The sequence below is a fragment of the Bufo gargarizans genome, unplaced genomic scaffold, assembly GCF_014858855.1.
Source record: "Bufo gargarizans isolate SCDJY-AF-19 unplaced genomic scaffold, ASM1485885v1 original_scaffold_2116_pilon, whole genome shotgun sequence".
NCBI lineage: Eukaryota > Metazoa > Chordata > Amphibia > Anura > Bufonidae > Bufo > Bufo gargarizans.
Genome location: NW_025334650.1, coordinates 48,795 through 192,973, shown reverse-complemented (window position 1 = coordinate 192,973; position 144,179 = coordinate 48,795). Strand labels below are relative to the sequence as shown.

The 144,179-nt window shown below is 45.6% G+C and overlaps 2 protein-coding genes across 6 annotated transcripts; both read right to left on the bottom strand.

Moving 5' to 3' along the window:
* Positions 1–46,626: 46,626 nt before the first annotated feature.
* LOC122923983 (keratin, type II cytoskeletal cochleal-like) lies at positions 46,627–48,130 on the bottom strand. The gene has a single exon (XM_044274909.1). It carries the CDS (start codon positions 48,128–48,130, stop codon positions 46,643–46,645), a length of 1,488 nt encoding a protein of 495 aa, XP_044130844.1. The 3' UTR covers positions 46,627–46,642.
* Positions 48,131–59,154: 11,024 nt separating this feature from the next.
* Positions 59,155–133,132, bottom strand: SPATA13 (spermatogenesis associated 13). Of its 5 annotated transcripts, none has more exons than XM_044274904.1 (13): positions 132,881–133,132; positions 128,789–130,542; positions 109,852–110,217; positions 105,225–105,369; positions 89,650–89,786; positions 86,303–86,482; positions 86,020–86,205; positions 85,376–85,555; positions 83,366–83,598; positions 74,909–75,038; positions 73,054–73,426; positions 65,258–65,332; positions 59,155–63,503 (listed from the first exon to the last, which is right to left on the bottom strand). In XM_044274904.1, the coding sequence occupies exons 2-13, from the start codon at positions 130,379–130,381 to the stop codon at positions 63,322–63,324; spliced, it is 3,780 nt and encodes a 1,259-aa protein (XP_044130839.1). In that variant the 5' UTR covers positions 130,382–130,542; positions 132,881–133,132; the 3' UTR covers positions 59,155–63,321. The 5 variants fall into 5 exon arrangements, with proteins under 5 accessions (XP_044130839.1, XP_044130840.1, XP_044130841.1 ...); XM_044274905.1 differs by having other exon boundaries at positions 83,366–83,595; XM_044274906.1 differs by lacking the exon at positions 109,852–110,217.
* Positions 133,133–144,179: the final 11,047 nt, after the last annotated feature.

Here is a 144,179-nt window from a genome sequence, read left to right as displayed (position 1 = left end):
GAAGATCCAGCATCAGAGCAAGTTCCTGCTAAAATCCAAAAATGTATTTAATAAAATATCACAAATCCATGTTAGAGAACCAATGCATTCTTCAATTGTGACATGACTGTGTATATTATCTCTGTACTGTGACATCATTGTGTTTATTATCCCTGTACTGTGACATCACTGTGTATATTATCCCTGTACTGTGAGATCACTGTGTTTATTATCCCTGTACTGTGACATCACTGTGTTTATTATCTCTGTACTGTGACATCACTGTGTTTATTATCCCTGTACTGTGACATCACTGTGTTTATTATCCTGTACTGTGACATCACTGTGTTTATTATCCCTGTACTGTGACATCACTGTGTATATTATCGGTGTACTGTGACATCACTGTGTTTATTTTCTCTGTACTGTGACATCACTGTGTTTATTTTCTCTGTACTGTGACATCACTGTGTTTATTATCTCTGTACTGTGACATCACTGTATATTATCGGTGTACTGTGACATCACTGTGTTTATTATCTCTGTACTGTGACATCACTGTGTTTATTTTCTCTGTACTGTGACATCACTGTGTTTATTATCTCTGTACTGTGACATCACTGTGTTTATTATCCCTGTACTGTGACATCACTGTGTATATTATCGGTGTACTGTGACATCACTGTGTTTATTATCTCGGTACTGTGACATCACTGTGTTTATTACCCCTGTACTGTGACATCACTGTGTTTATTATCCCTGTACTTGTGACATCACTGTGTTTATTATCCCTGCACTGTGACATCACTGTGTTTATTATTCCTGTACTGTGACATCACTGTGTTTATTTTCTCTGTACTGTGACATCACTGTGTTTATTATCCTGTACTGTGACATCACTGTGTTTATTATCCCTGTACTGTGACATCACTGTGTATATTATCGGTGTACTGTGACATCACTGTGTTTATTTCTCTGTACTGTGACATCACTGTGTTTATTTTCTCTGTACTGTGACATCACTGTGTTTATTATCTCTGTACTGTGACATCACTGTATATTATCGGTGTACTGTGACATCACTGTGTTTATTATCTCTGTACTGTGACATCACTGTTATTATCGGTACTGTGACATCACTGTATATTATCGGTGTACTGTGACATCACTGTGTTTATTATCTCTGTACTGTGACATCACTGTGTTTATTATCCCTGTACTGTGACATCACTGTGTATATTATCGGTGTACTGTGACATCACTGTGTTTATTATCTCGGTACTGTGACATCACTGTGTTTATTACCCCTGTACTGTGACATCACTGTGTTTATTATCCCTGTACTGTGACATCACTGTGTTTATTATCCCTGCACTGTGACATCACTGTGTTTATTATTCCTGTACTGTGACATCACTGTGTTTATTTCTCTGTACTGTGACATCACTGTGTTTATTATCCTGTACTGTGACATCACTGTGTTTATTATCCCTGTACTGTGACATCACTGTGTATATTATCGGTGTACTGTGACATCACTGTGTTTATTTTCTCTGTACTGTGACATCACTGTGTTTATTTTCTCTGTACTGTGACATCACTGTGTTTATTATCTCTGTACTGTGACATCACTGTGTTTTATTATCTCTGTACTGTGACATCACTGTATTATTATCTGTGTACTGTGACATCACTGTGTTTATTATCTCTGTACTGTGACATCACTGTGTTTATTTTCTCTGTACTGTGACATCACTGTGTTTATTATCTCTGTACTGTGACATCACTGTGTTTATTATCCCTGTACTGTGACATCACTGTGTATATTATCGGTGTACTGTGACATCACTGTGTTTATTATCTCGGTACTGTGACATCACTGTGTTTATTACCCCTGTACTGTGACATCACTGTGTTTATTATCCCTGTACTGTGACATCACTGTGTTTATTATCCCTGCACTGTGACATCACTGTGTTTATTATTCCTGTACTGTGACATCACTGTGTTTATTATCCCTGTACTGTGACATCACTGTGTTTATTATCCTGTACTGTGACATCACGGTGTTATTATCACGGGGGTTGTACTGTGACATCACTGTGTTTATTTCTCGTGTACTGTGACATCACTGTGTTTATTTCTCTGTACTGTGACATCACTGTGTTATTATCTCTGTACTGTGACATCACTGTGTTTATTATCTCTGTACTGTGACATCACTGTATATTATCGGTGTACTGTGACATCACTGTGTTTATTATCTCTGTACTGTGACATCACTGTGTTTATTTTCTCTGTACTGTGACATCACTGTGTTTATTATTCCTGTACTGTGACATCACTGTGTTTATTATCCCTGTACTGTGACATCACTGTGTTTATTATCTCTGTACTGTGATATCACTGTGTATATTACCCGTGTACTGTGACATCACTGTGTTTATTACCTCGGTACTGTGACATCACTGTGTTTATTACCCCTGTACTGTGACATCACTGTGTTTATTATCCCTGTACTGTGACATCACTGTGTTTATTATCCTGCACTGTGACATCACTGTGTTTATTATTCCTTACTGTGACATCACTGTGTTTGTTATCCCTGTACTGTGACATCACTGTGTTTATTATCCCTGTAATGTGACATCACTGTGTTTATTATCCCTGTACTGTGACATCACTGTGTTTGTTTTCCCTGTACTGTTACATCACTGTGTTTATTATCTCTGTACTGTGACATCACTGTGTTTATTATCCCTGCACTGTGACATCACTGTGTTTATTATCTCTGTACTGTGACATCACTGTGTATATTATCCCTGCACTGTGACATCACTGTGTTTATTATCCCTGTACTGTGACATCACTGGTTTTATTATCCCGGTAATGTGACATCACTGTGTTTATTATCCCTGTACTGTGACATCACTGTGTATATTATCTCTGCACTGTGACATCACTGTGTTTATTATTCCTGTACTGTGACATCACTGTGTTTGTTATCCCTGTACTGTGACATCACTGTGTTTGTTATCCCTGTAATGTGACATCACTGTGTTTATTATCCCTGTACTGTGACATCACTGTGTTTGTTTTCCCTGTACTGTGACATCACTGTGTTTATTATCTCTGTACTGTGACATCACTGTGTTTATTATCCCTGCACTGTGACATCACTGTGTTTATTATCTCTGTACTGTGACATCACTGTGTATATTATCCCTGCACTGTGACATCACTGTGTTTATTATCCCTGTACTGTGACATCACTGTGTTTGTTATCCCTGTACTGTGACATCACTGTGTTTATTATCTCTGCACTGTGACATCACTGTGTTTATTATCCCTGTACTGTGACATCACTGTGTTTATTATCTCTGTACTGTGACATCACTGTGTTTATTTTCTCTGTACTGTGACATCACTGTGTTTATTATCTCTGTACTGTGACATCACTGTGTTTATTATCCCTGTACTGTGACATCACTGTGTATATTATCTGTGACATCACTGTGTTTATTAGCTCTGTACTGTGACATCACTGTGTTTATTTTCTCTGTACTGTGACATCACTGTGTTTATTATCCCTGTACTGTGACATCACTGTGTTTATTATCTCTGTACTGTGACATCACTGTGTATATTATCCGTGTACTGTGACATCACTGTGTTTATTATCTCTGTACTGTGACATCACTGTGTTTATTACCCCTGTACTGTGACATCACTGTGTTTATTATCCCTGTACTGTGACATCACTGTGTTTATTATCCCTGCACTGTGACATCACTGTGTTTGTTATCCCTGTACTGTGACATCACTGTGTTTATTATCCCTGTACTGTGACATCACTGTGTTTATTGTCTTTGTACTGTGACATCACTGTGTTTATTGTCTTTGTACTGTGACATCACTGTGTTTATTATCTCTGTACTGTGACATCACTGTGTATATTATCCCTGTACTGTGACGTCACTGTGTTTATTATCCCTGCACTGTGACATCACTGTGTTTATTATCTCTGTACTGTGACATCACTGTGTATATTATCCCTGCACTGTGACATCACTGTGTTTATTATCCCTGTACTGTGACATCACTGTGTTTATTATCCCTGTAATGTGACATCACTGTGTTTATTATCCCTGTACTGTGACATCACTGTGTATATTATCTCTGCACTGTGACATCACTGTGTTTATTATCCCTGTACTGTGACATCACTGTGTTTGTTATCCCTGTACTGTGACATCACTGTGTTTATTATCTCTGCACTGTGACATCACTGTGTTTATTATCCCTGTACTGTGACATCACTGTGTTTATTATCCCTGTACTGTGACATCACTGTGTTTATTATCCCTGTACTGTGACATCACTGTGTTTATTATCCCTGTACTGTGACATCAATGTGTTTATTATCCCTGCACTGTGACATCACTGTGTTTATTATGACTGTACTGTGACATCACTGTGCTTATTATGACTGTACTGTGATATCAATGTGTTTACTATCCCTGCACTGTGACATCATTGTTTTTATTATGACTGTACTTTGACATCACTGTGCTTATTGTGGTTGCTGAATTACTGAATCACTGAATATTGCTGAATTGCAGAATAGGACTTACGGGAGGATCAAAACTATTATTGAAATGCTGAGTAACCAAAGCAAGATTAGAAACAAGTACAAGTAAGATCATCATTCCTATACAGTTGAGCTGGAACCTACATACACCACCTCACTGAGCCTGTTATTGGAATTTACAGCTTTACCATCTGTATTTATGACAAAGTTCCGCTATTGGATGATACTTATTGCAAGACTACAATTTACAAGTAAAGTTCCTGTTTAGTTCAACTATTGCCTCTCTCATCTCATTCAACTCTATCTCCTTATGGTGCTGGCGTCACAAACACAGGGGCCCAGTGTAAAGGGGAGTCGGCGACGCCGGCATCCCGCATCTGTGCAGGGGCGATGACATGGCCTGCGGCCTCGTCTCCATGGAGACCAGGGGGCGGGGAGGACCCGGCCGCGCACGCCTCCTCGGCATGGCCGGCATCCTCCTAGCTAAAAGAGGTCCTGAGCGCCGATCGCAATTTATCGGCGCTCAGATGGTTTGGGCTGGACTTGGGTCACGTGATGCTGGCCATGTCATGTGACCCACTTGTTCTGCTATTTAAACAGGCAGCCTGCTGGCCACAGGTTGCCTGTGAATGGTCTTGCTACCCTCACCAGAATTTTTGTATTGTGCCTTCTGTGTGTTTTGGACCTAAGCTCTGTTTTTGACCTCGACCTGTGACCTCCCTGGAATTGACGGGACCTCTTGGCTTCAGACTCCGGATTGTGTTTTGACTTCGTTATCGGAATGTTCCCTGTGTACTTTCGTGACCTCCTGGCTTTGACTTTTGCTTGTCTGACTCTGTTACGGTACTTCTGTTATCTTCTTAGGCCCTGGCACATATCTAAGCGAGAGACTGCTGCCAAGTTGTACGCCATCAGTTAGGACGGGCCGTGCAAGTAGGCAGGGACAGAGGTGGGGTGGAGTTTAGTGCTGCACTTATCCCTACCCTCTGTCAAATAACCTGACCCAAGAGAGAGTCAAAAAGAGCCACCCCATGAATGCACATCCAACAATAAGAGAATATTAAAAATATATATAAAGTTTATTAGACACAACAACAGACACGCATTAAAAAATTGTATACAATATAGAACAAAGTGCGGGATGCAATAAGATAAATGTAACCGACACACACAGGTCCACTGGATTACCACAAATAGATGTATGCGTTATCAACCAGCATATACAGCATTACAATGAATCCCATAAAGCAAATGTAAGGTAAGGTAAGACCACTAGAGATGAGGATAAGGACAGACCGACATAAGGTCAAATATCAAGAGCCAAACCTACATAGCCAGCTGGTACAGTGGACCTTCTCTTATTGTTGGATGTGCAATTATGGAGTGGCTCTTTTTGACTCTCTCTTGGGTCAGGTTATTTGTCATATGCAGTTGCACCACCCCTTGCACTCCCTGAATTATTTGGTGTGCCCCCTGTCTCTTTAAATTATCTCTGCCCTCTGTCGTGACACCAAGACACCAAAGCACCCTAAGCATACCCGTTACCATCAAGGGCACCTCAACTTCCATCTGGCTGGTGTTCCCTGCAATAGAGAGTGCCCCGGAGGATTTAGTGCTGTCTTCCTCATCACTGCACGCCGACCCAGAGGCTGCAAAACCGTGAGTACGACTACTGCCCCCATCGGCCCACCGTGCACTCACATACTGCCCCTGCGGTCCAGTCCGCTGCATTCATTTTGGCATCACGAACAGGATTATTAACCCCTTGCACCTTATACGAGCAGGATTTCAAACGCCTTTAAAAGAACTGTGTTAGCATAAACCTGTGTCTTACAAAGCAGAAGCAAAATTAATGACACTGTGTATTGAAAATATCGATTGGAGAGAAACTTTAAGTGCCTTTAATCAACTGGAAAGTAGCCTGTTTGAATTATAAAGTATATGAGGATATTATACAAGCCTTTTATTATTAATTTGCATGGTCAAAAACTGAAGAAAACTAAAGATTTTTGTGTCAATAGAACTGATTGCTGTCCTGAAGCTTGTTTATTAATTGTACTGCACCATCACTGTGCAGAACATCCTGTTTGGCGGGAAAATTGGGTGCCACCCCTTTTGAAAGTGCGGGAAAAGAATGAATGCTGCGCCCCTATAGACATTGCATCATGCCTCCCAGTCTTGGTCCTGCCCCCTCTATGCCAGTGAACCTGGGGGGCGAACTGGAAGGAGGAGTGTGCGCTAGCCCAATTGAGAGGGAGGACATGTGCTACTGTGGAGAGGCCGTAGAAGAATTGATCGTTGTAGAAATGGCTGATCACTCTATCTCCCAGCCGTACAAAGGCAAGAGCAAGAGCCCTGAGGAGGAAAAAGCTTCAGAAGCGACTGTGGAGGCTAGCAGTGGTCCACAATCACCCCAGTGGCCCTCGGAAGTTGCCCTACTGCTAGCGGGGGAGCACAACAACGTTTTTAGAAATCATGAGGAAACAGTGGGTGGCCAATTAAGCCTTCAGGTATGGTTCATACTATAAACCAGGTCCACACTTGAGGACAGCGGATTTGTTACCCTCCACCCATGCCACCCAAGAACGAGGCTGGTTTAAAGCTCCACAGTTGAACAGAGAGCGAGTGGCTCGAGAAAAACAGAAGACATCCTCTGTCCCCATAAAGCCGGACCTCCTACGAGAGCCTTCTGCTGGTTCGGTCCAGTATCAGTACGCAACAGGGTTTGCCAGCACCAACGTCGCTTGGCATCCCACCATCGTTCCCCTGCACCCGGACGTCCGTCCAAATCCTCAAAGAAGGAGGCGTACGAGGCATGTCCAAGCCTAAGCCCAATTGAGCGAAGGATGCCGGTCAAGAGAGCGCCCAGCTTCTTCAACAGTTGACGCTCCAGGGTCGTGAGCAAGGGTTTGCTAAGCCACCTGCAGCGAAGGACATCCCTGCTGCCGTCAAGAAAGCCACTGAGGTGCCAATAGTAGTGTCAATGGGAGAGAAGACCTCCATTTTTTATAAGGTCCGGGAGCGGCTAGACTTGACCCCGAGATCAACCCGGCGCCGGTTAGAAGCCGTTCCAGAGTGCTCATCTCCAGACGAGTGGGATTCAGGAAGCCCACTATCCACCGACGTGCCATCGTCAGTGGATCCCTATTCGTGAGTAGGCCGGATGGCCATTGAAAACAAATATGTATATGCCGCATAGACTCTTGCTGGTTGCAAGCTGGTGATAGTTTTTAAGGTCACCATAGAGCTTACAGGCTTTCCATTCTGGATTACCTGCTGGACATTTAGCAGAGCAAAAAAATAAAAATATCCCCATTGCGCATTTTATGTTTTATATTTTTTTGTGCCATTTTTACCTTTTCACCCCCTTCTCAGGTTGTCTGGGACTTTAAATTCAAAAAGTTACATACCGTTCAAGCTATGTACCCAGAAGGACATTTTCTGTGCCTATTTCATGCAATACTCATGTTTACAATACCAGAACTTTTTGCACTTTATTGGATTACAAATGTTTTATACCTCAATATCGAGTTGCACTTTGCCCCAATTGACTTTGCTATGGACTGTATTATTTACTTATGAGTCAAGCAAAGAAGAGTACAACACCCATTTTCCCTTCTTGCACCATGAGTACAAAGAAAACTACTAATATGTGATATTTTGATGTGTATTTTTATACAAACTTTTTTTATTGCAGTGCTTTAATACTACCATGCAATGTTAAAATGGAAATATATCTATATATGTGTGCGGCGCAGGTTTTTAGTGTTTTTCAGGTGACGGTGTGGAGATCCACAGCATCTAGTAAGTCTAAAGTCGAGGTCGACTTTCCTTAAAGCAGTGGGGAATGTAGTGTCCCACTCCAGTTGGATGGGAACACTCCAAAATAGTTTGTGCCATCCTATGTAATTTTGCACTATTTATTATATTTTGCTTTATCATTGCTGTTAAAGGGAACCTGTCACCGGGATTTTGTGTATAGAGCTGAGGACATGGGTTGCTAGCACATCCGCAATACACAGTCCCCATAGCTCTGTGTGCTTTAATTGTGTAAAAAAAAAGATTAAATTCTATCTCCTAATTGCACCAAAGCACCAAAAGCACCCTAAGCATACCCGTTACCATCAAGGGCACCTCAAATTCCATCTGGCTGGTGTTCCCTACAATAGAGAGTGCCCCCGAGGATTTAATGCTGTCTTCCTCATCACTGCACGCCGACCCAGGGAGCTGCAAAACCGTGAGTACGACTGCTACTTCCATCAGCCCACCCTGCACTCACATACTGCCCTCCGGTCCGGTCTGCTGCATTATTATGACTGTACTGTGACATCACTGTGTTTATTATCCCTGTACTGTGACATCACTGTATTTTCCCTGTACTGTGACATCACTGTGTTTATTTTCCCTGTACTGTGACATCACTGTGTTTATTGTCTTTGTACTGTGACATCACTGTGTTTATTGTCTTTGTACTGTGACATCACTGTGTTTATTGTCTTTGTACTGTGACATCACTGTGTTTATTATCTCTGTACTGTGACATCACTGTGTTTATTATCCCTGTACTGTGACATCACTGTGTTTATTATCTCTGTACTGTGACATCACTGTGTTTCTTATCCCTGTACTGTGACATCACTGTGTTTATTATCTCTGTACTGTGACATCACTGTGTTTATTATCTCTGTCATAAAGGGAACTAAAATAATCATAAGTTGTGCCTGTTCTTAGCTTGCTCTTAAAGGTGGTCATTTTACTACAGGGCATAATGGTTACCTGTTTTGGCTCTAACGGCATAACAGCAGTACAAAAATGTCCATGCAAAAACACAAATGGACTTGCTAATTCCATATGAGGGGAACTGATAGCTCTTCACACAGAAATTGCGCTGCATATCTGTTATCAAAATACATTCTAAAGAGAACCTGTCATCAACCTTACGCCTCCTGTACACAACAGTATTTTTTAACGTCCCGCAAAACGTGGTTCCGTTGTACCGTGATCCGTGCCCGTTTTTTCTTCCGTGGGTCTTCCGTGATTTTTGGAGGATCCACGGACATGAAAAAAATAAAATAAATCTAAGTCAAGTTTGCCATTGAAATGATAGGAAAAAATGGGCACGGATCACGGACACGGATCACGGACGCGGATGACAATCTTGTGTGCATCCGTGATTGTTCACGGACCCATTGACTTGAATGGGTCCGTGAACCGTTGGCCGTGAAAAAAATAGGACAGGTCATATTTTTTTCACGGCCAGGAAACACGGATCACGGATGCGGCTGCCAAACGGTGCAGTTTACGATTTTTCCACTGACCCATTGAAATTCAATGGGACCGCAGAAAAACACGTTAAACGGGACAACGGTCGTGTGCAGGAGGCCTTATGCTGACCTCACTGGCGGCAGCATAAAATACTGACAGAAATGCTGATGTCAGCGGTGTGTCACTCATGAGATAAATGTAAGTGGTTGCTGAGAACCAGCATCATAATCATTGCAGCCCAGGCCTGGAGAAGAGTCACATCTACCTGAGAAGAGTCCTGGTTATTATAATCTCCTGCCCCCCCCCCCCCCCCCCCCCATCTGCTGATGATAGGAAGTTCTCTTCTAGAGAGAAAGGGAGAAAACTAGGTAGAAGCCTGTCAGTCATCAGCAGGTGGGCAGGAATTCATGAATTCCCATGACTCCCAGGCCCAGTCTGCAAGGATTGTGATGTTGGTTCTTGGCAACCACTTACTTTTAACTTTTAAATGACAGACCGCTGAAATCAACTCACCTGTCGTATGGACAGCATAAAGTTGATGATAGGTTCCCTTTAAAATTCTTGCAACCTGAAGCTGCCACCAGGGGAGGTTTTTTTTATAGTCAATGGGATCTGTGCAGCTTTGTTAGTTCTGAATCTGGCACTTCTGTCATTTTCATTGTTCTGCTCCTCGAACAGAGCAGAACAATGGACAGAACTAGCAGTGATGTGAACGTGTTGGTCTAAGGAATTTTTGGAGACTTTTGAACATCCGGGACCTGTTTGGGAAGGCACTGGCTCTTTCAGTATCGCAGCAGCCTTCTCTCTGTTCACGAAGCACAGCGCTGTACATTGTATTTTGGCTGTGCTTGGTATTGCAGCTATCTACTCCTAGGCCATGTGAACGATGAACGTGATGTCACATGGACTAGGCAAACCTGTGAGAAGGCCACAATGTTACCGGAGGATAACCCTTTTAATCTATCTTCCTCTGGTGTCAGAGGCACCACAATTATTAAGACTCGCGTGCCTCTTAATAATTGTGGTGCAACTGTGCAGGTCCATGCTCCAGAATGAAAGTTTACACCAGCAAGAGAGCTGGTGCTGATAGTAGATCTTCACCAGCTCCTGGTATAGATTATAATAAAGGTGCTGCCAGTTGTGCCCCGCTCTGCCCGTATTTTTTGAAAAGTGCCAAATAGAGCTTAAAATCACAAGAGAGTTGAAATATTTTTCACATGTGAGATGTGTCCAAGCATAGGGATGATAAACGTCCTGCACGTGTTTTTTTAATCGTATTTTATCCCCTAAACAAACATATTAAAGCACTGATGAAAATTTAGTCATTAACAGTTGTCAACAGTTTTCCAAAATGCTCCTAAATTTGGTCTGAAAAATTACATTGTTTCAATTAGATGCATTAAATCAACGGTGACACCCAGTGGAAAGAGGTGAGTACTGCAAGCACCAAAGATTTGGAAAATTACAACTTCTTGAATTTGGATTTGGTACTAAAAGTATGTATAAATATTAACAGTACCTGAAGGAATATCAAGGAAATTAAATAGGTTGTCCAAGATTTGGTGGAGGCTTGACATCCCACACCCCCGCCGATCAGCTGTGACTGTGTAGTCCCAGCGCCGGAAGTCAGCACCGAAACTGCACAGCTCTCAACTTTTTCCCAAATGCATAAAAATATTTTTACCGATCAGTAAAGGTCCACATCTCCATTAAGAGCCTCCATCCAGATGCAGTAAAAGAACAATTGATAAATGTGCATTTAAGTTCCTGCTCATACTGTGCCAAGGAGTCCTGGGGGCCGGTCACCGACTGATTGACCGCTATTTCTGTAAACACACTAATATAAGGAACACCATCAATCATTTTAATAGGACCGCCTACTGGACTCCTAAGCATAGAAAGAGCAAGGATTTAAATTAATGAACTACACGTCATACTGAATCTTTTCCCATAAAACTAGATGCTCAGCTCCTCTTTCTCAGTGCACTCTCTTAAACTGATATTTTTCACGCTAACTTCCGAGTCACGAGCCCGCTGCTTAGGAGTAGAATTTGTCTCAATGTCAATGTAGGATTGGATTGGACTACTAGAGCTAGTGGCCAGCTACGATATGGCCCATTGGGTCGAGCAGTAGGCAACCACATCCAGGACCGATTAGCAGTAATGGTCCATGGTGGTCAGGTGCTGTGGGTGAGACATCATCATGCTCTGTTATAAGCAGTGTAGGAAAATTGAGGGACAGAAGACATCAAGGAAATTGAAAGTTAGGGCTCATGCACACAACCGTTATCGGCCCGGGAAACACGGCCCAAGTGTCAGCCGTATCTACCGATCCAACTGCGGCTCCCCTGACCCGAACTGACTGTATCATAGTAATTTATGAAGCAGGCACTTCATAACTGATTGCGGGGCTATTGCTGTGTACTCACATGACAATACGTACTGATTGTTTCATAAATTACTATGATTTTGACCATTTTCTACGCCTAAAACAGGCGCAGAAAATGATGAATTAGATGGGCCTGCTGGTCCATCCCCTTCCTTGCCCACGTGCGTTACGCACATTTTTTAAAACCTAGCGTGAACGGGAAAAGTCGCAGATTGCGGTGCAAATAACCTTTGCGCCGCAATCTGTGCCAGGAATGTGTGCAGATCCTATGCAGACATATACCACTCACAAAAAGTTAGGGATAGTTGGCTTGTGGGTGAAAGGTTAGGAAGAACCTAAAATGCACTCTAACTTTTACAGGTGAACCTAATGTGATCTTCTATAACCTTATGAATGCACATGTCCAACTGTTCAATGTTTCAGTACTTTTTTGCACAACTTGCTGTTCTCTAACAAGGAGCTTAACAGCAAAATTCACAACAGGTGTTCGATCCTTGAATCGTCCAATACATTTCCTGGTTCAATTAGAATTGGTATTTAAACAGTCCTCCTCATCATGCTGTTTACATTTTGACATCATGAGACCAAGACAACACCTAACAATTGATCAACAGTGTCTCGCCATTGCAAGGCTTCAAGCATGATGTTCTCAGACGGAAGTGGCCACTAAGCTTAGAGTGTCACAGAGTGTCATCAGCAGGTTGCAACAGATATACAGAGAAACTGGAAGAGTCACAGAAAGGCTTAGAAGTGGATGTCCTTTGGTCACACCCCAACAATGATGACCACTTCATTGTGAACAATGTCCTGTGAAACCTGATGATGAATGCCATACAACTCCAGGCACATTTAAGAGAGGTGAGAGGCACCGAAGTGTCACATTAGACCATTGGAAACATTTTACATCAGCATGGTCTGCGTGCTAGATGACCTGCAAGGGTACCTGACCACAGGCGTCATTGTCTTGCAGATGTAAGCCGTGTTCTGGGGTGGGCTCCCCAGGATACAGTGAAATCACGAACGAGGAAAGCAACCCCAACAACAGCTTTTGCAAAAACTGAATTTTACTTAAATGTGGCAATAAACACAACCACAAATGCTGATGCAGTGGGCCAGGATACGGGTTGCTAATCTTCTGTATTTGTCGTGACGGCAATTGCAGAGTGCGCAGGGTACTACCCCAGGGCCCTTCCAAGGTGTTATAATGCACGTCCCAGATTAGGAATGCCAGAGTGGTGTAATGGCCTATAATGTCTCTATAGGGTGGTGATAATTGTGTCAACGGTGTCTCCTACCTGGGTACGACTGGACTCCTGGCTACAGTGTAGTGATAGTAGGAGTAATAGAGGAATTTTGCAGCAGAAATGATGTCCAGATCTTTAGATGAACAGTAATAGTAAAGGCAGCTCTCACCTATTCCTCTGCTAGACGAGCAATGATACCGCACCTGGTTGCATTGTACAACATACAATAAATTTACATACACCCAGCCCGAAGGCTGAGACCCTTGTTCTGCACAGCACTGCACCCTCTGATGGATGCAGGAGGAAAGAGCAGTAATTTACCTACTGGCAGGCACAACTAAACTGCCATACCTTACCTGTTATTACCCTAAAAGAATAAAAACCACTGTATGGGTGTGTGGTACGGGCTAACCTGCGGTGCAGCACAACAGCTTACAATCTTAAACAGATCTACAGTATTCCCCCTACCATAACTGGTCCTGTAGCATGTGCCTGAGTATTCCTTCTGAGCAAAACTCCAGCCTGGCTTGAGTTTGTGTGAATTTTATCAGGCCTGGTCTCAGTCCCTAGGCGCCAACACTGTAATGAGGTGCATGCACGATCTTACCGACGCGGGTCTGCTCTGCATCCGCTGGTGACTCTGAACAGAACAAATGCCTCTCCAACAAGTATGCGGTGCCGCAGTGTATGTAGCTTTGCTCCTCAGCTCTCATCAGCGTTCCTGGAAGTAAGTAATGATGGCCGTCAATATTGTTGGAGACGTTAAATAGAGCGCTATGCATCAGCCACTATTCCATTTGGTGGTGTTACAGTGTGGGCAGGTGTGTCTAGTCAATACAGAACTGGCCTACACTTTGTGACTGGTCATATCGCCTGTGCAGCCGGTTCAGCTGCACAGGGGCTCAGCGTGTAAGGGGGCCCATTCATACTAGCGAGCGCTTCTGCATCCAGAAGCGCTCACTAGTATGAATGGGCCCCTGTCATGGTCTTACCTTCTCACTGTTCTCCTTCGTTTGACATGTGCTGGTGGCCATCTTGGTTTCTGGATTTCTTGTAGCCTCCCACCCTGCGGCTTCTCCTTCCCACTGGGAGGAGCTGGATGCCTAGCTCATATATATAGGAGGTCTGTGGCTTCAGTTCCTTGCTTGGTCCTCCTGTGTTCACATGCTTCTAAGACTGCTGCTGCTTCTGGTTCCTGATCCTGGCCTCGTCTGACTACCCCGTTGGTTCCTGATCCTGGCTTCGTCTGACTACCCTGCTGGTTCCTGATCCTGGCTTCGTCTGACTACCCTCCTGGTTCCTGACCTCTGTCTACGCAAGACCCTGCCTCGGTTTAGCCATCCGTTTGGACTTTTGCTTACAGCTTGTTTTTCAATAAAGCCTTCTTATTTCCACTTATCTCTTGTTGTACGTCTGGTTCATGGTTCCTTGACATTAGGACCAAGCCATGAATTCTGACGGTACAGGGCCATCCTCGCTACCTACGCTGGTTGCCAGACTTGATCAGCAGGATCACCTGTTGGGTCGGTTCGCTGTGGCGTTGCAAACCCTTCTTGAACGCACGGCTCATTTCGCTTCCGTTGCCGATGGGTCGGTTGTCGCTCCTGGGCCCGCTCCTACTGCCGCTCCGGTTGTTGCGCCAGAGTCTACCCCGACACCTGTTGCTGCGCCTGCGGTGTCTCGGGGCATGACCGGTTCTGCCCCCCTTCCACAGCGCTTTGGGGGAGAGCCAACTCAGTGCCGAGGTTTCCTTAACCAGGTGGGCATTTATTTCGAGTTGCTGCCACATGCCTTTCCTACTGAGAGATCAAAGGTGGGCTTCTTGATCTCGCTGCTCTCAGACAAGGCCTTGGCCTGGGCCAGCCCTTTATGGGAGAACAACAATCCGGTGGTTGCCGAGTTTTCCGGTTTTGTTGCTTCACTTCGGAAGGTATTCGATGTGCCGGCTCGTGCTGCCTCTGCGAAGCTCCTTATGTTCATCAGACAGGGTTCACGATCCGTAGCTGAATACGCCATTGAGTTTCGTACCCTGGCAGCAGAGGTGGGCTGGAATAATGAGGCTCTGGTCGCTGCTTTCTCTCATGGTCTCTCGGATGCCTTGAAGGATGAGGTTGCAGCTAAGGACCTACCAGTGGAGCTCGAGTCTCTTATTTCTTTCCTGATTTTGATTGACACCAGACTCAGGGAGAGACCTTCCTTTAAGGAGAGCCTGCGGAGGCCTTCTAACAGATTGGCGCCTACGTTTGCTGTCCCACCCGTGCCTCCCTCTCCTCCCACGCCTCCTGGGGATGACTTGTCTGGGGGTGAACCCATGCAGCTGGGGTTTGCTCGCCTGTCCGAGGGGGAGAGGGTACTCCGGAGACGCGAGGGCCGATGCATGTACTGTGGTCTCGGTGGGCATTTTCGGTTGGCATGTCCGAACCGTCCGGGAAACGCTCGCACCTGAGATCCTGTCGGGGGCAGATCTTGGGTGGAGTCTCCTCGTCCCCGGTTTCCCGTGTTGACAAACCACTGATCACTGTTGTCCTCTCCTGGGTCGGGGGCTCGGTGACGACCCAGGCGTTGGTGGACTCTGGTGCTGGTGGTTTGTTCATTGATAGTGTGTTCGCTGCCGCCAATTCCATTCCTCTGCAGCCTCGAGGTTCCCCACTGGCTCTTGAGGCGATAGACGGCAGACCCCTTCTGCCGCCACACGTGACTCATGAGACCCTTCCAGTGGGGATAGCCATTGGTGCCGTTCACAGAGAGTCGGTCTGTTTCCAGGTGATTTCGTCTCCACACTACTCGGTGGTCTTGGGGTACCCCTGGCTCCAGAAGCATAATCCGACTTTCGATTGGAGATCGGCCGAGATCCTCTCGTGGTCACCGCAGTGTGGGGCTAGTTGCATCCATGGGCCTGTCAAGTTGCTGTGTACTTCCTCGGACTCTCTGTTGCCTCCTGAATACGAAGAGTACCGGGATGTATTCGATAAGGTGCGCGCGGTTGCCCTACCTCCGCACCGTCCATACGATTGTGCCATAGAGTTACAATCTGGTGCCGTTCCTCCTCGTGGCAAAGTCTATCCACTGTCGGTAGCGGAGAATGAGGCCATGGAGGAGTACGTGAGGGAGGCGCTTTCACGCGGACACATTCGCAAATCCTCGTCCCCGGCAGGGGCTGGATTTTTCTTTGTGAAAAAGAAGGGCGGTGAGTTGAGGCCTTGCATCGATTACAGGGGTCTCAATCGCATCACGATCAAGAACGCTTACCCGATACCCTTGATTTCCGAGCTGTTCGATCGCCTCAAAGGGGCCACGGTCTTTACCAAACTCGACCTGAGGGCGGCATATAACCTGGTAAGGATCAAGGCGGGCGATGAGTGGAAGACCGCGTTTAACACCAGGACCGGTCATTATGAATCCTTGGTTATGCCCTTTGGGTTGTGCAATGCGCCCGCAGTCTTCCAGGAATTCATCAACGATGTTTTCCGTGACCTGTTGCAGCAGTGTGTGGTGGTCTATTTGGATGACATCTTGGTATATTCTGAATCCATGGAGGCCCACATTATGGATGTCAGACGAGTGTTGCAACGGTTACGCGAGAACAGGCTGTTCGGTAAGCTTGAGAAATGCGAATTTCACCGATCCCAGGTAACCTTCTTAGGTTACATCATTTCCGCTGAGGGGTTCTCCATGGATCCTGAGAAGGTTTCGGCTGTCTTACAGTGGCCCCAGCCCAGTGGTCTCCGTGCCCTGCAGCGCTTTTTGGGCTTCGCCAATTATTATCGGAAATTCATCAGGGACTTTTCTATGCTAGCCAAGCCTCTCACGGATCTGACCAGGAAGGGCAGTAATTTCCAGGTCTGGCCGCTCGAGGCCATCCGAGCTTTTGAGGCTCTAAAGTCCGCCTTTGTGTCGGCTCCGATTCTGTCGCATCCCAACCCTGGGTTGCCCTTTGTCCTCGAGGTGGACGCGTCTGAGACGGGAGTAGGCGCCCTCCTGTCTCAGCGTAGAACACCAGAGGGTCCTCTGCTTCCTTGTGGGTTTTACTCCCGGAAACTGTCTTCCGCGGAGTGCAACTATCAGATTGGTGACAGGGAGTTATTGGCCATCGTGCAGGCCCTTAAAGAATGGAGGCACTTGCTCGAGGGTTCGATGGTTCCGGTTCTCATCCTGACGGACCACAAGAATCTGACCTACCTTTCTGAGGCCAAGAGATTGACACCACGTCAGGCCAGATGGGCTCTGTTCTTGTCACATTTTAATTGCGTGGTCTCCTACCTACCCGGTTCCAAGAACATCAGAGCGGATGCCTTATCACGGCAGTACTCCGAGCTGTCCGGGGAGGAGTCGATTCCGACTTCGGTCATACCTCCGAATCAGATCCTGGCCGCCATTCGCACCAGCCTGACCTCTCCCCTGGGTGAGCAGATTTTGGTGGCTCAATCTGGTGCTCCCTCTGGGAGACCCAACGGCAGGTGTTTTGTGCCTGAGGAGTTGCGCACGCGGTTGTTGCGAACCTACCATAACTCCAAGGCCGCGGGGCATCCTGGAAAGAATCAGCTGTCCTGGGCTGTTTCACGTCTGTTCTGGTGGCCTTCTCTACGTTCCGACATCGCCGCATATGTAGCGGCATGCTCCGTTTGTGCCCAGAGTAAGTCCCCTCGGCACCTTCCGATGGGCCTTTTGCAACCCATAGCCACCGGGGAGCACCCATGGTCACACCTGGGGATGGATTTCATTGTGGACCTCCCTGCATCCCGAGGCCATACGGTCATTCTCATGATTGTGGATCGGTTTTCCAAAATGTGCCACTGTGTTCCTCTCAAGAAGTTACCCTCTGCACAAGAGTTGGCCACGATTTTCGCCAGGGAGGTCTTCCGGTTGCACGGTTTGCCCAAGGAGATTGTGTCGGATCGGGGGAGTCAGTTTGTGTCCAGGTTCTGGCGCGCCTTTTGCTCCCAGTTGGGGATTCATCTCTCTTTCTCCTCGGCCTACCACCCTCAGTCCAATGGGGCCGCAGAACGATCCAATCAGGCCTTGGAGCAATTCCTTCGTTGCTATGTCTCCGATCACCAAGACAATTGGGTTGACCTCCTGCCTTGGGCTGAGTTTGCCAGGAACACGGCGGTGAACTCTTCCTCTGGGACGTCTCCCTTCATGGCCAATTATGGGTTCCAACCTGCCGTGTTACCGGAGGTATTCTCTCCCCAGGATATTCCGGCTGTGGAGGATCACCTTTCCGTCCTACGTGCTTCTTGGGTACAGATCCAGAGGTCCCTTGAGGTCTCTGCGCAGCGCCAGAGACTCCAGGCTGATCGCAGACGAGCGCCCGTTCCTTCCTACCAGGTCGGAGACCGTGTATGGTTGTCCACCCGCAACCTCAACCTTCGAGTGCCCACTCCCAAGCTGGCGCCTCGCTTTGTTGGTCCCTTCCGAGTGCTTCGCAGGGTAAACCCGGTAGCCTATGCCCTTGCGCTTCCTCCTGGCATGCGGATCTCCAACGTGTTTCATGTCTCCCTGTTGAAGCCATTGGTGTGTAATCGTTTCACTTCCTCGGTTCCTCGGCCCCGTCCGGTCCAAGTGGGCAATCGTGAGGAATATGAGGTGAGCAATATCCTGGACTCACGCCTGGTCCGCGGTCGGTTGCAGTTTTTGGTCCATTGGCGTGGTTATGGTCCAGAGGAGCGTTCCTGGGCAGGGCCGGCCTTAGGTGTTCAGGCGCCCTGTGCGAGCTAACCTTGTGGCGCCCCCCCCCCCAAAAAAAAAAAAACACTGCTTGTTGCTGGCATCATGGCATAGGCTGGCTGACTATCCAACCAAGTAGTTACCAGCCCGCACACCCCAAAGGCCGGTGTAATGTTATACTTCCCTACTTCGTGAGATCTCCCTACCCTCGTCACTTCCGGTCGCACCGGACATGACGTGAGGAGGTGTGCAGCGCCACGCAGGCGCACAACGGCAGGTTAGGGAAATTTCACAGCAGAGTGCACATGCGCCGGGAGCCTCGCCGGCGGTTAGGGTAGGGAAAAACTATGGGCCAGTGCGCAGGCGCAGTGATCGGATGGATGTTCTCAGCTGGACACCGGCCGACACTGCGCATGCACCGGGAGCCTCACCAGCGGTTAGGGAAGGGAAAAATTACGTACGGGCCAGTGCTTTTTCCCTACCCTAACCGCTGGTGAGGCTCACTCTGCTGTAAAATTTCCCTAACCCGTCGTTGTGCGCAGTGCGCCCCCCCCCCCCCAATATAATAAACATTGGTGGCGCAGTGCGCCCCTCCCAACACCCCAGTATGATAAACATTGGTGGCGCAGTGCGCCACCCCAACACCCCAGTATAATAAACATTGGTGGCGCAGTGCGCCCCCCCCCAATATAATAAACATTGGCGCAGTGCGCCCCCCCAATATAGCAAACATGAGCGCAGTGCGCCCCCCCAATATAACAAACATGAGCGCAGTGCGCCCCCCAATATAATAAACATTGGTGGTTCAGTGTGCCCCCCCAACACCCCAGTATAATAAACATTGGTGGCTCAGTGCACCCCCCATATAATAAACATTGGTGGCGCAGTGGGCAGTGCCAATGAGGGTTAAAAAATAAAAAAATAATTAACTCACCTCCTCCAATTGATCGTCTCCTGTCCTTTCTTCAGAACCTGTCAAAGGACCTGTGGTGACATCACTGTGCTCATCACATGATGCATCACATGATCCATCACCATGGTAATGGGCCATGTGATGAGCTCAGTGACGTCACCACAGGTCCTGAAGAAACAGGAGACCGGCAGCTGCGATCAACTGGAGGAGGTGAGTTAATTTTTTTTATTATTTTTTAACCCTCATTGGCACTTCCCACTGTGCCACCAATGTTTCTTATACTGGGGTGTTGAGGGGGGGGGGGGGGCGCACTTGCCACCAACATTTCTTATACAAATACAGGAGGCGGGTGCCGGAATCAAATAGCCGGCACCCGACCTCTGTGACAGGGAGCTGCGATCAGCGGCAGTTAACCCCTCAGGTACCGCACCTGAAGGGTTAACTCAACTGCAGCTGATCGCAGCTCCCTGTCACAGAGGTCGGGTGTCGGCTATTTGATTCCGGCACCCGCCTCCTGTATTTGTATTACAGGTCAGTTATCTTCATTGGTGGCGCAGTGGCCTCAGCCCCTCCCCTCCTCCTCCCATCTCTCTTCTTATTGGCAGCTGCGGGGGCAGCAGGCAGGTCAGACACAGGGGAGGAGGAACGAATCAGGTCAGACAGGGGAGGGCGAGATGGAGGGGGCGCCCCGAGGGAGAACACAAGTGCAGCCTCGCCTGCCGCATATTACATTGCGAGCTGTCGGCCGCCCAGCGCCCCTGTTGCTATGGCGCCCTGTGCGGCCGCACAGCCCGCACACCCCAAAGGCCGGCCCTGTTCCTGGGTTCCCTCCGCAGATGTCCATGCTCCTGCTTTGCTCCGAGCCTTCCACGCACGCTTCCCTCAGAAACCGTTCCTTACTCCGCGGAGGAGGGGCCCTTGAGGGGGAGGTACTGTCATGGTCTTACCTTCTCACTGTTCTCCTTCGTTTGACATGTGCTGGCGGCCATCTTGGTTTCTGGGTTTCTTGTAGCCTCCCACCCTGCGGCTTCTCCTTCCCACTGGGAGGAGCTGGATGCCTAGCTCATATATATAGGAGGTCTGTGGCTTCAGTTCCTTGCTTGGTCCTCCTGTGTTCACATGCTTCTAAGACTGCTGCTGCTTCTGGTTCCTGATCCTGGCCTTGTCTGACTACCCCGTTGGTTCCTGATCCTGGCTTCGTCTGACTACCCTGCTGGTTCCTGATCCTGGCTTCGTCTGACTACCCTCCTGGTTCCTGACCTCTGTCTACGCAAGACCCTGCCTCGGTTTAGCCATCCGTTTGGACTTTTGCTTACAGCTTGTTTTTCAATAAAGCCTTCTTATTTCCACTTATCTCTTGTTGTACGTCTGGTTCATGGTTCCTTGACAGCCCCCTCTGGTATGCAAGAGAGAGGCGGAGGCGGTAAGCGCTTGCTTACCCCTCCGGCTCCGCTTCCTCCCTGGTCTCCTCCAGCCTGACTGCGTACAGCGCGCACTATGACCTGATGCTGTACGCAGTCACGTCACGTGACTGTGCAGCGCGGGCTGTTGGAGACCAGACATGGGGGGCACTATGGGGGGCCCTATCTTGTATACTGGCACACATGGGGGGCACTATGGAGAGGAAGGAGCACTATGGGGACCTTTTTTATATACTGGCACACATGAGGGGCACTATGGAGAAGGGGAGAAAGGAGCACTATGGGGGCATCTTCTGGGGCCCTATCTTATATACTGGCAGACATGCCAGTGATATTTTTTCAGTTAGCATATACTAGCTGTTAGCTTTTCCCCTATTCGGAGCCATCCTAGGGCGCTCAGAAGGTTCCTGATACGGGATCGTCCCTATAGTGGCGGCCATTCTGTTCTTAGGCAGAGCATTATAGAGTTAGGGCCAGTTTGAGGGTTAGAGCCCATAGGATATTAGATTTGGCCCGACCCGGCCTATCCGTGTCCCTGAGTGCAGAGGATTGACTCATTTAAATCAATATTTTTTTCTTTCATTGTTTTCTTTATGTTATCACTAAGGTTATTTGGTGGTTTTTATTTTAATGATATATAATAAAGTCTATGTTTTAGGGGTGGTAGTACGTGACTGCTGATAATTATATATACCACCTGTCCTAATATTATACCCACAGACGGGTTTCTGTCTGAACCGTGAGTCCTACAAACCCTAGGTAACCTGATCCTGCAGTCATATTGCTTTCCATAGGTCTCCTAACCTACATTTGGAATTGCAGTTACTATGCAATTAAAACTAAATGAACACTCTTTATTTCTCGTAGATGGAGGATGGATCTCATGTATCATGTCCTCTCCTGGGCCCAGGGTTCTCCATGGAGGCACATTACTCCCAGTAAACCACTTAATAATACTTAACTAAATTATTAAATAAAAAACCAGACTACTTCATGTTGGATAAAAAGGCTGCAATGCTTTATTATGAGTTACCCAATAAGTTACCAACTCATTAATTAATAAATTAATAATTTAGAATTAATAAATAATTAAATAACCATTAAAAATACCAAATCATTAACCCTTAAAACCACAATCCACTCAGCTATAGCTGCGTGATGAATCCCACTAATAAAGCATGCTACAATAAAATAATAATATTTAAAGGGAGGGCGGGCGCAGAAAGGTTCTTCTTCAAACTGGCACCCCAGCTCAGCCAGATGCCGCAATATAAAGGGCTCAGTTTCCCGCCGTCCACAGCCACAATGTAAGTTATGTTACTAAACTTTTTTTTCCTGCTACTATTTGTTGGTAACATGTGCCTTGTCATCTAATGTGATTTTATTTAATATTCCTCACTATTGTGCATTTTCTAAGCCTGTTAAATGTAATTGCTGTAATTTTCTATATTCACCAGCAGGTGGCAGCAATTTTAGCAGGGCCTTAGTAACAGTTTAGTATTTCTAGACTGGAATAGTTTATTCCAGTTTAACTCCCCCCTCTTTGAGCAGAGTGGGCTCGCCCATGTCCTGCCTCATGGGGAGGGAAGGAAGTTCAGTTAGTGTGCCAGCCACCCCGGCTAGGGGAAGGCTGTGCTGGTAGGATCTCCCAGTTCTAGGGATCCCAACCCAGGATCGTGTCTAGGCTGAGACCAAAGATCTTCATTCCCAGCCTGAGCCCTTCAGTCTCAGCTAGTGACAAGCAAGCAGCCACCTCCAGAACTCCAGGAAGAACCATACCCTGTGAGCACAACTGTGAGTAATGTCCAGAGACCAGGAGAAGCCAAATTCCTCCTCAGCTAGTCAGTCCCATACACAGCAGAAGACAGACAGAGCAGAAGACAGATTCCTGCCACATATTACAGAGCCACAAGCAGACGACTAATCCTGCAAGAGAACTCCAGGCACATAGTATAGAAGCAGAAGAGATATTGATCCCTGCCATACATTGCCAAATACCTGCTGGGACCCAAGACTATTGCTGTACCTCATTTAGACTACTGCTGCACCAGAGTAAAGACAAGTTTGAATTATAAGTCTGGATCTCATTCATTACTACCAAGTTCCTCAATTACTCCTACTAGCAACACACTCTTTTATTGCAAGTGAGCCAGGATCCAGGAGTCCAGCCGTACCCAGGTAGGAGACACCGTTGACACTATACCCACTACTATACAGAGACATTATACCACTCTGGCATTCCTAACCTGGTACGTGAGTTGCAAGGGGCCTGGCCTCTTCAGCTAGCACCACTTTTAGCCAGATGAAACCGGTTTTTACTTCACCCAGGTTAAATTTCTTCTGAGGTAGATTGCCTGTTAATATAAAATAAAAGAAAAGGGGAGAGGGGCACAAAGAGACAAAGAACCACCAAAAACCCTAAAATATAACTACCCAAGGGTGTATGTGCCCCCATGTGTCCCCCAAGCTAAACGCTCTGGGGGGCCTATACATTCCCACATGGCATCAGGCCATGTCAATCATTTCCTGTATATTGTTCAGTTCTGGTAATATACAGGATCGGTGCACTGCTTCTCCACTGAAGCCACTCTTAACAATGGGCTCAATGTCACAAAGTTCTATTATTCTTGCATGTTTGATTAGGAGTTTATTAGGTTCATCCATTAGTCTGGTTTTACGCTTTCATCTTCAGTCCGGCTCTCAACTAAATTCATTGTCATTGGGTTACCATTTGTCTGCATTTCCCTTCATGGTTCGCAGAACACCTCAGCAAATCACAATGACAGAGAGTCAGGAGGATATGACTATCTCTACTGCTGGACGGTCGCACAGTAACCCTGACCGCAAAGAAACGATTTTATAAATCACAATATAAAACCCACTTACACTGTCCAATAGTAAAAACTTGTGTGCAATTACATAAAAAATGGCAGCAATAATAAAATAAAAAAAAGCAGCGAGGCATTTCCTGTGTGTCAAGAGGGACCCAGGTCACATTGAAACAGGAGCAGCAGAGGACCAGTGGGGAGCATATGATTTAATTTATTTTGTACAACATATTAAGCTGGGTTAAACCTAATTGTTATTTGCTGGACAACTCCTTTAACTTTGTACTGTGACATCACTGTGTTTATTATGCCTGTACTGTGACATCAACACAGAAATATAGTGGCAAATCTGGGGGAGCTGCTCAACCCCTAACACTGTAGCGTGTTTTTCATTGGGGGAGCAGCCCCACCGCATGTGGACCGCAGCAAACGACTTTCCCCAGCAAAAAATTTTTTTTGCATACGGTGGAGGATGTCGGCACGGTCCACATGCACCACAAAGGCATCCTACACAAAACGGAGCATTGTGCGGATGAAAGTATAATCATATAAATCACAGAAGAAATGCACCAAACGGATATGCCACTGACTATACTGGCTACTGTGACATCACTGTGTTTATTACCCCTGTACTGTGACATCACTGTGTTTATTATCCCTGCACTGTGACATCACTGTGTTTATTATCCCTGTACTGTGACATCACTGTGTTTATTATCCCTGTACTGTGACATCACTGTGTTTATTATCTCTGTACTGTGACATCACTGTGTTTATTATCCCTGCACTGTGACATCACTGTGTTTATTATCCCTGTACTGTGACATCACTGTGTTTATTATCTCTGTACTGTGACATCACTGTGTTTATTATCCCTGTACTGTGACATCACTGTGTTTATTATCCCTGCACTGTGACATCACTGTGTTTATTATCTCTGTACTGTGACATCACTGTGTTTATTACCCCTGTACTGTGACATCACTGTGTTTATTATCCCTGCACTGTGACATCACTGTGTTTATTATCCCTGTACTGTGACATCACTGTGTTTATTATCCCTGTACTGTGACATCACTGTGTTTATTACCCCTGTACTGTGACATCACTGTGTTTATTATCCCTGCACTGTGACATCACTGTGTTTATTATCCCTGTACTGTGACATCACTGTGTTTATTATCCCTGCACTGTGACATCACTGTGTTTATTATCCCTGTACTGTGACATCACTGTGTTTATTATCCCTGTACTGTGACATCACTGTGTTTATTATACCTGTACTGTGACATCACTGTGTTTATTATCACTGCACTGTGACATCACTGTGTTTATTATCCCTGTACTGTGATATCACTGTGTTTATTATCCCTGCACTGTGACATCACTGTGTTTATTATCCCTGTACTATGACATCATTATGTTTATTATATCATTACTGTGACATCACTGTGTTTATTATCCCTGCGCTGTGACATCACTGTGTTTATTATGCCTGTACTGTGAAATAACTGTGTTTATTATTTCCATACTGTGCAGGTCCGGCGTTAGGGGGGGCAAACTGGGCAATTGCCCAGGGCCCCGATCCTCTAAGGGAGCCCCGGCATCAGTCTGCAGTTCGCAGAAGGTCGGCACTCCAGAGTGGGGAATTTCAGAGATGACACGTGAATGGAATATTTGCATTTCTTCTGTGTTTTGTACCCACTCCTGCTTTTGGCTACCAAATCATAAGCCAATTCTGATGCAAAATAGGGACCATGTCATCTAGGCCTTACAGCTGTTACATAGACAGGATCCATTGTGCATCTCATTTTTCCTTCCTTCTGACAAATCAGTAGAAGGGTGAAATAAATGATGATGTCAGCCAGGCCGATAGGCAAAATAGTGGCCCAGTCATGAAGTGGGAAGGGTGGGAACAGCATAATAAGTTTACAGAGTGGCCCTATGACATAGTGGTGAGGTGGAAGCAGCATGAGGAGACCACAGAGTGACCCAATGACAGAGTCTGGAGGTGGCAGCAGCATCAGGAGGAGGCCACAGGGTGGCACTATGACAGTGTGGAGGTGGCAGCAGTATCAGGAGGCCACAGAGTGTCAAAATGACATAGTGTGGAGGTGGCGGCAACAGCATCAGGAGGAGGCCACAGGGTGGCACAATGACAGTGTGGAGGTGGCATCAGCATCATCAGGAGGCCTCACAGTCGCAAAATGACATAGTGTGGAGGTGGCGGCAACAGCATCAGGAGGAGGCCACAGGGTGGCACAATGACAGTGTGGAGGTGGCATCAGCATCAAGGGCCACAGAGTTGCACCGAGCATGGAGGTGGCGGCAGCAGCAGCATCAGTAGGAGGCCACAGGGTGTCACAATGACAGTGTGGAGGAGGCAGCAGCATCAGTAGGCCACAGAGTGGCACATCGACAGAGTGTGAAGGTGGCAGCAGCAGCATCAGGAGGAGACCACAGGGTGGACAATGACAGAGTGTGGAGGTGGCAGCCGCATTATCAGGAGGCCACAGAGTGGCACAATGACAGAGTGTGGAGGTGGCGGCAGCATCAGGAGGAGGCCACAGGGTGGCATAATGATAGTGTGGAGGTGGCAGCAGCATCAGGAAGCCACAGAGTGGCAAGGTGACCTATTGTGCAGGTGGCCGCAGCATCAGGCAAACAAGGCACAGAACAGCGTGACACCGCCATGCCCTGCTCATGTGGTATGCTGGAGGGGCACTGTGAATTGTCCCTGCAGTGGAGGCTGAGGACGCGGTGGAGGATGAGGAGGCAGAGGCGGACACTTTTGCAGGACCAACGGCGTGAGAACGTGGAGGTGTAAGCAGCGTCACCTGGCCAAGTTGCTGGAGTGGCTGTGCAGGAACCACATTCAACCAGTGGGCTGTAAAGGACATGTATTGTCTCTGACCGTTAGTTACAGCTCCACACGTCGGCGCTGCCGTGCACTTTGGCAGACATCGACAGGGTCAAGGACTGGATCACCTTCTGTTCTATATACGTGTGCAGGGCTGGTACTGCCTTTTTGGCAAAGAAATGACGGCTTGGGACTCTACACCTCGGCTCGGCACAAGCCATCAGTTATCTGAAAGGTGCAGAGTCCACCACTTGGAAAGGGAGGGACTGCAGCACCAGCAACGTGGCCAGGAGCACATTCAGCTTCTGCGCCGTTGGATGAGTGCACACAGTGGCGTAGCTACAGGGGTCGCATCGGTCGCAATTGCGACCGGGCCCCTGAGCCAGGGGGGCCCACGGCCCCCCACCGCCTCCTATTCAAAATCCAGGCCAGGGCCCGCCCCGGGGGCAGTGCGCAAGGCGCAGCGCAGGCTGTTGGCCGGGCGGCTCGCTCACGTGTCTGTCATGTCAGAGGCGCGGTCTTGAGTGAGGTCTGACTGAGCCGGTTTCCGCGCATCGCCAGCTCCCAGTCAGACACTCAGAAGCAGGCGGCAGTGCGGTCAGTTGGCTGGCGGCGAGTTGAGTTAACTGTCTAGTGGTGACACTGACAGACACTCAGTGTCTCTCTCTACTCTGACTGAGTGGCAGGCGGCGGCAGCGCAGAGCCCAGCCCAGGGCCCAGCAGCCCCAGCAAACTCAGTCCCACAATAAAGAACATGTTTTTTTAGTCCTCACCACTGTGTGCCATCCATGGAATGGAGTTTTTAATGTTTGGGAGTGGTGTCTTTGTCACAGGAATACTTTCACCTCAAAATAAATAAAAAAAGTAATATTTTCTGTAAGTAATCTGTAAATTAGTTTCCCCAGCCCTTGTGCTGAATAAAGAGTGACTGTTTTTAAAATCTGACAGTGTGATTTATTTGCTGGGTAATCATGTGATGTTAACAAACAGCAGGGTTATATAATTTCCAGGATACACAGACTGGGTGGAAGCAATACAATACAATATGTATATATGTATATACACTTACATAACCACATAAAACCATATAGGAAAATACACAAGAATATGCAAAAATAAGTTAACATAAATAATGAAAAGCAAAAGAGATGAGGTGGCAAGGTCCATTGCAATTCATTTAAACAAAATGAACTAATAAATTAAAAATGCTACCTAAATACTGTAAATCACAACTTCATAAAAAAAAAAAAACACAACTTCATAAAAAACAAGATGCTCTATAAAATTCCTAGATTACAAAACTCTAAAAAAAAGTCTAAAGGGTTGTGGAGAGAGGTAAACAGGGGCGTAGCTATAGGGGGTGCAGAGGTAGCAGTCGCTACCGGGTCCAGGAGCCTGAGGGGCCCAAAGACACTTGTGCCACATAAGACACTGACATTATAGAAAGTGCATACTGGTCAATTTACACCTCTGACTGGAGGGAAGGGGTTAGGTTAAGAATTTGGCATGAGGGGGTGCCCTTTCAATGTTTGCCTCAGGCAGCAGGAAGGCTATGTGCTCCCCTGCCCCTTGCCAACAAGCACTGAGGGACGGGGGCCCAAGCTGAACTCTTGCACCAGGGCCCATGAGCTTTTAGCTACGCCCCTGAGTGCACACATACTGTTGTCTCTTGGTAATTGCTTCAGTGATCGATTGCTGACAGAATGACTGACAAGGAGGAGGAGCCGAAGCATCAGGACCAGCAGATGATGGGAAGGACAGACAGCTCCCTTCGGCTGAGGTGGTGGATCCTTGACTGACTGAAATCGGGTACGTGCCACTGGGTGATGCAGCGGTTGCTGCGGCAGGCTGGACCATCACATCGGAGCCACGGTTCTCCCAGGCCACTTTATGGTGATGCTGCATATGTTGACGCAGGGCTGTGGTGCCAACATTGGCACCCTGGCCACGCTTCACCTTCTTCCCACAGATTCTGCAAACGGCCCCAAAAAACTGCCACACCGCCGAGGAAATTGATTTTACCCCCAACTCTCCACACTGACTGACTGCTTCCGTGAACCCCTGCACCACTACTTTCCGGGCAGGTAGGCTCCTGCAAAGCGGGTGGTCTACCTTGGGCACGTTTGGCTCCCGACCTCCCACTGCTGCCACCCGGCTCCCAAGTGCGATCAGCTACATCATCATCATTGAGTACTGTCTGCGTGTCACTGATGTCCTCCTCAATGGTCTCTGGGTCAGGAGCCTGACCGCTCGCAACACCTGCTCCCACGCCAATCTCCTCATCACTACTTGCCGGAGGAAGCGGCGGATGTCTCCTCCACATCTTGGCTGGCAAGTAGCTGCTGACTGTTCTCTAGTAGCTCGTCCTCGCTATAGTGGAGCTGAGCTCACAGCATATAATACTTCTTTGGCTGAGGGAACAGAAAAGGACAGAGGCAGGTTGAGGACAGGTGAGGGCACAGGGCCTGCTCCCGGGCCATGCCAACTAAGGGTTGTGTCTGACGAACCCACCGACTCTAGGCTGGGGGTGTTTGATGTCACTTGGGACGAAGTAGATGACTGAGTCCACCATTCAAGAACCGCTGGGTTGCTGGTCAAGACACGACCGCTAGATGACACCGGGAGGTCATGCCTCTCGCTGCGACTCCTGCTGCCACGGCCCCTTACTCTGCTGCGACCTCTGCCTGCGCCAGAAACATTTAGGCCTCTGCCACTACACTGTGCAGGGCCTGTCACTTCTCTGTCTGACATACTGTTAGATCAATTAAATAAATAAAAAGGAACTTAAAACACCCCAAAAATGTCAGTAATTTTCTCACTTCACCACGCAACGGCTAATAAGCCCTTTTTTTCCACTAATACATGCCAAAAAGGGGCTTTAGAACATATAACTGCACTGCTGAACGGCAAATATATATATGTTTTTTGCCACTAATACACACCAAAAAAAGCTGTAATTTTCTCACTTCACCACACTACGGCTAATAAGCCCTTTTTCCACTAATATAAGCCAAAAAATGCTTTAGAAAATATAACTGCACCGCACAAGGGCAAATAAGACATAGAAATATTCCCTTGTAATAAACTCTGTTAATGGCTGTGTCAATCAGCACTTGCACCCCAATAACAAGAACGGTTTGCTGGAATTACAGAGCTGTATAATGGCAATTTGGATCCGCAGTCAGTGCAGCAAGGTGTAATAGGATTGTTCCTATTACCCAGGCTGTAAACTCCCCTACTGAACCCTGTTCTGCTTCAATACTGTGGAATGATTCCTCCCTATCCTTTCCCTGAACTTCTATACAGCAAAATAAAAGTTTTAAAGTCTTTTCTAGCACTGTCTCTTGTGCCTGCTGACGTCTCTCCCTGCATTAAATACACAGGAACATGGCTGAATCCAAGATGGCTGAGGCCATTAATAGGGCTGTGACATTACAGGGCTGGATAGCTGCTGATTGGCTGCATGCATGGCATTATGGGTGATCCCTTGTTCCCAGAGTTCCTTGCTCCATGTCATCACACGTGCAACAGCCATTTTAGGAAAAAAAATTGATTTGTTACCACGAAGCGTGAGGAAATTCGGATTCGGTGCAAAACGAATTTTTCCTGAAATTCAGATCGAATTCCACCTCGTCAACTTCGATTCGCTCATCTCTATTTATTTTTCATGTACTGTGAAATCACTGTGTTTATTATCCCTGTACTGTGACATCACTGTGTTTATTATCCCTGTACTGTGACATCACTGTGTTTATTATCCCTGTACTATGACATCACTGTCTTTTCTATCCCTATATTGTCTCAGGCTATATTTAATGTTGGGTATAAGATGAACCACCAGTAGTGATGGCCTTGCGGTTCACGGCGAACTTTGCGAGTTCGTGATCCGCCGAACATGCTAACATATGGCGATGTCCGCGCGCGCCATATTCTTTTGCATTGCACCGAACTTTGACCCATGACACATCCATCAGGTGGGACAGGACAGCCAATTGAGGCGTTTCAGCACATGGATACACCCCGAACCCTATAACAGAACCTGATCTGGCAGCCATTTTACATTATGTGTTTTGCCAATGTAGGAGGAGGTTGCATTTTGGAGTAGGGACAGGCTGTTATGAACCTAGGGACACCAAAGCTAATAGGACCACAAAAGTCCTTTTAAGAACTGGTAACGTTGTGCTATCGATACACAGAGGGGTGCGATATACTTATAATATACTTTCTAACATAGAAAGAATATTATAGTGCATTTGCATGCTTCCAGAAAATACTGATCTATCAGCTTCCAGAAAATAGTGATTGAGGTTTTCCATATACCTGCATCCACAAAATTACTGCTTGAGGGTGATATATCAGCTTCAATTAGCAACTTATTCAGGCCTGCCATATATCAGCTTCCACAAAATATACCTGCGTCCACAAAATTACTGTTTGAGGGTGATATACCAGCTTCAACTAACAACTGATTGAGGCCTTCCATATATCAGCTTCCACAAGATAGTGATAGAGGTTTTCCATATACCTCCGAAGCCTAAGTCGGAAGATAGAGAAGGTGCGTGCGATTATGTCAAAGGACGCACCACTGTTGGTTGAGTGGCTCACTCAGCCTTCCGCTTCTGCACCCTCCTCATACTCAGTATCTGCACCCTCCTTACTGCTGTGTGCACCCCCAAAAACAGCACCACCACCATAGCCCCTCCACTCTAGTCAGAGGAATTATTTTCCCATCCATTCGCAGACCTTACCGATGCGCAGCCATTCTTGGCATCGGATGAGGAAGAGGAGGTAGCAATGGCCCCAACCCAGCGGTCTGATGATAGTACCCGGATCAGCCCATGGAGGGTGGTCCCGCTGTTGCCGCCTACTCTGAGATCTCTAATGTCAGTGGTGGTGAAGGTAACGATGATGACGTGTCGAAGGACGTCATGTGGGTGCCCACAAGAGAGGAAGAGGAGGGGAGTTCAGAGGGAGAGACAGAGCAGCAGATAGGGAGGAGAAGGAGAAGCAGGCAGAACTCGCAGTGCACAGGAGGCAAAAAGCAGACTGCAAATGTATCTGGAGCAAGCCATCCACCATGCACGGTCACATATAAAGCTCCCAGGATGCCGGCACATGGCTCCGCAGTGTCGGCTTTTTTTAACGTGTCAGCTGCTGATTTTTAACATGTCAGCTGCTTGTTGTCAACGCATAAGTCACGGTAAGCCCAACACTCACCTAGGGACGACCGCCTTAAGAAGGCACCTGGCCTCCCATCACCGAGCCCAGTGGGAGCAACGCTGTTAGAACCCACAAAGCCACACTCCCGGCGCTCCACGTCCTGCCTCTTCTCCTCCTATTTGTCCTCCACTCCACCTTCCACCGTGCCGTCGTCGTGTTCATGTTCATTGTCACACCACAATGGAAGGTCCCCAGAAGGAAATATTTCTCCCAGAAGGGCATCCCTGAAGTTTATGGCCACGTTCAGCGACAAGTTAATAGATATCTGGCACACAGTGTCTGTGCCAAGATGCATCTGACCACAGACACGTGGTCTAGCAAACACGGGCAGGGAAGGTACATAACTTTTACTGCCCACTGGGTGAACCTTCTGACGGCCATCAAGCATGTAACCCATGGCACCCGTGTGGATTTGGTGTTACCCCCATTGCATGCAGGCCTGCCTCTTGTTCTCCTCCTCCATCCTTTGTCTGCTCCTCTGCTGACTCCTCCTTTTCCACTGCTACCGCCTCTTTCTCTGCACCCCCCAAGCTCCCCAGAACGTACTTGACGTGCCAGGTGAGAAGTTGCCATGCTGTGCTGCGGCTGGCCTGAAAGTCAAGAGCCACACCGGGCTGATCAGTGGCTAATCCTGCTCAATTTGACAGTTGGTAAAGTGGTGTATGACAACGGTGCCAATCTGCTGAGCACGCTGAAACAGGGCAAAATGACACACGTGTCGTGCATGGCACACGTCATAAACTTAGTCGTGCAGCAATTCGTTGCCAAATACCTCGGGTCCAGGACGTTTTGCGGCAGGCCAGGAAAATCTCTGGCCATTTTAGAAGATCTTACACAGCCATGGCTCGCCTTGCTGACATTCAGCGGCGACACCACTTGCCCGTCAGACGTGTAATGACTACCTGTACGAACTCTGTGGCAGGACAGGTTTTGGGGAGCTTGTTTTTTTTTTACCGCGCCAGTGGCTGCTCATGCGTGATGCATGCAGACCTCTGCGGCCATTTGATGATATTACCAAACTGGTCAGTCGGAGCCAGGGGCCTAGGGCGCCATCAGTGACATCGTACGTTACGCCTTCTTTCTGGAGCGTGCATTGCGTCGTGTCATTGATCAAGCCATCGAGGAGCAGGAGCTGGAAGATGAGGAAGTAACAATGAATGAATTCCCAGGGGGGGCTACTCCATCTGAGACAAGTCAGCAGGAGTCTGAAGAGGAGTCAGAGGAGGATGTTGGCTGGGGGGAGGAGGAGGAGCAGGAAGAACAGGCTTTAAACTTTTTGGGGATCCCTGGTGTTGTCCGTAGCGTGGGGTATGAGACCGAGGACGACATTCTCCTGGGCGATGAGCAGGAGTCAGGGCGCTCCACCGCTTCCAATTTAGTGCAAATGGGGGCCTTCATGCTCCAGTGTTTGAAGAGGGACCCCCGTATAAAAAGCTTTAAGGTCAAGGACCTGTACTGGGTGGCAACGTACTTAGACCCCCAGTACAAACACAACTGGGTGTGCAGGCTTGACCTGTGTCCAGAGCTGGCACAATTTGCCATGGAACTCTTAGCTTGCCCCTCGTCAAGTGTCAGGGGAGGGCTGGCAGCCTTAGCCCTGGGGGGGCAAATCCAGTCAAGTGGCCCATTTTTAGCCCCGCCCGTTATTAAAGCCCCTCCTACATATAATAGGCCACGCCCAACAAACACTGTACAGCTGACATTCTATTGTTGAGGCCGGTCTCTACACATCATACGGAGAGGGGAGGTCTGTCCTGGCTGCACTGCCTGCTTTACATCATACAATAAACAGCAGGCTGCAGCCAGGAAGCTCCTCCGCTCTCCTCCCTCCCCAGATCCTGCTCAAGGCCTGTGGTTCCCCCCACCATCTGCCTGCTGCCCCCTTTGGCCGTCCTCACTCAGCTCTGAATCCTCCTTCTGCAAATGGCAGGGGGAGGAGCCGGAGCATCTCCTCTCCTACATAGCGCCCCCTACCTCTTACATGCAGTGATGTCACCTTTGTTGTAGACGTTCTCTTTCCTCATCTTCTCCATTCAGACCGTCATTTCCATCATCTTCACATCTTCTGAACACCCTTTCCTGCCACCCCAATACTAGACTGCAGAAACAGTCCCCCTGGAAATACTACTACCACACAGATAGTGCCCCCAATACTGTGCGCGCTGTGCCCCCAATACTATTCTGCAGAAACAGTCCCCCTGGAAATACTACTACCACACAGATAGTGCCCCCTTCAACAATTATTGGCACACAGTGCTCTAAAAAATAACTGCGCCCAGACACTAATAGTATGAAGATAATGTCCCCCAAAAATAATTGTGCTAAGCTGATACTATGCCAGGGTGCTCCCCAAAATCCCACCAATAGAAATAATTATCTGCCAGAGCACACTTAGTAGTAATAGTGCCCCTATAGTACCCATCATGTTCCTCATAGCCCCCAGTAGTAGTAAAGCTCCCCATAATACCCCCTAGTAGTAATAATTCTCCCTATAATATGACAGCACATGAAATACCCCCGCTTAGTGCCCGCAGTTGAGCTAATGTCCCCATAATGTATGCCAGTATAAAAAAAAACTATATATATAGTGCCCCAGTAAATGCCCTCATAGTACTCCTCTCCCCCTTCTCCATAGTGTCCTCCATAATATGCCAGTAAAATAATGCCCCTTCTTAGTGCCCTCAGCAGATGTCCCTAAAGTGCTCCTCTCCCCCATAATGTGCCAGTAAAAAATGCCCCTTCTTAGTGCCACTATATGCCCCAATAGTGCTCCACTCCCCCATAGTGCCCCAAATAATGCCCCATAGTGCCGCTCTCCCCTATAGTGCCTCCCATAATGTGCCAGTAAAAAAATGCCCCCTTAGTGCCACCAAATGCCATAGTGCCCCCCATAATGTGCCAATAAAAAAGGCCCCTTTAGAGCCCCCACTTCCCCATAGTGCCCCCAAATAATGCCCCTATAGTGACACCAGATGCCCCATGATGCCTCTCACCCCTATAGTGCCCCCATATTGTGCCAATAATAAAAAAAAAGCCAGTTTAGAGCCCCCAGATACCCCCATAGTGCTCCTCTCCCCCATGGTGCCCCCCCATAATGTGCTAGTAAGAAATGCCCCCATAGTGCCAGCTCCCCCCCATAGTGCCAGCTCTCCCCCATAGTGTCAGCCCCCTCATAGTGACAGCTCCCCCCATAGTGACAGCTGAACCATAGTGCCAGCCCCCCCATAGTGCCAGCTCCCCCCATAGTGCCAGCCTCCCCCATAGTGCCAGCTCCCCCATAGTGCCAGCTCCCCCCATAGTGCCAGCCTCCCCCATAGTGCCAGCTCCCCCATAGTGCCAGACCCCCCATAGTGCCAGCCCCCCATAGGGCCAGTTCACCCCATAGTGCCAGCCGCCCCCATAGTGCCAGCCCCCCCATAGTGCCAGCCCTCTTTCCCCTATAGTGCCAGCTCCCCCATAGTGCCAGCCCCCCCATTGTGCCAGCTCCCCCATAGTGCCAGCCCCTCATAGTGCCAGCTCCCCCCCCCATAGTGCCAGCTCCCCCCACAAAGAAAAAAAAACCCACTAATACCTCCATCAGCAGCGATGCAGGCCTCTTTCGGCCTGTGTCCCTGCTGTGTGCTGCCCGACTCAGGCGGCGCGATGATAATGACGTCATCGCGCTGCCTGAGCCGGCCTCTGATAGGCTGCAGGCATTAGTGCCTGCGGCCTATCAGAAGACCAGGGGAGGGACACGCCTCTCCCTCCCCTGCCCCACAGCACACAGCCGCCACCACCGCCGCCGCAATTACATCCAGGGCCGCGCCGCCTGTGGTGATCGGCGGTGCGGCCCTGAGGAATTAAAAAAATATATATATATTTGTTAAAGATGGCCCAAATAATGTTAATAGTGCTCCAAATAATGCCCCATAGTGCCGCTCTCCCCTATAGTGCCTCCCATAATGTGCCAGTAAAAAAATGCCCCCTTAGTGCCACCAAATGCCATAGTGCCCCCCATAATGCCAATAAAAAAGGCCCCTTTAGAGCCCCCACTTCCCCATAGTGCCCCCAAATAATGCCCCTATAGTGACACCAGATGCCCCATGATGCCTCTCACCCCTATAGTGCCCCCATATTGTGCCAATAATTAAAAAAAAGGCAGTTTAGAGCCCCCAGATACCCCCATAGTGCTCCTCTCCCCCATGGTGCCCCCCCATAATGTGCCAGTAAGAAATGCCCCCATAGTGCCAGCTCCCTTCATAGTGCCAGCTCTCCCCCATAGTGTCAGCCCCCCCATAGTGACAGCTCCCCCCATAGTGACAGCTGAACCATAGTGCCAGCCCCCCCATAGTGCCAGCTCCCCCCATAGTGACAGCCTCCCCCATAGTGCCAGCTCCCCCATAGTGCCAGCTCCCCCCATAGTGCCAGCCTCCCCCATAGTGCCAGCTCCCCCATAGTGCCAGCCCCCCCATAGTGCCAGCCCCCCATAGGGCCAGTTCACCCCATAGTGCCAGCCCCCCCATAGTGCCAGCCCTCTTTCCCCTATAGTGCCAGCTCCCCCATAGTGCCAGCCCCCCCATAGTGCCAGCTCCCCCATAGTGCCAGCCCTCTTTCCCCTATAGTGCCAGCCCCCCCATAGTGCCAGCTCCCCCATAGTGCCAGCCCCTCATAGTGCCAGCTCCCCCCCCCCATAGTGCCAGCTCCCCCCACAAAGAAAAAAAAACCCACTAATACCTCCATCAGCAGCAATGCAGGCCTCTTTCGGCCTGTGTCCCTGCTGTGTGCTGCCCGACTCAGGCGGCGCGATGATAATGATGTCATCGCGCTGCCTGAGCCGGCCTCTGATAGGCTGCAGGCATTAGTGCCTGCGGCCTATCAGAAGACCAGGGGAGGGACACGCCTCTCCCTCCCCTGCCCCACAGCACACAGCCGCCACCACCGCCGCCGCAATTACATCCAGGGCCGCGCCGCCTGTGGTGATCGGCGGTGCGGCCCTGAGGAATTAAAAAAATATATATATATTTGTTAAAGATGGCCCAGTGGCCGTTTTTTTAGGACGGCCTGGGGGGCAATTGCCTCCCAGCCCCCCGGCCCAGCCCGCCCCTGTCGAGTGTCCTGTCCGAAAGGACTGTGTCCCTTTCCCTGCCCACGCCAACCTTTTTAGACCTGGCATGAGCGGGAAAAATATGCTAAGGACCTTTGCACCACAATCTGTGTCAGAAATACACCTAACATAGACATATTTCTATATAATAAATGACCACCTAATTATATTATTATTCGGGGGTAGGGCTAATATCTTTATAGTATATAGATTCTAGTGTATTATACTGTGCCCTGTATTTCCCAGTAGAAAATGATCCTTGGGAAGCACAGTCCTTATCCCTGACCACCAGGACCAGGTAGCGCTCTGTCAGTACATGGCGGCCTCCCCTCTCCGCCACGCTGCTCCGGTGTGTACAGGTGCTTATTCTGACACTAGGGCTGGGTTCACATCCTATTATTGCCATCCATTTAATGCATACCAAAAATATATGCGTTACCAGATGCCTCAGACTGATGCCGTACAGTGGCGTCCGTTCACCATACAGTACCAGGGTAGAAATAAAATTTACGTTAACGTATGCATTCTTTTACTGGACTCTGCAGGATACAAAAACCTGGAGTGCTGCACATTTGTATACATCAAACCGATAGGAAATACATTTTTCTAGGCTCCAGCAGGGCACATTTTTTAAAGTTTCCCTATAAGACGCATAAAAATTGGCCCCTGATTAAAATACATATTTTTTTGTGGGAATTTTCGTCATTGATCCCCCTCTAGTATATGTCTGTCCATGTTGTGGGACTATTTGTGCACTTCTAGTAAGTGTTTGCTGGCTGCAAATATGACCTGAAGGTTTTTCAGGTTCGCCTGTCATTTCAGTGAATGGGGCATGCCACGAACGCGCAGTTCGCAAACATTTGATCGCGTATCGTCCCGGCCGATGTTCGTCCATCACTAACCACCAGTGAATCTGGAGTTTTAGTGGATTAGGTCAATCACAATAGAAAGCATATAATGTGTCTGAGGTCAACTTGCTAGACTTGTTAGTTCCTTTACATAATTGACATAATATTTTTTTCTGCCAGATTGCATTTTACCAAACGAGGTAGCTGAACTCTGCTCTGCATGTCCTATCTGGGTGAATTATAGAGCCTGCATTGTGCTGACAGGTCCAATTTAAGAGTGAATTTTAATTGACGATCTGCCAAAATTGTGTAGTAGTAAATGTTTACACAGCGTCTCTCAGAAGTTCAGAGCTGTAGACAAGTGTACAACACCAGGATATGACGGGACAGAGTTGTGGGGTCGTGAGGCCTCCGTCCGGCTCTATAACATCACTGCAGATGGGATGGGAAACAAGCAGCCTGGATGCTGTGGGACGCTAATTATGCATGTATAAATGGGATGAACAGTGATCGCATTTATTAAGAACTTTGTAACTGGATTTATTTCATGAGAAAGACCATTTTATAATTAAAGTGAATTTGTCACCATTAAAATGAATATTAATCTGCAGGTACCATGTTGTAGATCAGGAGGAGCTGAGCAGTTTGATGTATAGTTTTGTCGGAAAATATTCAGTAAAACGTACTTTTCATTCATTTAAAGGGAATCTGTCACCTCCCAAAACCATCCCAAGCCGCCAGCAGTACCTGCGTGTAGCCAGCAGTGTGTTTCTGATGATACCTTTCTTCCTGAAGGCAGATGCAGCAAAAGTACTGAAAACATTGTTTTATCCCCTGCCCGGCGCGCTTCTCCACACATGCTTGAAGTCATGGGGGCAGCGGCCTCCTTGCTACAAGTCTCGGTAACCACGCCCTCTTCCCTGCCCCTTCCCTGTGACTGACAGCGCTTATGCAGAGAGTTCGGCTGTCTTTGCCGAACAGCCGGCTGTCAGTCACAGCGAAGGGGCAGGGAAGGGGGCGTGGTTACTGTGACTTGAAGCAAGGAGGCCGCTGCCCCCATGACTTCAAGCATGTGTGGAGAAGCGCGCCGGGCAGGGGATAAAACAATGTTTTCAGTACTTTTGCTGCATCTGCCTTCAGGAAGAAAGGTATCATCAGAAACACACTGCGGGCTACACACAGGTACTGCTGGCGGCTTGGGATGGTTTTGGGAGGTGACAGGTTCCCTTTAAATTCCTGCTCATTCTGAGCTTTGAAGTCCAGGAGGCGGTCCTATCAGTGATTGACAGCCTTCCCTCTATGGCTGTGTATACAGAGAGAGCTGTCAATCACTGATAGGACCGCCTCCTAGACTTAAAAGCCCAGAAGGAGCAGGAATTTAAATGAATAAAATACTAAATTGTACTGAATCTTTTCCCACAAAACTATATATCAATCTGCTCTATGACGTGCTGCCTACAGTTCAGACACCATGTTCAAGAAGACAGGTTCCCTTTAACAGTAAATATTTCTTGATGAAATCGCTATAGTCGCATATATAAACCTAAAAGTATATGTTGTTGTAGACCAATAACTTCCAGGTGTTGCTAAACTATTATCCCCAGCATGCCCTGACTGCGACCGCCCAGGATTCCAGATCCGCTGAAGAGCCTCAGGTCGGAGACTATTTTTATGGAGTAGGGTTCCCCGACCAGTGGTCTGTAAGCCATATGAAGCTAAACTGCTGGCAATTCCATATAGTATTATATACTAGTAGCACTAGCTGTGTCATAGCACTACTAGAACCTGGTACTAGGGTCCAGAAGACTGGCAGTTAACACTATGGCAAGAGTCTTATCACTCTCAGATCTTTCAGATCTTTAATGGGCATTTTTTTTTTACTTTCTTTTAACCCAATGGGTCGTCCAGAAATTTTATACTTATTGGCAGGGGTCCGACACCAGGGACCCCCACCGATCACCTGTCCTGAAGTAGCTACAGAACAACACAGCTCCATCCATTGTGTAGTGGAGCTTATTACTGCACCTTAATGGACATGGTTGTGTACTTCTGGCACCAGAAACAGCTGATCAGTGGGATGCAGGGTGTAGGACCCCTGCTGATCAGACATTGATGGCCTTTCCTTAGGATAGACCATCCATACAAAAATCTTGAACAACCTCTTTAATGATGTCACCAGTTTTCATTTCTTCTTCTCAACATTTCAAGAGCCATACCTTATCACTTTTTCATTTGCATAGGTGTATGAGGAGCTGTTTTTTTTTTTTTTTTTGCCAGTAAGTTCTATTTTTCTATTACACCATTTATTTTATCAAAGCATGGATTGAAAAGAGGAGGATAAAATATCTTTGTGGGGATGAAACTGAAAAAAATTGCAATTTCTGGAATAGTTTTTCGGGTTTTGTTTTTAAAGAGGACCTTTTTACTAGAATAAAACATCTAAACTAACTATACAGACATGTAGAGCGGCACCCAGGGACCCCCCTGGCACTTACTGTTATACCTGGGCGCCGCTCCGTTCTCCCGGTATAGCCTCCGGTATCTTCATAGTTAGGCTCCACCCAGGGGAACCTACCGGCGTCTCCTTCTCCCAGGCTGTAGCGCTGGCCAATCACAGCGCTCAGCTCATAACCTGAGAGAGAAAAAAGACTCTCAGGCTATGAGCTGAGCGCCGCGATTGGCCAGCACTACAGCATGGGAGAAGGAGACGCCGGCAGGTTCCCCTGGGTGGAGCCTAACATATGAAGATACCGGAGGCTATACCGGGAGAACGGAGCGGCGCCCAGGTATAACAGTAAGTGCAGGGAGATCCCTGGGCGCCGCTCTCCATGTCTGTATAGTTAGTTTAGATGTTTTATTCTAGTGAAAGGTCCTCTTTAAGGCATTAACAGTGTGCTAAATTGATATGTTACCAGTGCAGGTCAGTATGATTACAGTGATATCAAATTTATATAGGTTTCCCTTACATTTTACTACTTTATTTTACTCACTTGCATAGGGCTGACATATTCAGCAGCGCATGAAGCTCAAAATCTAAGTTTCATATCAGTATGTCTTTGGAGTGTGGGAAGAAACCTACACAGACACGGGGAGAACATATAAACTCCATGCACATGTTGTCCTTGGTCAGATTTGAACCTAGGCCACCAGCACTACTTTAATTTCTGACAACTGTAACTTGTTTATATGACATACTAATAACTTTTTGATCACTTAAAGGGGTTGTCCGAGTTATGAAAAAAAAAATATATAGCACTCAAAATATGATGGGCAGCAATATATAACTAAGCTAAGCAAGTTTTATGCAATATATATATATATATATATATATATATATATTTCCCCATTTCCCTGGTTCTTTTCTGGCCCTTTGTTTACATGCAATAAAAACAATCTCTGCCCCTCCCCCTGCTCTGCTAAGGGAGTGGCTACAAGAGCTGCCCTGAGTGACATGTCTGTCTGCTGGGAGACTGTGCAGCATGTTGTATGTGTAGCACTACAAGTCCCACCTGTACAATGATACTGCTAAGGGAGTGGATACAAGAGCTGCTCTGAGTGCTGGGAAAATCAACAGCAACTTGTAAGTGTAGAACTACAAGTCCCACCTGTATAATGACACTGCTAATACACACAGGATCTTCCCCCTACCTTCTTGTGCAATGCTCTCTCTAGTCTGTCAACTCCTGTGCCCAGAATTGTCACTGCCTGCTAGCTGCCTGTCTTCAGTCTGTGCAGTTAAAGGGGTTAAGAATCCTAGGAGAGAGAGCATATGGCAGTGAAGGGGGTGTGGCCAGCACAGTGACATCTCGTTTTCAGGCTTGTAAACAAACTTTATCAGAGCAGGGAGAGAAGCTGACATCACAGGTCATGTGACCCTCAGTGAAATCTGAGAAACCAGCCACTGGAGATAAAGTGAGTTAATTGGAAAGCTGCTACATTTGCTTAGTTAGGAACATATAAAGAACAAAAAAATAACTCGGACAACCCCTTTAATATGGCATTCAACCTGCAGGATAAATACTTTAAAGGCTATGTACACCTTCGGAGGCAATTTTTGCTTATGATTGCATTTTACTCATTGTTGGCTACAAATCTTATTTTCAATTGACCTTTATTAAAAATATTGAGCCATTCTGTTACAAAGGATTAACTGTTTTTCTAGCTGTGTGCCTGGTACTTTCACTTTGTGGCAGTCATCTAATAAACCTTATCTCTAAATTACTAAGAGGTCATAAACACTTATTTACACCACATTCTTATCAGAAAGATAAGAGATGTGTTATAATGGGCGATTTTAATGTCAGAGAGCAGAGATAAGGAGCCCATTAGATCCCCAAATGACAGAAAAGGAAGAAAATCCACAGGCTGCTACTACAGCATCTCAGTTATGTACACAAAAAAGGATTCCATACTTTTAATAAAGACTAATTGAATTTTTTTTTAGCTCAAAATAAGTATCACGCAAATAAGTATCATGCAAAATAAGTGCGATGTTTCTGGGGTCACGCCCCCTTACGCATAAGTAAGAGGGCGTGACCCCCGAAACGTCGCACTTGAATATGTGGTTTGCAACTCGGCGAACTCTGAATAAGTGGGCCTGAGAGCCATGCAACACTTTTTAATTGTGAAAAATAAAGTAAAGAAAGTACCATAAGGTCTTCTGAAGCGTAAGTAGTATCCTTCTCATCTAACAACAAATATTCAAAATGTTATATGGCTGAATTATATATGAAGTCTGAGTATCTGAGTCAAAGTTAGACTCTAAGGCCCCTTTCACACGGGCGTTGCGGGAAAATGTGCGGGTGCGTTGCGGGAACACCCGCGATTTTTCCGCGCGAGTGCAAAACACTTGCGTGAGAAAAATTGCGCGTGCTTGGTACCCAAACCCGAACTTCTTTACAGAAGTTCGGGCTTGGGATCGGTGTTGTGTAGATTGTATTATTTTCCCTTATAACATGGTTATAAGGGAAAATAATAGCATTCTGAATACAGAATGCATAGTAAAATTGCGCTGGAAGGGTTAAAAAAAAATAAAAAAAAATTTAACTCACCTTAGTCCACTTGCTCGCGTAGCCCGGCATCTCCTTCTGTCTTGATCTTAGCTTTTTGTAGCAACAAGGACCTTTGGTGACATCACAGTCATCACATGATCCATCACCATGGTAAAAGATCATGTGATGGATCATGTGATGACCGGAGTGACGTCACCACAGGTCCTGTTCAGCAAAGGAGACAGAAGGCGATGCCGGGCTACGCGAACAAGTGGACTAAGGTGAGTTAAATAATATTTATTTTTTTAACCCCTCCAGCGCTATTGTACTATGCATTCTGTATTCAGAATGCTATTATTTTCCCTTATAACCATGTTATAAGGGAAAATAATAATGATCGGGTCTCCATCTCGATCGTCTCCTAGCAACCGTGCGTGAAAATCGCACCTCATCCGCACTTGCTTGCGGATGCTTGCGATTTTCACGCAACCCCATTCACTTCTATAGAGCCTGCGTTGTGTGGATTATCGCACCGCAACGCACAAAGAGGAGCATGCTGCGATTTTCACGCAACGCATAAGTGATGCGTGAAAATCACCGCTCATGTGAACAGCCCCATAGAAATTAATGGGTCGGTATTCAGTGCAGGTGCAATGCGTTCAACTCACGCATCGCACCCGCACGGAATACTCGCCCGTGTGAAAGGGGCCTAAGTCAGCCAGAAGTGGAAAACACATGGGAGTACCCTGATTGATTATAACATGTGTGTTCTCTCCATTCTCCAGGTCAGTACGATTACAGTGATACCACATTTATGTAGTTTTTCTTGTATTTTAAAAACTTGGGAAAACATTTTTCTTTTCATCGCCATATTCTGACCCTCTAAACTTTTTTTCTAGTCATGTCTACAAAGCTGTGAGAGGGTTTATTATTTAAGGGACGATCTGTAGTTTGTATTTATACCATTTTGGGGTGTGTATGACCTTTTGATCTGTTTTTATAACATTTTTTGGAGGAGGTGATTTTTATTTTCCATTATTTTCATTTGCCATATGGGTTATGCCTATGGTGTTTATTTTTAATATGTAGATAGGGAATTATTTGAATTTTTATATATTTTATTAAACTTTTATACACATATTAAGTTTCCTTAGAGGACTTGAACATGTGATCATTTGATCGCTTCTCCACTATACTGCAATGAATTACCATTGCAGTCTATGGGGGTGCAGTTAACCCCTCAGATGCTGTGGTCAACTGCAACCATGGCATATGAGTGGTTAAAAGTCCAGGTATCTGCAGTGTGAAACAACAGAAGCCCAGCAGCTATGGTGCCTGCTCAGCATCTGACCAAGCACCATGGGTTAAATGGGCCGGAAAGTACTGCTTACTGGGGAGCAAAAGATGTAGTATATAGATATACAGTATACAAAATATAGATAGGAGGGAGATAGCTTTCTAAGACACACCTGATGATAAGACGCATATAGGTTTTAGAGGAGGAAAATAAGAAAAAAATATTTTGAACCAAAGTGTGTGCTAAAAAATGTAATATAACAGAAAAACATTTCACACTGTTATGGGGGATCTATTGCTTACACACTGTTATGGAGGGAATCTAGGAATGACATACTGTTATGGGGGGGATCTGTGGATGACACTGTTTTGAGGGATCTGTGGATGACACTGTTATGGGGGGGGGGATCTGTGGATGACACACTGTTATGGGGGGGGATCTGTGGATGACACACTGTTATGGGGACCTGTGGTTGACACACTGTTATGGGGGACCTGTGGTTGACACACTGTTATGGGGGACCTGTGGTTGACACACTGTTATGAGGGATCTGTTGAGGACACACTGTTATGGGGGGGGGGGGATCTGTGGAGGACACACTGTTATGGGGGGATCTGTGGAGGACACACTGTTATGGGGGGATCTGTGGAGGACACACTGTTATGGGGGGATCTGTGGAGGACACACTTATGGGGGGGGAATCTGTGGAGGACACACTGTTATGGGGGGATCTGTGGAGGACACACTGTTATTGGGGGATCTGTGGAGGACACACTGTTATGGGGGGATCTGTGGAGGACACACTGTTATGGGGGGATCTGTGGAGGACACCCTGTTATGAGGGATCTGTGGAGGACACACTGTTATGGGGGGGATCTGTGGAGGACACACTGTTATGGAGGGGGATCTGTGGAGGACACACTGTTATGGGGGGATCTGTGGAGGACACACTTATGGGGGGGGGGGAATCTGTGGAGGACACACTGTTATGGGGGGATCTGTGGAGGACACACTGTTATTGGGGGATCTGTGGAGGACACACTGTTATGGGGGGATCTGTGGAGGACACACTGTTATGGGGGGATCTGTGGAGGACACCCTGTTATGAGGGATCTGTGGAGGACACACTGTTATGGGGGGGATCTGTGGAGGACACACTGTTATGGAGGGGGATCTGTGGAGGACACACTGTTATGGGGGGATCTGTGGAGGACACTCTGTTATGGGGGGGATCTGTGGAGGACACACTGTTATGGGGGATCTGTAGAGGACACACTGTTCTGGGGGGATCTGTGGAGGACACACTGTTATGGGGGGGATCTGTGGAGGACACACTGTTATGGGGGGATCTGTGGATGACACACTGCTATAGAGAGGATCTGTTAATGACACACACTTTTTTTTTTTACCATGAATTGCGATTTATTAAAGCAACATACATTAAATAACTAATCTACAGAGCCAATACAATAATTTGAATATGATAGTCACACAAATGGAAACAAAGAGATACACAGTAGCTTGCCACACATATATTACAGCATCCTAACTGCTTAGGCTAGTTTCACACTAGCGTTCGGCTGTCCGCTCGTGAGCTCCGTTTGAAGGCTCTCACAAGCGGACCCGAACGCTTCCGTCCAGCCCTGATGCAGTCTGAATGGATGCGGATCCGCTCAGACTGCATCAGTCTGGCGGCGTTCAGCCTCCGCTCCGCTCAGCAGGCGGACACCTGAACGCTACTTGCAGCGTTCGGGTGTCCGCCTGGCCGTGCGGAGGCGTGCGGATCCGTCCAGACTTACAATGTAAGTCAATGGGAACGGATCCGTTTGAAGATGCCACAATATGGCTCAATCTTCAAACGGATCCGTCCCCCATTGACTTTCAATGTAAAAGTCTGGACGGATCCGCTCAGGCTAATTTCACACTTCTGAACGGAGCCACCGTCTGCATTAATATGAGCGGATCCGTTCAGAACGGATCCGATCGAACGCTAGTGTGAAAGTAGCCTTAGACATATCATATGTGGTACACTATAGATGTCCCCTTTTAGCAGTGATGTCCATGTCCATGGCTAGAGTGATGCTTGGCAATGGAGATGTGACTGCTGGAGCCAAATCCTCCTTTATGATGATGGTGTCCACTTCCACCATAGGACTTTCCTCCTGAATGATGCTTTCCACCAGTGCTGGAGTGTAGAACAGAAATATTAACATGGCCATCGGATGCAAGTCTGTGCTCTTCTCCCTCCAGCATCTTCTTATAGGTGGCAATCTCAATATCCAGAGCCAGTTTGACATTCATCAGCTCCTGGTAGTCTCTCAGTTGGCGAGCCATGTCCTGCTTGGCCTTCTGTAGAGCAGCTTCCAGTTCAGTAAGTTTATTCTTGGCATCTCTTACAGCAGCTTCACCACGTTCCTCAGCCTCTGCTATAGCAGATTCCAGGGCAGCGCGCTGGGATTTAGCACATTCGATTTCTCCTTTAAGCCTCTGAATAGTTCTGTTGAGTTCTGCAATCTCATTCTTGCTGTTCTGCAGATCATTTCCATTTCTTCCAGTTGCCGTGCGCAAGTCCTCAAACCGTGACTGGTACATGGCCTCAGCCTCAGCTCTGCTTCTGTTAGCAATATCCTCATACTGAGCTCTGACTTCAGCAATGATGCTGTCCATGTCCAGGTTCCGGCTGTTGTCCATGGAGACGACCACAGAGGTGTCTGAGATCTGAGCCTGGAGCTGACTGATCTCTGCATCATATAATGTCCTCAAGAAGTTGATCTCATCGGTCAGAGAGTCTGCCTTAGCTTGCAGTTCGGCTTTGTTCATGAAAGCTGCATCAACATCCCTCTTCAGAGATACAAATTCATTCTCGGCAGACGTACGTCTGTTCACTTCCTCCTCATAGCTTCTCTTTAGTTCTTCCACTGTTCCTTCCATGCTATTCCTTTCTGCATCAAGACGAGTCCTCTCACATTCCAGGTTCTCCAGCTGTCTCCTGAGGTTACTGATAAAAGCCTCAAACAGAGGTTCAGTCTGGCACCTGGCAGTTTTCTGTTCTTGTAGAAGGGCCAACTTGGTCTCCAGCATCTTGTTTTGCTGCTCCAGAAATCTCACCTTGTCAATGAAGGAAGCAAACTGGTTGTTGAGCCCCTTAATTTGATTTTTCTCTTCAGTCCTCACTCTCTGTATGTTAGTGTCAATCTCCAAGTTCAGAGGAGCCAGAAGACCCTGGTTGACGGTAACATTGGTGATTCCTCCTCCACCACATAGTCCTCCAAATCCATGACCCATGCTACCAATGCCAAACCCAGATCCATGTCCGCTCTTTCCTGAATGAAAACTTCCAACTGAGACCTTATGACCCTTGGAACCAATATTATGGGCACTTGCACTGCTAAAGCAATGAGCCTTGTGTCCATGGCCTGTATGCTTCGAAGAATGGGATAAGATGTTGTGAGAGCTGGAATGTTCAGGTAAAGCTACAGAACAGGAGCTGAAGTGCTTGTGTCCGGATGAGGCGAGTATGGATTGATGAGGCATGATGGTTCGTCTTGCTGAGGATTCAATGTGCAACCTTCTAAGTGATGTTTAGGCAAGCTGTGTTATTTAACAGGATATTGTTCCATCCCTTATATACCCCTTAAGTGGGTGTAGTCTGTAATATAGACCATGTCATTACTACCTATGACTCTAGCTTTGTGACATTGTTTTATTTCCTATGAAAAAAGGTGGAACCAATCACCCACCTCTATTTTCAAAGCTGCCTCGTTTTTATTAGTTGCTAACATTTCTTAATAAGACAATAATGCTGTCTCTGAAGCAATGTTAACTGGCATGTATCATCAAAATGTTGCTGCACATGAAATGATGCTACACTTGTCAGAATGAACAGGACTGTAATTAGATAGCTTTTTTTACTTTGCTGTGTAGACAAACCATTTGCAAGCATTCATGTGCTGTTACTTTAGTACGCAGTGCAATATATATTTTGTCTTATTTTACAATATTAATTCCATATTTCATTAAAAGGGTTGTCTCAGGGTAGACTGCAGTAATCAAGGTTGCATCAAGGTCCAACTGCAGTAATCCAAACCAATCACTTCTAAGTGGCAGCGGTGCTTGGAAAGGTCTTTCTTAGGAGGCTGCATGACTGACCCATTGTAGTTATTGGATGACCATGCGGTCACCTGGAAAAAAGCCAAATAGAGCCCACAGAAAACATGGTATTAAGGTAGGTTCACTCAGATTTCGGCAAGTAATGTGCTTGAAATCCACATGAAATGTTAGTGCAATAGACATTTTATGCATTTGAATGCAGTTTCTTAACCTGCGCGAGTTTTCTGGCCGCAGACAGGAAGAAGGACGGGGCATTTCTAGAAGGTAGACTATGACGTGGCGAGGGGGCGGAACCGTTTGCCGGGCTGTGGGAGGTTATTTGATGATCAGGAGGCGTTCTTGGGCACTGCAGGGGGGTGTCACTGGGCACCGGAGAGTGAAAAAACGCCCCTCTGGGCACCTTGGAGCCTCATTAGCATAACATAAAAAGCGCTTTTATATCAAAACTACAAAACGAAATAAAGTAAAAAGAAGACTGCTGGAAATATGGTACTTTAGTCAACATAGCGATGGTGCCAGCTTAAAATGGTAAAAGCAGGTGACAGATTCCCTTTAAATAAAAGATTTTTTTTATGTTGCTGACAGCTCACCTCGGCCAACTCACCCAATACCCAGCATTCAGCGGAGAAAGGGATCTGCACCTTCAATTTTCCCTCAATGTATTTATGAATAGCCCCCCAGTAATGTTTCAACTCTAAACAGGACCAGAACATATTCAAATAATCCGCCTCAGGGACATCGCACCTGGGACAGTTGGTCATTCCTAATCCCACGTCTATTAAGCTAGAGAGGTGTAACATAAAGTCTATGTAGAATATTAAACTGCACCACCACGTGATTAAAATTATGTGAGACCAATTTTAAATTCAGTTACCTGCTGCTGGTCGTCCAAATAGATCATTGGACACTCATTTTGCCAAGTCCTCTGGCCAGTAGAGGAAACACCTCCAAATCGAGTTATTAGTAAATTTTTATAAAGGTCAGAAATCTTCATCTTCTGATCCAAATTCCCTATCCACTCATTAAATTGTGTTGACGTGTGTATTTGAAACCTATTTTTCTCATGTATACTCAAAAGTGCCGATCTTAGCTGTACCGAAACCATAATCATTTCTGTGCTTTTTCTCTCTGTGATAATTCTACAAATGAAATAATATCTCCATTACTTACTACCTGTGTCAAATATATAATATTACTTTTTTGCCAGTATTGTTCCTTAGCTAGGTCATCTAAAGTTTTTAAATGCTGATTATACCATAAAGGAGTGCATCCTAGTAAGCCTTTCACTCCACACCATAGTCTAGTAGCCTGCCATGACTTCACAAAAAGATTCCTGGCTAATCTAAATTCCCTATCAGAGTTGGTCAATTGGTCAGACTCCAGAAGAGTAAATAAATTATCATATGGAGATCTGTTAACTAAGTCCCTGCAAAGTGGACTATCTTTCCATTCACGGAGAAACCAAAACTGTGCAGCTAAAAAATATCCCTTGAAGCAGGGGAGGTTAACTCCTCCACTCTCCAGGGGCTTATACCAATGCTCTAATTTAAGTCTAACCCGTTTCCTCCCCAGAGTAGATAATTAATAATGCTTTCAATCACCTTAAAATACATATCCGGGATCCAAACTGGAGAATTCCTAAAGAGATAGAGTAACTGAGGGAGAATCACCATCTTAACTAAAGATATTCTATCCGCCTTTGATAGAGGTAAACGAAGCCACGTTGTCATTTTTAGCCTTAACCTATTTATGGCATCAAGTTAAGCGGAATGAAATATTCCACCCTAGGGGAAACTAATGCCAAGATACTCAAAAGAGTCGGCAATTTTCAGGGTGTTCAGAAGACTATCCTTGGGGAATGAAAACTTATCTAAGGGCATAGTTGTTATATCTAGTGGCATAAACATGGTTTTATCCCAATTTACATCCAGACCTGAGACTTCTCCAAAAGAGTTAATTGTTTGCATAATAGTTAACAGAGTAGATTTTGTCTGTTGAACATAAAATAAAATATCATCAGCATATAAAGAAATGTGATCTTCCGTTCCCAATACCCCAAACACTAGTATCCTAGGATCTTGTCTAACCCTGGCAGCCAAAGGTTCAATATAGATATCAAATAGAAGAGGAGACAGTGGACATCCCTGACGAGTGCCCCTGGTCATGGGAAAACTTCTTGTAAGATGTCCATTTATATTTAGTCTTGCAGTAGGAGATCTATAAAGAAGTTTAACCATATTAATAAACCTAGGGCCAAAGCCCATCCTATGAAGCACTCTCCATAGAAACCCCCACTCAACTCTATCAGACGCATCTATAGACAAAATAGATCGTGAAGGCCCTCCAGAAGTCTGTATGTTAGAAAATAGACGATGTAGATTATAGTGAGTCCCCTTATTGGGAATAAAGCCATTTTGATCTGGATGTATAATTGAGGTCATAACACTAGATAGCCTCGAAGCTAAGATTTTAGAGTAAAGTTTAAGGTCTGTGTTAAGTTGAGAAATAGGTCTATAAGATCCCAGGTCATTAGGGTCTTTACCCTTCTTTAATATTACTAATATCGCAGCCTCGGTCATTGTTTCTGGGAGGACTCCCTCTTTTATTGAATCAGAGAGTGTTCTCCACAAAAAACAATCTCCCCATATTTACAATAGAACTCATACGGGAGTCCATCCAATCCGGAGGAAGAGTTACCTGAACAGGCCTTCATTGCATCCTCTATCTCTTGGGGACACAAATACATCTCCAAGCGTTCCTTTTGCCCATCTGTAAGAACCGGAAGGGAAATCGAATTCAAGTATAAGTCAATTTCAGCCTCTGAGAGGACACTCTCAGATTTATATAATTCACTGAAATATGTTATAAATACTTCTAATATTCCCTCCTGATCTTCCACAATAGTGCCATCAGACATACGTATACTACTGATCTCTTTCTTTGAATCCTGGCTTGCTATTACTCTAGCCAGCATCTTCCCAGGGCGGCCTGCCTCTGAAAAATATTTTATCCTCTAAAGAACAGCTTCTGTTGTGCTTTATCCAGAAGGAAGTCAGAAAGAGCCTGGCTTGTCCTCTGCATAATCTCTCTACCTTCCTCTGTTTTCCCCTTGGCATACCTAGCCATTCCTTCAGCGGCTGCTTCCTCTAGTTCTTTCTCCTTCATAGCATAACGCTTGCTCAGGTTTGCAATTGTACTAATAAAAATCCCTCTCATAAATGCCTTAAACGCATCCCAGATATATTGCGATTTAGCTGAGGTATAATTCATATGCCAAAAAGAGATAATTTCCTTTTCTATCTGATTATGGTCATCTATTATTAAAAGCCAGTGGGGATTCAATCTAAATGGGGGTTTCACTCTAGGATCATTCCCTGCCATTGCTAACTCTATTAAGAAGGGAACATGGTCTGAAACGGATCTGGCCTCGTATTTCATACGTTAAACACAGTTTAAATAGCCTTTATTTATCAAGGTCAGGTCAATTCTAGACATAGAGCTTCCAGATTTACTAACACAGGAAAAAGCTCTTTTTTCTCTAAATAGATATTCCCAGACATCCACGAGGCCCACCTCTTGGCAAAAACGAGCCAGGGGGGACCCCTGGACCGGGGAACACCCATTCCCTCCAGCAGAGATCCTATCTACCTCTGGATTCATCACACAATTGAAATCCCCATTGACTATCACCAAACAATCAGGCCACTGATCCACAAAGGCCATCAAACAGTTCAATACCTGCCTAGAAAACGGAGGGGGGATATAGATAAACGCCAAGATACATAGCTTTCCATCAAGCCTACCATGAAGAAAAACATATCTCCCCTGTTTTTTCCATAGAAGATGAAAAACATAGGAAATTAATCTGTTTGTGAATCAATACTGTGATATATGGTAGTATATGTGGAATTGTAAACCTGTGTAGCCCACCTCCCCCCAAGTCGGGGTATCATCTCCTGTGAGAAATGAGTTTCAACCAAAGAAACGATAGCTGGCAGATGTCCCCTTATCAAATCTAATACCGCCTGTCTTTTTACCTTCTCCCCTAGACCCCGAACATTCCATGTAAGTATTCTTGTAGTCATTAAAGGGAACCTGTCACCAGTTTTATGGTGTCCTAACTAAGGGCAACATAAATAAGTGACTGATTCTCTTAGCAAAATGCTGGGTCACTTTCTTTAATTGACCCAGTCAATCTGCCAATATCTTGTATTGAAAAGCTCCAGCTGATAATGATGAGTCCTGAATATTCATGAGCTCCTGACTCTCCCATCCCACCTGCTGCTGAATGACAGTTTTTTTCCATATGAATCAGCAGCAGGTGGGCAGGGGAGTGGCTATAGTTCTGAATTAAATATACGCTGGACTCAATGACATCACGCTGGACTCAAATCAGCTCATTAACATGCGGCATGTGGCATCTTTGTGTGTATATTATGAGGTAACCATCTGTCACACCAGTAAGTGAATACATCTAAGGTACTTTTTAGTAGTTAATGATTGTATATAATTAGTTAGATTATAATCAAATATCCACATGACAGGTTCCCTTTAATTAATCCTAAAGTCTCCAAGTACCATCCTCCTCAAGCTTCACTCCGTTCCCCACTTCAACGTTGGACGCATCGCAGGTCATCCTCCCCTCTAACCCCCCCATCCTATCCCTCCCCCCACCCAACCCCTCCCTCCACCTCCCCCCACCCAGAAACCACAAATCCCCCTTGATCTGTAATTGAAAAAAAAAAACAGACCTCTTAACTAGGACCGTCCCTCCCCCACCCGGACCTCCATGCACCCAAAAATTCCCAAAAAGTGAGAGTATCAAGGAAGAAAACATATTTTAGACATCATTCCTATCTAACCAGCCGGTGGCCATTTCTGGAGTGTCATAAAAGAGTACTGTTTCATTGTATACTTATGGGGGATCTGTGGAGGACACACTATTATATGGAATCTGGGGAGGACACACTGTTATATGGGATCTGTGGAGGACACACTGTTATATGTAATCTGGGGAGGACACACTGCTATGGGGGATCTGTGGAGGACATATTGTTATGGGGGGGATCTATGGATGAAGGGGCTGTGAGTGACAGCCCCTTCATATCCTGGCTGTCACTCACCAAGGAACTTGAGGTGAAGACTGTCCAGGGGATAGCACAGCCTTCTGCGGTGACAGAAGGCCTCCCTTCTTCCTTCCTAATAGCAGCAGCGCTCGTAGCTGGCCAGGAGTAAGCTGATTGGTGGATGCGGTGGAGCAGCAGTACACGCCGGTAATCTCCACCAGTCGGCAGTTCAGAGGAGAAGGAGAATGGCTTTCCTCTCTTCTCCTCTGGAATGGACCCCGGCTGTGGGCTGGTGGCATTCAGTTTCACTGAATGCTTCACTTCCGCCACCGCCCGCCCTGCCCTGCACTACAGCATACCTCACTGCTGCCGCCCACCCTACCTCACACTACAGCATGCCTCACTGTCACTGCCACCCGCCCTGCACTACATCATGCCTCACTGTCCCTAATGCCCGCCCTGCACTACAGCATGCCTCACTGTCACTGCCGCTCAGCCTCACACTACAGCATGCCTCACTGTCCCTGCCACCCAGCCTCACACTACAGCATGCCTCACTGTCCCTGCCGCCCAGCCTCACACTACAGCATGCCTCACTGTCCCTGCTGCCCGCCCCACACGACAGCATGCCTCACTGTCCCTAATGCCCACCCCGCACAACAGCATGCCTCACTGACGCCACCCGCCCAGCCTCACACTACAGCATGCCTCACTGTTCCTGCTGCCTGCACTACAGAATGCCTCACTGCCCCTGCCGCCTGCCCCGCATTACAGCATGCCTCACTGCCGCCGCCTGCCCAGCCTCACACTACAGCATGCCTCACTGTCCCTGCCACCCGCCCTGCACTACAGCATGCCTCACTGTCCCTGCTGCACGCCCCGCACTACAGCATGCCTCACTGTTCCTGCTGCCCGCACTACAGAATGCCTCACTGTCCCTGCTGCATGCCCCGCACTACAGCATGCCTTACTGCCGCCGTCTGCCCAGCCTCACACTACAGCATGCCTCACTGTCCCTGCCGCCCGCCCTGCACTAGAGCATGCCTCACTGACCCTGCCACCCGCCCTGCTCTACAGCATGCCTCACTGTCCCCAACGCCCGCCCTGCACTACAGCATGCCTCACTGTCCCTGCCGCCCAGCCTCACACTACAGCATGCCTCACTGTCCCTAACGCCCACCCCGCACAACAGCATGCCTCACTGCCGCCACCCGCCCAGCCTCACACGACAGCACGCCTCACTGTCCCTGCCGCCCACCACGCACTACAGCCTGCCTCACTGCCGCCGCCCGCCCAGCCTCACACTACAGCATGCCTCACTGTTCCTGCCGCCCGCCCCGCACTACAGCATGCCTCACTGTTCCTGCCGCCCGCCCCGCACTACAGCATGCCTCACTGTCCCCAACGCCCGCCCTGCACTAGAGCATGCCTCACTGTCCCTGCCGCCCAGCCTCACACTACAGCATGCCTCACTGGCCCTGCACGACAGCATGCCTCACTGTCCCTAACGCCCACCCCGCACAACAGCATGCCTCACTGCCGCCACCCGCCCAGCCTCACACGACAGCACGCCTCACTGTCCCTGCCGCCCACCACGCACTACAGCTTGTCGCTGCCAGCTGGCCACCATGATTTTGGCACATTTGCTTTCTAAGACGCACTGACATTTCCCCCCCATTTTGGGGGGGAAAAGTGAGTCTTATAAAGCGAAAAATATGGTAGATAGGAGATATATCATAGATAGATATGAGCTAGATAGATTGACAGACAGACAGATAGATAGATAGATACAGACTGGCAGGCAGATAGATGGGCACACCTACACACAGCATATATACAGTTACACATACTGTACACTTATTTAGTATATATACACCTACTTGGGGATGTTAGTCTCTCCACATAACTTTGCTGTTATCCAGGTCTGGGAGAACTCAGACAAGTGCTGCAGATAGCAGACTGTGGTGCTGTGTGGCGGAGGTGCACCAGGAATCAATGACAGAGAGCAGTAGAGAGAAAAATGAAGCTCAAGAGAGCTGGTAAACAGACAGCGCCCCCTACACTTTGCAAGTACCATGTGCCCTGTACCTCCTCACAGTATAGCAGCGCAGCGGCCGGCTTAAAAGACAGAAGGAGCTCCTGAGTCCCGGCTCCCTCGCTCCTACATGGTTAATTAGCTGGCCCAGACACTGCAGTTTAAAGTGCAACAGCAGAACTGAAGGAGGGGCCCCTTAGACGATGGGGGCTCTGGGCAATTGCCAATAATGTTCCTCCCCTGTGCTGGTATCAGCCTCAGGGAAGCAACTGCACATCATGAGATTACGGCGATCTGACTTCGTGAGCAAGGAGGAGATTGCTGAATACAGGCGGTGCTGGGCTCCTTCACGGTGGGCCGTGGCTGGGCTCCAGAACGGTTAGTGCAGCCCCTTGGGCTCCTTACCAGGCTGATTTACATATATATAAAATCATTTTTTACACTCAATAAAACCACTCAGAGATATGGGACAGGTATATTGCGGACATGCTAGCGCCGATCTAGCCGTGCACGTCCGCATTTCTATAGGGTAAAAAGAGGTGACCGAATCCCTTTAAGGCCACATTCACACATTTGTGGATTTAAAACCCATCCTGCCGAATGCACAAGCGCACGGAGTCATTAGTTGCTATGATGCCATGCGCTTCGTGCCGCCGTACAGTAATACACTCGTATAGATCATAAGAGTATTACTGCACAGCAGCGGCGGCACGAAGCGCACGGCGTCATAGCAACCAATGACTCCGTGCGCTCATGCACTCAGCGGCCTAATCCTGAGAAATTTAATTTTTTATGCAAATAAGCGTTTTGAAGCAGCATGGATGGGATCGCTCTGGTCAGTGCACCTTTCTCTACATTATGGCTACTAGCTCTGAAAATCTGAGGGACTCTCAATCAAATAATAGGTGGAGACCTGGGTGGGATTATGGCAAACAAACCGAACATCTCCAACTATGGTGCACCATAAAACCTTATTTGCATAGTAGTTCTCAAGAACAGAGGACTGGATTTTCACAAGAAAGGCATGGTTATATTTTGGGGCACATATTCTATGTGGAGGTATCCTTACTTTGAAATGACAGACTTGCTTTAAGCCCTTCCACAGGGAGGGGAAAAAAGATTACAATAGCAAAAGTCTCTAGGCTGCTATGACAGCCAAAGATATTGCCAGGCGGGTTGGGGGCCATTGGAGGACAGAGGGAGCCCTTTCCCTTTGTCTAACTCAGAGGTGGTAAATGATCGGGAGATCAGAGCCATCTCCAATCCCGGTCACTGCAGGCAGGTGGCAATCGTATAAACAGCCAGTACCCCTGTGTATGGCTGTCTGAACCCATGTGTAATTTATAATTCACACCGTTACCTACCCAGCATATTTCTGGCAATACGCACAAACCCAGATTCCAACAAACCTGCCAATTTTGACAGGGTCAGCAGACCATCTAATGTATATCGGGGGCTCCGGACTTTCCCCCGACAGATGTCATCTAGGAAGGGGTCAGGGGAAGATTTATCACACTGTTGTAGAGGAAAACTAACTTTGTTGCCAAAAGCTACCTATCAGATTCCACTTTTCATTATTCAGACGCTCTTAGGAAAATTAAAGGTGGAATCTGATTTCTTGCAATGGGCAACTAAGCCGGTTTTCCTTTACACTGGTTTCGATACATCTCCACCCTCCCACCAGTGTGTTGAGTTTCCCATGTTCTCATTTTCCAGAGTATCGAGAGAAATAACCGCTAGCTAAAGAGTTTGACCGACATCAATTGAAAGTGTACGACCATCTTAAAGGGGTTCTCCAGCTTTTTAACAAATTTTGGCTCCTACCCTCCCCACCAGACCTGTGGAGGGAAGCATACTTGGCTACTCCTTGCCCCTTGTTTCAGGCTCCTTTGATCCGCTGTTGTGTTTGCCATGCTCCACTGCCAGCTTGTAAACGTCTGGCATAGGCCAGGGTCACACGTGCTGCTCACGCCAGTGACTGGCCAAAGCTGTGACGTGTCCCCCCCAAGAGGCATGTCACTGAGCCTCGGATATAGCCTCTATGCACTTGGAAGGGGGTGCCCTGCAATACCAGAGAACCGATAGACTCTCTTTCTGAGGGAAAAAAAAGGGCATATTGGCCAATACCGAAATAAATATCACTTTTTTGTCTTTTCAGGTCTATCTCCAATCTTGTTCTGAAATCGCGTAAACTCTGGTATAAGCAGCATATAGGCAAAAGATAGAAAAAATAAATCACACATCACAAGCACTTTCAGGTTGCTTGCTGAAATAACAAGCCATTTTTTAACATGTTTAAGAAATATTCCAACCAGAACTCGAAAGATCCAGCGAAATGTAACAGTAAAATAAAGTCCATCATGAAAGTCACAAAAACTACAGTTCATTACAAACGAGTTAAAAATTGGTTCATGGTTTCATCTTAACACTGAACTGAAAATAACACATTCCAGTGCTAACACATGTGAACGAAATCCTGGAAGCGAACAAGAAAGTCCTTCCGCAAGTCATTATAAATCTCCTCCTCGCGTCATTGGTTTGGGGAAACAGCTTTTTCATTATGAAAAATAGACACAACAGAATAATAAAACTGTACGGTTAGCTATACAAAATAAATAAGACGTCTAGCGATCAGTGATACATTCACTTCAAAAGCAATGTCTGGAGATTTATACAGCGATTTCAACAAGGCAGCCATTTGTTTCTTTAAGGAAGATCATTTGTTAAAATATTTGTAACTTTAGTAAGAATCTCCTAATATCTACATGTTTATTGGCGTAAAGTCGCTTTCACATGACCGTGATACAAGGGCATTTTAAATGTTCACATAAAGGACACACTCCGTGGTCCAGCTGAGCTAAACTTAGACCATCATAGTGACCTAGTTCAGAAGCACCATGGGAGGTCTGGGTGTTGTGGATGTAATAGTAACACTGAAATACACCTGCATTAACGGCAGTGAGAAATGGGATTAATGGCGAACATGATGGCAAAAATGTATGCAAGATGAATACTATAAAAGGTGGATGATCACAAATCATTTTTGGGTGCAATTTAAAAAAAAATGATGAATACATTCACATTTCATTCTTGTGGTTTTTCAAGAATCGTAATGTAGAGTTAACGAGACATATAGACCACCCCAGGAGTCCAGGGGCAGAATTGACTTTAGCCACCCAGCCATAAGAACTGACGTCATGGACATTAACACAAACTACCCAAAAATGAAGACACCAATAGAACATTTTTGGAAGCGTTGTCTACCTGAATCCTTAAAGGGACCCTACCATCAAAAACTTTTATCACACATTAAAAGCCTATATTCAAATATTCTATTTTTTTTTCCCACTGGATATAATTTTTTTAAATCACTCCAAAAGATACTACTTTCTGTCCTAGTTCTTTAACTTCCTCTTTGTTTCGATTATTAGCATGCAAACAGTCTCACTTAACTGTCTCAGTCAGACCATCACTGTGACCATAGAGGGAAGTGGGATGAGTGACACAATTAGAGCGTCATACATTACACTATTCAGTGCAGAACTCTTCTGTGGGCATTTTTATCTATCGAGATAACCATAGACCTGTCATACTGTTATCCCAATTCTACAACTACTGTTATAATGAGGATTACTCTTCAGATAACCTTTTCCCCTATAAGCAGCAGTGAACCAACTATTACTTGTCTATATAGGAGTTTTTAGCTCTGTGCTGACTGCTACAGAAGAACTTTTTTTGTTTTTGTTTCAATGGCATAGTACTGCCGAAATGAAAAATAAAAAAACAGCAAAAAAATATAAATTCCTTTCTGATGGAAGTGTCCTTTTAAGGACCCCATAAACAGTTCACGATAAATGAATCTGCCGATTTCTGTCGAGTGGGCCAACTAATTGTATAAGGACCTCCTGACTCTTTTCAGACAAGGGGAAGAAGGATCAGGAACGTTGAATTTCAACACCTGATTCTTTTGTTCTAGCTAGATATAACCTGCCACCAGAGGTGCCTGGCAGTGGCTTTTTTCCTCTCACCTTTGAAAACACATGCATGCTCAGTCAAACAGGCAGGCGTATGGGCCCTTTTGGCTTTGTGCAATCCAGATAGTGTGTTAATATCTACTGTATATTCTATATCTGGCTTATTCACATCTCATGCTTACGAGTATCCCAATCCAGTTACTCAGCTGTGGTTCCCTCAGTCTTCAGGTGCGACCAGTACGAATCTTTTGGTCTACAACTAATAGGATGACGAAAAGCATCAACAGGCTGTTCGCTTCATCCGTCAATGTATAACGTGATGGCAAGATGCTGAGAGTTTTAATACACCAAGAAAATAACAGTGCATGGCGAACCATTTATATTACAGCCCTCCTCATACTTCTGAATCTCATGAACAATGGCTGCTGGGAGATATAGTGGAGTCAATGTATATATAAGCCTCTGTTCACACTGCTGTTAGTTTTCCCATCTCCCACAGCCATACCAACTTTTACAGTTAGTAATTTGGGGACAAATATGTGTCACCCCGGGAAAACCCGCAAACACAGAGGGATCATGCATTTATGGGTTTGGCTTACCTAGGCCTGCCTGTTTTGGGGGCCTGGGACAGCCTGAATTTGCAGGTATGGTCTGAAACCTCGGGACTGTTGGCAACTATGAAAATAGAAGCCAGAGTCTTGTCTACAGATGTATCTAAAGTCAATTGAACTGTAAAATATCCTTCCCTCCCTGGACCTCAGGATCAGTGACCAGTTTAGTAAGTTGGTGCACTGGATATTGTCTTTATAAGCTTTATAATGATTACCAACCTTGCCAAAAATGCACAACCCTTCACTGACTGTGGCTGTGCAAATATTCTTAGAAGTAGGTTACCCCTCTATGACCTTTTCTACAGAGTATGTCAAAGTTTTTTTTGCCTTCCTCTGGATCAACTTGCAGGATAACAGGCCGAACTGGATGGACAGATGTCTTTTTTCGGCCTTATATACTATGTTGATTGGAATATAATTAAAGTAAAGGCCTCAAATTTCCAGCTAAAAAGGATTTCAACTGAAAACGTGTAAATGCCCAAAGTTAATAATCTACAGAAATCATTTTAACAAAAGTCCTGCATCTAGATATTGCTGTGACATACTTGTTATGGCGCCCCCTGGTGTACTTTTAATTCCTCTTTCAGAACGTCCATCAGTGTACCCAGTCTTATCAGCTGGCTTGTACTTAAAAACAGGAACCTCTCTACTGCCCATGTACAAAAAGATCTGGACAGTGGGACTGAGGTACGGCTCATATGTGACCACCAGTATGGGACCCATTAGCCAGAGTTTTAGAGAAGGAATCAAACGAACACTTGGGGGTGGACAGCAATATCTGGACACAGGATAAGAAAAAAAAAAAAAAATTAAGAAATTGTTCTCTGTTTATGGGACAGAGCCTCTAAGTAAATCTGAAGGATCCTACATTTGTGAATTATTGTTTTTTTTCATTACTTTTTCGAAATATTAACTTGTTTTTTTTAAATAACCATAATTCAAAATTTTGGCTGCTTCTCTGAAGATCTTTGCAATGCTAAGAAAAATGAAAGATCAAACAGGAGTAGGGGGTCCAAAGGCCGGCATATTCCTCACTGGCTTTGAGACACCTACCGTCGATGATGTTCTACATTTTGGACAGATAATTAAGGGTAGGTTCACACTTGGGTTAAACCGATCTGGCAGGCTCTTTCGGCAGAGAACAGCCTGCCGCAGTTCACCAGATCCAGCCTAGCTGTATACTGCCAGTCACTGTCAGAACCTATTGACTATAATGGGATCTGAGGGGATATGGCCACTTTCCGGTGAAATCCCAACTGGACAAAAACCATTGCATGCAACAGTTTTTGTGCAGCTGAAAACCGGACGGATCCACGCCAGATACCATTATAGTCAATGGGGTCTGGTGCTAAGAACATATCAAGCAATATGACCATGTGATTTTTCCAAATGTCCGAAATTCTAATATGAAACAAACCAACTTATATAAAGCCTGAGCTCGGAACCGTTTTGTGGTGACCCATTGCAATTTCAGACACACACCAGAGGAATATTTTGAATTGGTCCTGTGGGCCTTGACTGTTTCTCAAAAATGAGAAAGTCTCACTAGTCTCCATGTAGCCAAAGCCCTACTGTCCTATGTGGCCACTACACATTAAGCTTAGAATTTTATGGATTCCTTCATTAACATCACTTCCTTGATTAGAAGAAAATGGCCACCGGTCAGCACTACCATCTAGTGTGCAAAAAAACATCAGTTAGCTCATAGGCCATAATCACCATGATAGTAGGTAAATGTACGTAGTCCAAAAAATGTCTTAATTCCGGTAAAATTCTGACTATTTTTTTAATGTTAAAAGAAGACATACGTCATGGCCACTTACACGTTTTAAATGTGTACAGTTCTTATTCTGCTATGAAATCAGAACTGTACAGGCTAGAAACGCGTATGAAGATTTTTTCATGATAAATGCCCTCTTAACATGAAAAAAACTGAAAAAACAAACTGGATTTTAATGGAATTCTGACAGTTGCTGGAATTTTTGGAATGCAACACCACCATCCAAAAGCCATGATTAAGAAGCCTAAAAGAGCTCCATGTCTCATTAGAACCAGACTAATTTAAAAAAAATTACATATATTTACATATATAAAAATGTTCCATAAAATCAAAACCATTTTAGGAATAAATAAAATATTCATCAACAGCAAGTACTCGTGGATGGTAATACCCCCCACAGTATCTGATCACCAATTTCACATTATTGTGTTTTTTTTTACCATCCTCTAGGAAAACACTAGTTAAAGGGAATCTGTCACCTGGTTTGACCATATTAAGCTGTCACCATTGCCATGTTTAATAAATTACCTTCTCTGCTGCAGTGGTTTTCTTTCTTATATTCATGCTTTCATTTTGCTAAAAAAGCGATCTTTGTGTTATGCAAATGAACCCAGAAGGTGCCCAGAGGGGCGTTATTCTTCACCCTCTGAGCCCAGTAACGCCCCCCTGCAGTGCCTAGCCCGCCTTAGTTTATAGTCCAAGCACGCCTCCTCGCTATGTAGTATCGTCCCACAGTATAGTTTAACAGCGCCGCCCCCTCAGCTACGTCAGTTAATTCATTCAAACCAGGCACCTTGAATCTTCAGTTAGTCCGGCTGAAATCTCGAGCAGGCGCAGTACTGCCTGCGCCTGTGCGATCCGTCCGCTCCTGAGGGCAACAGCCTCAAAAGTGTCACTGGGCATGCGCCGAGCCCAGTGACGTCTTCTTATCGTTGTTGCCCTCAGGAGCGGTCGGATCGCACAGGCGCACTGCAGGAGATAAGGTATTTTTACTACACATGGCAATGGTGAGAGCTTAATATGGTCAAACCAGGTGACAGATTCCCTTTAAGTTACTGAGAAATACAATTGACTGCAAAACTTTCTGTCTCGAAATACTGCAAGTGTCCTTCACATAAATACAGTAGTTCTCCTTCATATCAGAGGTCCTCATTTCTTGAAGGGTGCGAGCTTAGTGATTGTGTTCCAGAACGGAGAAGTCTTTCTCTTAGGCTCGGCCAGGGAAAACACCTGCTGTTGTGGAATGCTGGTGGGCACCGTGATGTGGCGCTGGTGGATCGGGTGCAAGTTTTGATGAGGAGGGACTGCAGGAAATCCATTGTAAGTGACACCTGTGGCAGAAGACAGATGTGAAGTCAGTACTAAACTAAACTTAGACAAATAACCCTCACCACCCAATAATACATAGTTACTAATGATGGACAAAATCGAATTTCCCCAAAAAGTTCAGACTCTAAAACCAGAATTTTTTTCGATGGTATATGCAGGTATTAATTACATAAACGTGTTAGTTTCAAATAAAAATACATTAAAGCACATTGACTATAGGGTAACCATATCCACTAGGTGGCACTACAGAGAGCTTTCTTTCTCTTGGAAGAGCGCGAACCTGAATTTCATTTTTCCAAAGAAGCATTGCCTGGACTATAAGACTCTGCACCAGTCCTGGCACTCTCCACATGGAGAAACAGTAGTCCCTGAAATTTAAAAATAGCTATCCTTGCAACCAAGGTAAAAATCATGGTTTTCCTTTAATACATGTGCCCTATACGGATTTTACTTGTTTTTCTCATGTACATCCATTAAAATAAAATAAAAATCAGAAGCTTTTTTAATTAGAAATATGCCTCTGATATTCCACCCGGATATCTATGAATAAACTGATTGATACCATTCCCTTTGTCAATAAAGATGTAACCCAACAATCTAGCCACTGGTCCCCTGCCGATCCAGAGAATGGGGGTCCATCGGAGTAGATGGGTAGGTCTAGCATGCTTGCTGCCGTTACTTCTCTATTGGACCATACATAGCTATCATCTATCTCCGGAATGAATGGAGCAGAAGCATACATGCTTGGCCTGCTACTCCCATTCGGATGGGGGAATGGGACCTACGTTTGAGATTGGAGGGGGTCCCAGTGGTAGGACCCCCCTCCTGATAGTTATCCCCTATCCTTTGAATAGAGGTCAGCTTTTAAACTTGGCACAACCCCATTAACTCCAGTAAGAACAAAAGATTGGGTACCGAGACCCAATTTGCCTGTTCCTTCTTTCCCCCCCAACATATGTCAGGAGTCTGCAAGCCTCCATACACATTAGATGGTTCACCAATCCCATAGAAATTGACAGGTTTGGCCCATGTCACTCAAGGGGCTTGCATGGGCACCTTAAAAAATATGGCAATGGCAGGAGGAAGCCCTTCCATGTCCTGCTCATCATTCGTTCACGGAGAACTGATCATAACATCAGAAAATAGAGGTTTTGTCAGTGACCTGTGCATTACACACGGACAACCTCAGTGCTGGGTAAGGCAATTATAAAAATGACTGCTGAATGTCACAATGCTGGGGTTGGATCCAGCCTCAGGCCTCAGCTATGCTGGGAAGCGCTCTCCGGCATCGCGGAAATAATTAGGAGCAGTCTCCAAGCATATATTGATTTACATTGTCTAGTGGTAGTGTCACATTTTATCAAGGTCTGCTGCATTTGTGGCATGTCATGTATGTGAAACGCTATATATTAGAGGGTCAACTCAATAGTAAATGGTGGAAGGAAAGACCTTCAAGGGGTTAAAGAAGCACTATACTCAGAGTGGAAAAAAAACTATATAAAATGTAGGACTTATTAACCATAGAGCTCCTAATATCACATGCATATAGCATGATAGAATATAAAATTTACGGTAAGGGACGTTTCTGGGTTTTTGTCAAATTTCAATGGATAACACAACAGCCTGAAATATCTGAAAACCGAGAACAATTGTATGTAACAGTTCAGACTGCACGACTAGGATGATACCACAATACCGCAGCGACACCCTCTGTTTACCGGTTTACCATTTGTCTAAACCAGAGAAAAACACCCACCTTTCATCTTCCCCTGCCTTGACTTCTTCGCATTGTTCATGGCTTGTTTCTTTTGGTCTTCTGATATTTCCATACCTAATAAAAAAAAAAAAAAAAAAAGACAAAACCCATAAGAGATCTGAAAATATCAAGATAAGCGTTATCCATTATTAAGTGCTAGGTGCCATCCTGGTAGCACACATAGAAGTGTATATACTGTATATTAGTTATGTACGGTCTCTTTCTGACTAGTCTACACCTGTTCACTTGGTTAGGGTCGACTATTTGGCGTTTAGCTTCAACTCAAGACCTTTGTTCCAGGACTGTAGTGAGTCAGGCCACCTCCCCTTCCCCCTAAACTTGAACATCTGCCCTCATAGAGCTCATTATCCATCATGTGGCCTTCTCAACATCAACAATCTCCAGTAACACCATCTTAATTGCCCGTTTCAACCAATACGGAGGGAGATTTGGGACAGATTTGTTAAAGTCATGACTTAGGCCTCATGCACATTTCTATATTTTTGGTCAGTGTCCAATCCGAAAATGCACATGAACCCATTCCTTTCTAAAAGGACAGCATATGGATGTCATCCGTGTGCGGTCCGCATCCCTGCGGCCAGGCTGCAAATTATAGAACCTGCCCTATTCTTGTCTGTTTTGCAGGCAAGAATAGTTTTTTTTTGTTTTGTTTTCTTTTTTACAGTGAGCCCCGCAAAAATTGCAGGATGCACATCCACCACATCTGTATTTTGTGCATCCGCAGTTTGCAGACCAAAAAACAGATAGTCATGTGCAGTAGGCCTTAAAGGAAGACTCCTGGTAAAACTGATATTCTGCATTATGTCTAGGTCACTAGGTCAAAAGGATGCTGTATGACAAGGATTCAAAAACAAGAGAACATCAAGTGTCCTGCACTACACCTGGCATTACCCGATCAGTCATGCCCAGCTGATTGACTTGCGGTATCCTGTCAGACCCCGAAACATCTGATATAGATTACATATACTAAAAATGGGTCATCAGTTCTTGAAGGGATAGTCCACTCCTTTTATACTGATGGCCTTTCTTTAGCATTAGCCATCAATATCTGATTGGCAGGATTGCAAGGTCTCGGATCCTGGCCAATCTGCAGAAGCTCTAGGACTACCCAGCTCCATCCATTGTGGGGCGGACGGAGCTGGTTACTGCAGCATTGCTCCCACTGTAGTAAATGGAGGCAGTGAGGCAGTAACCAGCTCCATCCACTACACAATGAACAGAGTTGTTTGTGTAGTTCTGTCACGACAGAAGATCTACTGATCGGTGGAGGATGAGGTATGTCAGACCCCAGTTGTTAAGATAGTCATGTCAGATCATCTGGTTACGTTGTGAACATAAAAGTACTGGAAAACCCCTTTATGTCCTAGAGAAGCCCTTTATAAGCCTACTGATAAATAAAGATCTGAATACCAGATACAACAAAAAAGTCTCCAAAGAACGCGAGTAGTAGAATATAGTTACCAGTCGTGACGAGAATATAAGGAATAGACAAGTGCGGCTTCATACTTGCTGGCATTTTCTCAAAAGGAATGTGCGGAATCCAGGCAAAATTATGCCTTCTTGTAGTGAATGTCAGTTTATATAGAGATTTTAGGGAGGAGGAGATTCAGACCTTATAGTTGCTTCATCCGGAAAAATTCCGGCTATTGGAGCATTACAGGAAAGAAATCCCCCCCAAGCCACAATATTGCCAAAATATGACTCAGCCTTATCACACTTGTGAAAATCCAGCATTCCAAGCAATGTTTTCCATGCCGAGATGATCAAGAGCTTATACATTATTACGTGGTCTTTTCTGACTGGACCACTGATGTTCACTCAGACACGTCCAATGCTTTGGGAATCACTCACACACTGCCAGAAATAAACAGCAACCATCACAGCAACTAACACTTCAGGGGCGGATCAACGTAGGTGGAAGCCTCACGGCAAGACATGAGGGAGGCCCTCTCGATTTATAGTTGGAGAGCTCTCCACAATCTCCCCAATTATATGAACTGTCTGATGTCCATGGCAAGTAATTTCAAGGGTTTTTCTGGGATTTTTTTTTTTACTTATGACCCATCATCAGTATCTGATCGGTGATCAACTATTTGAGAAGGCACTGGAGCTTGCAGTAGTGCCGCGGTCTTCTCGCAGCTTTGCCTAGGCTATGGGATGTCACGTTCATCGGTCACATGACCCAGGCGCAGCACAGCCCAATTGAAGTGAATGGGAATGAGCTGTGATACCAAGCACAGCCGCTATACAATGTACAGCAGTCTCTTCCTAGGCCTGTGGCGTCACATTCATTGGTCATGGCCTAGGCGTAGTTCAGTCCGATTTAGGCGATTGGATAGCAGTTCTACTTGGTACTGCAGCAGAACCCCAATCACTTCAGGTGGGAAATTTACCTGATTACTAGTGGGCATTTGCACATGCACTTATTTCTTCATTCTTTCAAGCACACACAGCTCTTGTTTTAGCTCAGCCTTCTGGCTGAGGTACTTTTATACAGTCAAGCATCAGGCTGGGTAGTCTGTGGAGTTCCCTGTGATTTTTACTTTGTCACAGGGTTTCTCAGGGTGCAGCTGCCTAACGGGTGTCCCTCGTCTGGAGGTTGAAGAGGTGTAGTCATCAGGTTTCTCACCCTCTTCCCCTCTAGGTGGGCTAAATGTAGTACATCTAGCTCCAGGGAAGGGAATGCTTGCATGGCAAACTAGGAAGACCCCGAAACTTAGACATTACTCTATAAACTTTGGGCGTGGGGAGGGCACTTATCTACGATCCTTCTTTTGAAAAAGGTTTAGGATGGGAGCATGGCTTGGCCTCCAAGATAAGTGGTCGCTTGAGATCTCAGCTCCTGCTCCTCACTACTATTTACAACGACTATACCCAGCACCCATGCTTCAAAACTGCTCCAACCCTTCAGACTACGAGTATGATGCCACGGAGGATACTGACCCAAAAAAAGTAAGGGAAAATCACGGGCTTTTACTTTATACAGCCCTGGGCTGAATACAAGAGGGCATGGACAAATGCTCCGAGTCTGAGGCTCAGTTCTTGGAATCGACATGTACGGGAGACCTTACTGAATGTCTACTGCTACCAAGAAGAAGCTCCTCAGACATTGGCGATGGACTCCTCTGAGGGGAAACATACAGGCACATACTAACCACGTTCATGGAGCGCTGCAGAGGACACAGCACACGGCAGCAGCCTGGCCTCTCCTACAAGTGTCACCACGTCTCCTCCTCCTTCCGTGCATAGCCCAACACAACAGAGACCACGTTGGTCTCCACCTGATTCAGGTACATCTGAGATATTGGAGGTGTATATAAATCTTGTGGACATGCTATCTGCATACAAAGCTATCACAGAGGAGTCTATGAAAACTATGCTGCCGGCCTTAGGCAGGTCTCTGCATGCAGACATAATACAAGCGATAAAACCACTTAATATATCTCTGTTCAAGAGATGGGAGACAGTTCAACACATATCCAAGATGTGTGAATTTGCTAATTCGCACAATGATCTTATTGATGACCTAAAATAAGACAATTGAAAGCCAAACTTGCCGATCTGGAGAATAGATCACAGTGAAACGTCAAATTCAGGGGGATACAAGCTGACCTTACGCCATATCTCCAGTCACTCATTAAAAAACGGTCCTGCTGGACTGCTTTTCACAAGACCTGATAATAGACAAGTGTGCATACAGTGCCTAGGCCAAAACACCTAGCAGAGGATATACCTAGGGACATCCTGGCACACATTCATTTTTACAGCATGAAAGAGGACTTGATATCTATGGCCAAAAAGCTAAACCCACTTCCACATCCATATCGACTGGTCTCTTTTTACACCAATCTTTTGGCAGCAACCCTGCAGCTTTGATGTCATCTGGCTCCAATAACAGCTACTCTCCGCCAACACAAGATTATCTACATGTGAGGTTTTCTCATCCATCTATTCATTTCCAGAGAAAATAAGCTGCATGTCATTACATCTGCAGAAGACAGCATGAAACTCTTCGCGCACCCCCCATGGAATCCTCGTCCGCCTGAGAAGACATCATCTCGTCAATGACCACCACTCCATGTTTCTGCAGATTGGACATTGGTGCCACCTCGTAAATCATCTGGGCGCTCAGGTATTCTCTTCTTGCTGCGAGGTACAGACTTCTGACACTATTCCTTTCTTCTTTCATGCCAGATATACTTTTGGCATCTCAACCGTTCTTGATCATCAGCTTTTGCTGTTTGTACCCGACGTTTGTCATCAACTTTTTAGGTTTTCGGTCATGGTGTGCAGTCAGATAATGATTTTGTATCACTAGCTCTTAATGTATGTGGCAGTTTTTGCTATGTGAGGTATGTTCCAGCGTCAGATATTAATATTCATTTTTAGAATGGTACTTCAAATCGCTTGTATGAATGTTAAAAGGCTAAGTAGCCCCCAAAAGTGGAAAAATATATAGACTGAAGCTTGTGTATTAAAAGGCAATATATTCTGTGCACAGGAAACCCATGTACTGAAAAAGATGCTCACAGACTTAAACATGCTAGTTTTTCTAAGTTCACCTTAAGGCGATCTATTCTTCACTGCGGCCAGTGATTGGCTGCAGCGATGTCAAACCAGATGTTGACATCAAGGGAGCCCAGCGGAACATTGCAGGCCTGAAGGAAAAAATAGCAGGGAACTACCATTGGGAAGCAGGTCAGTAATCTTCCCTTTACAAGTCTGGCCAAGTGTTGGGGGGATGGGGGGGGCGTTTGGTTCCCCCCAGTTTTACACAATCCATTTCCGATCCTGTCTTTTACATAGTTACGAATGGCAATTAAAAAGAACCAGGGCTAACCATTATTCCCAGTTAGGAAGCTTCTTGCATCTCATTCTAAACACACTAAATCACAAAAGCTAATGATTAAGAGGTTCAATCCTTTCTACAACAAATCAATGTGTCCATTCTAACAGATGACCAATTGATCTCCCTACCCCTCACTCAATCTTGGAGATTATTAAATCCCTCCCCTGGCCCGAGGGGCTGTCCAATGAATACTATAAAACATTTCAAGATATTCTCTCTACCCATCTTTGCCTTGTGTACCAGAAGGCGATAGATGACAAGTCATTCCCTAGAGAGAATCAGACAGCCTTAATTATACCCTTGCTCAAAACCCCTGACATTTCAGACCAATCTCTCTAGTCGACATTGACATCAAAATTTATACTGAACTAATTGCTTTAAGACTTGCCCCTTTCCTACCAGGTAGGCTTTGTGAAGGGATAACTTTAGAAGAGTCTTGAATATATAGAATAATTTTGAAAAATGCAGAGGTTCCTTCACTTTTGCTATCTCTTGATGCCATAATGTTTGATTGCATTAATTAGCCACATGTGTGTGCAGTCCTAAATACATCTGGCTTTTCAGGTAACATCTGAAATGTTATTATAGGCTTATATTCACAATTTTGGTCAGAGTATTCACCAGTGGCACTCTATCAGATCAATTTCATCTCAAGACTGGAACATGCTGAAGGTCTCCCCCCCCCCCCCCCCCCCCTCCTTATCTTTATTTTGTTCATGGAATCTTTAGCACAGAAATTAAAGGGACCACATGTTTATTCAAGGTATTACCATTGGCGCCCATACACATCTTATTGCCTTATACACAGATGATGCAACATTGACCTCTCTTCTCCAGTAAAGTCTTTGGAATGTACTTTAGGATGTATTCAATCATTTGGCTTAAATATCTTATTATAAATTCAATATACAGAAATCAGATTCTTCCGATAAACCTTTCCATGGAACTTTACTATCTACAGCAGAAATACCCCCAATTGTAAGGTATTCTAATTTGTTATCTCACTCTTCTAAATCTCAGTATAAGACTTATGAGTCATCTCTGACTTCCCTCCTCCAAGAGACTAGAGGTATCATGGTTTGACAGAGTAGCTACTTTTAAAATGCTTCTTTTGCCGAAGCCATTTTATTTTTAGGACATTGCCAATCCTATTACCGAAAGTGTTTTTTTCCTACCGCCACCAGATTATGTTGAAATTTATATGGGCTAATCACAAGCCTAGGGTAGAATTGAAGTGGTTAAACTAGAAATAGATTGACGAGAGACCATGGTGTGCCAAATCTTCATTTATATTATTTGGCGACCCAGGTCTTAAAATTGACTGGCTGGTGGCACATGAATTTGCAGAAATATTGTATACAGGTGTGTCCCCATGTAATTTACCAGAAATTTCAATAATCCGCAGCCAGGATCCTATCTGCCTGCACCATCCGGCTTGCAAGCCTCTTCACTGGTCTGTACCCAAGTGTGTGGGATGAGTAGTGCTGCCAATCTGAGTTTTCCCATGTACTTTACGACATGCTATGATTGCAGCTTTGTGGGATCTGTAATTACTTTCTTCCTTATTACCTATTTATAAGGCCTCTGTCACAAATGCTCACATGACGCAAGGGGATCAGATCACCGCTGCAGCCAGCGATTGGGCTGCAGGTGGTGTCAAACTGGAAGTTTTTAGCGAGAGAGTGCAGCAGAGCATGTCAGGCCAGGAGGAGAAGGAGCAAAGATCCATTGTCGGGAAGCAGGCAAGTAATCTTCTCTTTACATGTCTGACCAAGTTGGGGGGTTTGCCAAACTCTTCATCCATCCTTTCTCAACCCCTTAAACTCTGCATCCAATGTATGGAGAACCTTGCAAACTGTTTGATGGAAATTCCCTTCTAGTACTTTCTCCACCTTAAGAAACACTTTCCATCTAGACAAACGTGACTTGTTATAAGTACCTTCAAATTAGGAATTTTCGATCCAACCAAGTAAAGGAGATTAAACCATGTGAAACTAGGATGTTCATTATATTCTTCAACTGGGTTAAAAAGGTCTGAAAAATTTGCTTACTAGTGAACCACAAGTCATTAACGAGCCCAATCCCTTTTTTCGCAATGGGAATAGGATTTAGAACGTTCTTTTCCTGTGGAAGACTGGTCAAAAGCTTTACGCTTAATCTATACCAATCTGAAATGTAGCTCTCACTTCGAGGCGACTGTGAAGACTTTCCTGAGGTGTTATGTCACTTCAAGATACTGGACGGGATGCGGATGTATAGGGAACCTATTCCACATTTTAATATTCTCCCCAATGGCTCAACTATTTTGGCAATAGATATACAAATTACTATGTAAAGAGATCTCATTGGCTCCTCATATGGCCTTGCTCTTTTTAGACTTACAATTCCCAGCTCAAATTAGGCCATTACTTTGCAAAATAATTTTCATTTCTAAGATAGTGTTCGGCAGATACTGGACACAGCTGCAAATCCTTATGGATGAAGTTATATCCGTTATTAACACTACTTACATTTACAAAAAGATTATTGCCATCGTTCTATCATGTTTGGCACCGGTGGATTTGTAATGCTAATTGTACCACATTATTACTACTTATACCTATGACAACATGACTGATTGTTTGACTGGTCAGGATTTCTTTGTCTTTGTATTCAATAGCTCTTTGGTTTTATCTTCTGGGTTACAGATAAGGAGTACCTATCCTATGATATGTGATGGACATGTGTTCTGTTACCTCTACTATTATGTGAATTCCTATAGAGGGTAATACTGTATGATACTATGGATGTTATCACATGTCCTATATGTCACTACAACGTGTTATGATTACAAAACCTAGTATCTTGGAGAACACTCTTTCGAGTGGCACTCTGCTTTTTTTTTTGTAGCACTTGGAGAACAGAAGGAAGGATTAATCAAACCTACCCATATCTTTGTCTTCCTGGACTCTCTTTCGTTCATCTAAGAATGCTTGGAGCCATCTCTGCTTGTCCTCCGGTTTCTTGGCACAAAATAAATGCACTTCATCAGTTTGCCTATTCACCATCTTAAAAGCGTTCTTAATGTTAAGATTGAAGTCCCTGTCCTTTCCATCTTCTACATCAGTGAATTCCATTTCGTCCATGTCTATACTCCCTTTATAATACAAGATGTCTCTGCGCAACAAGTCCTTCTTGCAGAAGACCAGCTGGTGGTCAAAGAGGAAAAAAGTCCTCTGCTGGCTCTTGCTTTGTTTGAAGAGCTTTGTTAGTTCCCCTGAATGGATCAGCTCAGAACTTCTGGCTAAAATGTCTTGTCCCTAAAAAAATAAAAATAAAATTTTTATATTTGTAGACATAGAAACATAGAATGTGTCGGCAGATAAGAACCATTTGGCCCATCTAGTCTGCCCAATAGACCTTCCATTCTCAGCACCCACAGATAAGGTTCTAAACTGTTAGTACATACAGATAGGCTTAGAACAAACATGATGCTCACACTTTGGGACATGGGGCAGAGGTGCCTGTAATTAGTCGGATTCATGCTCTAGTCTCATAAGGATGTACCTACCTACATGGATTTCTATGTAGGTAGCCATATCCTTACAGACACCTAAAATGATTTGAAACCTTTTAACATAAATTATACAGTTCACATTTAGACTAAGATTCTTTCTACATAAAAGTTGAGCAACTTCAGGATAAAGTATGTAAGGTCATGATTTTAGCCCAGAGCTACGTTCATAATTTTCAGTAAGCTCCAGAGCTGAAATCTGCCACCTTCTCCAGCTTGCTCAAAGTCTATACAGGGCTTGTTCTGATGATCTGCATTCTGAGAGTCTTCCCATTGGGACTGAACCATAAACTAATGTAGGAAAAACTCCAAGAATGCAATGCAAAGGAGAGCACTGCTCTTCGAGAAATATCTGTTGACAGATTAAAAAATAAATTAAAAAATGCTAAATTCTGAAATCAGCTTGGGGGAATATTCTTGAAATATACAGGAGAACATAAAACTAGGCAAAATAGAGGACAATATCTTTTTCTAGAAAATCTGAGTGATAAGCATCATGGCTGCTATTAAAGAGGACCTCTCACCTCTGACAGGTCTGTTTTAGTAACTACTTGCATTCCTCGTGTTATAACAATGCTAGAGCATCAGTTCTTATGACTCTAAGCTCTGCTATTCCTTTATTATTCCTGCTAGAAGTTATGGATCACGTGCTAATAGTTTGCAATGAAGATCCAGCTGGGTGTTACTAGTTGGTGGGGAGTCCCTGCACAGTCTGACACTGGCAGCCCTGATTGAATAGTATGACACACACCCAATTGCGAACACCCAGCTGGATTTTCATGCTTCAGAGTTGTTATTACATGGGGAATGCAAGTAATTAAACAGACATTTCAGGAGAGGCGACAGGGCTTCTTTAAATCTTCACTTTGCTTCTCAGACCCCAAAACAGCAAAGTTGTTATTGAGTGAAACAACCCAATGTGAAAACGTTAATGGAATCAGGATGGTGATCCCTAGATAAGTTCTTCTGGCAGTCATATTGTCACTAAGACATAACATGATATATTATCTTTTTCTGATAAGAAGTTATAAGGACTTACTGGCGTTTTTTTTTTTTTTTTTTTCTAAAGTAGGAAATTCTCTCTCTTTCTGATGATACTAAATAACTGGGCATTTCCAGTCAGAGATTTGCATAACCTCCAAAACCATTATTTTAGAGATATCAGTTTCCTGGTACTAGATTTTTTTTTTTTTTGTTTACTGAATCCTGTACGCTGCCAAGAACTCACCTCCCACCCAACTATGGAGACCTGCCAGCAGGCAATCTTGTCAATGCTCTCCAGTCGCCTTTTCCGTTCATTAATTAGGCAGGCCACATTTTTCATGGCTTCATAGGCTTCTTTTATTCTGTTGTAATCCCTGCAAGAGAAACAAGCTGATGTTTGACAAGTCAACACACAATGCATAACACAGGGAGGGCGATTACTGGGAACGAATGGAAGGTGTTCACCAGCAGAGCTCCTATTTTCAGATTAGTTGTAGAAACATTGGGAGAAATTCATCATGTCCTACACTCTGACTCCAAGAACTTGGAAAATAGAGTCTTGTGAATTTTTGGGCTTAAAAATTAAATAGGTGATGTATGTCCTTTGTGGTTAAGATTCTGTTCCATCAGGATTTTGCTACTTTCTAACAGCAACAACAGCATCATTTGCAACGTTTCACTTTTCATACAGAATACTGGAACCCCAACAGATCACACTAACATATATTGCTGAGATCCATTTGTTGTGGCTACATTCTGAAGAGAAGCCATGACACTAGTGTGAACAGAGCCTATCGTGTATTAAGAAAGACAAAAAAAAAAAGTTTATACACAAGACAACATTTTATATATTAACAGTAGATATGATGTCATTTTCTTTCTTATATCTGTTTCTGCACAGATTGGGTGATAAGACGCATCCTGGGCCAAAAATAGGTGGGGCCTATGCAAGCACTGCCCATATGGGGGCAGTCCCAGGGCTTGCATGCCCCAAATCTACCACCTACAATGTTAGTAAGTCACCCTGAATGTTGTCGGGTGTGGGCTGGTCCCAGCCCTTGGTAGTAGCTGGTCAGTAGGCCAGGGTAGAAGTGGAAAGAGAGTATACTAGAAGTAAATACAGTGTAGCAGAAGATGTGGAGAGAGTGGCATCCTTGGACAAGCAAACACCCACCCTGTGAGTGAAAAGCAGCCAGAAAAGCAACTGCACTAAGAGAAAACCTCAGAAGGAGAGCACAATGGAATTTTTACCGACGATACAGAGGACATTTTTAAGTGCGTGGACAGGAAACCAGTGAAGGTAACACACATCTTAGGCTGTAGACTTCACTGCATTGTCTGGGGTTGAAGGGTCAGGCTTCCAGACATACTCCAGAGACAGACTGGCCATCTGTTTGACCACTGCAGTGCCATCGATAGAGAAAGGAAAAAAAGTTGCATGCTATTGGCTGATTTTGGAAGACTGCAGTGCTTATCTGGAAAAGGACCCAGAGGAGAGCCATTCACTCTATACACAGTCTTTGAAAAACTACCTGGTTACACCTCAGAACTGTACCCATTATGCAGGTTTGCACCTGCTAACGTTAGGGCTGAAACCATTACTCGAATTAACAGAGTAACTCAACAAAAAATAAAAATCATCAATGCAAATATTTTGCATCGATGATTCGTTTGTGCCATGGGACCACGGAGTGCGAGTGAAGAGCTTGCTATTACTCACGCTCCGTGGTCACCCGCACAGTGCTGCACTAGATCCTGACGTACACACACATGGTCAGGACATAGTGCACGTAAGCACACACTATGACCTGATGCTGTGTGACGTCAGGTCCCAGTGCAGAGGATGGAGTGTCGGCAGCACCCCTACAGGAAAGGTAAGTGTGGCGAAACCAACCTCGCCACTGGGTTTTGGAGAGGACTGTTTAAAAGCCTCTTGCCTCAGGATTATGGCCCATAGTAACTGTAAAGGAGAAGACAGACCGGCCGCACAGCTTAACTCTGTCTGTAGAATTGTATTTTATGTTATTATGCGTTCGGTTAAATTGTATGTTATGTGAGGGCACCCAGATAGCTAATATTATTGTATTCGTGTATTCTGAGTGCCATTCACCTAATGATATGCACTCAGACGTGAGCTATCTGGGGATATGTTAAATGTCTGTGTTTGCTGTGGGGGTGTCCATTGTGTGTTTGGGTGGTGATTCCTGTCCTGTTGTCTCCACATGTGTATTGGTGATCTCCCCTTTGTCCTGAGAGATAATTGGATTGTGTTCGGTCGTCTCCGGGACAGAGGGGAGGAAACCATGATGCATTGTGGGGATATGTTGTATCTGTCCTGTATCTGCAAAAACTGTAATAAAAACCAGGCTGGGTGTGCCAGCACTTCAGATCACTGCTTGACCCTCAACACGGAGCCTTGTCTCGTTATTGGGGGATTCCCTGTATGCTGTTGGAGACTGATTGCCAGGAGTGTAAGCTGACGGATACGCTTTTCCTGTTCGTCTGACTGACAGCTACTTGTGAGGTTCCAGTTTGGAGTGCTATTTTGTATCCAGTTCGGGAGGTTGGTGTTCTGCAGTAGCTGTGCCTGTCTCTCGGAAAGGGGCATATCGCCTAAACGGATTTTAGCCCCTTGTCTGCTGAAACGGTGCCGTTACATTGGTGGCAGCAGCGGGATCGTTCCTACAGCCAGAAGGACAGCTACAGGAGACACCATTTCTTTGGATTTTACAACTTAAGGGCAACGCATGTCTCAGTACAGCGACCCTAAAAGCACCAGGATGGAACCAGCAGTGGAGTACAGATACTCTGTGGAGGAATTTGACCGTATGATGTGGTTGCGGCTGAACTTCTTCGGACCCAATCCAGCTGAGAAATACGTGAAGTTCGTGAGGAATCTAGTGTCTAAGACCCTACTATACCGGGCAGAAGGTGACGGTCAGCTGCCACGTTGGGTGGACCTCCATCGGAGGTTACGGTTGCGGGACAGTGGGAGCCTAGTCTCCATTCCCCAGCGACAGTGTGAAGTGCAGGGAGGGGAGAGCAGCGGCCTCCCTCCCCAGCGGCAGGCTGAGTTACAGGGGGCAGAGGTAGTTGTTCCTGCCCCCCAGCAGCAGAGTGATATGCCGGGAAGGCAGTGTGAAATGCAGGGAGAGGAGAGCAGCGGCCTCCCTCCCCAGCGGCAGGCTGAGTTACAGGGGGCAGAGGTAGTTGTTCCTGCCCCCCAGCAGCAGAGTGATATGCCGGGAAGGCAGTGTGAAATGCAGGGAGAGGAGAGCAGCGGCCTCCCTCCCCAGCGGCAGGCTGAGTTACAGGGGGCAGAGGTAGTTGTTCCTGCCCCCCAGCAGCAGAGTGATATGCCGGGAAGGCAGTGTGAAGTGCAGGGAGGGGAGAGCAGCGGCCTCCCTCCCCAGCGGCAGGCTGAGTTACAGGGGGCAGAGGTAGTTGTTCCTGCCCCCCAGCAGCAGAGTGATGTGCCGGGAAGGCAGTGTGAAATGCAGGGAGAGGAGAGCAACGGCCTCCCTCCCCAGCGGCAGGCTGAGTTACAGGGGGCAGAGGTAGTTGTTCCTGCCCCCCAGCAGCAGCATGATTTTTTGGGAATTGGGAGCCGAGTCTCCATTCCCCAGCGGCAGGCGGAGTTACAGGGGGCAGAGACAGTCGGTCCTGTCCCCCAGCGGCAGAGTGTCCTACAGGGGATAGAGAGCCCAGTCTCCTTTCCCCAGCAGCAGGACACTGTATTGGGAGCGGAGGCGGTCGGTCGCCCTCCCCAGCGGGTGGAAGTATGTATGGGAGAGGAGCTCGTTACCCCCTCTCCCCAGCGGCAGCTTAACGCACCAGGGGGAGACAGTAAGCCCCACAACTGTGCAGATGGGACCGTGGTCTCTGCACTTACAGCACAGGGGGTAGGGACAGTTGGTCCTGTCCCCCAGCAACAGGGCTGTTTAGCCAAAGGGGAGACAGTCGGTTTCCCCCTCCAACAACCAGACTCCAACCAGGCTTCTTCCGTGGTAACGCTGGCACCAGGGCAGAGTACCGCTGATCCCTGCCCACAAAGCAACCTCCACTCCAAGCCAGGGAGCAACACAGAGACCGGGAGTACCAGCTTCCAACATAACCTTGGTGGACTTACTGGACAGAGACAGGCTACGAAATTCAGCAGGTCCAGTATTGGGTTGTGGGTGGGCTGCCAGACTAACTCAGGTACCGACCGGCGTGAGGTCAGGTATCTGGTTAGTCTTCCCTGGGGGGGGGGGGAGATGTGTGGCGAAACCAACCTCGCCACTGGGTTTTGGAGAGGACTGTTTAAAAGCCTCTTGCCTCAGGATTATGGCCCATAGTAACTGTAAAGGAGAAGACAGACCGGCCGCACAGCTTAACTCTGTCTGTAGAATTGTATTTTATGTTATTATGCGTTCGCTTAAATTGTATGTTATGTGAGGCACCCAGATAGCTAATATTATTGTATTTGTGTATTCTGAGTGCCATTCACCTAATGATATGCACTCAGACTTGAGCTATCTGGGGATATGTTACATGTCTGTGTTTGCTGTGGGGGTGTCCATTGTGTGTTTGGGTGGTGATTCCTGTCCTGTTGTCTCCACATGTGTATTGGTGATCTCCCCTTTGTCCTGAGAGATAATTGGATTGTGTTCGGTCGTCTCCGGGACAGAGGGGAGGAAACCATGATGCATTGTGGGGATATGTTGTATCTGTCCTGTATCTGCAAAAACTGTAATAAAAACCAGGCTGGGTGTGCCAGCACTTCAGATCACTGCTTGACCCTCAACACGGAGCCTTGTCTCGTTATTGGGGGATTCCCTGTATGCTGTTGGAGACTGATTGCCAGGAGTGTAAGCTGACGGATACGCTTTTCCTGTTCGTCTGACTGACAGCTATTTGGGAGGTTCCAGTTTGGAGTGCTATTTTGTATCCAGTTCGGGAGGTTGGTGTTCTGCAGTAGCTGTGCCTGTCTCTCGGAAAGGGGCATATCGCCTAAACGGATTTTAGCCCCTTGTCTGCTGAAACGGTGCCGTTACAGTAAGTATTTTAGTTCACTGGCACTGCGCCTGGGCACCGATGGCTAGGAGGGGGGGAGTGGTGGAACTGATGGCAGTGGGGGGAGCTGGTGACATTGGAGGGGGAACTGGTGGCACTGCTGGAGGAACTAATTGCATTGGAGGGGGAATTGATGACACTGGGGGGGGGGGGACTGATTGCAGGGGGGCTGATGAGTTTTTATAGAAAACGTTCTTTTAATTAGTTTTTTTCTGATTAGAGTACTCGATTAATTGTTTGATTGAATCGGTAGAATACTTGATTACTAAAATAATAGATAGCTGCAGCCCTAGCTACCATTTCTCTCAGTAAAAAAGACTGTCAATTTGTTACCTCCAAGCAGACTTGATCATTGCCTCCCTCTCTGCCAGGCCCTGTCCTCCTGCCTTGCACCCTGCTGCTCATCTGACATCAAGGTCACCCTGGCCACCATCAGGCAGGAATCCTCCCCAAGTAAACAAAAGGGTGCATCCCTCCCATCACTGCACGAGCAACCGTGAGTACTACCATCATCGTCAGGCCACGTGTGGACGCTGCACCTCCACTGGACTATATGGGTCTGCCAAAGATTGCCGGAGAAAGACAACTTGTTGTACTCGACGTTCCTATAGAATGGAATGAAGAGGCTGCACGTAACCACCACTCCATTCAAACATGGAAATACAGGGACCCCCATTCTGATGATCAGCCAAGGACTCCACAGGTTGGAACCCTGCCAATCAGACACTTATCCCATATCCTATAGATAGAGACTAAGTCTTCGTCGTGGGACAACCCCTTTAAGTACAAAGCTGTCCTTAAGTGTCTTCAAGGGGTTAAGCTTAACGTCAGCTTGGACAAAGAATATAACAAAACTTCTAGATGACAACTTTAAATATTAGCAAGAAGAATAAACAAATCGGGCAGTCAGGATCTGAAGACTGCAAGTTATGACGGACACGTACATGCCACAACAAAGACTGGAAATCTGTGTCCTAGCTGGTATTTACACCACGGGTGTGAATATCTAATTTATTCACATTTTCCCATACAGAAATTCTTAAAGATTAGGGTCAGGGAAGCGACATTCTCTGCCGGCCTAGGAAGAATAGATTACTCTATTTTTCAGCCATCACACTGTGGACCTTCTCCACTTTCCCCTGCTGAGCTCCAGCACAGCCCAACACTACTCCTATTGTGCTTCTGAGAGGACCATTCGTTACCCCAGATAGAGGGGGGTCCGCGGTCACACGATACACCAAGAAGTATGGAGCGATAAGAGGGAGAGAAATTAAGAATATCATTTGGTGGCAAGAGAACGACAACCATGAGAGACATCAAAACAGCGTTAAAAGCCAAGAGATGAATGTGTCAATTCAAGAGCGAACACTGAGAGCTTGTGGTTGAGGCTGAGAAAGGACTTGAGGATTGTTCCAGAGGAGATAGACAACAAAGCCTGTGTGCTGCAGACATATAGATTTCTTTCCTTAGATTTTTAACTAAAAGTCTTGCAGTCAGATACTTCCTTGTTCTTATCGGTTGTTTTTCACACATTTCTGATAAATAAAAAAATATGTATAAACCATAGGCTCCATTCACACGTCTGCAATTCTGTTCCGCATTTTGCGGAACCGAATTGCAAACCCATTAATTTCTATGGGGCCACACTATGTGCTGCCCGGATCTGGAATTTCAGATCTGCACTTCCGGGTCCGCAATTCAGTTCCCGAAAAAAATAGAACATGTCCTATTCTTGTCTGCAATTGGGGACAAGATTAGGCAATTTTTATTATAGTGACGGCGATGTGAGGTCCGCAAAATGCGGAACGCACATTGCCGGTGTCTGTGTTTTGCGGATCCGCAAAACACATACAGATGTGTGAATGGACCCTTACATATAAAATATGCAATGTGTGTCATACATACATATAGGATGGAGCCTAAACCTCATTGTACACTAAAAAGTACAGTCATGTATAATGGGGCAGCTGTGGTCCTATACACACATACATATATACATATATACCGCACACACTAGGGCAGATTTACTAATCCTACACATGGCCAAAATATAGACCTGCCCCAGATTTATCACAGTGGCTCAGGCTGGACGGTAAATCTGGTGCATGGATAAACACTTTTCTCTAGCTCTATACAAACTGTTGGTTGACTTGGGTTACTTGCACACCTGCGGTAAGGTATCTGGCAGACTGTTCTGGCAGAGTTCACCGGATCCGGTCTAGCCGGATAGAGCTGTGCCCCGCAGGGCCCATTGACTATAATGGGATGCGCTGGGGATTTGTCTGGTTTCTGGCATGAGCTCTGGGTTTCAGCTGGACAAAAACTGGTGCATGCATCGTTTTGTCTGGCCGAAATCCAGTGCTTCACCGGAAACTGGCTGGATCCCCGCCAGATCCCATTATAGTCAATGGGCTTCAGCAATGAAAGCAGCGGTATCTGGCTAGGCAGGCTGCATCTCTGTAGGCAAAACCCCCCCAAAAACTATACCACATCAGGTGTAATGAGTTGATCAGGGATAATAGCTGAATAGTTGGATTAAAGCTTCTATGCATATTGATGACCTATCCTGAAGGTAGACCATCAGTCTGAAAATCCCAGACAACCCTTTTATGCTTACCACCAAGATTTTTTAGCATATTCACAGGATATGTCATCAATGTCAGATAGGTGGAGGGCCAACCTATTGGACAAAATGAATTACCCCAAACCTCTTCTGGATGAACCAGCCACATATATGCTTGGATGTTTCCATTACTCCCGTACATCTGAATGGTGCGAGTTGTGCGGCCACCTCTGCCTGAGGCCTCCTGCACCCGAACGTGTGCGGCCCGTTGCCGTATTGCAGACCACATTTGCGGATACACAATACACAGGCGCTGCTCCGTGGGCATTCCGCATCATGGATGCGGACCCATTCACTTCAATGGGTCTGCAAATCCGGAGATGCGGAGTGCTTCCGTGGGGTTTCATCCCGTACTTCTGTTCTGCAAAATATAGAACATGTCCCATCTTTTTGCGGAATGGGTGGATCGCGGACCCATTAAAGCAGGGATGGACAACCTGCGGCTCTCCAGCTGTTGTAAAACTACGATTCCCACCATGCCCTGCTGTAGGCTGATAGCAGTAGACAGTGTGGGCATGCTGGGAGTTGTAGTTTTGCAACAGCTGGAGAGCCGCATGTTGGCCATCCCTGCATTAAAGTGAATGGGGCCGCGACCCGCTGTGGCTGCCCCGCGGTCGGTGTTTGTGCATTGCGGCTCGCAGCACGGCCATGGGGCGTTCGTGTGCAGGAGGCCTGAATGGGGCATCCAATGTCTACCTCACCTCGCAGAACAGGTGGTCTCCCAATAAGTGGGGGTCTAATAGAGGCATAATAAAATATTCATAAACTATTTGTGTGTTTTGTTTTTTTGTACAAATGCAATTGCAACTACTGTACATAATCACTGAGTGCCGTCCACTAATGAGATTTTGAAGAGTGTGATGATTCAATAAATCAGCGATTCGATCATTATCAGAGTGTAAAGATAAATGAAACATTTTTAACAATATTTTTAGACTTTTGAATTATAAAAAATAAAATAAAAAAGTATCTTATTAAATTCAATTATCCCCTGTAAGAGTCATTTGGCAGTCAAGCTCCCACCTGTGGTCCTGGGTTGTGTACTTGAGCAGCTCGGCTAGCTGCAGAGGATACTTGCAGATCTTCTGGACTGGAGTCAGCAGGAAGCCATCAATAGCGATATCGATCATCTGTTGTAGCAGCCGGCAGGCCTCAAAGAAGTGCCGATATCTACTGTGCTTCATCAGGTTGGAAAGCTCCAGGCAGGCGTTGGGGTGGTTGTTACAGTACTCAGAGTAGATTGAAAATCCATCCTGCTGCATGAGCATGCAAAACAACAACAACAACGCAATATATTCCATTATCTTTTGTATAAGTGGCAGGATCAACCAAAATGGGCATGACTTTGGCAATACTATATTTAATTATGAAAATTTTAGTTATTAATTATAAAAATGAATAATTTTTTGGTTTGTAAAACAAAATAAAGAAACAGATATTTTTTTTCTGACCAATTGAAACACCAAAAATGTATGAAATGAAAAATGATATGCAGCGCTGGCATTAGGATGGGTGATGCCTAGAGATGAGCGAATTTCATATTTTGAAATTCATTCACACTTAGTTTGGTGGTAAAAGGTGAACTGCGTTATGGATTCCGTTACCACGGACCATAACGCAATTCTATGACGGAATGCATAACGGAATGCCTTTAGAGGACTCCCCTGCATAACGGAAACGGAACGGATCCATTTTGCATCCCATAGACTTCTATTATGACGGAATGAATAATGGAATGCCTCTAAAAGGCATAGAATTGCGTTATGGTCCGTGGTAACGGAATCCATAACACAATTTTGATTTTACCAGTAAACGAATCGCAAACTAATTTCATAAGCGGAAATTCGCTCATCTCTAGTGATGCCCTGTGCAGTTCCTTCTACTGACATGCCACCATATGATCAATGATATAGACCCCAAATAATACAGTCATACACCGCTCAAATACCACTGCCATAAGGTGCCCAAATAATGCTGCCAGATAGTTGCTTATGTAACACGGTCCATGCCATTAACTAGAGAACAATGCGGTGTTGTCGTCTACTGCCTGTTCATAGGATTGGGCTCCAGTTGTGGGATCAGTTGCCAATGCCATTAAAAGGGGTTTTCTGGGCTACAGATACTGATGGCCCATCTAGAGAACAGGTCATCAATATCAGATCTGTGAGGGTCCAATACCCAGCACCCCCACTAATCAGCTGTTTCAGGCCGCCATTGAGCCTGCAAACTATACTGTATACAAAGTACAGCACCATACACAATGTAGGGGCTAGTCCAAGGTACTTCAGCTCAGCCCCCATTTACGTGAATGGGAGCTGCATTGCAGTACTCTGGCGCATGAAACTACACAATGTACAATCCGCATGCTGTATAGCGGGTGCCCGAAACAGCTGATTGGTGGAGGTTGCTGGGAGCTGGACCCCCACCGATCTGATATTGATCTATCCTATCTACTTGCTTTCATTCAACGGAGGACAAAACTCTGTCTCGGTGATGTGATGGACACACAGATGCGCTCCTCTGTAACTATACTGTAACTGTAAAGAGCTGTGCACCTGTGCGTCCATCCCATGACCAGGACAGATTTGTATTCCTTGGAAGTGAAAGGTTGAAGGGGTTGTCCACGATTAGAAAAACATGGCTGCTTGCTTCTAAAAAGAGCACCACCCCTCAACACAGGTTGAGTGCAGTATTACAGCTCTGTCCCATTGACTCCAATAGAGATGAGCTGCAATACTAAACACAACCCATGGAAAAGGGTGGTGCTGTTTTTGGGAGAAAAGAGACAAGTTTTTTCTTATACTGGACAACCCCTTTAAAGCTCCTATTACTGAGGCCTGCACAGATGAGTGGATGCAGAAAGTATATTGGAAGTCCAACTTGTCACTAAACAATGAATAACCTTTATTTGCAAAAACTTTTAGGCTGGGTTCACACTGGACAACTGGTTGGTCTTCACACATTGGGAAGATTCGGCATTCTATTGAATGGGAATTGACAAAAATTTAAAAAAATAATGCCCAACCAACTCACATTTTCAAGGAAACAGCCCCCAATTTCACTCAAATGAGGGTCTTCCTTGTTGTATTGCTTCTCCAAGTTCTTGTAGAAGGTTTTCTGGAACTTATAGACGTCTTCAATGTTTCCAAAGATGGTTTTCAGTTGTGCTTCAGTGAACATGCTTGTGTGCTTTCGACATTGCTTGATGTAGCCCTGAAATCATAAATCACATAATCAGTTTTTTTTAAAATGCAGCAGTTACGGTGTTCATGGTCTAGAGCAGGGATGCTCAACCTGTGGCCCTCAAGCTGTTGTAAAACTACAACTCCCACCATGCCATTCTGTAGGCTGATAGCTGTAGGCTGTCCGGGAATGATGGGAGTTGTAGTTTTGCAACAGCTGGAGGACCGCAGGTTGTGCATGCCTGGTCTAGAGCCTGGTATATAAACTCAATTAATTTGGTACTGAGGTACCATGCAGACAAGAGGCGCAGTGAAGGACTTGGCATAATTCAAACATTCCTTCGTTACAGCAGTTTTACTTTGTATCACCCTGGTAAGATCAATACACAATTTTCTCCTCTACTAAAACCATAGAAATAATGGAAGCAGCGTAGATAAATCTGTATATAGGCTAATCCATGATGTATGGATGGGGGTGGGGAGCCCACAGTATACCTCGCAGATGTCCTTCAGATGTTTGATGTAGACCCGCTCTGTGTTCATTATCTCTTGAATTACATTTGTTCGCATTTGATCCTTGTTTTCAGGGCTCTTGTGACGAAATTTAGCAATATCAGAGTCATGATCCTCATCTTGAAGGCTTCCAGAGTTCTCAGAAACATCTTCTTGATTCACCCGTAACTAGAAACATATGGATTAATAATAATCTTTATTACTTAGATCCATGGCGTTGAGGTTGGACATTGTATTCTGTTCAGGTGGTCTAGTGATGCCTTACCCTAACAAAACTTGCTGGAAACCAGGCTTCAGCATCTCCGATTCGCCCCCACCACCAGTCCTTATTTGAAGCTTCAAGGACTCGTATGACATCTCCGGCCTTGAAGGCCAGCTCCTGATCATCCATGGTGACATGATCCCATAAAGCTTCTGCATAAACAGTGCTACCATCACTTATCAACTGAAACAAGATACATTGAGAGTAGGCAGTTAAAAAGGAGTGTTCCCATCTCATAAAATGATGGCGTATAGTCAGGATATCCCTTACTTTTATAAATGGAGGTCCAACTGATACCAAAAGTGAAGCACTCCTGTCACACGGTTGTGCAGGGATCTACAGATGGTCCTATTCACTGAAAATTGGGCTAAGCTGCAGTCCCTTGCACATCGGGTGGTCAGGGTGCAGAAAAAGGGGCGAAGTGCTAAATCTCTGCTGCAGCCCTTTCATTCTCGGGATTGGGGAAGGTCCCAGAAGTCAGTCCCCCATGATCGTAGAGCGATGGCATATACTAGCAGTACAGCACTTTATAGGATAAGAATAACTCTTTTAAAAGGGGTTGCCCCATTACAACAACTTATTTCCTAACCACAGAATAGGGAAAAAGTGTTGGTGAAGGTCTAAACACTGGGTCATGAGAAGGGGATGCCCGTGCTCCTCTGTTTGAAGAAGCAGCAATCACACATGAACGCTGCTGCCCCATTCAGCTCTATGGAACTTGTTCTACATTCTCTCTAACATCGAGAGGCAGACATGCATGTGCGTTTTTGCTTCATTCTACCAGAGAGTACAGGCCCTGTCCTCATGACTGGCAGGGGCCACAGTCCTCATGACTGGTGGGGGCCCCAGAAGTCGTATCTCCACTGACCAGACAAATCATCTTTCCTGTGGATGAGAGATAAGCTCTCGTAATGGGACAACCCCTTTAATGTACTAAATAAAGATGGACACAACATTTGAAAGTCCCAGAATTGAAATTCTTCGTTGTCTGGTCAGAAAAATGACCATACAGGCTGGACGGCGCAGGCAAGTCTACTTTCACACTGGCGTTTTGGCTTTTCGTTTCTGAGATCCGTTCAGGGCTCTCACAAGCGGTCCAAAACGGATCAGTTTTGCCCTAATTAATTCTGAATGGAAAAGGATCCGCTCAGACTACATCAGTTTTCCTCCGTCCCGTCACCATTCCGCTTTGGAGGCTGACACCAAAATGCTGCTTGCAGCGTTTTGGTGTCCGTCTGATGAAACTGAGCCAAACTGATCCGTTCTGACACACAATGTAAGTCAATGGGGACGGATCCGTTTTCTATGACACAATCTTGCACAATAGAAACCGGATCCGTCCTCCATTGACTTTCAATGGTGTTCAAGAAGGATCCGTCTTGGCTATGTTACAGATAATACAAACTGATCCGTTCTGAACGGATGCAGACAGTTGTATTATCTTAACGGATCCGTCCATGACGGAGCCCCACACAACGCCAGTGTGAAAGTAGCTTAGCCTACACCCCATAACCACACTTCAATCAACATGCCAGACCAAGAATCATTTGATAGATACAAGTCATCCAAACAGAAGAAGCAATGAGTCTGTATGTGCCACATATGTTTCAAGGAAAATCAATAGGGCTGCAGATTATCCCATACCTGATGGCCAAACCCCATACAAAATAATATCCAGACCCCTGGTCCAGTACTCGATTTAGAGTTGTGCACAATAAAGACAATGGCCACTAACTTGGAAAGTCACATAGGCTTCATGCACACAACAGAGGCTGTACGGTAGCACACAAAGTCAAGAGTCGTGACCACCCCAGATCCCACCTTACAGAGCTGTGTATGGCACCACATTGCAGGGATGTTCTACCCTGGGCTTCTAGGGTAAAATGGTTCTGTACTATAGAATTCAAGTGGGCTTGCCATTTTTTTTTTCTCAGTAAGGTAGACATACAGAGGTAACGTATGGGGCCAGACATATACAGATGCAATATAATGGTCCTGTACTACCTGCAAAGAAAAGGGGGTTAGTCAGCACCTCCCAATGCGCAGGTGCACGCTGCCATGGCTGAAAACAGAGGGGGGAAAAGGGGGGGGGGGATTGAAAGCAGCACCCTGCAAACCAGAATAGGTACAATAACGCCATAGTCACAAAAAATATTATAGTGCGAATGCTACGCTTATTTATAAAGTGAGATGCTTGGCAAATGCATTTTGTACAAAACCATCTGAGCCCGTCTGCCGAACGTCAAGGCGATCTCTGTTAGACGGGTCCTAACACTAAATACTACCTGTTATGCGCCATAAAGTTTGTGCATGCTGGGTCCACTCTGCCTTTTACAATTTTTGGTGCCATAATGGCCTCCATTACAAGGGATGCAGGTACCAACATGCATGCCGAGCCCACTCTATACCTTTCCTTGTGCCAGACAGCTACTAATGAATGTAGTGAGAGCAGGCCACAGCTTTATACTGAGACTAATTAAAATCAGCCTATAGGGCAGACAGGCTAATCAGGAGTCCACGACTCGCTAGGAGCGCCACATCTCCAGCATTGTAAATCTGCAAAGAAAAGGGGTTAGTGAGCACCTCCCGGGGCGCAGGTGCACGCCGCCATGGCTGAAAACAGAGAGAGAAAAAAGGGGGGAATGCAGCAGCACAAGGAAAGGTGTGGAGTGGGCTCGGCATGCATGTTGGTACCTGCATCCTTTGTAAGTAATGGAGGCCATTTTGGCACCAAAAATGGTAAAAGGCAGAGTGGACCCAGCATGCATGTGGATTCAACACTTCCTGAACTTTATGGCGGCCATTATGGCGCATAACAGGTAGTATTTAGTGTTAGGACCCGTCTTACAGAGATCGCCTTGACGTACGGCAGACGGGCTCCATTTGCCAAGCATCTCACTTTATAAATAAGCATAGCATTCGCACTATAATATTTTTTGTGACTACGGCATTATTGTACTTTATCTGGTTTGCAGGGTGCTGCTGCATTCCCTCCCCCCCCCCCTTTTTTTTTTTTTTCTCGGTTCTGTACTACCACCATTTGCATGAGCAGAATATACACATATAGACTCTGGCAGCATCGGTGGTTATCTGCTAGCCACAAAGTATTTTATATACACACACTAGACAGACCAAAGGTTTCAGTATATTTCTATAACACATGATATCAATGTTCCATAAATGCAAGTTAGTACAAAGCCAAGCAATTACATATAAAAAAAAAAAAACTAAGTCGTCATCAAAATACAAAGCTGGGGTATAGCCATGGAAGCAGTTGTGTCCAGACCTTAGTGCTTAAGGGGTCTCAAGAACATCTCCCTTTCATTCCAACCTCCTATCACAATACATACCTCATTGATGGCTAACTGCTCCCCTCCTGGCTGCAGGTATCTTGGATTGGCCTGGTAGCGGTCATCAAAGCTGTACTCCTCTTCGCTGCCGTTGTCATCAGTCAATGTTGTGGACTCTGCTCCTCCATCTGTAGAGACTACAGAAAACCCAAAGGATAAACGGGTGACCACCATGGCAAGAATCCCAACTAGGCAGTGTATCCAGGTACAAGTCCTCTATCTGTATAGACGTATTACACCAGTGGTCAGCACACTTATGAGCAGAGGAAGCGATCAAAGTGACCATCAGTAGTCAAAGAACCTTTAGACTGCAAAGTGCAGTCCAAGACAGATATGAGACCTCAGCAGATGAACCTCTATTGTATGCCATTTACAAAGTAGATGAAATCAACTCTCAGAACACAATGGGAGAGTCTAATGCTGACTGTAACCTCATTATAGATTAATAATAGTAGATCATTAGCCTTGTAAATCCCCCACCCCACCCAACAATCGTCTTCCATGAAGACATGTATCCTGTGGACTGTGTGCATATCTGTACCAAACTACCTGGATCTCCAGGATTAAAATCGGGCCCAGACACATTAGCCCATTCTTGTTAACCGCCGTCTCTCCGCTTCCCCCCTCATACACATGCATGCTCAGCTAAGCCAAGTGTACATGTGTTTTGAATAGGAGACAAGACCCCTCTTCCAATTTCTGTTCAGCTAAGCATGCATTCTCAACGTGGGAGAGGAGAATATGCTGAGGGACACATCTGGCTCCCTCAACTCCTTATTCTTCACACCCCTGACATCTGCCATCAGGAGAAGCCCCATACACATTAGATAGTTGGCCGAACCCAACGGCATACAGGTTCGGCCAACGTTACTCTAATTTGTACAGCCAGCTTGAGACTGTCCAGACATGGGATAGCTTTAGGCCATATCCAGTTCACTATAGGGGGGGTGGAGAGCTAGCCGTTGCACCAGGGTCATGGTGCTTGAAGGGGCCCATAGAGCCCTTTGTTATATAAGAAGACACCAGTGATATAAAGGACACATGGGAGGTGGGGCCCTGCTAGAGATTTTGCATTGAGGCCTGTGAGCATCGGCCAATTCATATGGACAGCATAAATGAGTATTCAAATTACTAATCTAAGTTTTTCCAAGAACATTACTTCTAGGGAGGAGATGTAGGGTCAGGTCCAAAACGGCACAGACTTCTCTTAATTATATCTCTTCTCCATTAAGGGCAGACATGACCAGGGCAGCTATGGCTCACGTTTGAATATGGTCAGATCAGATTTTATTTTTCGTGCAGGAAATCAAATGCCAAATTCAGAGATACAACCACAACTCCCACTATTCAATATTCTGAATCGCACTGAGCTCAGCAAATCATGAATGTTAATTGTTATGGAGGAGGAGGGAGGCTCAGATACGCAAGGCTGGCTCACTATTCACCCCGGGGTCGAACTGCCCCCTATACACATTATATATTCACCAGATCAGAAGACACGAGCCATTGACCTCACTCTAAGGATACATGCACACGAACGTCGTTTGTTTCAGTGTCCGTTCTGTTTGTTTTTTTTGCGGATAGGATGCAGACCCATTCAATTCAATGGGTCCGCAAAAAATGCGGACAGAACACAGTGTGCTGTCCGCATCAGTATGTCCATTCTGTAGCCCCGCAAAAAAAAAAAAATAGAGAACATGTCCTATTCTTGTCCGTTTTAGGCATTGTTACAATGGATCAGCAAACATGTTTTTTTTTCTTGCGGATACGCAATTTGCGGACCGCAAAACACATACGGTCGTGTGCATGTAGCCTAATGTGTATGATCTGGCCTTGAATAAGTTTTTTTTGGTCCAGTAGAACAAGGCTGCAATACAGACATGTGCGACCCAGACACGTGGCGAGTGAGGCGCAAAACCCCCAAAAAGTTGTGCCAAGTGTTCCAATCTCTGCAGAGAACTGACATAGGGGACTGAAACGCGTCATTGTCTACCCTGGTGCTTCCTTTCATGTGACTATAGAGGTGCCATCTGCAGCATCAGCCTCTCATTACCGCCTTGTGATACTGGAGGACCCCGTTCTTTCATGCCGCCTGCGATGACACATGGATATGATGATCAAAGTCTACGATAGACTAATACGTGCCCATTGTGTCACAGAAATCCGCGAGATCTGTGCACGCAGAAGCACTGAAAATGTGGGATATGATATTGTTTCATCAAGTCCTAAGATACAATGTAACAAATGAAACAGATACCGGTCTCCATGGGCAACACGGTCACTTTTTCATAGACACCATTTTGATACATAAGGTTGACTTTTTGATAAAAAATGGTCACTGACCCCCGGAGTACATAATAATAATGGGTGAGAAGGCTCCTGTTTTAGGGTGATATCATTAATTGCACCGTAAAAGCACTCAGAACGAAGCCATAAACGACTTTGTGCAACATCGTAGATAGCGCAAGGATGCTGGGGGTGAGCATCCTGCACAGGACGACTACAGCCTCATGTCTCATCACAGAGAAAGTAGTCCTGTAACGAGGAGGAGACCTTTCCCGCCAGCCAAGCCGGAGCTGGAGAGACATGCGGTCTAGTCCTGGATGGCGACATAATCTACTGCCGGGTGAGGGCACCGACCTGTACTGCAAGTGACGGGTTATCATGACCAACCCAACCACCATTACTAGCAACACTGAATTGTGATATGATCCTATTAAAAGGGGTTGTCTCACTTCAATAAAAATTGCATTTATCATGTAGACAAAAGTGACAGTGACCGCTGCAGCCAATCACTGGCTGCAGCAGTTACCTGCTCCGCTTGCGACATAACAACGCGTCACATGTTGCCCCTGTTGACGGATGTTGATCTTCGGGCAGCAGGGAGTGAAAGAGCCGGCCTGGGAGCTTTAGACGCCAAACCCAGTGGCGGGGACCAGTATGATCACCACCGGAGGTTGGCCACTCTGGGAGGTCTGCATTAGTCTTGGATGACCCCCTTCAAGCCACTTCCAGAGGTGTCCTTCTCCCTATTGTGAGCATACGCATACTCGTCCGGGTGTGCACGTGTATGAGGGGGTCAGAAGGTATACAGGAGCTGACACAAGGACGCAACTTTAATTCATAGGGCCCCATAGCAAAATAAGATGGGCCCCCCCCACCTAGTGTAAGCAGCAATAGGGATATGTAGAATGGCACCAGACATCTGAAAACTCACATTATAGCAAAAAGCTGCCATATTGTTATTCCCACAAAAAAAAGTACAAGGATTTTGCACCTGACAAGTGCCATGGCTGCCACGACTATAGCTGCGCCCATGGTCCGACAGCTTTCTACGGATAGCACCGACTTTAGGCTTATATTAGTTAGATATAACCGTTTTGTCTGCTTCATCTTAACTTGGCCAAGAAGTAGTACATACATATGTAACCACAACTCCCAACTTCCCATTTCTTTCCAATCATCCACCATGCATCCCTAATAGACCTTTATGTATATTCCCTGTGGTCAGAGACCTGAGCGGTTTACACGCTGGGGGGCAATTATCTACTATAGCCTATTAACTCATTAGGGGGTTAATGACATTACTGAGGCATGAGGTGACAAATACCTCACTTTCCTGTAACATAATTAACTCCCAGTAATGGACGGGCAGCATTAATCGGCCTCCAGTAGGGCCAATTGGTTTCTGCAGAAGTTTTAGAATCGCTCACCATTTCTTATGACTGACCCCTAGCAACTGAAGTGTGCAGACTATTCTCCGCAGGAGCGACACGTGGCTGCGATGTCAGCTCTGAGGTGTGAAAAGCTTGCAGCCGCTAACGACGCCCTCACACTCAGAGGCGATGCTGTGAAAACCATGTGTCCCACTTCAGTTCCACCTGCGGAATCCGGTAACCATCAGCGGAGATATGCGATACACAGCATGGCGGACCCCCGATAGTGGGTTATACTATAATATACTGCACAGCACATCTGTCAGTATATAATAGATTTTTTCTAAGAAAAACAAACAAATAGCTTTTTCCCTTCAAAACAGCGCCACCCTCCTCCTCAGGTTTTTTATGGTATTGCAGTGGTCAAGTGTTCACTGGAATGAGCTGCAATACCAGAAACAGGCATTGATCAAGAGGGCGCTGTTTCCGGGGGAAAAAAAAAATAAGTTGGGTCAGATGGTCATTAAAGGACTCGCTGCTGTTAAGAGCATTTTAGTCACTTGCATAAACAGCAGTTACTTAGAGGGTTTTTGGGACAGTATTGATGTCCTATAATCAGAATACGTTATCAATATCTGATTGGTGGTGGGGGGGGGGGGGGGGTCTTATTCCCGGCACCCCAAGGATCAGCAGTTAGAAGGGGCCACAGTGCGTGGGCAGGTGCTTTGGCCTCTTCCTAGACCTGGGCTTTGTAGAATTCAGTCCCATTCAAGTGAATGGGCCTGAGCTGCAATACCAAGCGCAGCCACTATACCATGTACAGCGCTGTGCTCAGTATACTATGAAGAGGCTGCTGGTCCGAGCGCAACGGATCTTTGAAAGAGCTGATTGGGGGTCTGAGACCACGCACCACAACCATCGATCAGATATTGATGACCTATCCTTAAAGGATAAGGAATCAATATTTAAAAAAAAAAAAAAAAGTTAAAAGGGGTTGTCCACTTTCTGGCTACTGATGATCAATGTGTATATAAGATGACTATACGGCACTTACTAATATAGACTTTGTTGATATTTTGTGTAATTTTTTATATTCCATGGGCTATGCCCTCTCGTCGGTCAAGTCTTTTGCGCTGTCCACACAGAGGTCCTATCCATAAGGTGGCCGCTAATGGAGGGTCATGTGACCAGAGACATCACTCAGTCTCCTCCGGTCAAATTGTTCAGTGCAGGAGCAGCGTGTTCAAAAAGAGGTAAAGTGATGTCTGGTCACATGACCCTCCGTTAGCGGCCATCTTATGGACAGGACCTCTACGTGGACAGGCATGGCTTCATAATTTTTTTAAATGGCACAGAATACCAATGGTTATATTAATCATATATATCATATCAAGTGTCATATAATCATCTTACGTACACATTGGTCAACAATTGCCAGAAAGTGGCCAACCCCCTTTAAATCAGATTACTAGGGAATTGTTATATAAGCAATTTCCTCATATAGTCATTAAGAGATAGAGCAAGGTTGGGGAAACCGTAGTAAAAAACGCAACTATACTGCCCCTTCTTGGGGTAATTGATAGATATTGGTAATTGATAGGTATTGATTCTTCCCGCGTTCCTGAGCGCTCCACGATTTCCATATACAGTACACGCACCTCTTCAGATTTCCAATAACACACCAGTGAAAGAGTTAAAAGTGTACAGGGTTCCCCCCCCCAACCGTACCAGAGCGTGGAAATAAAATCCTGAATTAGCGCAGCAATAGATCCTTCCCTCCCAGTAAAGCTCGCTGCAGTCAATCCTAATCCGCAGACTGCGGCACATCACATCCCAAATAATTCCCCTCTCATCTACTACTTCCCAAAAGGAAGGCAGATGCCAACAGCCGCACACCTACCCATGTGAAGACTTTCCAGACTCCAGAAGCGTGTCATTTCTCCTCTGGCCACCATGATTTTAATGAAAAAGAAGATGAATAAAGAAAAAAAAAGAAAAAACAAAGACAAAAAAAAATATTATAAAAAAGAAAAAAAATGAGGCTCAGCTTTTACTACAGCAAATCCGGCAGCTACGTGAAAAAAGGAGAGATGCTGTGTCAACACGAGAGGCTGCGGCTGTGGAGAGAGCTTGTTCCCTGCCTCCATCCTCCACGCCTGCAGCTCAGGCCAGACGCTAGGAGGGGACTGACAGATCCACATTATGTGGCTGCCTAAATGACGACACCGCGGGGTACCCTGAGGGAGGAAGCGAAAACATCAATACGGATGCAGTCTACCAGCCGACTCTGCTGCCAACCAGACAAACATCAGGAGCCAGAGAACAACTCCCAGCATCATCCGCGTCTACTTCAAGAAACGGTTTAAAGTTTCCTTTTTAAAAGAGGAAAATTATGATTAAAAAGGTTTTTATTTCATTGTATTATCTTCAGGATTTAAAAAGAGGTTCCCCAATTCCCTGTGTAGTAAAAATTCTGCAGCACCTATTCTTCTACTTCTATGCTGTGCCATCCCTTTATTATTCCAACTAGAAGAAGTTTACGAATGATGGGTGCTCCCAGTTGGGGGTTGTTCCCCTGGACACACCCCCAGGTGTTAACGGAGTGGGGGGATTCATTTATAAACAAGTAGGAATAATAGAGGACCTGTCACCTCTCTTTCAGTAACTACCTGCATTCCTCATGATAAGCATCTACTCATGAATGAGGTTTCATTCCTTTATTATTCCTGCTAGAAGTTACAAATGAATTACTAGCTATTCGCAGTTAGGTTCCAGATAAGCGTTACCATTTTGGGGCGTGTCCCTGCAGAGTCTGCGACTGGCAGCACTGATTAGATAGTGTCAGGCTGTGCAGGGACAAGCCCCAAAATGGTGACACTTATTGGAAACTTTACTGCAAACTGCTAGTAATTCATTCATAACTTCTAGCAGGAATAATAAAGGAATGGCACAACACAGAGTCATGAGAATAGATGCTCCAAATTGTTACTAAAAGAAGAATGCAAGTAGTTACATGTCAGGAGGGGACAGCCCCTTTTTAAAGGACACGCCACTTTCTGCATTTGGCAAGTGGCCAACTGAAGAACAAGTTTGTGTTGTGCTAAAAGTCTGTAAAAAAAATTGCTGTCTGTTGTAAGCTGCGCCGACAGGATGGAAGTTGTCACAGTTTCCATGTTTGTGTCTGAGGCAAGTTGTGGGCATAGAGAATAATATACGTATGTAGCGTATAGTTGCCTATATGAATATAGACTCGAAAAACGGTGCACCCATCCCCCAAATAGTTCCTGGATCCCATTCATTTAGATGACCCGCTACTTGCAGAATTGTCCCTTTTAATCCTCCAGTTTCACCGAATTGGGCAGCAAAGTCTCAATTTAGTTCAGATTCTTATAACAAAACCATGTGGCATCACTTTTACCATTTCCTTCAAGTAGGACAATCAGAGTCCAGTATCCAGGAAATAGGTATTTGCAAATTGTTTTGTTCTGTGATGTCCCCAACATATCTTTGTATGGATTAGTTGGGGTTAAAGGGGTTGTCTCATAATTGACAATGGGGGCATATCGCTAGGATATGCCCCCATTGTCTTATAGGTGCGAATCCCACCCCTGGGACCCGCACCTATATCGAGAACAGAGCCACGCAAGTGAAGGAGGGCGCACTGTGCATGCGCAGCCGCCCTCCATTCATTTTCTATGGGGCCAGCGAAATAATAGCCGTGCGCTGGCTCGGCTATTTCCATCCGCCCCATAGAAATGAATGGGAGCGCGGGCGGCGCATGCGTGGTACGCTCCCATTCACTTCTATGGGGAGCTGGCTTGGTGGTGGCCGGACTGGAGTCCTCCAGCCACCACCTTGCAGGGCTCCGTTCTCGATATAGGTGCGGTTCCCTTCACCTATAAGACAATGGGGGCATATCCTAGCGATATGCCCCCATTTTCCATGACGAGACAACCCCTTTAATGATCCTGACTTAGCTCCTGCAGGAAGTTAGGTGTGGCTTAGGTCTGCCCCTAGCTTGGTCAGTCTAGAGTTGTAGTGCGTTCGAAGAAGAAGTGAGAGAAGTTCCACACCGCCCAGGACTGGACCAAAAGTTACAATCACCTTCTCTGAGGATTATCTATTGAGAAAAAGACCTCACCATGCAGTACTCTATAGAAAGAACCAAGAAGGTCAAGAATCTGCAAGAATGAGCATTGTAGTCAGCCAGAAAGGGCAGCAAGACCCTGAGCAGCCGGTGCAGAGGATGGGAGTGGTAGTGGCCCTCATAAGATGTTGTGTCACAATGTACTCCCTCAGGTTATTGCTCGCTGGGGATCGGTGCAGTGGAAAGGTAGTTTGAAGAATGAGGCCATAAATGGCCGTATAACAGTCTCTTTTACTAAATGCAAAGTATAACTTCAGGTACATTCAACAGCAGTGGATTCAAAGTGCAGTTTCTGATGCCAGTAAGGAATATGGAGGCAGGTTGGGTGGCTGCAACTTAGCATTTGTGGGTGTAGACGTCCACTCTCAGGTCTAGACTTGAATAGTAAGTGGCCTAGAAGTAGCCTTGGGTGATGGGTGTCTGACCAGTAGGTCCCTCACCTTACAGCAGTGTCAGTAATGCAGTTTTCAACTGTTCACTCTACTGTCTTGTCTCTCAATTGCTTTCTTCTCTCTGGAGAATCCTATATTGTTCCCTGGAGCAGGAGCTCTGCAGTGTGCTTCCTCTCCTCTCTGTGACTCCCCTCCTGGCAGGCAGCAGGACCAGCCCACTCCTACCAAGAGGGGAGGAACAACGGGGTTAACCCTGTTCCTGTCAACCTCTGCCAATCATACCTCCTCTTACTGGGACACACGGCCAGAACAATAAAACTACATTACATAACTACCGTATATACAATTGCAGATCCCCACCTGCATGAATCCCATCATAGGCATCCCAACTACCACCAGACAGGCACCCCAACAACAGGGTGTGTCCCGACGGGAGAAAGGGTTCACCCTCCTAACACCGCCCTGGCCCTAGAGAGCATCAGTGTGAGGATTGCCACTCTGATTGACTGTTACAGCCAGAGCCACTACCACTCCCATCCTCTGCTCCTCCTGGGCTTGCGGAAGAAGCTCACAGCTTTAGGAGATTTAGACTCTCTGCACACCTTGCAGATTATTTGCCTTTTTCTCCACACAGATTTTCATTTAAAAAAATGCAAGGTAATAAAGTACTGGCAAAGTGAACGTCATATCTCATGTACACTTTGCTTGTTTTAAACGTGTGGAAATTGACCTGCCGCGTGGATTGTTTATGCCATTACGCACTATATATATATATATATATATATATATATATATATATATATATATATATATATATATATATATATATATATATATGATAAATAGTGAGAATTTAGGTGAGGTTTTTATGCAGATTTTCTGCATAAAAATCCACTTCATGAGCAGTTTCCCCTGGGGCCCATTCTCACGGTAAAATTTGCCGGCAGAGTTTTGACACGGACACCACGCCAAAGTTCTGTCGGGCCCCGCCGGTGTCTGACTCCCATTGTTTTCAATCGGAGGCATCGCTGCAGTTCACAGCCTGCGGTTTAAAGCCGCAACCGCACCAAAAAGCTGCGGCAGGTGTCCACTTGTGTTTATAGGGAATGTGTCATCAGAAAAAGACCTATTGCTCTATTGTCTAAATCACATTTTTATGTTTAACATATTTTTAAAAATCACGTTATCTTTAATTTTACATGTCAATATCTATAGCTAAAGAAAACCCATAAAATCCTGCACTTTTCGCACTGTCCACTAAACCTAATAATAATTCTTGGTCTGTACAGATCAATGTTCTGCAGGCATTCCTGCCTGTAATGATATCACCTCTGGGTATAGATAAGACGGGATCCTCCATTCACAATAGGCTATTGTCAGAGCTTATCTCTTCTCTCCTTGTACAATGACCTCTGCACAGATCACAGAGCGGGGCCTAGAAAACCCTCCCATAGAAGTCAGTGAGGTTCCCTCCAGACCATTGTGTCCATCTGGTTTTCACTGGCAGATAATATTTTTGGTAACACATTTCCTTTGAGCTCCAATCAGTCACAGAAACCTATTGACTTTGATTGAGAAATGATAGACTAGGGTCCTACCTGCAGAACGAGTGCACCATGTGGTTGTACCCTAACTGTAAAGAATCCTTTCCGGTACTGATGTCTCCACAGCAAAGAATGTCCCCTGGTCCTTTGTAAAGTCCTTGGAATGAATAAATCATGTCCCAGTTCCTTGTAGAGACCGCACATGTATTTATACATACACATAGGATCACTTCCAAGATGTCTTTTACAAGTTGAGTTGAATTTATCTGATTTTTGAAGCCACTCATTACGAGACCTCCCATCCCATTTAATAATCTGGTCGCCCATCTCTGAACCCTTTCTAGTTCTCTTAGATCCTTCATAGCCTAAAGTGGACTCCCATATTCAAGATGTGGCCTAAAGCTTGTCATACACAATTTTATGTTGGGCATATCCAGTGGCGTACCGCCAATATAGGCAGACCACGGCGTTGCTATGGGGCCCACAGCGCAGGGAAGGCCCCGCCCCCTCTGTTTATTTTAGCCAGTACTAGTAGTACACTACACACACTGTGGCGCAGGCGCAGCGGGCCCGCGGCACTTGTCTTTGATAGGCGGCCCCGCCCCCCTCCTGTCTTGTATTAACCTGCCTCATTGCATGAAGTTGATTCTCCCGACCAGGCTGCAGGCGTGTTCTCTTTTCACACTGGCCAATCAGCACAAGTCAGCAGCACAAAGAGGCAGCTGCTGATTGGCCAGTGTTTGCAGGCAGCAGGAGCTGGCGCCGCTTAAACCCATTCATTCTCTGACCTGACCCTGCACCGAGCTCAGCCCCAGCCTGAAGGTCTGCCTGCCTGCCCACCCACTCCTGACCGGACACGGAGTCCCAGACGGTGGTCACCTTCTATTGATTGGTTGGTGTGCCGTTTGTTGTTCTGTATGGGAGCGGGAAGGGATAGATTAAGGCAGCATTGCCTGCCACTGCCAGGCAGCAAGAGAACTCATAGGGAGGGGGGCTCATAGAGGACAGTCTGCTTTCCTCCTACTCTGTCCTGTATGAGCCTCCCCCCCTGAATCCTCTATGAGCCCCCCTAATGCCCTCATTACCCCAAAATGCCCAGGGGGGGAGGAGTAGGAGGAAAGCACACTGTTCTGAGTCCCCCCACCCCCCAGTCCTCTATGAGCCTCCCAACCCCTAATGCCCCCATTACTCCAAAATGTCCAGGGTGGGGGGGAGTAGGAGGAAAGCACACTGTCCTCTATGAGCCTCCACCCCCCCCTCCTGAGTCCTCTATGAGCCCCCCAAACCCTGATGCCCCCCAAAATGCCCAGGGGGGAGAGGAGTAGAAGGAAAGCACACTGTCCTGAGCATTTTGGGGGCTCATAGTGGACAGTGTGCTCTCCTACTCCTTCCCCCCCGGGCATTTTGGGGGGCATTAGGGATTCTTTAATGGGGTGTGGCATGGGAGGAGCCAGGACAGGAGGTGGGACGGACCAGGGGTGGGTAGTGGGCGGGGTTAAGGGGCCCAATTCAGATGCTTGCTATGGGGCCCAGTGATTTCTATGTACGCCCCTGGGCATATCCAAGGATTTTGGCAAGACTGGCTGACAATCTAATGTGTATGGCATCGTCAAAATGTTGGGGAGAAAAGTATAGGGCATGTTGGATTTCAATGGCCCGATCCTTTCGCTCTTCGGGAGATAGGCTGCCGCCAAAGATGTCTAGTAGAGGCTTTCTCCCCATTACGATATAGCCAAGCAGAATGTGCATAGGTATGGGAGGATCGGGAGAGATAGCTGCTGGTTCTCACAAGTGTATGGCCAGCTTTATGAGCGCTATATAGAAAGGGGTAATATTGCATTGGGTCTACAGGTTTTTACCTCTTTTTATACACCTGTAACACCCCAGAGTTGTGTTACTACACACCTCTATCCCACTACTATCTTCTAAGAGCCTTTACATTGTCATCTGATGTCATTTATTTACGTCTTCACAAATGTGCATACAAAACCATGTTAAATACAATAGTTCCTGTAATTTTCCAGGTTCACCAGCAGGTGGCAGCAATGCATTGGCCAGATACTAGTCCTTGTTTAGTATATCTAGGCTGGAATGGATTATTCCAGCATAGCTCCCCCTCTGTGGAGGTGTGGACTGTTCCTACATCCTGCAGCATGGGTGGAGAACGAAGTTAGAGTGAGTGTAGCCCACCCCCTGCTAGGGGTAGGGTATGTGTAAGGAGATTCTCTGCATAGGGAAGACAGCAAAGATCTTGTCTTGGCTGAGACTTGATCACATTCCCAGTCTGAGCACCTGCAGCCTCAGCTGGATGAAAGAAAGCAGAAAACTAACTACCACCTCCAGAGTTCCAGGAAGAAAGCATCCCCTGAGAATCCATCTGTTAGTTAAGTCCAGAGACCTCGGAGAAGCCATATCCTTCCTCAGCTAGTTTATGCCCATACAGCAGAGTTACAGAAAAGCGCAGAAGATTAATTCCTGCCACAGTTACAGAGATACCAAGCAGACAACTTATCCTGCAACCTCACATTTAAAGTGCAGAAGTATTTATTCCTGCCAATGATTGCTAAAACCTGCTGGGACCAAGAGACCAAAGCTGTATACTGCTATGATACAAGTTATCTTCAGTAAAGAAACGTTTGAACTTCATCTAAAGGTCTGGACATAATTTCTGCTGCAAAATTCCTCTATTACTCCTACTATCACTACACTCAAATTTATTGCAAGTGAGCCAGGAGTCCAGCCGTACCCAGGTAGGAGACACCGTTGACACAATTATCACCACCCTATAGAGACATTATCGGCCATTACATCACTCTGACATCCCTAATCTGAGACGTGCGGTTATAACACCTTAGAAGGCCCCTGTGATAATACCCTGCGCACGCTGCAATTGGCGCCACGAACAAATACAGACTATTATCAACCCGTACCTGCCCACTGTATAAGTGGCGTTAGCGTACCCGTTCCTGGTCACTGTACACCCTAAAATCTTGTTTGCTTTTGCAGCTGCTTCTTGGCATTGAGCAGATGAATTTAATACATCTATGTGCAGTTACTCACCGTTTTCTTCAGAACGGTACATAAGATACCAAATTGGAAGATATATGAAATAATTACCACAATAGACTGCAGTAGAACCATATTAGAACCAGATGGACATCACAGAGGGGTTTACCCCGCTCAGGAGACCCCTTTATAAGGCAGCGTGGAGAGTTGCTCACAACGAGGAGCTCCTGCGCCCCACAGACTCAGCACTACAGTGTAATACATTATTATAGACATGGGAAATGGATGGCTGACCACGACTTCCCCCAGTGATGGGAGCAGATCACTGGGAGTTTCTGAATTCAACAAGGGGTTAAGAGACCGACCCTTTAACTTACAATCCAAAAAGGTCTGAAAGTGAAAGAAAATCTGACAACAAAGAGTGCAACCACAAAGCAATGGCAGATATAGAGATTACTCAGTACAGACCAGGAAGCAGCCACATTACCCAATACTGAATCTGCAGTGAACGTGCACCAGGAGCGGAGCATTGACTGATGGACTGCAAACAGTTAACCAGTTTACAAAAGCAAACCATCCCGATTACTCCTTTGAATATAGTTGTGAATTGCTTCCAGAGGATCCCCTATATAACAGAACCATTTTGGAGCATCGTTTCTTAGGTACGTTGTGCCATTCCTGTTATTCCTCCTAGAAACTTATGAGTAAATTGACGTCTGGGTGTTACTAGTTTGGGAGTGTCCCTACATGTTTTGACCTTGTCCAATCAGTGCTGACAGTGCCAGACTCTGTAAGGACTCACCTCTTTCACAAGGGGAATGGTAACACCCAGTTATGAATTAATCCATAAACTTCACAGAGGAATAACAGAGGAATGGCAGAGCTGTGGAAAATGATGATCCAGAGTGGTTATTTCAAGTGGAATAGAAGCATCTACTAAGGCCGCATTCAGGCAACCATGGGTCGGTCGTGCCCGTGTTGCAGACCTCAAACCGCTGATCCACAAAACACAGGCACCGGCCATGTGTGGGCTTCCGAGTCCATGCCTCCAAAGATGGCACATGTCCTATATTCAGCCACATCTTGCGGATTGCGGACCCATTAAAGTCAATGAGTCTGCACCGCGATGTTGAGGTCACACGGCTGGTGCCCATGTTTTGTGAATGCTGCCTTAAACAGACAAGTTGGAAGATCTGACAGGCCCTCGTTAAATAGTATTTCTTAATATGTATGTAATTACCCAGAGTGCCATTACCACTCCTTTTGGCACCTTGCTACTGTTTTCTACGTGCTAATACCTGTCATCCAGTGTATTTCATGTCATCTGAGAATAATGTGCATATTTATTCCATGTAACTGTTGTATTTCATGTAATGTGCCTGGTTACCACAAGGTGGCAGCAAACATTTGGCAGTGCTAGTTGCAGGGAATGGACTGGATTGTCCATTCTCTCTCTCCCTCTAGAGGGAGAAGGAGTTTAGTGTTAGTGAGTCAGTCTAGCCTCCCCCTCCTGGGGAGAGAGGATGTGAGAGAGAGAGTTCTAGTCTACCCTCCTAAGGGAGAGGTTGTGTGTAGGCCAGCAGAGCGCTGCCTGATCTGCTGGGCCTGCAGGTTCTGCCTGCAAAAAGCACTATAAGGTTGCATGTCCCCTCCTGGGCTTGCATTGCCTTTACCCAAGCCGAGCCTAAGCTTGAAGTACTCCAAGCCAAGACAAGAAATCTCTAGGATCATAGTAAGAGACAGACTACTATTACTGCTAACATAGCAGAGCTGAGAGAGCTACGCTAAGGATATAGCATAGAGGAGTTTGTTTGAAGAGCAAGTATTCGCCTGCCATTTGTCCTGCTGAAACCTATTGGAACCCAAGAAAAAGTCTGGAAACTGTGTGGATTACCATTTATGCCAAGTAAAAGCAACTGTTCAACATTTACCAAGTCTGGACTCAACTTTTTTCTATACCATCCAAGTTCTTCATCCCCTTTTGCACTGCCTTGGTCGACCACGTCTGGAATTAACCAGTATTCAGGTAGGAGCACTGTGACAAGTGCTACACAACATCCCCAGGGATATTGTGGCCTATTTAACACCACTCTGGCCTTCCTACACTGGGTACCCACACTACCATCTACAAATGGGACTCCATGTTCCTGTTGCTTGACATCACGTTTACTTGCTCTATAAGAGGGACAAATTTCGTAGAAACCTCCTAAGGGGTAAGGGATCCCCCAGGCGCTGGACCCAGCCGTGGGCATCACATACGTGCCAACATACCAGGGCAGCTGGCGGTATTTTTTATGTTCTTCCTTTGTGCACACTAGCTGGCCAGTTTCAGGTTGGTCTGAATAGGTGCTGAGAACCTGCACAGGAATATGGTCTCCACAGGTCCTGCAATGTGGTTCTCCTGTGCTTTACTATTGATCGTGTATCCTTGGGATAGCTCATCAATATCAGATCGTCAGAGTCCTAGAACCCCCTCTGATCAGAAACCAGGCACTGGAACAACATGGTGTCCACGGTGTAGCGCCAAGGTTAGCTCCGAATCCCGCCCTCACCCTACCGTGCCCCGTGTGATTTGCCTCTCTGGCATGAGCACCCTTTAAAACAAGTAAGTAGAAATCTAATCAATTCATCAAAGTGAGATACGAGGGGAAGAACTGCTAAGGAATGTGATTAGGAGCATGGTGGTGTCAAGCAGAACCCAAAAGGTGCCCACGGTAACACCAAATTACTCTAGAACTTCAGCTTTTATTCCATAGAGCTTCAGACGAAGTGGAAGTTATATCCTCAAAAAGCAACTAAAGCGGAATAATAAGTAATAAATAAAACTTACTATTAGAAGCTCGTATAGTCCTCTTGCGTCCAACGCGATCAAGGCCGATTGGTGTGCTTTGTGAGAGGGCAAAGGGCCGTAAGCGAGCAGAGACTGCCTTGTACGGAGGCACTTTGTGTGATGGTACAGGAGGCCGAGGGATCGGCTACAAATGGGACAAAAACAGCAAAATATATCTAGTTAGTAGGAACATTAAAATCTACAAACCCCACCAGCATCTCCACAACACTTTAGATGTACCATAAAACATGATTTATTTTATTTTATTTTTTTGTAGTCCCAATACATAAACTACAGCAGCAGATCACTGGTTGCAGCAGAGTCATAAAAGCAGACACGTCACAGCTGTCAAGACAGTATGTCATGACTGGCCAGAGACTGAAGGGGATTAGAAAAATAATATTTTTGTTATTTTAACCTTATTAAGTTAAAAACATTTCAATAGAACTTGAAATATGCCTCTAGGCAATGACAACAGCAGGAGAAGAGTTTACTGAACTTGAGGGAGAAAGTGACCTGTGCCTTCATATGTTACAGAGGACAGGGCTGTGAAAAGTGAAAGACGAACTGTATTTTTGGTGTTGTTGCTGAAAGTGAACGGTTCCCCAACCGCAAGGTGTAGGAATATCCATCAGCTCAAACTTACCTCTGTACTTGGGGTACTTTCACACTTGCATTGTTGGATTCCGGCAGGCAGTTCCGTCGCCGGAGCTGCCTGCCGGATCCGGCAATCTGTGTGCAAACAGATACCATTCGTAGACTGATCCAAATGCAGATCTGTCTCACAAATGCATTGCAATACCGGATCCGTCTCTCCGGTTGTCATCTGGAAAATTGGATACGGTATTTATCTTTTTCACATTTTTAAAGGTCTGCGCATGCGCAGACTGCAAAACCGGATCCGTTTTTTCAGAACACTTGGGGCCGGATCCGGCATGAATGCATTTCAATGGAAAATAATGCCGGATCCGGTATTCCGGCAAGTGTTCCGGAATTTTGGACCGAGAAAATACCAATGCTGCGGTATTTTCTCCGTCCAAAAACCTTTCAGTGACTGAACCGAAGACACCCTGAACGGATTGCTCTCCAGTCAGAATGCATTAGGATAAAATTGATCAGTTTTTTTTCCGGTATTGAGCCCCTAGGATGGAACTCAATGGCGGAAAAGTTTAACGCAAGTGTGAAAGTACCGTAACATATTTCATACAGAAAAAAGGATATACAGAAAAATGCAATCTATACTCACGCAAACAAAAATGTCAATTTAGAAAACAGACAAACATCGTATTGGTTATTGACTTTCCTTAAATGTGAAGGTTGCATGCGGTTAAAAGAAATTGTAGGATCAGTTGAGTAAAGCATTCTTCAGTCTCCAAGTTATATATTCAGAGAGTAAGGCCGCTTTCAGACGAGCGTATTTGCAATGCATATATAGTCCGCAATCCGCTGCTAATGTTAATCAATGGATCTATTCACATGGGTGATTAATTTCCGCCAGTATTTGAAATCCGCAGCATGTCCGAGTTTTGTGCGGATCCCGAGCCAGAATACTGACGGATTTCAATACGCTCGTCTGAAAGCGGCCCAAGACATAGCCTATATTCTGCAGGCAGGCAGGGGATCTTGCCAGTTTCCTGATCTAACACTAGAAGTAGTGATGAGCGAACCCGTGGACGTTCAACATGGTTATATTGGAAAATAACATAATACTTAAGATTGAATGCAAAAGGGACACCTTTAGGGTCCATCCACAAGTCCGTATGTGTTTTGCGGATCTGCAAAACACGGACACCGGCAATGTGCGTTCCACATTTTGCAGACCGGAAACTCTCAAAGAAAATGCCTTTTCTTGTCTGCAATTGCAGACAAGAATAGGACATGTTCTATTTTTTTTGAGGAATGGAAGTGCGGATCCGCAAATGCGGATGAGGGCAGCACATTCCGGCCCCATTGAAAATGAATGGGTCCGCATCTGTTCCGCAAAATTGGGGAACGGATGCTGACCCATTTTGCGGACATGTGAATGGACCCGCATCCATTCCGCAATTTTGTGGAACGGGTGCGGACTCATTCATTCATGTGCTGTCCGCATCCGTTGTTCCGTTTCGCGGCCCCGCAAAAAATATAGAGCATGTCCTATTCTTGTCCACAACCATGGACAAGAATAGGCATTCTCTAAATAGAGCCAGCCATGTGAGGTCCGCAAATTGCGGAACGCACACGGCCAAGTATCTGTGTTTTGCGGATCCGCAATTTGCGGACTGCAAAGCACTTTCGGTCGTGTGAATGCACCCTTAGAGGCATTATGCTGCCCATAGACGTCTATTATGACAGAACGCAAAATGGAATGCCTCTTAAGGGTGTCACTTTTGCATCCAGTCTTAAGTATTATGTTATTTTCCGATATAACTGTTATATCGGAAAATAAAGTAATTCATAAATCACCCGAACCCGGACTACAGTGAAAAAGTCCAGGTTCAGGTCCGAACACTGCAGTTCGGGTTTGCTCATCCCTAAGGCCTCTTGCACACGAACGTATATTTTTTTCCCATTTCCATGCCGTTTTTGCAGTTTCCGTTTGTGGTCCTCATTCATTTCAATGGCTCCGCAAAAAAAAAAAAAAGGAATGTACTCTATATGCATTCCATTTCCATATATCCGTCCGCAAATAACGTTCCACCGCTCCATTCAAGTCAATGGGTCCGCAAAAACTACGGAATGCATATGAAACACATCCGTATGTCATCCGTTTTTTGCGGACCCATGCCCACTTTGCCCATGTGTTTACTGTTTACTGGTCGTGTGAAAGAGGCCTAACTAGAAGGGGTTGATAACAGAATTATACAACTGGGCGGCTCATGCAGACCAGTGCGGAATATTACTTTCACTACCCTTCATGGGGATAATTGGCTGTAAGTGATGATTTTTTTTACACTGGCTGCGTTTTTAATTTCACACCTTTTTAAAAACTTTACTTACATCCTACAGAAAGGACATTAAAAAAAAAATGTCCGCACAACCAATTCTAGCGTGAAAAGACGAGAAGCGGTGTGCTTACTGTATTTTAAGGGGAAAAGTCTTCACTACTATAGGACACTAAACCAGAGATTTTGGCCGATTTAGAGCCATTTTCTAATGGCCATCGCTGCCTTCTGTGACACGAAAGAGTGTGACAGATCCCGACCAATGGCAAATGGTCATTTTTGGGGTTTGGAAAGTCACTTATGCTGAATGAAAGATCTTAAAAGGGGTTGTCGACTTAAAAAAATAATTTTTTTTCAAATCTGCACCCCCAGCCTGTACCTGTGGCAAAATCCATCCTCACCTGCCGCTCTTCACTGGTCTTCTGGTCCCAGTCTGTAAAATTCTGGATTGACAGAGCCATGTGCTTCACTGCAGCCAATGACCGGCCTCAGCAGAGACGTCTTCCCAAATGACAGCTGGGTCAGTTATTGGCTGCAGTGGCGCATGAGACATTGTCCATGCTAAAGTTGACAGATCTGGACCAGAAGACCAATGAAGACAGCCCAGAAGCCACGGACCAGCAAGGAGCAATTATTGATTTTCAACTGGTACAGGCTGCTGTGGTGCAAATTTAAAAAAAAAAACACACACCTAAATCCGCTCTAAAAGGGAATATGTCCTCAGAAAATGACCTATTGTTTAAATCATGTTTTTTGTTGAGATTTTTTTCCCCCATGTCACCATCTATATTTAAAAAAAATGTATAAACCTGCAATTTTCACACTGGCCACTAATGACAGGTCACGATTTCCTGTTCTGAACAAGTAACTTTTCAGCAGCCATTATCTTTATCATCACAGGCAGGATTACAAAGACAAGTAACACCTCTGTATAGAGGACACAAGATCCCCCATTTACAGTAGGCAATATCACAGCTTATCTACTCCCTCCTGACCTCTGCACAGGTCACAGAGCATGCCTAGAACACTCTCCCATATAAAAGTCAAAAGGGTCCCCTCCTGTCCATGGCCCATGTGGCTACTCTCCAAGGACAGGAATTTTTTATTTATTATTATTATTATTAATATTATTAGATGGTGACATGGAGAAAAAAATAAAAAATAAATAAAAAAGTTTTAAACTTAAAAACATGATTTAGACAGGTTATTTTCAGATTACACAGTAGAGATCTGTTTATCAGTTTTTTTTCCGAATTGTGGATTTAACTTATTGCTTGGTCATAGGTGTAGTTGTAGGGCTGAGAGATATGCCCTACAACTGAGAGATATGACAGATATGATGGTAAGCGACACTTCTTCTCAGCACACTAGACAGACGCAGTGATGGGGTCAGATGAGGACACAGCAGCTCATTATTATAAGTGATTAGTAAACAGATCTAGTAGTGAATGATTAATGCTCTACTGCATGCAGATTCTCCAAAGCCCCAATCAACACCAGATTGTACATTTTACTGCGGTCTGAAGATTGGCCTAAAAAGTGAACACAATTAGTGAGGAAAACATGAATCTGGAGTTAGTCCAAGAGCATGCATGTTTTATTCTGAAGGAAAGGAATCAGACCAAGATGACGGTTAGGACACCATTCAAGAGAAGATTCGGAAGGTCTTTCATTCTGCAGTGAGGTCATGCTCCAAGGCTTACTTTTTGAAGCATATCTCCATTCTCCTCATCCTCGCTTGTCCCATACAGGTTGACACCACCTATTACAGAAATGGGTCTTCTTTTAACGTTTCCTTTGAACTCCGTGTTACGTTTGTGATCTTTTGTTTCCTCGCTAACAGAACGGGAGGGAAATGTACCGTTCCCACCATCAGCATTCTGGCAATCCATAGGAACGGAGTCTTCTGGGATGGAGAAACTGCGAATGGCCATTTGACCATAGTCCGAAAGAGGTCTTGGCCTACACCGGCTTTTTCCAGTGGCCCATTTCTGAGATGACACTTTTTGAGACTCTGCCTTTTCCTCATCTGGAGATGGAGATTTGGTCCTGGAATCTTCTGTCGTGACCTTTTTTTTAAATGTGAACAATGCAAGTGAAGTAAACTGGTGAATGTTAGTTCCATTAACAAAAAAAAGTTACCAGAAAATGACAATGACAGGAGTTTGAGTCTGGATATGGAAGGATCAATAGTCCAACTTATGACTGTTACAGCAGAACGTCTTAGAAATAAAACCGTGTTAACCATGAACAACCAAAGACTTTATTTTTCAAAAGCAAGAATGATGGGGGGGGGGTCCATCCAATGGAGCAGATTTACAACAGCTGAAAATGACTGTTTAGTTCCACAGAAGGAGCAATATGGTTAACAATCATAATTTACATAACAATTCAAATGGTTGAATACAAAATCCAAGCTGGACCAGGGCTGCAAGCCTGGGGGAGGCCGGCATGACTGGGTTTGGAGGAAGTGGGGGAACCTGGCAGGCATGGGGTTAATTTTAATTTTGGGATGGGTGTAGCTAGTGGGAGGGGTGAGGTCGGTTTAAAAGGGTTGGGGGTGGAAGGCGGGAAAGAGCCATTTTGTTTAGGCACAGCAATGGTAGCAGCATCCACCCACCCACCCGCCCTTGTGTATTGCCGCGCTCGCAGTTTGGAATGGGGGGGGGGGGTACTTTTGAGGGTGGAAGGGCCAATTAGGTGGTTGCTAGAGGTTTGCCGGGCAGTTCTTTTGTCATGGCGGTCTTGGCGGTTGCGAAGGGGGGGGGGTCCTTGGAGTTGGTGTAATGGTGGGGAGGGAGCCAAGAGGGCTCTGGACTCCTCAGGCTTTGGAATCTGAGCGGGGAGATGGCGGGAATCTGCCCAGGTTGTTGTCCACGTTTGCACAGTTCTGCTTCTGAGCTGGCGGCAATCGGCTAGAGGCAATTTAGCTGAGGGGCGGGGCAGATTTCCATAAGGTTTTTGATGCTCCAAGGACCCTGCCCAATAGGAATGTTATTTGTTATTTATATGTTTTGTTAATAAAATGGTTGCTGTGGCCAATTAAATCCACCTATGGCTCAAGTGCTTTCTTGGAGATAGGGCAAGTTGGGAAGATGGTAGATTGGAGGGGGGGTGGGACAATACCCTAGTCATGTGCTGCTGCTACTATTACTAATGCTGCTACTGCTGCCGCCGACACTGCCATTGGTACTTATGCTACCATTACTTCAGCCACCGCCATTAGTACTGTCATTACTGCTGCTGTTGCTCAAACACTTATGTAGAAAAGGTATACTACGCGATCCCCGAATTACAGTGCTTTTGAGAAATTATATTTCTTTGCCTCAGATTGTAATCCTTAAAAGGGCCATTTCCATGGGAAGACGCTATTCCCACCAACGACCATAGATGGAACAGCATGTCAATCGGCACTCATTTAGTACATTTAAATGGTGCAATCATCGTACTATATGGGGACAAAGCAGTTTACATGAGGGGATATGCTGCAAACAGGGGCCGACTTTATCACCGCACAAACCAAGCAAATTCTTAGGGCCATAAGCAGGCAAAGGGGGCCTTTCACAGCTGTAAAGCACGAGTAGAAGTGCCCAGGCTGCACTTTTAAGCTGAGAGTGAGGCTTAGTAGGCTGGCAGAGCTTGGCGGTGCAATGTTGCTGGAGGAGGGGGGTGCAAGGGGCAGCGCGTAGTGGTGTGACAGGGGCCCACAGACAAAAAAACTTTGATTGGGGTACCTGAAAAGCATAATTTTTCCTGCCAATTATTTTTATGTCCACAAAAAAGATGCGATCAAGTGGTTGATCTTTTCCACAGAGGCAATGCCCATGTAAAAGGGCTTCTCATTTCCATCCAATACAGTAACATATACAGAAGAGAGGGAACCCATTGCAGAGATCAAACTGGTCCCCATTATGGCTTCAAGTTTTGCCACCAGGACTGTAGGTCGTAGTATTTGTTTCTGCCTCCACCACTATCCCATTACCCTTCAGCCAAATGCACAACCTCCAGCTTGTCAACCATGATGTTCCTCTGGGGAGGGTAGTCCTGCCCAGGTTCTCTACACCCAACAAGACTGGGGCCTATAGCAGCACATGGGCTACCTCCCTGCGTGTATGCCCACTAGTATGTCTGGTCATAAGCTTCCCCTGAAACCAAGGAATCTATCTTTTATACAGCTGCACGTAGCAGAAGAGTCTGGAAAGCTATGAGAGAAAGCCTTGGCAGCCATATTGTTTACACACCGGATGAACGGCACCGTCATTTTACCAGGAATCGCTGCAGTTTAGTGATCATCCTAAAATATCAGATAATCGTAAATCACACAAATGAAGTCTGGTCATTTTTTGGGGTTTGACTTTTAAAAGGGACTGTCTCACCAGCAAGTGGCATTTATCATGTAGAGAAAGTAAATACAAGGCACTTACTAAATGTATTGTGATTGTCCATATTGCTTCCTGTGCTGGCTGGATTCATTTGCCCATCACATTATACACTGCTCATATCCAGGGGTTACGACCACCGCTGCTGCACATGCGGTCCCAGCCAGAGAGGCCAGCACCTTTTTCCTATTGTGTGCAAGCACGACCACCGCTGCTGGACTGCAAGGAGGTCGGAACCCCTTGAAACAAACAGTGTATAATACGATGGAAAAATGAATCCAGCCAGCAAAGGAGGCAATATGGACAATCACAATACATTAGTAAGTGCCTTGTATTAACTTTCTCCACATGATAAAGACCAGTTGCTCAAGTGACAACCCCTTTAGGTCACCATTGCGTCATGCAATATGACCAGTTCAGCACACATTTCCATCTGAATTTACTTTTGAGATAACCAACATTTTCTCAGCAAGAGCTCCATAAATATATTCAATCCTAGGGCAGTGATAGTCCCTCGATTTTATACAGATCTGTAGGCCTGTACTGTACATCACACATACCGCAGCCACAACTATATCTACAGCAGTATGCTAATGTGCTTTACAAGTAAAATATATAATAAAATACCTAAAAGTAACAAACAAATCTAGAAATACAAGAAGACAAATGGATCAGAATACCTGCTTCTGTAACAAAGGGGGGCCACAGACGCACTGAAACAGGAGACAACTGACCGTCGGCATCCCGGCCCCCGATCCGGTAATACCAAGTAATTCCTTCAGACAACTACTCTGTATAGCGCCGGCGCCGGTTTTCCACTGATCTCCTTGCTATTTGCTCACTATGTTTGCAGGAGGACCTTGTACCTTTCACAGTGCGGCTCCTTTACCCAAGCTATGCTTAACTCATAAAATGCCAACCCAAAAGGAGAATTTTATCTAGCCATGTGCAGAAGGAGACATGTTGGAGAATCAGTTACAGTTTAGACTGCAATGACAGAGTACAAAAGTTTTCTGCAGGATGTGCTCTAAAAAGCTACTTGAAACTTAAAGGAGTATTCCAGTTTTGTTTTTTGCAATTTGTTTATATAATAGGACATTTTTTATTTTTTAAATGTTTATATAATAGGAAATCGTACAATTTTCTAATATACATGTAGTTCAAATTCTGCATACATGCGTTTCTTATATCAAACGGCTGACCCCTATATGCAGTAGAATGGCCTTGGATCAGTCCTGTGTAATGTATCCATTGTCTAAGGCCTCTTTCACACGAGCGTATGGCTTTTTCAGTGTTCTGTGGTCCGTTTTTCATGGATCCGTTGTTCCATATGAATATACACTATACAGTAATTACATAGAAAAAAAAATTGGGCTGGGCATACAATTTTCAATAGATGGTTCCGCAAAAACGGAACGGATATAGAAGACATACGTGTTCTATTTTTTTTGCGGACCCGTTGACTTGAATGGAGCCACGGAATGTGATTTGCCGGCAATAATAGGACATGTTCTATCTTTCAACGGAATGGAAAAACGGAAATGGAATGCATACGGAGTACATTCTGGTTTTTTTTGCGGAACCATTGAAATTAATGGTTCCATATACGGAACACAAAAAACGGCCCGTAAAACGGGGGGGGGGGGAAATAAAAACGGTTGTGTGAAAGAGGCCTAACTGAAACATGAAACACTCAGTAGGCAGCGGTGTCACATGATATACGGTACATGTGTTGGGTCAGCGCACAGGACACATTGATAACTAGATGAAACTAGAGGTGGAATCATGATTTGTATTGTGGTTATTACAGTATCTACATTACTGCTGCCTGCCTCTAGGTGATGTTGTCATGTTCTTAATAAAGTTTAGTAAAAAACAAACACACACCACACCTGCTTCTTCACAGACACTGACAGACATGAGGTGCTGCTGCAGGTAGTAATACTGTATATACTGCGCACCTTCTGCTCCACAATAGATTACTAGTCACCTGCGAGACACCTGGCAGTTAACAGAAAGTCAGTTTACATGATACTTGTGAGGCTTGCATGACGGCTCACAGCTGACGCCATGTTTAGGTTAGGCTACTTTCACACTGGCGTTTTGGTTTCTGTTTGTCAGAGACGTTCAGGGCTCTCACAAGCGGTCCAAAACGAATCGGTTTTGACCTAATGCATTCTGAATGGATAAGGATCCGCTCAGAATGCATCAGTTTGCCTCCGATCCGCTCTGGAGGCTGCTTGCAGCGTTTTGGCGTCAGTCTGACAATGCGGAGGCAAACGAGAGTGTGAAAGTAGCCTAAGTTCACATGACTGTATGTGTTTTGCCGCAAAAAAATAAGTCCTGGTTATTCCTGAATTCCTGCTCTCCTGCCCACCTGCTGATGGCTGACCGTCTTCTACTGAGTTTTCTCCCTTTCTCTCTAGGAGAGAACTGCCAATCATCAGCAGATGGGGGGGGGGGGGGGGGGCAGGAGATTATAATAACCAGGACTCTTCTCAGGTAGATTGGACTCTTCTCCAGGCCTGGGCTGCAATGATTATGACGCTGGTTCTCGGCAGCCACTTACTTTTAGCTGATGAGTGACACACCGCTGACATCAGCATTTGTCAGTACTTTATACTGCCCTCAGTGAGATCAGCATAACGTTGATGACGGGTTCCCTTTAAAATATGGCACGCCAAGAAACTGAGCGGCAATACTCTCTCAGAAACCTGTCCAGAAACAGTGCCAATCTGACTAAGGCTACTTTCACACTAGCGTTCGGGTTTCCGTTCGTGAGCTCCGTTTGAAGGAGCTCACGAGCGGACCCGAACGCAGCCGTCCAGCCCTGATGCAGTCTGAATGGAGGCGGATCCGCTCAGACTGCATCAGTCTGGCGGCGTTCAGCCTCCGCTCCGCTCGCCTCCGCACGGACAGGCGGACAGCTGAACGCTGCTTGCAGCATTCGGGTGTCCGCCTGGCCGTGCGGAGGCGTGCGGATCCGCCCAGACTTACAATGTAAGTCAATGGGGACGGATCCGTTTGAAGATGTCACCCTGTGGCTCAATCTTCAGGCGGATCCGTCCCCCATTGACTTTACATTGAAAGTCTGGACGGATCCGTCCGAGGCTATTTTCACACTTAGCTTTTTTTAGCTAATATAATGCAGACGGATCCGTTCTGAACGGAGCCTCCGTCTGCATTATTATGAGCGGATCCGTTCAGAACGGATCCGCCCGAACGCTAGTGTGAAAGTAGCCTAAGCCACAATACCACATACAGTGCCTTGAAAATGTATTCATACCCCTAGAACTTTTCCAAATTTTTTCACGTTACACCCACAAACCTAGATGCATTTTATTGGGATTTTAGATGAGAAACCAAACACAAAAGTAGCAAGTATGTGTATAGGGAAAAGAAAAGGATATATGGTTTTTTAGATTTTAATTTATAAAAATTTTTGACAACCATGTATCATTTTCTTTTCGCTTCGCACACACTTGATACTTTCTGCTGGCCTATCACATAAAATACATTTACATTTGTGGGTGTAACGTGTAAAGTTCAAGGGGTGTGAATACTTTTTCAAGGCTCTGTACAACCAGTGGACAGGTGTGTAACTGTGTTTAGAAGAACGTAGCCAAGTTTTTTTCCTAATCCCGTACAACCCCTTTAAATGTAATATGCATTGTTAGCCTTAGGCCTCATGCACACGACCGTTGTATGTTTTTCGGTCCGCAAATTGCGGATCTGTAAAAACACAGATGGCGTCTGTGTGCGTTCCGCAATTTGCGGAACGGCACGGACAGCCATTAATATAACTGCCTATTATTGTCCGCAAAACGTGGACAAGAATAGGACAGGTTATTTTATTTTTTTGCGGACCACGGAACGGTGCACACGGAGTGCTGTCCACATCTTTTGCAGCCCCATTGAAGTTAATGGGTCCACAGCTGAGCCGCCAAAACTGCGACTCGGATGCGGACCAAAACAACGACCGTGTGCATGAGGCCTTAGAGAAATGTCTGTTGATAAGAGTATGACAACCCCATAGCGGGCTAGGGGAGAAAAGGTAAAGAATATTTATGTTCCAGAAGCATCAGATCAGGAGAGCATGAAATGGATGGGTCGGGGCAGCCCTCCTCTCATGTGTCTGGGCAGTTCTACAGTCTGAATGATACCTATGGCTATAGAACTATTCTGTGTCAGCCAAGCAATATACAGCGGCTCCCCGGCAGATGGCAGCAGCAGATACAACTTTGTGCCAATTATGCCAGTCCAAGAATTATGCAAATTATAGTCACTTGCCTCACTTGGCACTAGAGTCTGCCCTGCAGTGCCAACTAGACATTGTACCAACACACCATCATTAACCCTTGGGTTTTTACACACTTCTTTACTACTTATTAATATTGATTGCACAGTGAACATTGATGTCATATTGTAGATCTTTGATAGAGTTTTGTCTTAGTATCAACTTATCTTTGAACGTTCTGATTCCGCAGCATATTGTGTAAGAGTAGCACCCAGGCCCTAAAGAAGCCAAAAGAGCCCCTACAGTCCTAAACAGGCTGAGACTGTCACAAGTTTTTGGTGACAATCCCAGCAAATTCAGCTTGTCCCATGCCAAAACCGAGGTAAGGGGTAGCTGCTCTGACAGGGGACTCTTTCGCTGGAGCCAATAGGCACTACTTTGGCTCTATATGGCCACAGTAGGACACTTTGAGAGGTACTATTTGGCTCTGCCAGCCAGTGTCCTCTTTCTCCATGACCTGCCTTCTTGAAATCACTGCAGGGACACCCAGGGGTGGATTGGCCCTAGAATTTACAAGGAAATGTCCTGGTGGGCCGATCCGCCCAAGCCTTCATCACTGCCACTGGCTGAGTACACAATAAACCTTTAGTGGTAGTAAATGCTTTTAGAATCAGGTACTCACGTACCAGGCCAGCAACAGGCCCTCCTGAATTCCACTATGTCCTGCATCTCACCTCCTAAGTCCCCTTCTCCATATCGGAAATCAGAGACAACTAAGGAGGACAGAATATAGCCTCTATTGAAGTCCAACTCAGAAGGACAGCTTTTGGGGCAGTATATTGTGTGGCAATGTGACATTTTGAGTTATGGTATTTCTGCCCTCCCCCTCTACTTTTGTTGCCCGCCTCCTGTCCATTTAGACCCTCCTACAACATGGGGCCACTTTTAAGTATTTTTCCAGGGCCACCCATAATCATCTTGAGCGGCCTACTTTGCTGCTACCTAATAGGTGTTATTTGCAGTAGCTGTACAGTCAGTGGACCCCCAGAATGAATTTTACTGGTGGGCCCTAGGAACCCCCTAGATCACTATGAGAATAGGCCATTAATATCATAACCCCAGATGACTCCTTTAGGTATTAAACAGTTCCCAACTAAACTAATCAGCTGTCCATGTAAAGCCCTCTTTGACTGATCTCTTCTCTATTCCTTAATAATATATCTAAAAATTGGTTTTCCAGACTAGAGAAGCATAGTTCATACAGTGCAGTTTTGGTAAACTTGACGCACCTCTTTTTGGCCAGAACCTATTAGCTCTTTCAAACGGCCAACGTAAAAAACTTTCCTGTGTTCCAGACAGTAAAAATAGACATGGACTCCATCCTTTATCCTGCAGGAGCATTCATTAACATTTTTTTGGGGAAATAGACAAATATAGAACATGCTGCAATTTACTTGGCACGGACTAATGGTCCGGGGGGACAAAAAAAATAAAAAAATGTGAAGATACCTGTTCGATGGGATAGGCCAGTGACAGGTCCAGGTGCACTCGTGAGTAGTACCACCCAGGTTAAAATTGTCAAAAAAAACTGTGTAAAACTCATAAAATTATCTGTCCCAGATCTGGCAGATTAGAAAGGGTAATTGTGGCTGCGCTCGCCTGAAAGGACCTGACCAAAAAGGTCTGAAACGTGTAGATGCTGTTATTGGATAATGGATTTTGATTGCCACTAAGAAAATAAAGATGGTCACTTTTTGGAGAAGCTGGACCTCTTTTTCTATTTTATTTATTAGATCTGGCAGATTATACTAGAAACGCACAGTACGAACAGGGTATTGTGACATTTTGCACACACTTCTGATCAGAATAGGCATCAGCACGATGGGATGGCCAGCGCCGTCAGACTGGACTTTGAACTAACAAATCACTGCCACTTTTTTGTGTTACTTTATTACATGCATTAGTCTCTGGTTTTATAGCTCTATATGATTAACATTTGATTTCAGATGTAATTTTGACATTTTATCCCTTTCACACCTGGACCTCTTCATGGAGACAAAGTGCCCGCACACAGCTTTGTATTATATATCGTATCCTACTTTTTCACCAAGGTCATAGCCAGGCGAGACTGATCACCCAGTACTAATGCTATTGGACATGCAGGAGATTTTTTCCTCTAGATTTAGCTAGCGTGTACAAGACTCGTTACCCTGCAGTAATACATACTACTTAACCAGTCATAATACTGTCACAAATGCATTATAGTGTCTGGGAGCGGCACCAAAATACAGTTTCACACTTGAGCAACAGGTTCCACTTATAAATGGTGTCACCTTTCCAATATTACTGCAAAGGCCAGATATACATAGGAACACGGCACCTGACCACTAATACAAAAATGAATCGATAACCTTTAAAGCTACCTTAAAAGAGCTTCTGTCATCAGGAACATGGTTATTAAACTGGCCGACTTTAGACATGTGCTAATATCAGCTGAAGCTAAGCCCTTGTCCCATCTTTCTATGTGCCTCAGTTTTAGTGAAATATTAACTTTTATTTTATCTAATGAGCCTCTAGGAGCAATGGGGGTGTTGCCCCTACACCTAGAGGCTCTGATCTCCCTCCTCTGGCCAGGACTTCATCATGCCGATTGAAAGGGCATCCCGATCCCCTCCCCATCTACCTGTGGCTTGCTGCATATTGTGTGTTGGTAAGTCTGTTGCATTGAATTTGTGAAAACGGTTTTTAGAGTGTTTTATACTGATGATCTATCTTCAGGACAGGTTATCAGTATCTGATCGTGGGGGGGTATGACTTCATTGAGCGCTGTGGCCTCCTCGCAGCTTACCAAGCACAGTGCCGTCCTTCCGATAGCGAAAATATGAAATTCGCTCATCTCTACTCATTACATCATCGTTGTATATGGCACATAAAATCAGAATACCCCTATAATAACCAAGCACAATATACCTCTATTAGAGAGGAGTCTAAACAAATCAAATTCATTACAAACTTTCCCCAACAAATTCAGATTTTAGATAATCAGAATCTTTTGTAAGCCCCCCCGCCCCACTTCTGTTTATATGTAAAATCCACCCAAGTGCATACCGTACTACGAGAGCAGCCCAGTAAAGAAATCCATAGAGAAATATATAGAACGTACCCACGACACAGATCATGTAAGGTTTACCACCATGTATGAAAGAGGGCACGGCACGTTCAACCCTACTTGCGGCTGGTTCTTTTGCTGCCCACATTTTGCCATGGCAGCAGGAATATAGACGCGAGTGTATTAAATTTGCTTTTCCATGTGGTATTCAATAAGAATTTGTTTAGAAGACAGTTTTTGCTTTCATATACGCTCATCTGTGCCCTAAGAAAACGTGGTACAAGTCATTGCGCCTTTTTTATACCAATATCTCAATGGTTCACTCCCTACTCAACGCAGATGATGGGTGTTGCAATATCTCTGTATGCTTGCCCTACCACTGGAAACCTCAGTGGCCCCATGTATGAATCAGAAGATCTGGTGGCGAGCTCTCCCCACCATCATCTCTAGACAACTCAGATTCTGTTAATTATTCTAACCTCAACTCACCAAATGTGGTGGGACCTTCCTTCTCCCAGGTGCCAGATGTTGGTCCGTCATCACCTGGATTACAAGTGTCTGGTAGATGGCCCCTATGCAGAGGTATAGTAGAAACGCAGCGCAGATCATGAAGAGGTGACAACTTGTGAAATTCCGCCCAAAGAACAAATGTGTGAAGTGAACGTTCTCAGTTTTGCAACTAGTCTTTAGTGTGCAAGACTTCCTTCCTCCCAGCTCAGACAGACGTGTTTCACTAGATCTTCTCTAACAATGCGCTGAAAGCTCAGCAACGTATGGACCACTTCCACATGCAGAACAGGAATTTAAGTATGCAAATGTCAATCAGATAAATTGAAGTGTAGGTTGACCCTTAAAGAGGTATCCTACCCTCAGGATAGGTCACCAATATCCGATAGTCGGGGGTCCAACATCTGCCCCCCCTCCCGGCAAGTAGCTCAATTTCTGAAACACTGAGCAGAAACTACACAGGGTCGTCCATTATGTAGTGGACAAAGCTGGTTATTGCAACACTGCTGTATAGCAAGGGTTGTTGGGAAATTTCAGCTCTGAAGCCTGCAGAATTGTGAACACAGCTCTGAATTACTTGCATAATGCAAGCTGTAACTGAAGGTCAGTATGAGATCGGTAAGGGTACGTTCACAAAATTGAATTTTAAAATCTGCTAAAAAAAAAAATATAATAATAATACAATCCTCGCATGTATTTTTTTTAGTTTTTTTTTTTAACTAATGGGTGTTTACTTCAACAAAAACACTTTTCAGCTTGTGGCTTTTCACACGGGTGCATGACAAAAAAAAAAAAAAAACACAACACACAAGTGCCGCTTACCACTGAAATGAATTGGAGGCCGTTTTGACGCATTTGTGGAGCAGACTTTGGGGCAGAAATGCTCCAGAATCAGCGCGAAAACACGGTGTGAACTGATGGTCATTTTTTGGGGGGAAAGCATTCTAATACATGAAGAATTTACATACATAATAAACATTATATGTTTAGTTTAAAGGGGCATTTCCATCACAGAAAGTCATAGCATATGCAATGGGCGGCCGCGCCCCAGTGCCCTCTATGTCACGTACCAGGTGTAGGAAATGCTGTGTGGCATGTTGCGGCCTAAAATGTCTCTTCATGTGTCACGGTGCTCCTACCTGGATACGGCTGGACTTCAGGCTATGGCTCAGAAGCAATAAATAGGGGGAATAATTGAGGGATTGGAAAGAATAACACAAGTCCAGACCTTGAGATGAAGTTCAATGGCAGCTTTACTTTGAATAAACGTTTCTTTAAACAGTTTACATGAACAGTTACATAACATTATTATAAATGCACAGTGTTGAGGGACTTGGAAATAATTATATAGGTAACATAGAGGTTAGATCATAAAATATAGTAGCAAGGTGCAAAAGTGGCAACACCACTCTGAGGTGTTACACATATCACTAGGATGCCACCACTTTCCGTGGGGGTTTTACTGCCTGCCACCACCGTTCCTGAGAAAGAAGGGGTCTCCTGGCACGCCTAGTCACTACCTGTGCAGGTAACCACAATGTAGTCCAATTTACTTGGATGGAGAGGTTTTGGTGTGGCTGGGAGCTCTGTGCAGGGATATACTATAAAAAAGGGCCCCAGGGTTGGCAGGGGTCCCAGCATTTGGACTCCTAAGATCAAAACATGATGGAGTACCTTTGGATGGAGATCTATGATGGAAATATCCTACTAGGCTTGGTTCACATCACATTTTTAGTCTTATGTTTAAATGGATACTTCAGACAGATACCATGCAGTGGCACTCCTCACCATAGACTTGCAATGTATTTAAAAAATATATATATTATAATAATAAATAAAAAATATATGCACATACATACATGTGTAACATCCCAGAGTGGCGTTACCCCTTCTGCACCTTGCTACTGTCTTTATTGGTCTAACCTCATGTCATCTTAAGTATTTATTCCAGGTCCTCCACACTGTGCATTTCTAATGTTATGTAACTGTTCATGTAATGTGGCTGGTTCACCAGCATGTGGCAGCAAACATGGCACAGCTATACTTGGATAGAATGGAACCTTCTATTCCATTCTAACCCCCCCTCTGGGGAGAGGTGGGAGAGTCCCACTTCCTGCAGGAAGGGTGGGGACCAGTTAGTTAGTCTAGCTTACCCCCTGCTAGGGGGAAAGGTGTGCAGGGGCACGTCTCTGCTAGACGTGCCCACACCAGCCAGAGCACCCTAAGCTCTGCTGGCCATAGAGGCCAAGGTTTGAAGCCTCAGGAGCCAGGAGGAAAAAGTTTCCTGGCATAACCTAGAGTCAGACTACAAAGTGAAGTGCAGCATACAGAAGAAGCTGAATTATGTCAGTGCAGCAGAGTCAGAGAGAAACAGATATAGCAGAGTGGAGTTTGCCTGCCAGTTTCATGCTAAAGCCTGCTGTAAACTGTTCTGGAGAAACGTTTATGCAAAGTAAAGCTGCCATTGAACTTCATCTCAAGGTCTGGACTTGCGTTATTCTTTTATTCCTCAATTATTCCACCTATTTATTGCTTCAGAGCCAAAGCCTGGGGTCCAGCCGTGTCCAAGTAGGAGCACCGTGAAACACAAAGACATTTTAGGCCGCAACATACCACTCAGCATTCCTACACCTGGGAAGCGTTATATAGTGGGCCCTAGGGTAGGGCGCCTATTAAACATGTATACTTTTTTTTTTACTGGACTCTGCAAGATACAAAAGCATTAGTGTACTTCACTTTTGCATCCCCCCCCCCCCCTCCAAGGTTTACGTTAACTGTAGGGCAAAACTTGATGTGAACCCAGCTAAAAATAACCTGACAAGCAGTGGAAATGAAGATGTACTTCCCATTTACACAGAAGCAGCAGTATACCGGGTTCTGAGAAGGTCCTCACCACAAATGATCAGCTTCATGCTCTACTTCTTTAGTACACATCTCACACAGTCGGACTTCTGTGGTGGCCCCAGCTAGAAGCACGTGCACCCAGCGACTATCCACCTGAATAGATATACACTAAACATTCAAATTTCAACGAAAATCCGCTCATATGAGTGTCTTGTCCTGTGTGGACCTGGCTTAAAGGGGTTATCCGGGTACTGATCATGATGACCTCCTACCTTTTACCAGTAAATGAAGCGTGAACGAATTTCATAACCTGAAATTCACTCATCTCTAATAATATCTTTATTTTATGGGTCAGTACGATTACAGTGATACCAAATAAATAAAAAATATATATATTTTATGTTTTACTACTTTTGTGCATTAAAACCCTTTTAAAAAAAATAAATAATAATAATAATAATAATAATAATAATAATAAGAAGAAGAAGAAGAAGAATCTTTCTGCATGGTCAAGACCCATATTTTTGAGGGATGTATGAGGGATTGATTTTTGCAGGATGACTTTTAAGGTTCATTGGTATCATTGTGGGGTAAATAACACTTTATCGCTTGTTATTAAGTATTAATTCTGTCAATTTTTTTTATTTTTTATTACGGTTTTCACCATAGGGGATAATTTGTGTAGTGTGGGCTGTTACAGATGCGGCAATGCCAAACATGTTGGGGAGATTTTATTTTTGAATTTTTTTTTCTATTGAAAAACATTTGACAGGGAAAAAAACATTTTTTATTGGAATTTTTTTTAAACTACTTAGTCCCACAAGGGGACTATAATAGACAATCATTTGATTGCTTCTAAAATACAATGTGCTCTCTCTATAGCACATTGCATTTTAATGTCAGTGCTATACTGACATTGACCAGCAGGCTACACCAGAGAGGTGCAGCCTGCTGGAGAACACTCAAGGCATGCTTGGGGCCTACACCAGGTCCCTGCCTGCCTATACACACACACACCGTCACCCTGCAGTCGCATGAGATTGCCGATGAGAGACAGAGGTTAAACAGCCCAGATCAGCACTCCTGCCAGTCTGGGCTGTTAGAGCAGGAGCATGTCTCTCTGCCGGGAGACCTGTGCAGCGCTTAGCCTGGGCCCCCGTGAAAAGGCGGTGTCCCAGCCTGTTAATGACAGCTGTATTGGTGGTCACTAAGGGGCTTGTGGCCCATATGCGGAACCATTCACTTCAATGGGGCTGCAAAAAAAATAAATAAAAAAATTACTCCATGTGTTTTCCATGTCCGTATAGCTGTTCTGCAAAAAAAAAAATATATCGAACATGTCCTAATATTGTCCTCATTACGGACAATGATAGGACTGTTCTATTAGGGGCCACCTGTTCCGTTCCGCAAAATGCACTTGGCCGGTATCAGTGTTTTGTGGACCTCAAAACACCCAACGGTCGTGTGTATGAGCCCTAAGGGAGCTTTGCCTATTGCTAGCCGCCACATTCTTCACATACTTTAAAGGGGTGATGGCGTCTGTTCATGGCCACCTCTACTGAAGTCTTAGGCTGGGTTCAGACCTGAGCGTTTTACAGCGCGTTCCTACGCGCTGTAAAACGCCCGACACCCCAAGAAGTACATGAGCTTCTTTGGGGCGTCTTGTCGCGCGTTCCCGTACATAGACTTCAGCTGGAACGCGCGACAATGGGCGTTCGCTTGTCTCTGTATGCGCGATTGCAAACCCCCGTACAATCGCGCATACAGAGTGCTCCATCGCGAACGCTCAGGTCTGAACCCAGTGTTAAGGAAAGAGCCAAGCAAAGTGTTGCTTTTTTTCAACCAACGTCTATGAAGGTTACACGGCCAAATCCAGTTGGCTCCAGAAGTGTATTAAAGAGGACCTGTCACCTCTCCTGTGTGTTTTAGTAACTTCCTGCCTTCCCCATGTAATAATTCTGGAGCATCTGTTGTTATCACTCTATGTGGTGCTATTCCTTTATTATTCCTTCTAGAAGTTATGACTGAATTAGGCCCCATGCACACAACCTTAATTTTGGTCCCTGTGCTGTCGACATTTCCTATTCTTGTCCATTTTGCATTGCATTGTTACGATGGGTACGCAAAAAGAGAAAAAACGGATGCAACATGGACATCACGCAAATGTCATCCGTTTTATTTGCAGACCGCAAAATACACGCGGTCGTGTGTATGCACCCTTACTATCAGTTTGTAATGAAGCTTCAGACGGGTGTTACTGGGGGTGGAGAAATAGGCGGTTGGCAGTACTGATTGTATACTGGTAGTCTGTGCAGGCGCCCCCCCCTCCCCCACCAACTGGTAACAGCTATCGGGCACTTCACTACAAACTGTTAGTAAACGATTCATTACTTCTAGCAGGAATAATAGAGAATGGCACAACATTAACTAATAAGAATAGAGGCTCCAGAATTGTTATTACATGGGGAACGCATGTAGTTACTAAAACAGACATGTCAGGAAAGGGGACAGCTTTTTAGCAGGTTTGCCCTATACATTAGTCTGGTCTCAAAGCCTAGAACCCCCTTCACGGTTCTTACTAAACCCAGCATAGATAATCATATAACCTAATGGGTTCAGTAGAACTAGTGGAGAGGGCCTGGCTTTATCAGAGTGGCTTGGGCCTTATACGGCTATGTGAAAGTGGGCTTCAATGATTATAATTTTTTTTTCCTTCTCGCTCATCCTTTCCCTCCCATACCTGGATGCCAACTACTGAAAATTATTAAAAGACATGCCATCATTAAATAGTTATATCTCCCTTTTAAAGTTAAAAAAGTGAGCTCTATGTACAATCGTTTCATGTAGTAATGTTCTTTGTCCACTAGGTGGTGCCGGAGCTACAGGATGATATAAAACCATGTGCTGCACCGGCTTTGTCTCGCGTAATGTATTCTAAATGACGCAACCAAAAGTAAACATATGCAGCAGCTGCACCGGGTAAAAACTGCAGAAATAAGGCGCGTCTGCGTTTCGTGGACTTGTCATACCTACGCGAATATAAACAAAGCCGTAAATCAAACAGAACGCGCAGGAAACAATCTGAGCTTTGACTACACAATGGTATATGTTTAGAGTCAAGCCTATTACAAGGGATTAGATAAGGATCTGGACACGCTTCTTTGTAGAGCGAAGAACTCAAATCACGTCAAGCTTAGAGGAAGTCAGCACATAATGAAAGACTAAAACTTCCGTAATCAGCCCATAGATTTCCCTGGAAGGATCCTGGTCTTAGGGCTACATGACGACATGTGTCGCGCAACAATTTTTTATAATGATGGTCTATGGTGTTGCACTGCAATATGCAACATGCTGCGACACGACAGGAGCAAAAAAATCCATCCAAGATACCATCATTATAAAAATAGTCGTGCGACACCAATGTCGCGCAACATGTTGCAGTGTAGTTGTGCCCTATGTGTCGCGCGACCCATGTCATCGTGTAGCCCTAGCCTTACTCATCAGGAAAGGTGGGGCCGAGATCGGTCAGCAAGCAAGGGCGGCCATACACTTAATAGCTGTTGGCACGCAGCAGTATTTGTCTGGCCGAATAATGCCGGGGTAGCGGCCAGATCTCCGCCAGACCCAATAGGGTCGGTGGATATTCTGATAACATCCAGCAATGCCGGATCTGGAACTACTGCCGGCAGTGTGAGACAGGCCTATGTCTCCCGTCTCCCACGTGCAGGTATATTCAATGGGAAGAGAGAAGGAAGTCGCTGCCAGAGACGTCTGATGATGGCTTATCTCCCAGGAGAACAAAAGGATCAGGCAAAAATATTCGCTTTACCCGATCCTTCTCCCCCATATCATCTATTGGGGAGGGTTGGGAGCTCCCCACACACATTAGACTGTTGGTGTATTTGGCAGACAACACACAATTGTGTATGTTTTTTTTTTTAGGATCCACCCCAATCAGATGTGCGTTCCTTTGCCTGAGCGCATCAAGATTTTTCTACCAAAATCCAACAAATCGGTACAAATTAACATTCGTACCAAGAAAGCAGGACGACTGATGTGATCCGACTATGGTGAGCCATATGCATAACAAACTCTCCCCCTTAGAGATGCATGCTTGACTTGGCCGAGCATGCACACGCTCTCAATAGGGAGAACTGACCAATGGACATAACACATGGCTGACAGGTCTTATTGAAATGAGGAGATTTGCAGCTTAAAGGGGGTTGTCCAGGAATTTGTTATCCTAGCTCCGTCCTGAGACAGAAAAGCACAGAGACTGCTGAAAAAAGTCTGAGCAAATACAAAAATGTATTGGTACCAATGATCACACCTTCAATGGCAGACCGCTGGGGGGCACGAGGTGGGGCCTGAAGCTGAACTTCTTCCTTTTGTCTGGCAAGAAAACAATGGGGAAGATTTATCAAACTGGTGTAACATAGAACTGGCTTAGTTGCCCATAGCAACCAATCAGATTCCACCTTTTATTTATTACAGCTCCTTTGGAAAATGAAAAAGTGAAATCTGGTTGCTATAGGCAACTAAGCCAGTTCTACTTTACACCAGTTTGATAAATCTCCCCCAAAGTTGTTTGCATCATGTGACCACTAGATGGAGCTCAGTGCAAAGAGATCATTGGTAAAGTATATCAATTCCTATGCATTGAGCTCCCCCTAGTGGTGGCTGAAGGCAAACAGCTTTGTAATAGAGGAGAGGCAGGATTATCAATGTATCTTACTTGTATGTTGTAAATATAAGGAACCCTATAGTTGAGAAGCACCTGTTCCTCTTTTTCCACCGTGGAATTCGGATTACGTGGGCGAGATGGAGGGCAACGTTTCTTATTACTTTTTTTTATTAAAATTTCTTACAAATGTAAATTCATCAGAAATCTGGGGCATTGCAGCTTGCATTCTGCATTGCTTAGGAATGATTGACGCATTCACGAATATTGAAAAACTGGGTAGGACCAGGGGCCCATAGTAAGTTTTTCTGTGGGGCCCTGTGAGATCTGTGTACCCCCCTGCCCACCACCTTGTTCATGCTATAATAAAGAAGGGATTCAGTGGGTCTCAGATATTTAAAATTGTTGAATTGTTGCCAATAGTGATCAGACTACAAGTTAGGGCGGATGCCCACGGCCGTGTGCCAGCCGGGCCCGTGCTGCGGACCGCAAATTGCGGTCCACAATGCATGGGCGCTACTTTGGGGCAGCCGCATGCAGATCGCGGACCCATTCATTTGAATTGGGTCCACGATCCGCATCCTACTTTTTTGCGGTGCGAAGGCACGGCCAGAAACACCATGGAACCACTCTGTAGTGCTTCCGATCCGTGCTTCCGCACCGCATCTCCGGATTTGCTGACCTATTCAAGTGAATGGGTCTGCATCAGTGATGCGGGGTGCACACGGCCGGTGCCCCATGTATTGCGGACCCTTAGAACACGACCCAGTGGTTGGCATGAGCCATACATCCACTTTAAGTCTATTCAAGTTTTTATAAACGAGGATTCACCTTGTCACTCGCAATGCCTGAAATGGTCATCACTACGATATAAGGTTCTTACCTCATGCTTTTCTTCATTAACCACGTTGAGGCTCAGCTGAGAGTGGCTGCTGACGCCACTATCCTCGGTACCATCATCATAATAAGTAATCTTAATGGTGTCCTTAAAGGACTGAGGACTTCTGTCTACTTTTATGGCACATAATTCAGTCCTTTCATCACTTTCCATAGAGCTCAATGATAAATTGCTGTTGCGGTTAGTACCCACGATGGAAGTACTGGGGCTCTGTGGCTTGGGAGCGGTCGGTCTCATGGGTGTTCCAGGAATTCCTAAATCTGAAGCAGAATGAGGGATCGATTTAAGTTCCTCAGTATCTGAATAAAAGACATCACTGGCCAACTGGCTTAAGCTACTGCTAGTAGGAGATGGACTACATGTTTCGGAAAGGCCTCCTGAAGAGTACAAAGTTAAATTGGTAGGCAGAACGTGTGTTTCAAGATCGTTCATTTGGGTTCTACTGGTGTTCTGTGGCATCCTCGTCTCAGAAGATGGGGAATATGGATTATATATACACCTCTTCTTTTCATTGTCAGCACTGGTAGAAACTCTCCTGGAATAGTCATCATGCAGCCGACTGTTTGGCCTACTCTTGTGGGGTTCTTCAGGAGTTGGAGAGCTGCACTTGCTACCGTCTCTTTTCCAATGTCCATCTGTAACATTGCTCATTATCTTTAATACTCTATCAAAGTCCTTTGCCCTGATTGGACTTCTCCATCGCTTTGATCTTCTTTCAGGAGTCCCACCAAGATTATCAGCATCCTCAGAGGTGTTTAGACTACTTTTTTGTAGGATCTCCTTTTCACTACTGGATTTTACATCCGCTAGATTTGAAGTAGATTTCCTTTTGAATGAGCTCTTTTTGAGAAAGTTGAGGTTGTCTGTGCTTTTACTTCGTCTGTAGATGACTTTGTTGCTTTCCAGGTCCTTCACTATGATCTCACACACATGGTGTTCCTTTCCAACAGGAGACAAACTTAGAGGACTATGGGCTACACGCGTTTTGTCACTATCTAATAAGTTGATTCGGCCAGCTCCGTAGGCACGTCTAATGCTGCGGGATCTATGAGTGCTTCGCAAGAAGGAGTTATCAGGCTCCTCCATGTCGGATCCATCAGACTGGCGACCATCTACCAAATTACAATGATCAGGCGATGATTTTGAGCTAGGCAACCTACAAGTGGTCTGAGAACTCAAACACTCAGAAGACAAGCACTTCTGGATGTCACCTCTGCATTCGCTTATGATGTTAGAGTTTTCTTTTGCTTGAATTCCTTGCAAAACCGATGACTTGAGTTTTTTAAAAGAACCCATCTTCCTCAGAGAGGACAATGCATTCCAGGTTGAGGAGTTTCCCACACCTATCATGGAACGGGGCCTTTCATTATTAGGACTCAGCCGTTGTTTTGAGCTAGTGAAGAAGTTTGAGGGCTTGAAGGAGTCCTGATCATCCTGGGAGTCCCCTTTATTGCTGCATGTCCCATTGTGACAGCTGCCATCTGAGAGAGTTCTTGAGACACTTTTGTCTATACCTTGAGAGGTTACTACAGAACTGTTCCCACAGCCCTTGGAGGGTGACGTCATACTCTCAACCATGTGAGCATCAGGATGAATTCAATCTACGGTGCTAAGGCACGACGTTATAATATAAGCTTGTTTCAAGATGCAAAAGTGTCATCTGCTCAAGGTCTTTTGTGTCTTGCTTTCCCGCGTCTATTGTTTGCATGGAGGTTCCCAACGGCAGCCCTCTGCTCGCCCTTAAAAACAAAACAAAGCCAGCATTAAGGAAAATCTTCACTTTACACAATTCTACCCAAGTGGAAGTGGCATGGGGGGCAGGGGACTGCGTCCTGCTTTATTAAGACCCCCCATCACATGAGATCTTGGAAAGGGAAAGCTGCAGCAGAGCAGAAAGACAGCGGAGCAGTAACCTCCTAATGAATGAGAACTCAGAACATGGGCTTTCATCCCATTGTGAAGTGGCAAGTGTGGAGCCATGTGAAAACTGTGGGGCAATTCTGATGGAGAAACAAAGCTGTCAATCTTACCAAGACATCACAGGACTGTAGAGCTGGGCCTGCAGAAGGCTATTTGCAGTCTTGGAGGAAATGCCATCATACCATACATAAGGAAATATTAAGGCTGTCATGATAATTTTAGATAGGGTGGACTCGGAGACATACACTGCAACTGGAAAAACTGTGAGTACTCAAAATACAAGACTTCCATCATCTCCACCACATGAACAAGCCCTTTGTTTGCAAACCTACTGAAGCTGTCTACGCTGGCCAATATTTTACTGTGAATTTTAATACCGTCCTTAATAAAAAGGTAAAGTAAACTTGCAGACCTCAAATGGATATTTGCTTGGTTATTCAAAAATACCAAAATCATGCCAGAGCAAACTAGCGTGACAGATGATGACACTGGAGGGGGGCAGGGGTGGAAAGGCACACCACTTGATTTATGTACAAACCGGTTACTCATTAATGACTGGTTGCTGGGTGATACACCTAATCCAGAATCAGCTGCTAGTGCGGTCAGCCTGCTACTTCTGCATACAGTAAGACATTATAAGCCATGAATCCACACTTCATGAAATATACAAAGGCCAAGGCTACACTAAGAAGCACAAGGTTGGTGGTACGAGAAGAAATGCTGCCCACCCCTTCGAAGTATACATCATTTACAGTTTAATAATGGTCAGGTAGGGAAATCCATGTGAACTTTCAAGGCTTGGACAAGACAAACAGGAAATGAAGCCCCCCTTAGCAACGACAACACACAAAACAAAAAAGCTGTGAACCAGCAGGGGGGCTACTGGCCACACACACTTGACTGGTCTAGATAATAAGCTTTCCCAGGCTAGACTTGATGTCTCAGAGTGATCCATCATCATCTCCTTGGAAGACTATCCAAAATTTGTAGACCATGTAGATATTTGTAGACCATGTAGAGCCTTCCACCACAGTTTTCAATATTAGGATTACTGGGATACAACGTAACTAGAGGCAAGCGAATTTCAGGTTATGAAATTCGTTCACTGGTAAAAAGGTGAATTGCGTTATGGATTCTGTTACCACGGACCATAACGCAATTCTATTCCTTTAGAGGCATTCCGTTATTCATTCCGTCATAATAGAAGTCTATGGGCTGCAAAACGGATCCGTCACGTTTCCGTTATGCAGGAGAACAACAACGTTATGCAGATAGTAACGGAATACATAACGCAATTCACCTTTTACCAGTAAACGAAGCGTGAACGAATTTTCAAGATATGAAAATTCGCTCATCTCTAAATGTAACCGTAAAAACCCCCCTGCTATTATAACTACCTGTTAACAGCCAACCTATGGCGATGCATCTACAGGTGGCCATACGTATTAGTCTAAAGTTGGTCAAGATGGACGATTTCAACCAAAAAGATGGTTCGTTGCGTGAATTTTAATGATCATTTTAGCAGACCGATGGCAGACTATCATCGCTAAAAAAAGAAGAAGTCGGCTGTGTTTAATAGATGTCTCTTGGAAAGAACATTCCCAGAAAGATCTTTCATCCATCGTCTGGTTTCATTGGCAGCGCGATCTACTGTAACGCCCAACATGGAGTAAAAGGTGTATGGCCGTGTCTGCAAACAAGCTCAAGATTATTCAACCCTCTCCTATCTAATGTGTATGGTCATCTTTAGTCTACATGCTGGCATTTGTAGTACCACAGGGATCAGACAGCTATACCTTGGTGAAGGCTGCAGTAAGTCAGTGCAGAGCCGGCTGGGTCTACCCCTCCACCTCCAGGTAACAGGTGCACTGCCAGCTCACATCTTACACCTCCCCATGGGAGGTCGCAGCCCTCAGATCACTTCCTCAGCCTCTCCATGATCTCTTTATTCCTCCAATTCACCTGAATGAATCCAGATTATATGTATTTACAAGAAAATGCTAATAAATAAATAAATAAATAAACCCTTTGCATCGTGGCTGCACCCAACGTTACCTACATATAGTCACAAAGTAAATCATTAATCCACCAGATGTAAAAGCACAGGAGAAGCTGATCAGCAGAAGGGTAGGTAGGTGCTGGAAGGAGGAAACCTACCTGTGACTGATGCAAGGTGCCTAGAGGCAGTCTGTCTGGTGGTCCCCACTGCTGAAGGAGGCAGCTCCTCTGTCTTGCCTTTCTCTCCAGTACATGTCATTTGTAGAAAAGGGTGATCTATATGCATCCCTTATGGATTTGCAGAAGTCAAGGAGCCCATAGCTGCTTGAAGGAGCCCGAGAAAAGTCCAAGGGAGCCAGTGTGATGTGCAGGCTTCAGCTGAGAGCCAGGCTAAACCAGAGGAATTGTGCAGCTGGCAGCAGGGAGTGCATTTGGGGAGGGGGAGGAGGAGGGTGTAGACTGGGAGGCAGAGGGAGGAGAAGCTGTTAGGAGATGGGGGAGGCTTGTTCCCAACTCTTCCCACACAAGCCTGGTCCCTGGTGCAGGCTCTGGGCGAGGTGTCCTGCTGGGGGACTTATTAGCACATTTAATCAGCAGCATTCTGATGGCTTGCATTGAATGGCAGGAAGGAGGGGAGATAGGATTAGAGCCTTGCCTCTATTACTCCCATGTGTTAGAAATGACAGTGCTGTGATTTACTGTGTGTGCTGCCAGGCATGTCTTTCATGTCCCAGGGATTATTATTAATATAGCTGTGTGGTGTCATACACTTTTATAGGTTATTAGAGCAGATTACATAGGAGACAGGTAAATGCCCCACAGCCATTGGGAGCGCTGGGCTGCCTCCTGCTACTGTGTGTGCATCAAGATGCAGCATGTATCATGTCTGGTGTATGTATTATATATATGTGTGTGATGCAGAGTGGAACCTAGCTAAAGGACAGGTATGGCTTCTCCTTTTTTAGAATTCACTCCTGGTTTTGGTTTCCAAAGCTCCATCAGAACCCCTGAACGTGTGGCCGTACCCTCAGGCACCATGGCGTAGGGCAGCTGTGACCTCTGCGGCTACTAGTTACTTCCCTGTAGTACAAGGGTCAGCGACCTCTGGAACCACAGCTCCTAGCATGCTCCGTTCTCTTCTATGGGCGTTTTAAAGGGGTTGTCTCCTCATAGACAATGGGGGCATATTGCTAGGATATGCCTCCATTGTCTTGTAGGTGTGGGGGGCACCTATATCGAGAACGGAGCCCCGTAAGGTGGTGGCTGGAGGACTCCGGTCCGGCCACCACCAAGCCGGCTCCCCATAGAAGTGAATGGGAGCGTACTGCCGCCGCTTCCATTCACTTCTAGAAAATGAATGAATGGCGGCTGCGCAGTGCGCCCTCCTTCACTTTCGGGGATTTGTTCTCGATATAGGTGCAGATCCCAGCAGTGGGACTCACACCTATAAGACAATGGGGGCATATCCTAGTGATATGCCCCCATTGTCTGTCATGAGACAACCCCTTTAAGCACAGCTATGCAAGTATGCATGCTGGGAATTGTAGTTTCCCCACAGCTGCCGTGCCAGAGGTTGCGGACCTTCTGGTCCACATTCTCCTGCGTTCAGAGGCGGACTGACATGCTCAGTAGCTGCTCCCTTCCCCCTCTTATTGCTGGTGCAGTGATCTCATAGAGAAGAGGTCCAGACACCTTTCATTTAGGGCTCATGCACACAAACGTATTTTCTTTCTGTGTCCGTTCCGTTTTTTTTGCGGACCATATGCGGAACCATTCTTTTCAATAGGTCTTCAAAAAAAACTGAAGTTACTCCATGTGCATTCCGTTTCCGTATTTCTGTTATGCAAAAAAATAGAACATGTCCTGTTATTGTCCATATTACGGACAAGGATAGGACTATTCTATTAGGGGCCAGCTGTTCTGTTCCACCAAATACGGAATGCACACGGACGTCATAAGTATGTATTTTTTGCGAATCTGTTCTTGCGGACCACAAAATACATACGGTCGAGTACATGAGCCCTTATTCATTCATCACTACTTCTAACTTCATGGACATACGTATATAGCTATATCTCTCTATAGAATGTGGAGTAAGAAATAGTGGGGGCGTTACACACTACGTATCTCTGGCCTATATGTAAGAGCAGGGGCGTAACTACCATAGCGGCAGACCATGCGCCTGCTATGGGACCCAGGGCAAGATGGGGCCCAGTCTTAGTAGGGATTATCTCCTCTTCTACTGGGGGTGAAAACGTGGTCAGGACTCTATCCTCCAAGGCCTCATGCACACGACCGTTCTGTTTTTTGTAGTCCGCAAACCGCGCATCCGCAATAAACGGAAGACGCCCGTGTGCCTTCTGCAATTTGCCCATTGTAGAAATGTCTATTCTTGTCCACAAAACAGACAAGAATAGGACATGTTATATTTTTTGGGCGGGGCTACGGAACTGAGCAACGGATGCGGACAGCACACGGAGTGCTGTCCGCATCTTTTGCGGCCCCATTGAAGTGAATGGGTCCGCACCTGAGCTGCAAAAACTGCAGCTCGGATGTGGACCAGAACTACGGTCGTGTGCATGAGGCCTAAACTAAAGAAACAACTTTTAGCAAATAGGGCAGTGGAAAAAATGGCCCAAGGGTCACTGAAAGGGGTCTAGACGGAAACCCTTCTGTCTTGTGTTCGGGGCCTGGTTTGATCCCTGCTATGGGGCCCTTACTTCTCTATGTACGCCACTGTGTAAGAGGTTATTTTCTATGCAGGGGAGTAAGGGGTTAACAAGAGCTAATTGCAATGCATCCTGGAAAGGCAAACAATACGTGAGTGAAAAACTGTTATAAATTTGTGGGATAACTCCTTTAGTCTATAATGCTGACAAGTCCTCCGGAGAATGTAACCCTCCTCCCCAGCTCTTCCAGTTATCAACTAATCGCTCCCACTTGTCAAGTGAGTGCTTCCAATTATAATAACAATAATATTATATGAAGAAATTATCCGCTGGTATAATCTCTAAAGAATAGGCCAATCTCAAGCCGTCAGTATTTAGCATTAGCCAAAACCAGGAGTGGGGCCAAAACCAGGAGTGGGGCCAAAACCCAGAAGAGCAAATCTAAAAATTAAAAAATGCCAAATGCAGTGGAAAAACCCCCCCACAAGAAAGAGCTGTGCATGATGGAAGGCTAAAGGCCCTTAAAGGGAACCTGTCACCAGGATTTTGGCCATAGAGCTGGGGACATGGGCTGCTAGATCGCCGCTAGCACATCCGCAATACCCAGTCCCCAGAGCTCTCTGTGCTTTTATTGTGTTAAAAAACCGTTTTGATTGATATGCAAATGAACCTGATATGTGTCCTGTATCCGGAGATGAGTCCAGCGGAAAGGAGCCCAGCACCGCCCCGCGTTCTCCGAATCTCCTCCTTGCTGGCTGACGTCACAGAGCTGGAGCGCCGAAATCTCGCGATGCGCGAACTAGCGCATGCGCAGTGTCGGCATCATGTTCATTCCCTGCGCATCGCGAGATTTCGGCGCTCCAGCTCTGTGACGTCAGCCAGCAAGGAGGAGATTCGGAGGACGCGGGGCGGTGCTGGGCTCCTTTCCGCTGGACTCTTCTCCGGATACAGGACACATATCAGGTTCATTTGCATATCAATCAAAACGGTTTTTTAACACAATAAAAGCACAGAGAGCTCTGGGGACTGGATATTGCGGATGTGCTAGCGGCCATCTAGCAGCCCATGTCCTCCTCTCTATACACAAAATACTGGTGACAGGTTCCCTTTAAGGCTACTTTCACACTAGCGTTTTCAATTCCGCTATTGAGATCCGTCATTGTCAATGGGGGCAAAACTGAACTGAACGAAACAGAATGCACCATAATGGTTGCGTCCCCATCGCGGACAGAAAAACGCTGCAAGACGGATCCGTCCTGACACACAATGTAAGTCAATAAGGACGGATCCGTTTTCTCTGACACAATCTGGCACAATAGAAAACTGATTCGTCCCCAATTGACTTTCAGTGGTGTTTATGAATAGTGTTGAGCGAACTTCTGTTTTAAGTTCGGCGTCTAAAGTTCGGCTTCCGGTTAGCGGAGAATCCCAATATGGATTCCGAATACCTTTGTGGTCCGTGGTAGCGGAATCAATAATGGCCGATTATTGATTCCGCTACCACGGACCACAACGGAATTCGGAATCCATATCGGGATTCTCCGCTAACCGGAAGCCGAACTTTAGACGCCGAACTTAAAACAGAAGTTCGCTCAACACTATTTATGACGGATCCGCCATGGCTATAGAAGACATAATACAACCGCATCTGTTCATGACGGATGCATGCGGTTGTATTATTGTAACAGAAGCGTTTTTGCAGATCCATGACTGATCCGCCAAAAATGCTAATGTGAAAGTAGCCTAAGGCCTCATGCACACAACTGCCACAGTTTTTGCGGCTCGGATGCGGACCCATTAACTTTAATGGGGCCGCAAAAGATGCGGACAGCACTCCATGTGCTGTCCGCATCTGTTGCTCCGTTACATAGCCCCGCAAAAAAAATATAACATGTCCTATTTTTGTCCGTTTTGCGGACAAGAACAGGCATTTCTACAATGGGCCGCCAGTTCCGTAAATTGCGGAAGGCACACGGGCGGCTTCCGTGTTTTGCGGATCTGCAAAAAACGGAACAGTCGTGTGCATGAGGCCTTAGCTTCATTCGCACGTCAGTGATTTCCATCAGTGAATGTGACCCAAAACCAGGACTGGAGCCTCCACAGACATAAGGTATAAGGGAAAGATCTGCTCCTGTTCTGTGTTCAGAGCCGCACCTGGTTTTGGCTCAAAATCACTGATGGAAATCACTGACCGAACACTGACGTGTGAATGAGGTGTTACGAATGAATTTGCGTTGGCAATTTTTTTTTTTGATCAGAATAATCATATGCTTCATTTGCCACCTGCATTTTTTTCTGGCTTTTATTGCACACCGTGGCCTAGATTAACTAATGTATGTGCGCTAGGGATGAGTGAATTGATTCTAACGAATCAAGAAGCTTTTAAAGGGCAAATGGCATTTATCATGTAGAGAAAGTGAATACAAGGCACTTACTAATGCATTGTGATTGTCCATATTGCCTCCTTTGCTGGCTGGATTCATTTTTCATCACATTATACACTGCTCTTTTCCAGGGGTTATGATCACTCTGCAATCCAGCAACGGTGGTCATGCCCGAACCGCGGGAGCACACGTCGGTCGGTGCATTTTCCTATAGTGTGCAAGCACGACCACCACTGATGGATTGCAGGGTGGTTGTAACCATGGAAACGAGCAGTTTATAATGTGATGGAAACATGAATCCAGCCAGCAGAGGAAGCAATATGGACAATCACAATACATTAGTAAGTGCCAGGTATTAACTTTCTCTACATCTTTGTTTCAGAGATACGGCGCTTCAGCCAGACAAAAAACTTGTTGCATGCAACAGTTTTTGACCGTCTGAAACCAGGCATTTATGCCAAAAATCTGCTGGATCATCACCAGACATCAATGGGGATCCACCGGTGAAGTAGAGGATCCGGCAGGCTACTCTGTGCTGGAACAGCCTGCCGGATCTCAGAACGGAGATGTGAACGAAGCCTTACCTGTGAGGGGCTGTCCCCACAGGTGAAGAAGCGCCCAGCTGCCTGTTGATTGACAGCACCAGACATCTAGCCCGTCCCTGATAATCTGGGCGCAGCCAGAAACTGTTGTAAAAAAAAAAAGTCACAGACTATGGGGTTGCACCTTTTTAAATGCCGTTGCACCTAAATTTAGGTGTGAATTGTGTTTCTACACCTCTTTGTATGATCCATTCCTGATTTTGGCTTCCGAAACTGCATCAGGAAACCTGACCTATAGTGTGCAAGCACGACCACCACTGATGGATTGCAGGGTGGTTGTAACCATGGAAATGAGCCGTGTATAATGGGCAGATCGATAGGTCTGAGCTGTGAGATTTAATACAATGAGTAGTCATGAAATTAACCTTATAAAGGCCGGTGGACAACTGTATAGCAGAATTTCAGCACAGTCTATTATTTATCGAATAACACTCACCCGTTTTACCTGTGGAATAAAGGACCATTGTCTGCTTATATACGGTTTTTCTCTAAACAGTTACAGTGAAGACTTGAATGGCGACATTCTGCAGAATACAATACCCTTGTTTGCTTTCCAGCGGTTTAAAAAAAAATAAAAAATAAAGAAATTTGGTGAAGGCTACTTCCACACTAGTGTTTTTACTGCATCCGACACAACAGAAAACGGATCCGTCCTCCATTGACTTTCAATGGAGTTAATGACGGATCCGTCTTGCTCCACATCCCAGGACGGAAAGGAAACCGCTGCATGCTGCAGTTTGCTCCCCGGTATGAGAACGGAACGGAATGCATTTTGGAGCGCTCCGTTCTGTTCAAAATGGAAGCGTTTTTTTTCCGGTATTGAGACCCTATGACGGATCTCAATTCCTGGAAAATATTATCGCTAGTGTGAAAGTAGCCTAAACTGACTAAGGAAGTTTTGGAAAGTTTAAGTATGAGCGAGGCACAGCCGGTGACATAGCAGACGCTAAAAATAAGTAGCCTGACTTCAGATAAGTGGCTGTAGGCAAAAGCCCTGCCAGCAAGCTGCTAGTGACTCAGTCTGTAATTTGCTTTTCGCGGCCTTGATGGAAAAATGGGGATATAAAAAGACTAAACAGACGATTCATAATGCAAATACCACTTATAGAAAAAGCACTCATTTATATTTCACGATTTACAATGCATTCGGAAAGTCCTCAGAACCCTTCACTTTGTTCACATTTTGTTATGTTATGGCCTTGTGCTAATGTTTTATCTATCTGCACTTAATGCCCCATAATGAAAAAGCGGAAGCAGAATGTTAGACATCTTTGCTAATTTATTGAAAAGGAAAAGGTAAAATCTTGCATTGACATAAGTATTCAGACCCTTTACTTCAGCCCCTTTGGCAGTGATCACAGCCTCCAATCTTCTTGGGGATGATGTCACACTGGATTTGGGGATTTTTTTGCCATTCTTCTCTGCAGATAATCTCAAGCTCAGTCAGTTTGGATGGGGACTATCGGTGGCCAGCCATTTTCTGGTCTCTCGGGAGATGTTCGATTGGATTAAAGTCAGGGCTCTGGCTGGACCACTCAAGGACATTCACTCCTATGTTGTCTTGGTTGTGTGCTTAGGGTCATTTGTCTTGTTGTCAAGTGAACCTTCAACCCAGTCTGAGGTCCAGAGCACTCTGGATCAGGTTTTCATGAATATCTCAGTACTTTGTTCCATCCAGCTTTCCCTCAACCCTGACCAGTCTCCCTGTCCTAGTCCCAGCCCCCAGCATGATGCTGCCACCACCATCCTTCACTGTAGGGATGGTATTGGACAGGTGACGCGCAGAGCCTGGTTTCCCACAAACATGACACTTAGAATTGAGGCCAGAAAGTTTAATCTTGGTTTCATCAGACCAGAAGATCTTGTTTCTCACAGTCTGAGAGTGCCTTGGGTGTTTTTTTTGTTGTTGTTGCAAACTCTCATGTGTATTTTACTGAGGAGAAGCTTCTTTCTGGCCACTCTGCCATAGAGCCCAGATTCTTGAAGCGCTATAGTGATGGTTGACCTTCTGAAAGGTTCTCCCATCTGCACACAGGATCTTTGGAGCCAGAGAGACCCTGACCTTCTTTGTCACCTCTCTTACCAAGGCTTTTCCTCCAATTACTGAGCTTGGTGAGGTGGCCAGATCTAGGAAGAGCCCTGGTTGTTTCAAACTCCTTCCATTGAAGAATTTTGGGAGGGGGGATACAGAGAACACAGGGGGCATTGCGATATCAGTGCTCCTAGCTCTATGACCAGCCCAACGGTGCTCCAACTAGGTAATTTACATAAATATAAAAATTAATATAGTTCAGTCATTATTAACCCTTTATAGAAAAGAAAGATATAGTTTTACTCAGTATGATCAACTCTACCAGGCAGTATGCCTGGTTTAATGGGGTTGATCATGCCGACAGAGGCTCTTGAAATGCATGGCTCAGCTGCCCTGCAACCTGTTTTAGGACACATCGATGTGACGTACTACTCTGTGAATGGCCGCAAAGCTTGAGTGACAGGTTGGGAACAGCTGCAGTTTTTAAAACTGTTTTATATGCTGAGCCTCCACTGGTGGTCCACCACTATTGATTTCCTCTTAGTGACAATATGGGGAGATATGATTTCTTGTAGGGGGTTTGGCCATAGGAATAGAAGATTGAAGTATACAGGCACCTGTGGGTGCTTTTTGTTTACTGAAATGTTATTTTTTGCTAAAAATCATTTCTGCAAATGCTTTTTCTTTAAAAAAAAAATGTATCCGTCTGACTTCTGCTGCCTGCATGAATTATTATACATTGCAGGCTGCTCAGTCGGAAACTCATCAAACAAGCTCTCTGAGGGCTTCGTCTGTAACAATTGCCTCTGCTCTCCTGAACAAAAAAACTATCAAATAAACTTTTTGTGTTCCTGTACTTTCAAAAAAAGTAATTAAAAATGAGCTATAGCCATAATATATCTGTATAGCGCCACCTTTTTGTTTTGTATTTTTTAATATATTTTTTTGACCAGCTCACTGAGATGGTCAGTTTCATCCTTCAACTGTCTCCTGTGCTATGATAGGGAGAGAACTGCAGCAGAAAGGAAATGCCCAATGAGCTGCAGCAGTAAGGACACTTTCCTTGAGCTGCCAGCTTAAAAGGCTTCTGTCACCCCACTAAAGTATTTTATATATTTTTTTTTGGCTACTTAAATTCCTTATACTGGGATATATCAATATATAGTGCCCTTACTTATTTTCGTTCAGCAGTTTCTTAAAAAAACTGACTATTATAATATGTAAATTACCTCTCTACCAGCAAGTAGGGCGTCTACTTGCTGGTAGCAGCCGCATCCTCCTTTCATAAAGACGCCCCCTCCTCATGTTGATTGACAGGGCCAGCGAAGGCACTCGTCCTCTGGCTAACCCTGTCTGCGTTCAAAATCTGGCATCTGCGCCGTACTGGTCTTTAGTCGGCACAGGCGCACTGAGAGGAGGACGCTCGCTCGGCCGCCCCATCTTCAATGCGCTTGCGCCGATGACGTCACATCTACACCCGGCGCAGGCACACTGAGGAAGGAGCGGCCGAGCGAGCGTCCTCCTCTCAGTGCGCCTGCGCCGACTGAAGACCGGTACGGCGCAGGCGCCAGATTTCGAACGCAGACAGGGTTAGCCAGAGGACGAGTGCGTTCGCTGGCCCTGTCAATCAACATGAGGAGGGGGCGTCTTTATGAAAGGAGGATGCGGCTGCTACCAGCAAGTAGCCGTCCTACTTTCTGGTAGAGAGGTAATTTACATATTATAAAATAGAGTTGAAGAAACTGCTGAACGAAAATGAGTAAGAGCATTATATATTGATATATCGCAGTATAAGGAATTTAAGTAGCCCAAAAAACATATATATGACTTTAGTGGGGTGACATAAGCCCTTTAATATAAATCTAGCAGAGCAATGAATGGGGAGATCTCTGGATCCATGTGAGGTACAGGGCTGGTTCTAGCTTTGTTAGGCTACTTTCACACCAGTGTTTTTGCTGGATCCATCATAGATCAGCAAAAACCCTTCAATCATGATAATACAATCATCTGCATCAGTTATGAACGGACCCGGTTGTATTATCTTTAAAATAGCGAAGACGGATCCGTCATGAACACCATTGAAAGTCAATGAGAACGGATCCGTTTTCTATTGTGTCCGAGAAAACTGATCCGTCCCCATCGACTTACATTGATCTGTCTTGCTCCGCACCACATCACGAACAGAAAAATTACACTTGCAGCGTTATTCTGTCCGCGATGGGGACGCAACCAAACAGAACAGAATGCATTATGGTGCATTCTGTTTCATTCAGTTCAGAAAAAACAGAAGCGTTTTCCTCCAGTTTTGAGATTCTATGACGGATATCAATAGCGGAATTGAAAACGCTAATGTGACAGTAGCCTAAGAAAGAGATTGTCAAGAATGGGCCGTACTGGGGTTTTAGGTTTAGGGGAGGCCCACATGATAAAATTTTGGCGAGGGGACGGGGAACCAAGGGGTTAATTATAGTGGTGAGAGGGGTGTGCTATCAGGGGAGGGGTTAAGGCTTTATAAGGGAGGGCAGCTGGTGGGACGGGCGCCATTTTTTGAGGAATGTACATTTGAGACAAGCTCCCGCCCTCTCTCCCTAGTTATGGGGGATTGTTTTAGGCGAGGTCGGCAATTAGGGTGTTACGACCGGGTGGCTGGTCTTTAGGGTTAGTGGTTTGGGCGTATTTTATGTTGTGGAAGATCGAGGCGGGGGGAGGTCCTCGAAGCTGGTGGTATGGGTTGGTACTTGAGAATAGGAGGGTCCAGTGGCGTTGCAAGGGGGGTGCGGCAGGTGCAGGCCACACCGGGTGACCCCAGTGATGGGGTGACACCAGTCTGATGGCAGCAGGGCACAGGGAGATAAGCTCTTCCATTGTGGAAGCGCTCATCTCCATAGTCATCTGTATCGCAGTCTTCAGGACAGCGATACAGATGAATGCTGCGGCTGCGGGGCAGGGGAGGGAGAGGCGTGTCCCTTCCCTGTTCCTCTGATAGGCTGCAGGCCTAGTGCCGGCAGCCTATCAGAGGCCGTTGCAGGCGGCAGATGTCATGCAGACGTCATCGCGCCGCCTGAGCTGTACAGCGCGGGACAAAGGCCAGAAGAGGCCTGCATCGCATTGCTGACATGGAGGTAAGTATTAGTGTGTTTTTTTTTTTTTTTTTTATATGTACAATACTTTTACTGGCACATGATGGGGGGTGCTCTTGTTACTGGCACATGATTGGGGGCACATTTTACTGGCACATTATTGGGGAGCATCTATGGGGGCACTTATTGGGGGCACTTATTACTGGCACATTATCGGTGGGCACTATAGGGGCATCTACTGAGGCCACAAAGAAGGGTATTTTATATGGGGGGGGGCTCTGTACAGTAGCATTTTATACTGGGACACATTATGGTGGGTACTATGGGGAAGGGGGGAGAGGAGTACTATGGGGTCATCTATGGGGGGCATTAAGAAGGAGTATTTTATACTTGAAAATTATGGGGGACACTGAGGGCATCTACTGGGGCACTATATTTGGGGCATTTTATACTGGTACATTATGGGAGCACTAGGAGGAAGAGGCCAGAGGAGCACTATGGGGGGCATTTACTGGGTGCACTATATAGGGGTATTTTATACTGGCACATTATGGGGACATTAGCTCAACTGGGGGCATTACAAGGGGGTATTCTTTGCACTGTCACATTATAAGGAGAATTATTACTACTGGGGGGGGGGGCATTATGGTGGGCTTTATTACTCCCCCATGGTATGACCCCCTAGTAGCAG

Bases quoted from the DNA above. Each gene is read 5' to 3' on its own strand.
- LOC122923983 (XM_044274909.1), bottom strand. From the start codon at position 48,130: ATGCCTCATCAATCCATACTCGCCTCATCCGGACACAAGCACTTCAGC.
- SPATA13 (XM_044274904.1), bottom strand. From the start codon at position 130,381: ATGGTTGAGAGTATGACGTCACCCTCCAAGGGCTGTGGGAACAGTTCT. The intron at 86,206-86,302 runs GTAAGGCATCAC...ATATGTTTCTAG, and splicing joins TTCCAGCAAGTTTTGTTAGG to TTACGGGTGAATCAAGAAGA. The intron at 75,039-83,365 runs GTGGGAGCTTGA...TTTCTCTTGCAG, and splicing joins TACACAACCCAGGACCACAG to GGATTACAACAGAATAAAAG.